At 41.4% G+C, this 133,227-nt stretch overlaps 1 protein-coding gene and 1 long non-coding RNA gene across 24 annotated transcripts; one reads left to right on the forward strand and one right to left on the reverse strand.

Moving 5' to 3' along the window:
* The first annotated feature begins 4,421 nt into the window (after positions 1–4,421).
* On the forward strand, positions 4,422–76,724 carry LOC100056446 (zinc finger protein 37A). 23 transcript variants are annotated; one of them, XR_011423579.1, is made up of 10 exons: positions 4,477–4,738; positions 6,500–6,558; positions 22,470–22,596; positions 22,880–22,975; positions 32,844–33,914; positions 36,483–36,578; positions 62,026–62,143; positions 63,013–63,122; positions 64,074–64,251; positions 73,677–76,724. XR_011423579.1 is itself a non-coding variant. In XM_070228549.1 (7 exons), exons 1-7 carry the CDS (start codon positions 4,707–4,709, stop codon positions 72,746–72,748), a joined length of 1,683 nt encoding a protein of 560 aa, XP_070084650.1. In that variant the 5' UTR covers positions 4,445–4,706; the 3' UTR covers positions 72,749–73,515. The 23 variants fall into 23 exon arrangements, 21 of the variants coding, with proteins under 21 accessions (XP_070084669.1, XP_070084605.1, XP_070084650.1 ...); XR_011423580.1 differs by lacking the exon at positions 63,013–63,122; XM_070228549.1 differs by lacking the exons at positions 62,026–62,143; positions 63,013–63,122; positions 64,074–64,251; positions 73,677–76,724 and adding an exon at positions 72,543–73,515 and having other exon boundaries at positions 4,445–4,738; positions 22,470–22,592.
* LOC111774610 (uncharacterized) lies at positions 76,426–81,612 on the reverse strand. The gene is made up of 4 exons (XR_011423677.1): positions 81,410–81,612; positions 80,909–81,018; positions 79,769–79,959; positions 76,426–78,136 (listed from the first exon to the last, which is right to left on the reverse strand). It is a non-coding gene; the product is annotated as an uncharacterized lncRNA (long non-coding RNA).
* Positions 81,613–133,227: the final 51,615 nt, after the last annotated feature.

Consider the following 133,227-nt stretch of genomic DNA (forward strand, 5'->3'; position numbering starts at 1 on the left):
CACTGGAGGTTAGGTCTTCAATATATGAATTTTGTGGGACATGAACATTCAGTCCATAACAGTCTTTATACTTAATATCCACTATTATTAAAATTACTGACTCTATCCAGTCAACAATGGTAAATACTTTGCTCTTATAGACTTGGCTAACAAGTTCTATTCAGTGCTTATTTCAATAGCCTCTTAGCTACAGTTTGCCTCCACCTCTGAATGGACACAATGCACCTTTTCCAGACTACTCACAGTGTGCTTCAAAGGCTTTGCCATTGCATACAATCTTTGCAGACAAGATATTAACTGCAACCATTTTTATCCAGGTGGATGACATTATAGCTCTGATATGACATTACATTGATGACATCTTCCTATAAGGAGATTCTTTTGACACACTCATTACAGACACACAAATCTAACATCTTTTAGTCTTTTTTAGGTTCTGGTGGCAACATATTCCTCATTTATAAATTTCGTGAAATCTCACTGCTACTGCTTCTTACAAATCAACTTACCTCAAATGGGGCTCCTTCCAATAAAAAACTCAAAAATCTGTCCAAATTAAAATCAACAGGCACTCCTACTAATGCCCTCAGAGACTCTTTCACTAAAGAGACCTCAGTAATCTCTTCTCATGTCTCCTGGAGTCTCTGGACCACTTACGGTGGCCATAAATTACCCAAGAACTTCTGATGCAAGAGACTGCCCCTCTTGGCCTCATGCTATGTACCATTAAAACAACAAATGACTGGCTACATCCTGGGGTCTCCTGGAAATAGAGGCTCTCACAGGCCCTCAGCCTGTGGCGCTCCACACCCAGCTGCCCATTATACTTTGGGTCATGGGAACATACCACACAGCTTGGCACAGCTCCCAAGGCCTTTTTAATACAGGATGGAGCCAAACCTGGGCCCTCTGGCATAATCCACCTGCAGGAAGGGGTGGCATCCCCTATCCTCAGTCCATTGCCAGATGCCATGGTGCTGGAGGAGGCTGCCTCTTTCCCAGAACCCTAAGCTACATGGGTAGCCCCTTGGGATTAACTGAGTAAACAGCAATAGGAATTTGTTGGCTATGTGAATGGCACTGCAAAACATCATAAAAATGATAATGCTCAGTGGAATGATGCTGCTTTCCATTCCCTAGCCAGGATATCTTTGATAAAGGACAGGATCCAAAGGTCAACAAAATTAACCAAACTTCAGGTAGTCATCTTAGCACTGGATGCCCTCGCCAAAAATGGTCCCATCTTCACATTTATTAGAACTATTGGGACACTGCCTAAGAGTTTACCCCTTCAGGACAAAGAACTCTGGGAATCTCTTGCCTCATAGATACCCAAATTACAAATTTAAATTAAATATATATATCAAAATCACACGTCTCTACATACACTAAGGCCACAATGCAAGGTCTTGCCAGGACATTCCTTTTCCCCTTTCAAGTTATAGACATTACTAATAGTAACCAAGGCACACATTTTACTTCTCAATATACATAATTACAGGCTCTTGGAAAAGGCATTCAATAGAATGTTCATGTCCCTGATAGGTTCCAGATATTTGGCATAACTGAGAGACAGATACTTGTCCCTTGGTATCCATGGGAGATTGGCTCCAGGACACCTGCGGATACCAAAATCCGAGGATGCTCAAGTCCCTTATATAAAATGGTGTACTGTGTGCACATAACCTCTGCACATCCTCCTGTATACTTTAAATCTCTAGATTACTTATAATATCTAATACAATGTCAATGTTCTGTCAATATTTGTTATGCTGTATTATTTAGGGAATAATGACAAGAAAAAAAGTCTGTACATGTTCAGTACAGTTGTATCATAGGTCTTTTGATCTGTGGTTAGTTGAATCTGTGGATGCAGAACCCACAAATATGGAGGGTTGACTGTAATTGTCTTCTCAAACAACTCCTTTTCAAATTCTGGTCCAGCAAATGGACACCTAACTGGATCTCTAACTTACTCTTTGAGGAGCAATTGAGGTGGAAAACCAGTGGGGCATATAATTGAAGGGAAGCCGGGGGCAATGACGTTGTTAGCTGAGATTGAATATATCAGCAGAGTAAACATTTAAGGTGGGGTACAGGTGATTGGAGACCAAATGACAAGTCCAGCAATTTCCAATTCCCAATGTGTGGAGAGCCTTCTCAGCTAGGTCAGTTTAACCAGAACCCTCCATTCTTGATATCTGATCAATCTGGATATCTGATCAGTTCCTCATCCTCCACCATCCTCCAGGTGATGTCTGATCACCCTGGCCTGTCTTTAGCAAGAATCCTATTAAGTTGGTTTAGCCAGAGTTCCCCTTAACTTGTTGTTTCCTCTTAGTAATTTCTATCCACTGACACCGCCCTCCTCCCCACCCCCCCACGCCGACCCCCTGCTCATTGACTATAAATTTCTACTTACCCTGCTGTATTTGGAATTGAACTAAGTTCTCTACTGAGATCTCTTTTCCACTTTTGCAATTGTTCTGAATAAAATCTGTTTTTACAGCTTTAACTACTGTCCAGCTTTGGTTTTTCTTTGACAAACCAATGATTTAGACATATTTCAGTGAGTCGGGCTTGTTCTGATGTCAGTTGTGTCAGGGGTCCCCAAGATCATCCTTGGGTTCAGTGATTTGCTGGGAGGTTTCACAGGATTCGGCATACAGTCATCCTCATGGCTAACATTTATTCCAGCAAAATCAGCAAGGGGAAAGACTCGTGAGGCATTGTCCAGAAGAAACCAGGCATAAGCTTCCAAGGGTCCTCCCCCAGTGGAGTCACACAGGATGTGCTTAATTCCTCCAGCAAGAAAGTGTGATAGCACACGTGGAGTGTTGTCTACCTTGGAAGCTTGAGACTCAGTGCCCAGGGTTTTTATGGGCACCCTCTGCCTGGCACATACTAAAATTCCAGATTCTCAGAAAGAAAACAGGTATTCAGCAGAAACATGTTGTTTGCATAAAGAAGTTTAGGCACAGTGAGCCACTGATTATCAGTTAGAACGGTAGGAATCCTTCAGAAATCCAAGTTCCCAAATCTTTTCAAAATCCAAGTTCCTGGATACCAACCTTACAAGCAGGCCTTCTAAGAAGAGCAGTCTCAGTCCACTTAAATCACAATAGTATTCAATTTATTTTTAGTTTCTTGTTTCAGTTTGCAAGTTGGCAATGCTTTCAATGGTTCAATCCCTGTTTGTGGCTAGTTATGATTCAGACTTGTGAGTGACAGACACACTAATGCAGTCATGAGATTATCAAATTCAATCATTTCAATTTTTGCATTGGTTGCCATTATCTATTTTTACTTGTGTATATTTTAACCCCACAATGCCAAAATGCAAGTGTAAACTTTGTGATGAATTTTCTGAAAAGTGGACATTTATTAAACAAAGAAAAATTTCCTTTGAAGCTTCTTGTGCAGTATGCAAAAATGGTAGTAAGTCAGATATAAACCAGCATATACTAACAGCTAAGCATATGAGATGTATTATTTCCTCAACTAGTACTATAGAAAGGGATAAAATAAATTTTTGATTAAGAGGAATTCAGATTGGGATATAGTAATTGCAGCAGAAGTTGTATATACCCTCCACAATGTATATCGCCATCACTTTTGCAGCTCAAATGACTGTTTGAATGTACTGCTACCAGAAGTATTTTCTGATTCCAAAGTTGCAATCAAAAGTTCAAGTGCCAGGATGAAATCTACTGCAACGATAACAAAAATAATAGCTCCACTTATGATCACAGAGATTTTCAATGATCTAAATGCTCCACCTTTTTTCAGCATAGCCATGGATGCCAGCAATCACAATGCAGAAATAAATATTTTCCCTGTGCTTCTACGCTGCTTTTGGTGGAGGTAATACAAATACAAATTTTGATGGATGTTTGCATAAAGTGCAGACATTTTTATTCCAAGTTGAAACAAAGCACGAATGATTCTGTGGAAGATGTTGGCTGTCCTGCCCTTATTCTTCTTAGTGCTTGCTGTTCAAATAGCTTCCGATGTTCTTTCTATTGACAATGAAGTAATTGTCATGAAATTGTTCTCTTACTTCAGCATTTATACTGTTTGAATTGAGTGTTTAAAGGATTTTTGTTGACATTCAGTATTGTTCGTTTCTCTTGCATTCAGAAAGCCTTGGCTCTCTTTAATAAACAGTTGAGAGAGTAGGTCTGGGAAATCTAATGAAAGAAGTATGTAATCTAGTTACTTATATTTACTTAAGATAAACAACGAATAAAACTGTTGTATAAATATGTCTCATGCTTGTACTTTATTTGCTAAATCTATCAATTCGACCCAATATGCCAAAAATCTCAGACCCTTTTCTAAGCCAGGTCTCGCAAGGGCTTAAGGGAAAAGTCCTGTGCGTTTTCTGGCGCAGGACGCGGGAGCCGCTCCGGACCTTCTGCGCATGTGCACTGCCGCCCCTCCCGGTTTGTTCTCGTTCGTCGGCCGCGGCCTCGCGAGGAGACGGCTCCGGAGCCTCCCGCGCACGAGGACCAAGGCTTAGGAGAGGAGGCTGCGGGCCCCAGAGGGTGGGCCGTGCGTGGACCTGGGGACTCCGCGCTGTAGTGGCGGGTGGAGGAGGAAGCGGCTTTGTCGCCTGACCTGGCGTGAATCCGGCTCTGATTTTATGCGCGTGATGAGAACCGGCACGTCCCAGCGCTTGTTACCCAGTGGAACTTAATTTTCTCATGTCGGTGGTGAAGGGTCCTCCGAGGCCTGGGTAAGACCGCGCGGAAACCGGCCTCCGGGCGCTCGGTAGGCGTGCGCTTCTCTCCTCGGGGGCTCACTTAATCCTCCCAACCACCTGTGGGCAGTGTCGCGTCCCTCTGTTAACAGTGAAACAGGCTAGGAGAGGGGATAGAAGTCCCAGTGGCGAACGGAGCAGGGGCAGGAGCAGGGGTAGATCCCATCCCTCGTTCTCCGCCCGGCGTAAGACCTGGGCATGAGTCAGGCACAGCCTCTAGCAGCTTCACGTGCAGTGTGCAAAAATGGTAGTAAGTCGGATATAAACCAGCATGTACTAACAGCTAAACGTAAGAGATGTATTATTTCCTCACTAGTACTATAGAAAGTGATAAAATAAATTTTTGATTAAGAGGCCCTAACCCCTCAAGGAATAATTTAGAAGGGAATGTGGCGTTGGATTTGGGGAATTTCTTCCTGTTTCCAAAGAACCTGTGAGTCTGGCACATAAATGGAGGCGTCCAGGTCCCTCTGACACCCTCCAGCCTTGCCGCTACCCTCAGTAGCAACAGTTTGCATTTGCAGAAAGTCCAGATCCAAGAGCTTTAGATCTTGGATGAATATTCTAACTGACTTAGGTCCAGCTTTCTTGGAACGAAGCAGACTCTTGTGAGGTAAGAAGGGGGATTCCAGGAGCAGGAATCCCTCGTAGGACAGTTAGTCAGTTGGCCTGAGAGCTCAGTAGAGATCCAGATCGAGGTGGAAGGAGCAAAGACTCCCGCTCAGTCAGAAGCAATTCAGGTCCTCCTGCCAGAACCGCTGTCATATCCAGATTCTCTTACAGAATGGGTGATGGTGGAAGCTTTGGGCTAGCTTTCAGGAGAGTTGTAAGCGGAGGCTGGGATAGGAGGGCAGGGCAAAAGGAACAGAAAATCCTGCTGCTTGGGGAATAATGAAGGCGTCATGTGGAGGGAAGAGCTTACCAGCCACAGGGGAGGAAAGTACCTCCTTCGTTCTTTACTCCACTCTTTCTCGATTTTGAGCTGCTCGCTGGCTACAGCTCAGCTAGCTGATGCTCCCTCTGTCCTGAACTTACAGAATCAGAGATGGTACTGCAAGAAAAGTCTTTAACTCTTACCTGTTTCTGCTTTACTTAAAAGATGGGGGTGGGATGAGGTGGGCAGGAAGTGGGTCTAAAATGTTAATAGCTGGTTACAGTCACACGTTTTGTTGTGGCAGAATCAAGAGCAGACGTTGAGTCTTTTGATGGCCTAGGCAGGTCTTGTCTTTGACAACAGTCAAGTCAAAACCAGTTTTTTTAAAAATCAAAAGATGCTTTTGAGAACTTGAAACCAAGTTAGAGCAAACTTTTTTTTTTCTCCAAGAAAGAACAGCCCATAAAACACCCATCGTTTTTTTCAGAACCTTGTTGGGATTCTCTGGTTTATAATGAACATTACAACCGGGGTATTTTTGCTCAGCATCAGTTTTAATGAAAGCAATATGTTTCATTCCTTGGCTTTTCCTAATATGCTTAGTTAGTTTAATGTGTTTACCTTTTTCTGTGTTAGAGCATACATTGTTAATAAATCAGTAGAAAACAAATGTTTTTATATTTGAAAACTGGCAAGCACTGTAATCCTACTAGAGCCATGCGTGGCCGTGGGGTGGTCCTCCCTCCTTCCCTGTTATCCTTTCTGCCCCCTCTCAAGGCGTCTCCCCTTCAGAGGTGCTTTGCCGGTGGCTCTGTGGAGCTTTTTGGGCAGGACGTCTCTCATGAGCTTTCCTTCTTTCTCAGCTGTACTCTCACAATTCTCTACACTGTTCCAGGACCAGTAGAAGATGATCACATCCCAGGTGAGTTGTTCATTTATTCACAGTTTTGTTTTTTAACAGTGATTTTGTGAGGTTTGTAAAATGTCTATACACTCATGGAACAGTAGAAATAAATATGTTAACATCATGGAAAATATAGAGCAGAAGTCAGCAAATTACAGTGCATGGTTCAAATGCAGCTTACTGCCTACTTTTTTATTGCCCACAATCTCAAGAATTTTTAGGTGGTTGAGAAACAAATCAAGAGTAATATTGTGTGATGTGAAAATTGTATGAAATTAAAATTTCAGTGTCTATAAAATTTTATTGGGACACAGCTGTGCTTATTCATTTATGGCTATGGCTGCTTCACATTACAAGGGCAGAGTTGAGTGGTTATGACAGAGATTATGGCTCACAAGGCTAAACTATTTACTATGTGACCATTTGCCAAAAATGTTTGCTGACCTCCAATACAGAGTAGCAGATCAATAGTAGGGCAAAGATGCCATGTAGGTAGATGCAGATCTTGTGATCTTACTGAGTTGTGAAACTGAAACATAAAAATGTTTTTTGAGGGGCGGGCCTGGTGGCGCAGCAGTTAAGTTCGCAATTCTGCTTCAGTGTCCCAGGGTTTGCAGGTTTGGATTGCGCATCACTTGGCAAGCCATGCCGTGGTTGGCATCCCACATATAAAGTAGAGGAAAATGGGCACGGATGTTAACTCAGGGCCAGTCTTCCTCAGCAAAAAGAGGAGGCCTGGCGGCAGATGTTACCTCAGGGCTAATCTTCCTCCAAAAGAAAAGTTTTTTGATAGTTCATTAGGTGACATTGTGAATCTCCCAATGACAATCCTACAATTACAATTACATAAAGAACTGGTAGGAATAAAGTGAATAATTCTTATCTAATCCAGGAGAAAAGTTAAGATGTCAAAAGAAAGTATGTGATTAATTCAAATGAATTGAGCCAGCGTTAGGACTCAAGGTTGTTCAAAGGGACAAGTCTGGGTAAACCACGGGGATGTAGAGTGGTTGGCAGGATGAGGCAGGCTTTCCCAGCCCTGGAGACTGGGCAGAATCTAAATCTTTGCAGAGTCTCTCGAGGGATTCCACTCTTCTTTAATTGTGGTAAAATACACATAACATGAAATTCACATTCTAACCATTTTAAAGTGTAGAATTCAGTGGCATTTAGTACAGTCACAGTGTTCTAAGTTCACAATACCACCATCTATTTCCACAATATTTTCATCACACTAAGAGGAAACCCCATACCCTTAATAAGCAGTAGCATAATTTTATAAGCAGTTACTCCCCATTGCCCTCAGCCCCTACCAATGACTAATCTGTTTTCCATTTATGGATTTTCCTTGTATAAGTGGAATCATACAATATGTAGCCTTTTGTGTGTGGCTTTTTTCTCTTAGCACGATGTTTTCAAGATCATCCATGTTGTCGCATGTATCACTACTTCATCCCTTTTTATGACTGAATAATATTGCGTTGTAGGTATATACCACCTTTTATTTATCCATCAATTGATGGGAATTAGGAGTGATTCTGTGTTTGGCTATTGAGAATAGTGCTGCTAAAGCATGAATGGGCCATGCTTTCCCTTTTGTATGCCTTGTGGTTTTTTGGTTGAACACTGGGCATTTGAATCTAATAATGTAGTAACTCTAGAAATCAGATTCTCCCCCTTCTGTAGGGTTTGCTCTATTTTCTTACTGTTTTTGTTGATTGTTTTTGTTTTTTGGTTGTTGTAGGCTGTCTCTGCCAAGGATTAACCTGATGCATAAACTAAATGTCTTCTTAGGTCTTTTCTGAGCCCTTCCTTGGATGTGCACTGTCACTTTCTAATATTCCCAGCATATGCAATTGTTTTTGCATGTCCTAATGTTCAACGTTTGGTTCCGGAAAGGGGAACAGCAAAAACTGAAGGGGGAAGAGCAAAAAATGAAGGGGCTTGCAACAAAGGGGAGCAGTGCAAAAACAATGGCTAGCTGCCTCTTTGCCCCTCTGTGGTCAGAAGCATCAATCAGCAGTCAGAGCACAGATTCCCAATATTTGGAGGACATAGTCCTTTCTCCCACCAGAGCTCCCACAAGTTGTGTGCAGTAGCTGCTAATATGGTATGAGCTGAAATTGACAAAAGTATACTATCTAAGCCTTCCCCTGGAAGTTGCAAGCCTTCAACAGACTCCAGAGTTCCAAAGTCTTACATCAGACAGATTCTGCCAGTGCAGTTGTTGTCTTTGTGGGGAGACATGTCTGTGGAGAGATGTTTGGGTTGTTTCCACCTTTTGGCTATTTTGAATAGTGCTGCTATGAACGTGTGTGCATGTACTTCTTGTTTTCAGTTCCTTTGGATATATATATAGGAGTGGAATTGCTGGCTCATATGGCAGTTCTACATTTAACTTTTTGAGGAGCAGCCAAACTGTTTTCCACAGCAGCTTGAACCATTTTTCATTTCCACCAGAAATGTATGATTGTTCTGGATTCTCTAATTCTGACCAAAACTTGTTTAGTATTTCTTGATTATTGCCGTGCTAGTGTTTGTGAAGTGGTACCTCGTTATGATTTTGATATGCATTTCCCTAATGACTAATAATGTTGAGCATCTTTTTGCATTGGCCATTTTTTTAATCTTTGGAGAAATGTCTATTCAAGTTCTTTGCCCATATTTTAATTGGGCTATTTGTCTTTTTTGTTGAGTTGTAAAAGTTCTGTATATATTCTGGATATCACACCTTTGTCAGATTTGTGATTTGCAAATATTTTCACCCATTATGGAGATAGTCTTTTTCTTGATAAGGTCCTTTGATGTACAGAAGTTTTAAATTTTGATGAAGTCCAATTTATCTATTTTTACTTTTATTGCTTATGCTTTTGGTATCATATCTAAGAATACATTACCAAATCCAAGATTACGAAGATTTACTTCTATGTTTTCTTCTAAGAGTTTTATGGTTTTAGCTCTTATATTTAGATCAATTTTGAGTTAATTTTTGAATATGGTGTTGAGCTAGTTAGTTGTCCAATATCATTCTTTCTCTGGGATATCCAGTTGTCCCAGGACTGGACTATTCTTTCCCCATTGAATGGTTTTGGCCCTCTTGTTGAAAACCAGTTGACCATAGATGTGTAGGTTTATTTCTGGACTCTGTACTATTCCATTGGTCTTCGTGTTTGTTCTTAAGGCAGTACCACACTGTTTTGATTACTGTAGCTTTGTGGTAAGTTTTGAAATCAGGGAAGTGTGACTCCTCCTAATTTGTACTTTTCGTTTGTTTAAGATTGTTTGGACTATTCAAGACTGCTTGTAATTGTGTAGTTTTGGGCATCAGCTTTCCCATTTCTGCAAAAAAGGCTGTTGGAATTTTAATAGGGATTGTAATCTACAGATCACTTTGGATAGTGCTGCTGTTTGAATAGTATCAGATCTTTCCATCCGTGGGCACAGAATGTCTTTCTATTTATTTAGGTCTTTAATTTCTTTTAGCAATGTTTTGTAGTTTTGTATATCCTTGATTAAATTTATTACTATCTATTTTATTCTACTGGATGGTGTTATAAATAGAATTGTTTTCTTAATTTCCTTTTCAGTTTGTTCATTGCTGGCATAGAAGAAACCTGATTATTGTGTTGATTTTGTATTCTGCAATTTTGGTGAATTCATTTATTAGCTCTTCTAGCTTTTTTGTGTATTCTTTGGGATTTTCTATATATAGGATAATGTTATATGCAAATAGAGATAGCTTTGCTCCTGTTTTCCAAATTTGGGTTTATTTTATTTCTTTTTCTTGCCTAACTGCTCTGGCTAGAACTTTTAGTACAGTGTTGAATAGCAGTGGTGAAAGTGGCCATCCTTGTCCTCTTCCTGATCTTAGTGAGGGAGCTTTCAGTCTTTCACTGTTGGGTATATTAGCTGTTGGTTTTTCATATATGCCTTTTATCATGTTGAGAAAGTTTGCCTCTGTTCTTTATTTTCATAGTGTTTTTATCATCAAGTGGTGTTGGATTTTGTTATTTTTTTCCTGCATCAATTGAGAAGATCATTTAGTGTTTTTTGTTTGTTTTACTAGAGTGGTGCATTACACAGATTGATTTTCTTATGTTGAACCACTGTTGTATTCCTGGGATACATCCTGCTTGGTCATGGTATATAATCCTTTTTTTTTTTCTTTCTGCTTTTTCTCGCCAAATCCCCCCCTGTATATAGTTGTATATTTTAGTTGTGGGTCCTTCTAGCTGTGGCATGTGGGATGCCACCTCAACATGGCTTGATGAGTGGTGCCATGTCCATGCCCAGGATCTGAACCAGAGAAGCCCTGGGCTGCCGTAGTGGAGCGCACGAACTTAACCACTCAGCCACATGGCCGGCCCCCTATAATCTTTTCAATATACAACTTAATTTGGTTTGCTACTATTTTATTGAGGATTTTTGCATCTATATTCCTAAGGGATATTGATTTATAATTTTCTTGTGAAGTCTTTAATTTTGGTGTCAAGATAATGCTGTCCTCATAGAATGAGTTAGGAAGCATTTCCTCCTCTTCTATTTTTTGGGAGAGTTTGAGAGGAGTTGGTGTTAATTCTTCCTTAATTGTTTGGTAGAATTCACCAGTGAAGGCATCTTTTCCTGGGCTTTTCTTCATTGGGCAGTTCTTCATTACTGATCTCTCTTTACTTGTTATATGTCTGTTGAGATTTTGTGTTTTTTCATAAGTCAGTTTTGGTAATTTGCCTTTTTCTAGGAACTTGTCCATTTCATCTAGTTATCTAAGTTATTGGTTTACAGTTGTTTATAGTATTTTATAATTTTCTCCCTCTAATGTTCCCACCTTCATTTCTGGTTTTAGTTCCTTGTGTCCTCTCTCTTTTTCTTAGTCTGTATGGCCAAAATCTTATTAATTTTGTGTTTCTATTCAACGAATCAACTTTGGGATTTACTTTGTCTATGGTTTTCTATTCTCTGTTCCTTTATCTTTGCTCTGATATTTATTTCCTTCTTTTTGCTAGTTTTGGGTTTCATTGCTCCTTTTTTCCTAGTTCCTGAGGCTGTAAAGTAATGCTGTTGTTTTGAGATCATCCTGCTTTGTTAATGTAGGCATTTACTGCTATAAATTTTCCTATGAGTATGCCTTTGGCTGTATCTGATAAGTTCTGATATGTTGTATTTTCTTTTGTGTCTAAGTATTTCCTAATTTTCCTTGTTATTTCTTCTTTGACCTATTGGTTGTTTAAGATTGTATTGTTTAACATTCACTTATTTTTTAATTTTCCAGTTTTCACTTTGTTACTGATTTCTAGCTTTATTTTTATTATGGTCAGACAAGGTACTTACGATGATTTCAGTCTTTTTAAGTGTATTGAGACTTGTTTTGTGGTTGAACCTATGGTCTATCCTGTACAGTGTTTCATGTGCACTTGGGAAGAATGTATATTCTGCTTTAGTAGGTGGAATGTCATACATACTTTTCTTATGTCTAGATGCTTTATGGTGTTGTTCAAGTACTCTATTTTATTGTTCATCTTTTATCTAGGTGTTTGATTCATTAATTGAAGTGGGGTAGTGAAATCTCCACCTATTATTGGTAGAACTCTGTATTTCTCCTTTCTAATCTGTCAACATTTGCCCCATATATTTTGATTCTCTCTTGTTTGGGACATATATGATTTTGATTGATCTATTTTCTTCATGAATTAACCATTTTCTAAATATGTAATGTCCTTTGTCTCTTTTAACAGTTTTTGACTTATAGTATATTTTTTCTGATATTAGTTTAGCTATCCAGCACTCTTTTGGTTGCTACTTGCATGGATATCTTTTTCCACCCTTTTACTTTCAACTCACTATGCCTTTGGATCGAAAATGATTTCTTTTGTAGACAGCATATTGCTGGATCATGGGTTTTTTTTTAATTTTTAATTTTTAAATTTTTTTTTTTAAAGATTGGCACCTGAGCTAACAACTGTTGCAAATCTTCATTTTTTTCCCCTGCTTTTTCTCCCCAAATCACCCTAGTACGTAGTTGTATATGTATATATTTTTAGTTGTGTCTCCTTCAAGTTGTAGCATGTGGGACGCTGCCTCAGCGTGGCCTGATAAGCGGTGCGATGTCCATGCCCAGGATCTGAACCAGTGAAAACCTGGGCCGCCGAAGCAGAGCACGTGAACTTAACCACTCAGCCACGGGGCCGGCCCATGTTTTTTTTAATCCTGTCTGCCAGTCTCTGCCTTTTCATTGGTGAGTTTAATCCATCTACCTTTAATGTAATTATTCATGAGGGAAGACTTCTGCAGCTGTGTTCTTTCTTTTCTGTGTGTCTTATACCATTTTTGTCCCTAATTTTCTCCGTTACTGCTTTCTTTTCTTTTTAGTTGATTTGATTGTAGTATACTGATTTGATTCCCTTCTCATTTCCTTTTGGGTATATAATTTAGATATTTTCTTAGTGGCTGCCATGGGGATTAATATTAACATTGAAATTTATAACAGTCTAGTTTGAATTGATACCAATGTAGCATCAATAGCCTGTAAAAACTGTTCTCCTATACTGCCGTGTTTCTCTACTCCATGGTGTTACTTTCTCAAATTGCACCTTTATAAATTTTGTGTCCAATAACATAGACTTATAATTATTTCTTATGCATTTGTCTTTTAAATTGTGTAGGAAAAACAAAAGTCAAGTTACATACCAAAAATACAATAATACTGGCTTTTTTTTTTTTAAGATTTTATTTTTCCCTTTTCTTCCCCAAAGCCCCCCCAGTACATAGTTGCATATTTTTAGTTGTGAGTCCTTCTAGTTATGGCATGTGGGATGCTGCCTCAGCGTGGCTTGATGAGTGGTGCCATGTCCACACCCAGGATCCGAACTGGCGAAACCCTGGGCTGCCGAAGCAGAGCATGTGAACTTAACCACTTGGCCACGGGGCTGGCCCTAAATACTGGCTTTTATATTTGACTATATAGTTACCTTTATTACCTTTACTGGAGATCTTTATTTCTTTTTTGGCTTTGACTGACTGCCTCATATCAACTCAAGGACATCTCTTTAGCATTTCTTATAGGACAGGTCTGCTGGTAACAAACTTCCTAGGATTTGTTTATCTGGGGATGTCTTAATTTCTCCATTTTTGAAGGATAGTTTGCTGGAAATAGAGTTTTTGGTTGATGGTTTTCTCTTTAACAGTTTAAAGATATCATACCACTGCTTTCTGGCCTCCATGGTTTCTAATGAAAAACAGGCTTTTAATCTTATGGAGAATTCCTTGTATGTGATGAGTCACATTTCGACCTGAAGGACTCCCTTTAGCATTTCTTACAGGGTAATCTAGTGGTGACGAACTCCCTTGATTTATGTTTATCTGAAAATGCCTTCATTTTAGAAAGCCGTTTTTCATGAGTATAGAATTCTCAGTTGACAGGTTTTTTTCCCCAGCACTTTGAATATATCAACCCAGTGCCTTTGGTCTTCAAGGTTTCTGCGGAGAAGCTGCTGCTAATCTTACTGAGGATCTTTGTGTTTGATGAGTTGCTTTTCTCTTGCTACTTTCAAGATTCTCTTTGTCTTTTTCTTTCTACAATTTGATTATAATATGTCTCAGTGGATGTATTTGAGATTATCCTACTTGGTGTTCATTGAGTTTCTTAGATGTGTAGATTCATGTCTTTCATCAAATTTGGGAAGTTTTGGGCCATTATTTCTGTAAAGATTCTTTCTATCCACCTCTCTCTCTCATTCTCTACAACTCCCATAATATTTATGTTGGTCTGTTTGATGGTGTCCTGTAGGTCCCTTTGGTTCTGTTTACTTTTCTTCATTTTTTTGTTTGCTTCTCAGACTTTATGATTTCAATTGCCCTTTTTTTAAAGTTAGCTGATTCTTTTCTGTGTGCTCAAATCTGCTGCTAAACACTTCTAGTGAATTTTTCGTTTCAGTTATGATACTTTTCAGTTCCAGAATTTCTATTTGTTTCTTTTTTATAGTTTTCTCTGTTTATTTATGTTCTTTGGTTCATAAATTATTTTCCTGTTTTCATTTACTTTTTTGCCTTATGGTTTAGCTTTTTAAGCATATTTGATACAGTTGATTTAAAGTCTTTGTTTAGAAAGTTCAATGTTTGGTCTTCCCCAGGGACATTTCTGTCAATTTATAGTTTTCCTTAGATTGGGCCGTACTTTCCTGTTTCTTTGTATGTTTTGTGATTTTTGTTGTTCTTGTTGTTGAAACTAAACCTTTGTATATTATAATGTTGTAACTTTACAGATCACTTTCTTGCCCTTCTCCAGGCATTGCTGTTCTTGATTTTTTTTTTAAAGCTTCAGTGCATGGTTGTGTATCCTAGTTGTTAGTTTTTAGTGAGCCACCCCCACAGTATGACAACTGACAGACAGGTGGTGTGGTTCCATGACTGGGAAATGAACTTGGGCTGTGGTGGTGAGAGCACCGAATCTTAACCACCAGGGCTGGCTTGAGTTCTTGATTGTTGAAGGCTGTAGTTATCCATTTTTTTTTTTTATGACTTTTCCAAACTGTTTGTTTGGAAAGCTGTGTTTCTTGTCATGTGTGCTCACTGGATTCTCTGTGACCTTATAGCTTGTGTTCAGTTAGGGTTTTGACAGTCTTTTTATTGAAGGTTAGAATAAAACAAACAAGCAAAAAACTCCAAACTCCCACTTTCCCAGTCTTTGTAAATTGGCTTTGTGCTGGAGTGCTTCTTTAGGACTTAGTGTGTGCATGTGCAGCTCGGTCTAAGCTTTCACATCCTGCTTGCACGGAGTGTTAAGGTCAGCCAAAGGTGAAAGCTTAGGATCTTGTGAGGTCTTTTCCAGGCATGCTCTTGTCCTGGGTATGTGTCTTGTATGGCTTTCTAAATTCCCCAAGGTACACAGGTACTTTTGATTACTCTAATTTCCCAAAGAAACTCACAAGTTTTTTCCCCAGGCTTTAGGCAGTCTGTTGTATGTCTCTACTGTAATCTTTTGCCCCAGGTAGCTATGGGTTTTTCTTGTCTTACAGTGTTTTTTAGCAATGTCCACTCCTTTTCTGCCTTGAGTGAGTTCTGATTTATATGAAGCAGAGATATGTGCTTTGCATTAGTCCTCAACTCCAGACAGATTAGAACAAACACAATAATTTGTGAATAAGATCTGCTCTGCAGCCTTGGAACTAGGGGCTAGGGTCCCACATGGGAATATGGGCTGCCATCTTCAAGACTGCCACCAGGCCAGGGAGGGAGTGGCATAAGGGCAAATAGACCTACCACAAAACTGTCCTACTGTTTTTAAGTTGCGTTTTTGTTGATTTGGTGTTTGCTTGGTTGCTATAAACCTTTGACTGTTTTCCAGAGTGTGACAGAGTTGGTTCTGACTGTTTCTGCTCTTTTTTTGATATTTCTATGGAAGGATGAGCATTTGGTGCTTCCTACTGTACCATTTTGCTGGTGTCACTTCAGTACTTATTTGGTTTCATTGTTGTTGCTTAATTTTTTCTTTTATGACTTTTCCTGGATTGATGACTTTTCTTTTGTTTTTCTGGTAGTTTGAGAGTTTGTTATTCTCTAGTTGATTATCTTGACACAATTTTAAATGTATATATTTCTGTATTAACATCAAATTTTTATTGTCTCTAGTAGCATTTAAACAAGATGTGATTGTTTTTTTATTGAGCTATAATTGACATAAAACATTACATTAGTTTCAGGTGTACAACATAATGATTTCATATTTGTATATATTGCAAAATGATAAACAAGATCTGATTTTTTTGGTAAGTTTTTATTTCTCTCTCCCATATCCTATGTTTTATAGAGATCATCTTAGTAGTTTTTTTACATGTTGAATGTTAATATTTTTTTATTCTTAATAATTGAAGTGCTAATGAGTTAGACTTGATTTTGTTGTCCCAGTATGAAAGGTAGTTTGTGGAAACAGTTGTTCTTGAGCTCTAGAAGAGCTGTAATTTAAGAATGGCTGTGTGTGAGGCCCTTTAAGTGTCATCCCTTTATCAGCTCATGTAATTCCAACAGTTTTCAGAGTTAGCTTACACTTTTATGTAATTTCAGAGCTGATGAATGCCAGTGAATAAGGGTTTATATGTGGAAGGTAGATAGGATAATTTATCCATGAGAAAATTGTAAATAGTTAAGACATTTTATCTGATTGTGAGGCCAGTGCACGCTGCCTGTGCCTCCTTTAAGTCATCTGCTCTTGTTTCAAGAAGATTATGAAATACCAGAGCTATTTGCAGAAAGTGAGTTTGAAGTTCCCTTTGCTGTGTGTTGCAGACTGCTGAAAAAGATGATCTGGATATTCTTTGTCTTTTATTGCAGATTTTATCATCTCGTTTTCGGTTGCATACTTGAGAAGTTGACTTTACAGCTACAGATGCTTAATTGATTAGTGGAGCCATGGCACTTCCCTTATTTCAGGACATCTCAGTTTCTGAGTCCTCAGCATGTGGCAGTATCCATGGTCACAGTGGAGGGAGGCTTAAGATACATGTACTCTCTCAGGAAGTTAACAGTCTTATGCCACCTGTTCACTAAATCACCGAACTACTTCCCTTCCATTTATAACCCTAGTAGCTGTCTTCTCTGGCTTTACCAGAAACTGGTTAATGTTGGTCTCTTACATTCCCAGTTATTTCTTATATGTCACGTACAGTAGTCTTCCCTTATCTGTGGTTTTGCTTTCCACAGTTTCAGTTATCTGTGGTCAACTGTGGTCCAAAAATATTAAATGGAAAATTCCAGAAATAAACAATTCATAGGTTTTAAATTGTGTACCATTCTAAGTAGCATGATGAAATCTCACACCATCCTGCTTTGTCCCACCAGGGATGTGAATCATCTCATTGTCCAGCATATCCATGCTGTATATGCTACCTGCCTGTTAGTCATTTAGTAGCTGTCGCAGTTATCAGATCAACTGTCACAGTATTGCAGTGCTTGTATTCAACCAACCTTTATTTTATCTCATAATGGCCCCAAAACACAAGAGTAGGGATGCTGGCAGTTTGGATATGCCAAGGAGAAGCTATAAAATGCTTCTTTTAAGTGAGAGGGTGAAAGTTCTCAACATAATAAGGAAAGAAAAAAAAATCATATGCTGAGGTTGTTAAGATCTGTGGTAACTTTTTTTGTAGTATATTGTTGTAATTGTTCTATTTTATTATTAGTTATTGTTAATCTCTTACTGTGCCTAGTTTATAAGTTAAACTTTATCATGGGTATGTATATATAGGAAAAAACATAGTATATGTAGGGTTTAGTATTATCTCTGGTTTCAGGCGTCCACTGGGGGTCTTGAAACATATTCCCTGTGTCTAAGGGGGGAGCTGCTGTACTCCTTGTCCTTGGCTTCTGCTCTTTTGACAGAGTGCATTCTGGAATATTTTGCAAAATGTGTTCAGGGATTTATAGTTTTTTAATTTTTATAGATTTATTTTTCTTTGTTGTATAAATGTATTTACCTGGTTATGTAATTCTGGGGGAAAAAGAGCTACTGCCCTCAGAAAATTGTGGGCATCTCTCTCTCTCTCCATTTTCTTCTGTTATTTATTTTTGCTGTGGATAAATCAAGCGTCAGTTTGATTCTTATTTCTTTGTCGCTGTGATATTGTGATTTATAAGGGAAATATATATTTGGTCATTTAGATAACCAAAATATATTTCTCATATGTATTTGGTCTTTGTCTATGGTTCTTGGCTCACAGTTCCCAAAATCCCTGGAATTTCCTAAGTGTTGAGGGTGATAAATGTGTCTCTTGTTGTAAAGGTGTCTCTGTTTTAAAGTATATAAATTAAATATAAGTTAATAAGGTGACTTTTAGAAAGCACCTAAGGATGGAAAGGGGAGAGGGGCTAGAGATTGAATCAATCACCAGTGGCCAGTGATTTAATCAGTCATGCCTATGTAATGAAGCTCCATAAAACCCCCAAAGGACAGGGTTCCTAGAGCTTCCAGGTTAGTGAACATGTGGAGCTTCTGGGAGAGCTCTGCGTCTGTAAGAGGCATGGAAGCTCCACACCCTTTCCCCATATATTGTCCTACACATTTCTTTCCTCTGGATGTTCATCTGTCTCCTTTATCATATCCTTTTATAATAAATTGGTAATCCAGTAAGTAAACTGTTTCTTTCAGTTCTGTGAGCCAGTCTAGCAAATTGATTGAACCCAAAGAAGGAGGGGGTCATGGGAACCTCTGCTTTATAGCCACTTGGTCAGAAGCACAGGTAACAGCCTGGACTTGTGACTGGTGTCTAAAGTGGTGGTGAGGGACAGGCTTGTAGGACTGAACACTTAAACTGTGGATTCTGATGCTGTCTCCAGGGACTCAGAATTGAGTTGAATTCTTGGACACCCTGCTGGTGAATTATTTGTTCGTGTCGGAGAAAACCTCCTCCATACTGGAAACTGAGTCTCAGAATACCCAATTTAGTAGCCAATCATTGCTTGTTTGCTTTCACAGAAGTTTGAGGATTCTAATTGGATTTCAGAAATTTCATTAGGTTGAGCTACACGTTTTTACTTTTTTTCGAGAAATCCTCCTTGGCATTAATTGTGTCCTTAAGATTTGAAGATTTCATGTATCTCTTCAGGGACATCTTCTGTTATTTCTTTTTTTTCTTCTCTTCTATCCTATGTGATGTATCCTGGAATTTCTTCTAGAGTGGCTTTTATCTCCTGATTTATCCATATTTTATAAACTCTTCTTCATTATTTCTCTGATTTTTATTTTGTTATGAGAGATTTGTACAATTTTGTATTCTATATCCAATTTGTTTTCTAGTAGCATTTTAAGGGCATTTCTTTTGTGTTCTCACAATTAAGCAAATGTGAAAATTTATTTTGAGTACTCTCTCTTTTCTCTCTGATGGATTCTTTTAGCCAACTATTCTCACTTTATGTGGAAGCAGTATTCTCTTGAACATCTTTGAGGATTCTATTTAGAATATTTTGAAACTTTCCCCTATTTCTTGTACTCTTTTCCCCTTACTGTTCAATCATTCTGTTTATTCTGATTGCTTACTTTTCATATTTTGGTTTTCCCCACCTGTTTGGTAAAGTCTTCATTTTCCTTTCATGTTTCCCCATGAAGGTCTAGTTTGAGAAGCACAGGTAACTGTGGCAAATTGACTTCGTAGATATGGATATAGATATGAATGTATCTGACATCTCACCAGAGCGTTCTGTAGGTGAATGGGTGGGGCATGGACATGGGAGGACCCCGCTTCAGGCCAGGCAGAAAGGAAACAGGCAAGCAAGCAGAAGGTCCCCCTTCAGCTGCTGAAATGGAGAATGCTGTATCCTGAGGTTAGAGTACTAAGGTCCGTTTCATTAAGTGGTTTTTCTTTTAAAGAAAATACGTGCTGTTATGGACAATTGAAGTTTTGGGAATTGCATTTCTTAGTTGGCTTTACTTTGGATAGAACTCTCCATTTATATATAGAACTGGTTTTTAAAAAAGCCCCTGGCTTTATATAGAATGGCTACTCATCAGCTTCAGTCTTCATTGACTGCTGGATGTCTGCAGATAGGGGGCAAGGGTGCCCTGAAAGTCAGTTAGTTTGCCAGTAAGCTACTTTGTCACCTATGCTGACCCCTTGCCCTGGTTGGAAGGCTCGGAGCTTGGAGGTCTCTGGCTGTAGCTGGAAGCCTCCTCTTCTGCCCACTTCTGTACTTGTATAAGTTGCAGGTACCATGATTCTAGTTTCTCTTCTCTGATATCGTCTACTGATACCTTCTGGAAGTTACATAAAATTGTCTTTTTTGGTGTATTCTACTGTTATTTGCACACTTCTTTTTTGTTTTTTGTTTCTTCTACTCATATTGTTGGAGGCATCAGAGGTAGATGTTTAAGTCCACGATCTTTAGTTGGAAGGGACAGTTATTTGTGAAACTATCTCCTTTACTGTTTCCACTATTCTCTTGTCATCTGGTTCTTTTCTCACATTTCAAAAAAGTCTCTTCTCAGGGCTGGCCCCATGGCCTAGTGGTTAAGTTCAGTGCACTCTGCTTTGGTGGCCCAGGTTCAGTTCCTGGGTGTGGACCTATGCCACTTGTCAGTGGCCGTGTTGTGGCAGCGACCCACATACCAAAAAAAAAAAAAAAAATAGAGGACGATTGGCAACAGACGTTAGCTCAGGGTGAATCTTCCTCAGGGGGGATAAATCCCTTCTCAGCCTTCATAGCCTAGTCTGTTTTCTTTTTCTGCCAGCCACTTGAATATTGGTGTTCCCTCAAATTCTGTGCTGGTGTTTTTCTTTCCTCAATCTTTGTCTCCTCTGAGCATCTGATTCACTCTGGTGACCCCAGTGACACAGAGTTGTCATTTTCACCCAAATCCTTATTTTCATACTAGACCTCTCTCCTGAACTCCAGAATCATTTATCCAACTTTCAAGTGGGTATTTCCATTTCCGTGTTCTGAAGACATTTAGAGTGCTATGTGTCTAGCATCCATTTCATTGCTACTCTGCATCTACCCTGCTCTTCCTTCTTTTCCCTGAACTTGACAGGTTCCCAGAACCTCCAAGTCTGCTCATGCAGACCCTCTGGGAATAACTCTTCCTCTCTTCCTTTGCTTAATGAGTTCCCTGTTTTGTATATCCACCATTGCCCCTTTAATATACATGATGTAGCTCCAACACTGCTCTCCAGCACAGTCTCCACCCTGCTTTGGGAGCATTGCTTCCTTAGTGACAGATTGTGTAACTGGGACTGGAGGGTCTATTTCCATTTTACCATTGGCTTCCTGTTACAGCCACGCATTACTTGATGACAGGATACATTCTGAGAAATGTGTCCTTAGGAGGTGTCATCGTTGTGCGAACATTGTAGAATGTACTTTCACCAACCTAGGTAGTATAGCCTGCTACACAGCTAGGCCATATGGTACTAATCTTATGGGCCCGCTGTCGTGTATGCAGTCTGTTGTTCACCGAAAGATTGTTGTGTGGTGGATGACCGTATTCACAGCAAGGACTTGGGGCAGGTGGAGGCTGGTGGGAGGGAGGCTATGTCCCAAGGGAGTGTGCAAGATAGTTTTGTATATATCAAATTTTGTCAATGTTTTAGGGCATGAGAAGAAAATACTAGCTTGTCTATTTACATTTTTATCTGAAGAATAACAAAATTAAGCTCTCCTCATATGTGAATTGATGGTATTTTATTTAATTTATAGATAAATATAAATAAAACTGGTGGTGACTCAAGAATTTTACTCATTAGTTGAGTGATTAAATATTTGAAGATCACTAATAGGATTAAAGCCAAGTATATTTCCTAGTTTCCTCCCCTAACCCCTCCCTCCACCTCTGCAGCCTTTATCGCATCACAGGTTCAGATCTGCTCTCTTGCCCTATCGTGCAGTTCCATTGACTTGCCGCATGTTTTTTCAGATCTTTCTTAACTTTTCTTGCAGTTTTGCCATATATTTGCAAAGAAACTGCTATTCATATTTAAGCACTGAAAGTATTATCTGCTCAGTGAAATCCAAGGTGCTAACACTCTCACATGAACTTGCACAGAATCTGTTTATGATCCCTGTCTGTGTTGCACATGTTTATAGTATGGGTCCTTTAAGTCCTATGGTAGGCATGTCTTTGTGTGTTTCCTTATGAGGGTCAGTTCTTTGAGACCAAGAAGAGTATTTTGTTCAAGCTGAGATTCTCATAAACTTGGACAGTGTCAGGCACATGTAGGCACTCAGATATTTTTGCATTAAGTAATAGATTAATTCACCAATGTTATTTCTACTACGATTTCTTTTTTCTTACAAAATGTAACACAACAAGCTATATAGTAGAGGTCCTTTGTAACATTTTCCGGTCAATTTTCAACAATAAAAATGATGAGGATTCGTCTTTAAACACCTTTTTTTTCACATCACCTGATTCTGACCACTTCAGATTGAGCAGAAATGTGCTTTTCCAGGGATCGTTGTCATTCAGGGATGTGACTGTGGGCTTCACCCAGGAGGAGTGGCAGCACCTGGACCCTGCTCAGAGGACCTTGTACAGGGACGTGATGCTGGAGAACTACAGCCACCTCATCTCGGTGGGTAGGTAGCAGTTGTTTCCTATGTAGAGCCCCAGTATGCGTGTCCTTTTTTATTTACAGAAACTTGTGGAAATTTTGTAGAATATAGTAATATTTAAATTTGGGATTTAGAAGTCAAGGACAGTTTATCCCTTTTGGGTACCAGAAAGGATGTGTTTTCCTCTGCCCCATAACAGGATTAAATGAGCTTTTTTTATTGTACACTCTTTGAGCTATACTGTCCTCCTCCTTCAGAGGCCCTGAAACTCACCGTTTGTCCCAAGTCATACAGTTCTCATCCACAGGATATTGCACTCCTAAACCAGAAGTCATCCTCAAATTGGAGCAAGGAGAGGAGCCATGGATATTAGAGGAGGAGTTCCCAAGCCAGAGTGACCCAGGTGAGTTAGTGAGTATGAGCCGGATGGAGGAAATCAGATCACAAAGGGTTAGTTCAGCGATTGAGACCATAGAAGTGGCCTTCAGGAATCACTTTTTAGAGGCTCCAAACCTTTGGAAGTAGTGTGTTGACATGACTCAAATATCCAGTGTCACTGAATCACCCAGTATCTCCCAGTGTCACTCTCATACACAAGTGGTATCCCTGTTTTTTTAGGTATACATTATATAGAGTTAAGCATGCAGATCTTAAGTGTATAACTAAATGAAATTTTCTATGTGTATACACCCATGTACCGATCATCAGGATGAACATATAGAGCATTTTTCAGCAGCCCAGAAGGCTTCCTGGTGTCCTCTTCCCAGTAAATGATATCCCACACTTCTATTACCATAGATCAGGTATGCCTGTTTTTAACTTCAGATAAATGTGGTGATATGGTATGTACTATATATATATATATATATACACACACACACACACTATATGTATGTAAGGGTATACTATATAGATGATATACAGAGATTGTATCTGGCTTCTTTGGTTCAGCATTATGCATGTGAGATACATCTATGTTGTGTATATCAGTAGTTTATTGCTTTATATTGCTGTGTAGCGTTCCGTTGTGACTATCCCAGAGTTTTCTGTTCATTCTATTATTGAAACATATTTGGGCTACATATTTGAAACATATGTGTTTTGAAATATCTTTGAGTTTGGAGTATTTGAAAAACGTTATAAATATTCTTGTGTGTGTCTTTTGGAGGACGTAAACTCCATATTTTGTTAGATGTATAACCAGGAACGGACTTTCTGGGTGTAGAGTAGTCACATATTTAGCTTTAGCAGTATTTGGTTTAAACAGTTTTCCTGAGTGATTGTACTAAATTGTATTGCCACCGGCAATGTATGAGTTCCAATTGCAGTACATCCTTGTGAGCACTTGGTATTGTCAGTCTAGTTAATTTTAGCTATTCTAGTCATTGTGTTGTGGTATCTCAGTAGGTTTTAATTTCCATTTCTCTTATGACTGATGATGTTGAGCATCTTTCATATGTTTGTTGGCTATTTGGATATCTCCTTTAGTGTAGTGACTACTCAGGTCTTTTACCTATATTATTATATCGAATTATTGGTCTTTTCTTATTGAGCTATAGAAATTTTAAAATATATTCTGGATATGAATCTTTGTCAGATATATGTCTCTTTCCAGTTATATCTTATCACTCTCTTAATGATATCTTCTGATGAACAAAGCTTATTAAAAAGACCATCCTTTCTCCTGCTGAATTGTGGTTTTATCTTTGCCATTTATCAGGTGAGCCTATATGTGTGGTTATGTTTCTGAGCTTTCTGTTCTGTTCCACTGGCTAATCTATCCATCTTTATGACAATATCACTGTCTTTTATTATTATAACTTAATTATAAGTCTTGACGTCTGGCAGTGTTAGCTTTCTAGCTTTGCCGTTTTCTTCAAGACTGCTTGGTTGTTCTATGGCATGGATACAGAATGTTGCCAAGAGCATCTTTAATCTACAAAATATATTAAAATAATATCTGTGTTTCCATACATTATGGATAATGCTATAGTGCTGTAAGTCTTTTGCATTTTCATATAAATTTTGAAATCAGCTAATCAGTTTCCACAAAGACACAGACATACCTACTAGGACTTTTATTGGGATTGCACTGATCATTTTGGGGAAAATTGACATCTTAATGATACTGAGTTTTCCAGTCTATGGCCATAGTATAATTCTACTTAGCTCTTCTTTAATTTCTCCCTGGTTCTCTAGTTTTCTGTTTAGCCCATTTTTTCATTAAATATATTCCTAAGTATTTTATGTTTCTTTTATACTATTTTCATTTTTACTTTATACTATTTATAGTATTTTATTCTCCAATTGTTTAATGCTATTATATAGAAAAACAGTTGATTTTTGCACATTGGCCTTGTATCCTGCAACATTGTAAATTCACTTATTCTGGTAGTTGTTTTATAGATTTCCTAAAATTTTTCTATGTAAACAATTGTGTCATCTATGAATAAAGTCAAGTTTACTTCTCCTTCCTGATCTTTATACCTTTTTCTTTTTCTTGCCTATTGTACTTGGCTAAGAATGCCAGTGAAATGTTGTATAGAAGTGGTGAGAGTGGATGTCCTTGTCTTGTTCCTGACCTCAGGGAGAAACTGTTCAGTATGTTGCCATTAATTTTGATCTTAATCAAAGAATTTCTGTAAATGCTGTTTATCGTTTTGAGCAAGTTCTTTTCTATTCCTAGTTTGCTAGGAGGTTATTTTTTGTGTGTGTCATGAATGAGTATTGAGGTTTTTCAAATGCCTTTTTTGCATGTCTTGAGATAATCATATGATTTTTCTTAGTCTGTTAATATGGTGAGTAATCTTGTTTGATTTTGAAATGTTAACCCAACTTGACATTTCTGAAATACATCCTCCTTGATCATAATGTATTTTGCTGTTTTTATAATCACTGAATTTGGTTTTTTACTCTTTGTAGAATTTTTGTGTGTGTGTTCTTGAAAGAAATTCTCCTTTCATTGTCTTTTCTTGTAATCTTTTCAGACTTGGGGTTGAAGGCTGTACTACTTTCGTAAGATGAGTTGGGCAGTGTTTCATGTTTTCTATTCTATGGATGATTTTATGTAAGACTGTTATTTCTTCTTTAATGTTTGGAAGATTTCACCAGTGAAGTGATTTGGGTCTGAAGTTAGCGCTTTGTGGAGATTTTAAATTTCAAACTGTTAAATTTTTAATATTTATCTTTGTTAATATTACCATAAATACCACCCATGAGGTTTCTGGAACAGAACAGATGGATTATTATTTATTTTAACTCAAGTAACGACTGTGTGATCCCGAGGTACTCAGTTTCCTACTCTGGGGCATTGAGACAGAAGCCAGGTGTCCCATACAAGCATTTGGAGTTGGTATTGTGGCGGAAGAACACTGATAACTTTAATGTGGGTGTGTTTCTGTAGAAGAGAGAGGTAGCTGTCCCCTCTCCTTTTAAAGGAGAGAGAAAACCTTTGCTCCCTTGGGAAGGGTCCTGAGTTCTCACTCTAACCCTTTGGACTGTAAATAAATTTCTTCAAGAGAAAAAGAAGCCCATTGTCTCCAGCTTTACACCCAAGGATTTATACCACCAGGGGTCCCAGGTTTCAGTGCCCCCACTCAAGTGTAAACCTCCCTGGCCTCCCTGGCGTTCCGTTGCTATCTAATCGGTCAGAAATTACTTTCCAAGTCTCATTCTTTTCCCTTAGCTGCCAAGTTTCATTAAGATTCACTCAAAAAGTCCTAACTGTGCAGAAATATAAAATTTTTTTCTCTACAGTCCTACAATGTCACTCATCTTTTTTCTGCATCGGTGCTTCTGGCCAGTTTTTCTATATATGTGCCGTTCTTCATTCATTTCGTTTTAGTCTTTAACCATAAAGGTCTATCTTAGGGAGGCAGATCGTTTCCTCTTCAAGTTTTTTCATTAACCTTTTACCTGGTCCAAGACATTAATCCAGATCTGACAGGACATAGTAATATTTTACCCAGACTTTGCCTTGGCCTGCAAGGAAGAAGTCTGTGGCACGTTGTCTCATCCACACAACTCTGGCCAGTCAGTTGAAGCTGACTTGAATGCCTTCCAGCTGAGGCAGGGTCATGGATCACTTCAGCTAAAGGCAAGAACAAGTTCCACACCTCCTTCCAACAGAGTAACTGCACTGTAGGTAGAACTGCTCACAGAGCACATGTCTGAGGTCTGTCACACTGCCAGATGTTTCCTCAGATGCTTGAATATTTCTGATAACTACCATAGGTGCAAATCTTACTTAAATTGTAAGTTAATGCCTGACTTTCACACACACAAGAAGCACAATCCCAGAGGGTACACCTGGAAATAGAGATTTTGCAGTTCTTAGGAGCTCCCCGAGAAGGCCTCTCACTGGCTGATAGACTTTAGACCCCCCATTTCAGGCCAGATACTCAGTTTTGTCCTCGTTTCAGAGGGCCTCCTGAAGGCAGTCAGTTCCAAACAGTCCTGCTTGTCCATGACACCATTTCCTCTGCCTCTCCCTTTCCCTCCCCCCAGTCTGGAAGTGTTCCACAGGAAAATGTGGGTTCTGTGGTTTGCTGGTCAGAGCATCAGGCAGGGCTGGTGGAAGCAGCTGCCAGTTTGAATGGCAGGGATTCACTGCAGTTTGCACTTGGGATGAGCAGCATGGATGGCAGTTAGGGAGAGAAGCAAAGGCATTTCTCTTCTGGAAGGAGTTCTCTGGGAGCAGTTCTGCAGGACAAAGATGAGCAACGACCTACCCTGTCCCCGGTGCCCTTATAAAGGTTCATGTTCCCAGGTGCCAGAGGTTTTGCTTTCCCTCCATTGTTATAAAATCCCTGTGTCTCATTGGTAACTGAAACTTCACATTTTCTCCAGTGGTCCTCTACTCTCACCTGGATCTTTCATCTGGAAGGTCTGGGTGCAAGAGAGACCAAGCCTTTAACAGAAAAACATGTTCATACAATTTAAACAGAATTAATTCTGAATCCTCTTTTGGCCAGTCTCTGACCTGGAGTTGCTACTGTTAAGAGAAAGAGACATGTCATGCTCAGGGGAATGATCAGGGTGAGATCTTGAATTTTTAAAATTTTCAAAGTTGGTCTATATACTATGCCTCCACACGCCTCTTTTGTCCTTATCATACCTGGTAAGCAGCCTAGGGACTGTCCCTTTCTGAGGACAGCTGCATTTAATAATCAGAGTCTCTTGCTGAGGTGTGTGTACCAAGAAAGAGGTCAGAGAAATAGAATCAGACTCATTCCTGCTCATTGTTGAAAAGGTAGCAGTGGTGAAGTATCCTCTAGAGGGGGTTAAAATTCAGATTTGATTCATTCTCTAGGAATGGGTGGCCCTCCCCACCATCTTGTGCCTTCCATAGGAATCACAAGCTAAGGATGCAGTTAGCTTCTGTGATCTGGGTTGTGCAGTCTCTTCCATCAGAACAAGCCCTTCCTATGTTAATAAGTGACCCAGACAGTTCTGCCAGGATCCGTGATGTTTCCACAGCTCCCTGTGCCACAGGGGTGTCAGAGTTCTGCCACTGAGCAGGATGGCCATACCTGCTTATAGCTTGGCAGAGCTGAAGGCCACAGCAGAGCAGGCCATTAGGGAAAACCTCTGTGACTCCAGGTGTTGGATGGATAGCTAGCAAGGCCTTTCCTGTAGGGTTTTCTTTTTAAAAGTGTTTTTCACCTTGTCGATTGTAGATTCCAAGTTGTTCCACCCAAAAGTGGGTGCAACAGGCTGTTGACTTATTATCAGCCTCTGATGAGTCAGGCATCGGATTTTAACAAGAGCGCATTAGCAAGCTCAACATTGCTTTTCCAAAAGGCAGCTCCCAAAGTGTATCTCCATCTGGAGGCTGCCTCCCTGGTCATGCTGTCTCCTTTGCCTGCTCTTAGGCAAAAATACTTTGTAAGCCTCTTTTAGGCCACTATAGGCAAAAAGCATCAATCATGGAGGCTTGTTCTGTCTCCAGTACTATAAAATTCTTGGCATGGGTACTGAATCCTCATCCATCAATACTTATTTTCCAGATTGGGATGGCCATCTCTAGGACTTATGTCAAATTAATTTATGCCACATATTCAGATGTAGTAACCACAAAACAATACAAAGATGTTTTAAAAAATTCCCCCTTTTTTTTCTTAGTGCAAATTTTGCACAAACTCCAGCAGCTAAAATCAGCATTGACAGGGTTACAATCTCAGCTGTCCAGATCCTGGGTGGGGCAGAGCTGGGGCTGCAAGGCTGCCATGGAGGGTATTTTGAAAAAAGTCCCCCCTTTTACAATTCCTTCTTTGACCCATGGGTTGTTTAGAAGTGAGTTGCTCCTTAAATTGTTCTTTTCTACTTATCCTTTAGTTCTCAAGTTTTAGTTTAATACAGAGAGGATTCTTTGTATGATTTCAGTTGTTTGAACTTTGTTGACATTGTCTATTTTCTGAAATGTTCCATGTGCGCTTGAGGAGAATGTATATTCTGTCATTGTTTTGTATAGTGTTCTATAATAATATTGTTCAGGTCTTCTGTATCCTGAATTTTCGTCTTTTGTCTGCTGTTCTATCCATTACTGAGAAAGGTGTTGTGGAGTCTCCAACTATGATAATTCTTGAGGCTATATTAATTAGGCAAAGAGAAATTTCGGATTGTCACATCTCACTTTTGAATGGCCTCTAGTCATTATGAAATGCCTGTCTTGATATGTGTAGTGGCACTTTTGCCTTTAGATCTACTTCTGATATTAACATAGCGACACCAGTTTTCTTTTATCTAGAGTTTACCTGATATATCCTTTTACATCCTTTACTTTACCATGTCCATATATTTAAAGTGTCTCTTATAAGCTGATTATAGTTGTTTTTTAAATCTCTTCTGTGACTTTTTAAATCTTTTATTTAGATTCATTAGTCCATTTATGTTTGCTGGTATAATTAGGTTTAAGCCTACATCTTGCTGTTTCTTGTCTTTTTGTACCACTTCTTCTTTATTCTCCTATTCCTTCGTTCACGTCTCTTTTTAGATTTTTATTATTATATTTTTTTGCCTCTATTAGCTTTTAATGAGTTATGTATTTGTAAAAATTACTTTATTTAGAGGTTACACTACTTATGACAATATGCATTCCATTAGGGCAGAACTAAAGAGATAAGTGTGGATGCCAGCAGTGTGAAGATGTTCAAAGTTGTGAGAACTACATGAGATCTTCTTGTACATGAGTATAAATAAATGAGAGATGTGATCTTGTGGCTGAATCCTGTGGCACTACAAGGTTTAAAAGTGATGAGGAGGAGAAGGATTGAACAGTGGGGACTGTAGGAAGAGTCTGAGGATGCAGTAAAACTGAGAGTATGTGATGTTCTGGAGGCCAAAAGAAGAGTGTATTTCAAGGAGAAGTCAATGGACCTCAGATTTGAAGATGGAAACGTAAAGTTGGTATTTTAACCTTGACTTTTTTGAAACAAGAATACAACAAGTGGTAAGAGATACAAACAAATCAAACCCCACTTTTGAAAGAACTATCAGAGAGTTTAGCTCCGAATCTCAAAATAAGTGAAAGGGTTGCCAGTAGCAGTGGAAAGTGAAGTAGAGGTGTTTGCAGCACTGCAGAGTGCGGAGGTGTCATGTTCAGATAGAACTCGAATTGTTCAACCCAGTCTTTTAGAACATCAGGAAGGACTTTTAGGATAGTGGTAGCTCTCTGTACTGGGTTTCTTCCTGAGAAGCAGAGGGCTGGGGTTACATGAGGACTCAGACACACAAAGTATATTAGAAAGATGCAGTCTATCTCTGAGGTAGTAGAAAATGAAAAAGACTTGATACTTGAAAAAAACAAAGACTTTTCTTATTTTGTTGGAGAGTAGTAAAGACTGTGCCCTTGTCATAAGAAATATTCCTGCCAGGTTGGAATATAGCCCTCAGTTCAACTCATGGGAAAGTCTTGCAAATAGCTGGATCAGGAAAAACTCACCTCGTTCAATACTGAGTAGTTAAAAAGAAACTAACACAAGATGCATTCAAAGTTATTACAAGAAACAGGAGGAGACAGGAAAAGCAAGTGGCAGGTGAAAAATAATTCACCTGAGAAGTGTTGCCATGGAATACCTGAATATTGTTACTAATTTTTAATATAAATTAACTCAATGAAATAATGGCTTCTAGTGTACAAGAACATAAAATAGGAACATAAGAGATTCTGAAAGAGATAATAAGACCACAAGAAGATGCATTATGAGCTGTGTTATATCACAGGAAATAATTGGAAAAAAAGAATAAAATCACTGCAGTAATCAAAGTACAATCTGAAGACACAGAAGTAGAAAAGACTTTACTGGAAACTCACTAGGGAATGTGGAGGTTAGAAATGAGAAACCTAAGCAGAAAGCAAAGAATTTGGAAATGGTGCCTTACAGAGTAATGGCTTCTTGTTTTTATTACGTACGTTTTATAATTTTTAGCCCAAATTTTCTTTGTCAAGAAAAACTCATTAAATGCTTCAGCTCATTTCTCCTTCCATATTTGTTCATCAAGAAATTCATTCCTGGTCATATAATTAGAGTACATGATAGTTTACTGAGACTTCTCAAAGAGAAAGATCTTGGTTTCACTCTCTCATCTCATAGTATTACATATTATTTATGATTTTGCTTAACCATGGAGCCAGATGTAGAGAGTTCTTTCATAATAATTCAGAAAGCATTACCACAAATTATTTCTTAGTATACATGCTGGATTATCAAGCAGTAGATTCTGATTTGTCAAGTATGCATTGACATAGACACTGAAAAATCTTGTCTGTGTCTTAACAGAAGTCACACATGCCCGTTTTAAAAGTTAATCATGGGATGTGAAAGCCAATCTCATGTCATCCCCATCAGACACACACATCAAGCCCTAAGATAAACGGGACATTTATGATGGGGTGTACATAGATTTGTTAGTAACATTTATCTCATAATAAACTAATACTATTAATATCACTGTAAGTTTTAAATATGTTATTCTATATATGCTTTTTTTGAATTGTTCATTCATTAGCATTTTACCACATTTGCTGTTTTATACAGAAGTATTTAAAAAAACAATACATTTAGTGGTTCACTAAATCTTTTAAGTATGAAACCTAAAAATTTGTGTTGCGTAAAGCTCTCCAGGTAATTCAGATAAACACTGTTTGTTAAATACCATTGATTTAATATCCATTCTGAGTGCTGAAAGAAAATCATAGAGTTATAGCTGCCAGGAACATAGTTGATGAGTGAAAATCACAGCTGCTTGAAATATTTTAATATCTGGTGTTTCTCAAAGACTATTAATGTTACAGCAATGCAGCTCACCTCATATTTGTGTTAAAATAAATTATATGAAACAGTCCTTTCAATTTTTTTAGTAAATGAAGCTGAAAGTGGTGAGGAGATTTGGGAAGGCAGCTTTTAAAAAACGTTGTTGGACTCTAAGCCAACAGAATGAAAAACCGTGAGTTTAAGATTGTAGGTGAGAATGAGCAGTTTATGAGGGACAAACAACTGGGCTTACCCAGAGCAAAACACATTAATTTTAGATTTTTTAAATGATGGCTTGATTCTAATCTGAATCCAGATGTAATGATATGTTTGCTTCAATGATAGCTTTCTAAAAAATATTGTCAGTTCTTAGGACATTAGACTCAGGGAAATACAGTATTGTAGATAGCAGAGGAATAAAAAACAGGCATGTGTAACCAAAAAACCTTAAAGGTAAATGAAAGTTCTAGGACCAGGTTTAGAATTGTATTCCTTAAGGTTTTCATGGTGTACAGAGATGTAGAAACATATATATAAAAGCAGGATTGAAGACTAATATTAGGATGAGATTTGTCTGTGGGAAAGCCAGAAAGCATTGGAACAGGGTTTGATGGTCAGGAGAGGTCCACAATTGAACAACTCTGATGGCATAAAGGGAAAATACCATAACCAGAATAAAGCTGTAAATCTGATCCTGTGGCAAGGATGGTTTGACTCTTCATTGATTTTGCTCTTTTGTTGCATATTTTTGTTCCTAGTGAATCAAAGCTAGATAGGGAATTAGAGTTTGGGTTATAGTACTGTTCTTTATGAATTAGAGCTCTCAGAAGTTTGATCTGTTGTTGCTCTGTAGAATGGAAAAGAGAGATGAGATTGGAAGTGTGTACATTGTTGTCATAATCTAGGCATGAAGAGATAATGCTCTGAATTGATCCACTCCCATAAATCTAATGCTAACTCTTGTTTCTCCTAAATATTCTTGTCAACTAATCTTTGTTGTCACTATTTATATTTCAGAATTAACTAATAGCAGTAGAAACTATTCAAGAAAGAAGTTCAGTGTGTTTAACAAAGGTAGAAAATGGCCCCATGATGATAAGCATGAAAAAATTCATTCTGAAGAGAAACCTTATGAATATAATAAAAATGGGAATGGCCTCTGTCTCAATGAAGACTTTGTGCAGCATCAGAATATTCAAGTTTTGGAGCAACCTTTTGAATACAGTGAATGTGAGGAAGTTTTCCATGAGAATTCACTCTTTGTTGTACATAAGAAAGCTTACACAGGACAGAACACTTGTGAATACACTGAATATGGGAAAACTTTCTGTGATTTGTCATCTCTCATTGCCCATCAGAGAACATATCCAAGAGAGAATCACTGTGAATTTAATGAATGTGAAGAAAATTTCTTTGAGGAATCCATTCTCTTTGAACATCGGAGTGTTCACCCTTTCAGCGAGAAGTCAAACCTCATTCCAGTTCAGAGAACCCACTCAATTGACAATATAATTGACTATAATGAATGTGGAACCTTTTTTGGTGAAAAGTTAGTCTTTGGTGTACAGCAGAGAACACCCACAGGAGAAAAGCCCTATGAATGTCATGAATGTGGAAAAACCTTCAACCAGAAGTCAGCCCACACAAGACATCAGAAAACACACACAGGGGAAAAGTCCTGTGAATGTCGTGAATGTGGAAAAACTTTCTACAAGAATTCGGACCTCATTAAACATCAGAGAATTCATACAGGGGAGAAACCTTATGAATGTCAGGAATGTGGGAAATCCTTCAGTGAAAAGTCAACCCTCACTCAACATCGGAGAACACACACAGGGGAGAAACCATATGAATGTCATGAATGTGGAAAAGCTTTCTCATTTAAGTCAGTCCTTACTGTACATCAGAAAACACACACAGGGGAGAAGCCCTATGAATGCTATGAATGTGGGAAAGCCTTTCTCAGAAAATCAGACCTTATTAAACATCAAAGAACTCACACAGGGGAAAAACCTTATGAATGTACTGAATGTGGAAAATCCTTCTCTGAGAAGTCAACCCTCACTAAACATCTGAGAACTCATACAGGTGAGAAACCCTATGAATGTATTGAATGTGGAAAATTTTTCTGCTATTACTCGGGTTTCATAGAACATCAGAGAAGGCACACAGGGGAGAAACCTTTTGGATGTAAAGAATGTGGGAAAAACTTCCGTCAGAAGTCAGCCCTAATTGTTCATCAGAGAACTCACATAAGACATAAACCCTATGAATGTAATGAATGTGGAAAATCATTCTGTGTGAAGTCAAAACTCATTGCACATCATAGAACACACACGGGGGAGAAACCTTATGAATGTAATGTTTGTGGAAAATCATTCTATGTGAAGTCAAAACTCACTGTTCATCAGAGAACACATTTGGAGAGAAACTCTGTAAATGTAATAAATGAAGGAAATCATTCTGGGTGAAGTCAAGAGTTTATAGAACGAAAAACACAAAAGGGGAGAAACATCTGTTCATATAATAATTTTGAGAGTACTTTTGGTCTAAAGTCAGTTCTCACAGTATAGCAGATATCTTTCAGAGGGGAGAAAATAATATGGAGATATTGAATATAGGAAAATTTTCTACTGGAATTTAAACCATATAGTATATCAGAAAACTCAGAGTGGAGAAAACTTGTTAGCAATTGAATATAGGGAACTTTTTGCTCAAAGCGATGCATCACTAAACATCAGCGAAATCACACAGGGTAGAAACCTCTGTCAGGAACGTGACAGGGTAGGGTAGAGAAGACTTCATCCAAAGGCCAGAGAAAATGCACAGACTATAGGAAACTATAGGAAAGCATTTACTATTGAGGTGATATTTTACTGGACTTATGTGAAATGCTTGAAGTAGCATCTCAGTAGACATCAGATAGTAGTTATTGGAGAAAATACTTTTAACTTTTTAAAAAGTGTGGAAGCTTTAAGTTAAAATGTCAGATTTTGAATTGAAGGGTATCTAGCAATTTAGGAAATGTGGAGAATGTTTTTCATTTATAAATAGCATTTTACTTTGTTAAAACACAATATGGCTCCCTGCTGGGTCTGCTGTTCCTGTCTGTTTAAGATATTAGGTGTGAAAACACACCACACTGGAACCAGTGGTTGCAAGCAGTTCAAAGATTTATTATCAGGCATATGCAAAAGCAGAGAAGACATTTAGCAAGAGAACCTGCCAACAGGAAAACTTTATGATATCCAGATGGAAAGAGAGATATCCTGGTCTGGTGACATACATAGGACAGGAGCCTGCCAGCAGGACTTTTGAATAATTCTGGAGCAGACTAATTTTGAGGGGCCTGTCATGGAATGGTATATCAAAGGGGCAAGGTGGGTTGCCTTGCGTGCAACTTATTGGGTGTAGTAGAAGTGAGTGAGTATGTAACATAGGTGGTTTCCACCCTGGCAGATGTTTAACAGTTTGGCCTAGTGTTATCCTGTTCTCAGTGACTTATTGCACCCAACTCTGTTTCTCTGCATACTTAACACAGGTTTCATATGTGGTATAATTTTAGAAAAACAAGACATTCATATACAGACAAATACAGTGTTAAATATGGAGCTCTGAAAGAGCATGAATAGATTCTCCTACTGGGTACGATACAGTAGCTTGCAGCAGATCAGTGCACTCACTGAGAATAGCTAGAAAAGCAAATCACAAAAAGCATCTATTTAAATGCAACCTATTGCCGCAGAAGCAAAGACGAGAGTGGTAAAATTCAGGAGAGGAGTGAAACACAGAGAGTACGTGGGCAATATGCAGCTGTTTTACCTGGGAGCACTTGCCAGTTCTGGCTACAGGGAGGAACCTGAGTATTGAGCTTGGCTCAGGCAGAGAGCTATAGCTTGTTGAGGGGCATGGTAGGGGGAAGAACAAAAGCCAGAAAAAAACAGAACTATGGCAGTCAAGCTGGAGTGAAAACTTTTGGAACATTAGAGGCTTCAAACACATAGCCAGTTTCCCAAGAAATTTTCAGGAGACTAACTCAGCATGGGACAGGAGCCCAGAAAAATAAACTGAAGAACATAAGTAGATTTTTTTCAGTACTGAGAAATAAATAATTAGTATTCAAGAACTGCCAGTAGGATGGGTACTTGGTGAACACACCATGTTATCAATAAAAGCACAAGGTCATACCAGAGGTAGATTGTACCTTATCAAAACTGCAAACAGTACCTGAGTGGTATTTTAAAAACCTGTCCAGAAAGAAAATTCTAAGAACAGATGGCTTTGCTGCAGTTATTCCAAATATTTTTGAAAGAAATAATACTAACCTTTTATAAACTTTTCCAGAGGAAGGAAGATGGAACTTTTCCAATTTATTTTTTGAGTAAAGTGTAACCTTGATACAAAAACCTGTAAAAGACATTTCAGGAAAGTAAAGTTACAGACCAATATCCTATGAATTTAGATGCAAAATTCTAAAATTAAAAAACCCAGCTATATCCATGGGCAATATATCATTACCAAGTAATGTTTATTAGAAGAATCAAAGGATGATTTGTTATTTAAAATTCAATCAATTTGGCGTCCTATTCCTCTTCCTTTCACATTCCCCTTTCCCTGTTGCTCTGTCTGTGTTTCACTCCTGCCTTCTCTTCCCAGAGTGGATAAGTCAGAACAGGCCTGCCATGGAGGATGAGAGACATGTGATGATGTGCCCACTTGCATCCAGAGTGCTGAGGGCAGATGGGAGAGCTGGTCAGTATGGCTGAGATATTGGTAACATTGAGCAAATAAGAAAATGTGTTGAGGATGGTGAGAGCCAGGTTTCTCACTTTTGGAGAAGGAATTTATAAATATGGAAAGGGAGAAAGTTAGAAAACCCTGGAGTGTTGCATTGGAATGTAACTCGTGTCTTTTAAATACACAGAAATGGTTAGTTATAATAATGACACTGTGTGTGTGTGTGTGTGTATTTTATGGATCTGTCTACTGAGAGGGCTTAATACAATGACACCCCAGTAGTGGTCTATACACCAAGTGCCATGTTATTAATTTCTAAATACTATCCTCCACCAAAAAAAGGGACCAGGTCTCTGGAGTGATGGCTGATTCCAGGTCAGAGATGGGGAGAAATAGAAGATGAACCTGAATCATCTTATCTACCAGACAGTAAGAAAATGTTCAAAGAAACATGGAGACATTCAAAAGGACAAAAGAACCATCTTGGTTCCACTAGCCAAATTTGAGACAGTTTGAGCATCAAACTAAATAATGATAACATCAGAATACAAAAGACTTAATAAAATGGGAATCTAATAATTTATACTGAAATAAATAAATGCACAAATCCATGGAGGAGAAGGAAAAGCTTTTCTTTACAGTAGAATGCCAACTAATAAATGTAGGAAGAATAAGGGGAAAAGGAAAATGTTCTTTGGCCCCATCAGAGTGGTAGTTGATTTGAGAGGTAGTTGCCAGCATAGGCTAAAGTTTGTGGGTAGAGGTTTGATGAAGAACAGGTTATTGACATAATCTCCAACTATCTCCCCACAAAATACTAATCAAATACAAAGGCAAAAGTGGTGATTTTATGATAAACCTGGCAAACATCAACATGATCAGGTGATCAAAGTTCACCTCACCAATGGTAGGGAACATACACCTGATGAGATGCACCGAGAAGAGCCAGCATCATTTATGTGGTGGTCTTGCCAAGAAAGTGTGACCAGAGCTTGCTTATGAGGAAACATCAGATGAACCCATTGGAAAGCTTATTTTACAGAATGTAAAGCCTCTATTCTTTAGAACTGTCAAGAACATAAAAGGAAGAGACTCAGAGACTGCTCCTGTTTGGAGGAGACTGAAGATATTTAAAAAGGAAAAACAGACATTTTTAGAACAGTTTGCAAAATTCAGAGTGTATCGATTTTATGGTAGTGTTTATCAATGTTTATTTCCTGACTTGGATGATGGTTGGTTCTGTAGGTTAGTGCCCTTGTTTGGGGAAAATATACACTGGAGTATGTGGGCATAAGGGAGTCTCATGTCTGCAGCTTATTTTCAAATGCTTTAGAAAAAGGCTAATAATAAGTGTGTGTGTGTATAGAGATTGCAAGCAAGTGTGCAAGGGACAGATGGAGGAAATGCAGTGCCCCGTTGGGAAAATCTGAGTGGGAGAGCTATGTGAGTTCTTTGGCACTATAGTTGTAACATTTTTAGAAGTTTGAAATCATTTCAGAACAAATATTTAAAAGTTTAAGTAAATTGACATAATGTACCGTGTTAGAAAAAATAAGTGAAGCTATATGATTATCACAATAGATGCAGAAAGCATATTTGATAAAACTCTGGGTCCATTCATGACTGAAAAACAGAACAAAGCTAAATGAGAGTAGAATGAAACATCAAAAATAAAACCAACATACAACAAACATAATACTAAGTAGGTAAATGTCAAAATATCTTTTCCTGATATTAATAATGAAATGAATGCTTGTTACTACCACTTGTACTTAACATTGAACTGAAGGCTCTGGCTAGGTCAGTAAGGCAAAAAAAAAAAAAAAAAAAAGGCATAAAAACTGGGAATATTGAAGTGCAACTTCTTATTTGCAGGTGATATCATTGTATACATAGAAAAGTCAAAGAAAACCTATGGAGCAGTTATTAGAAATAAGTGAGTTTAACAAACTGACTGTAGAAAAATTGTATTTTTATGTATAAACAGCAAATATGAAAATTAAGTGATACGAGGACAGTTGTATCCACCTAGGATAGGGTAGCAGAGACCAGATTTACCCTCCTGCCTGAAAAAACCAGGAAAAAAGAAAACTGACAAAATAGAGGAAATAATTGTTTTCAAGTCAGTAGACATCAGGCAATAAAGGGCAGTGATCCCTGCAAGTGATGGCTAGGTTCACCATCTTTATTGCAGTGATGGTTATGCACATTTATCAATTTTACCAAGATGTTCACTTTAAATACTGTGTTAAATTCCTGTTAAATTTACAGTAGCACTAAAACAGTAAGTTCTAGAAGTCCAAAAACTACATCACAAAATTCAGAGACATTAAAAACCAAAATAAAGGAAAAGTATCCTTACTGTTTTGATGACTTTGAAGCCTCATTTCTCCCCAAATTGAATGGTAGATTCAGTGCAACCCTAATTGCTATCCACCAGCAAGTTTTGTTCTTGGAAATTAACAAGTCTGACTTTAAAATGTATATGCAGATGCAATGACCATAGCTAAGGTAATCTGAAAATAGAAAAATAAAGCTGCAAGATTTAGATAGCCGGATATGAGGACTGTGGTATAAGTACAAGGATGCACAATGTCTAGAAACAGGCCCAAACATATTGATATGTGGCAAAGGTGACACTATAATATTGTGGTGAGAAGATGGTGTTCTTGGTAAATGATGTTGGGTTAATTGGCCCTCAATATTCACAAGAGCAATGTATTTTGACTATAACCATCACCATACACAAAAATCAATTTCATGTGGATTATGCATCTAAATGTGAAAGGTAATACAATAATGATTTTGGAAGAAAATATAGGTGAACATCATGACCTTAGCTAAGTCACCTTAAACAAGAAACAAAAACAGAGAATTTGACCACATTAGAATTAAGAACTGCTATTTGTTCAAAAAACAAAAAAACACAAGAGTTAAAAGTCAGCCATAGACTGGGGGAAGGCAATTGCAATGTATGTATTTAACCAAGGACTCTTATACTGCATTTATAAAGAACTACAATAAAAAGTCAGAGGGGCCAGCCCCGTGGCCGAGTGGTTAAGTTTGCACGCTCCACTTCGGTGGTCCAGGGTTTCGCCAGTTTGGATCCTGGGCACGGATGTCTCACTGCTCATCGAGCCGTGCTGAGGTGGTGTCCCACATGGCACATCCAGTGGCACTCACAACTAGAATATATAACTATGTACTGGGGTGCTTTGGGGAGAAGAGGAAGAAGGAAAAAAAAAGCAGAAAATTTGAACATAATTCACAAAGGTATATTTAAATGGTGAGTAAATGTATGAAAAGTTGTTCAGCTTCATTTGTCATCAAGAAAAGGCAAATTAGAACAAAAATTTAATACCACTACACACCAGAATGGTTAAAATGATTAAAATACCAACTGATGGTGAAGATATGAACCAACTGGGACTCAATACAAGTTTGGTGGGAGTGTAAATTGTGTGCTTTGGAAAATAAACTCTGCTAAAGCTGAACATACTGTAAATTTTGACTGCGTAATTCTAGGTATCTGTCCAACAAATATAAATATATGTTGACTGAAAGAATATTCATAATAGTACTAATCTCAATAGCCCAGAAGTAGAAACAGCGCAAATATCCACCGACACTAGAATGAATACATAAATTATACTCTGTTCATTCAGTGGTATACTTTACAGCATCGGGAATGAATGAACTACAATTGCATGCATGCAAAAGAAACACAAAAGAGTACATGCTATATGCTTTTATTTAAAAAGCAGATAAATATAAGGGATTAGAAGTTGGGATGGCGGTTGCCTGGATGGTGGCAGATTGCAGGGATTGACTTGAGGTGGCTCCTCTGGTGCTAATAGTGTTCTGTTTCTTGATCTGGATATTGATTGTAGGTGTCTTCGCTTTGCAAAAGTTATTACTTGTGAATTTTTATTTATACATATTCATGTTTTAGTATAAAAGTTCCTTAATAAAAATCAGAAAGTCGGAATGTGCTGGCTCTCTGCTTAGATCCCTCCAATAACTTCTCATCTTAAAAACTTAACACAAATAAGATGAGTAATTAGGACAACAGCAGTAAACGTGTGTGAAGAACCCCTTGTGATAAGTGCTTATATATGTGAGTATTCTACATAATGTATTTTGTTCTCTTAGCTATGTGGCAAATAACAAAGATTTTCCATGTTAAATGCTAACCAGTTTTGCTAAATTGTTCAATATGCATTTTAAGTGAAATAATGTTTCACAATTTTACCATACCTCATACATATTCTCTCACAGTTTCCTAGCATATATAAGTGGATATAACCAGCGTTTTGTATGAAATTTTAAATAAAGAATTCAAACGTTGTGTTTATAAAGTTCTCACCTGCCTCAGGATCTACCAGTGAGTATAATGAAACTACTAGTTACACAAAATAAGCAATATCACATTAATTAAAGAAAGCAGATGTGAACAGTAGTACTTGAATTCAACACAGTATTGCTTTCCATCATGTGAAAAAATATCCTGCTGAAATGTTCAGATGAGAAACCTACTCAGGTATGCGTTGCATAACCCAAGCATAACAAATGATCTACATTTGTATTGTGGTGATGTTTATATTTTGTCCTATCCCTTTCTTCTTAGTAATAGGGGAGGCTGTTGAATCAGATATCATATTGCCTGGGTTCATATGCTGTCTGGCTCTGTCACTTAATAGGTTTGTGACAGATTACTGTTTGTACTCAGACCCTCATCTGTAAAATAGGGACATGAATAGTGCCTACTGCATAGGGGAATTCATAATAATTTGTGAACTACATAATATGGGCTATGTGTCTGTTAGCTATTATTTCTTGAACTACCTTTCAAACGATAGGTTCTTACAGACTATACCTAATGCTCATTTTTCCTCCATGGCAGAGCTTTAATTATTTAATTATATTTGTATTTTTTACCTTAGCGTTGGAAAGTTCAAAGGTAAAGCTTGATTAGGTTAAGCCAGTCATGGAAGACATTCACCTCAGGGATTTGTTTGAGATTGGCACATGTCCTAGTTCTGGCCAGAGTTATTTGCAGAAGTGTTCTGACAACTTCTGGGAAAAGTTTCTTTCTTATGCAGCTGCAATGTTTCATGCCTGGACTTGACACTTAGTTGTATCTTACAACTCTGAGGGATAGGTGGTGCTGAAGATGGTAGAACAGAGAGTGAAACAGATTTGGGTTTATGAGGAGGTCATTGAGCTGCGCACTCTTTAACTGGTCTGAAGTGAGGATAGTTGGAGGTTGTATTCTGCAGTGGCAGAGCTATGGAGTAGCTTACGTGCTCAGGCAGGGCCATAGAACAGGACCCAAGGCTGGCAAAACTCTTGTTTGGGGAGCTAATCAGGCAGAACTGTGCCCCAAGTTCCCTTGCCACAAGGGGCCAGTGTCCTGGCTCTGCAGATCTGCTCCACTCAAGTGCTATTGGGTTAAGTAGCTTCTCAGATGCTCAGGTCAGGCTTCCTGGTTGGGTGGGGCCAGCAGCTACACTCACCAGTGGATTGGGCTATGTGTTAGCTCGCTTACCTGGATGGAGCAGGTGAACTAGCTCCAAGCCCTGCAAGGGTCTTTTTTGCGATTTTAACTCAAGGCTGTTCTGTGGTCCCACCTGGGCAGAGAAGCTACTCTGTAGCTCTGCCCACTGCTGAATACAACTGCCAATCCTGCCAACCAGGGAACCTAACTAGAACTCCTGGGAATCTTGGTAACCACCCCTGCAGCCCTGATTACAGCAGCACTTGAGTGGAGAGCCCAGCCAGCAGCTCTGCATCTGCAGAACCAACACCATGTGTCCAGGGAGTTTAGTGCACAGTTCTGTCTGACTCAGTCCCCAAACAAAGAGCCTTGCCAGCCCCAGGGCCTGTTCTGCAGCCCCAACTGGGCAGGAAAGCTAATTTATAGTCCAGCCAAGACTGAATACAGCCTTCAGTCTGGCCTGACCAGAAAACTGAGTCAAAGCTCCTAGGAATCTGTGTAGCCCATCCTGCAACTCTGATTACAGCAGCACTTTAGCAGAGAGCCTCGCTGGTGGCCCTGCCCATCTGCAGAGCCAGAATAGTTGCCCATCAGACCAGAGAACTTGGTTCATAGTTCTACCTAATTTGATCCCCAAGCAAGAGCTTCCTCAGCCTTGGGACATGCACAGTGACCCTTCTTGGGCAGGGAAGCTATTTGTAGTCCCTCCCATTGCTGAATTCAGCATTCAGCCTACCTGACTAGGGAATCTAACCAGAGCACAAGAGGAGCTGCATAGCCCGTCCAGCAGCCATGCTTACAGTGGCACTTGAACAGAGAGCACAGTGCATGGCTTTCCACATCTTCAGAGCAAAACTGATGGCCCTGTCTAGCCAGGGAATTCAGTGTACAGTCTTGCCTTATTTGGGTCCCCAGACTATGAGCCGTGCAGGCCTTGGGACCTGTTCTGCCCCACCAGAGAAGAGAAGCTAACTCATCCCCACCTATGCTGAGTATAGTATTCAGTCCTGACCATCTAGCAAGCCTGACCAGACAACCTAGGCAACAGCAGAGCCCATCCTACAGCCTCGCTTTGGCAGGGAACTGAGTCAGCAATTCCTATCCAAATATTCTCAGCTAGAGGCACCCCGTCCCTGACCTCAGAGCTTGGGCGGTGGCCTTGCCTCAAAATAGACCCTGGTAGCAAGCCCAAGCTGCCAGAGGATGCTACCAGCTGAAATATCCAGAAACCCAAACTGAGCTGACTGGTGAGAACTGTCTCTGTCAAAGCAAATCTGTAAAGTCTGGAAGAGGAGACTGCTTACTCAGATGTGCAGATATCAACGTAAGGAATTAAGGATCATGAAAAATCAAGTAAGCATGACACCACCAAAGGAAATTGATAAAGCTCCAATACCTCACCCTAAAGAAATGGAGATCTGTGAACTGTCAGGCAAGGAATTCAGAAATCCTCTTAAGTTTAATGAATTACAAGAACACATCTAAATGAAATTAGGGAAAAATGCATGAACAAAATGAGAATTTCAACAAAGAAATAGAAATCATCAAAGAAACCCCCAGAAATCTGAGAGCTGAAAAATATGACTGCACTGAAGAATTCAGTGGAGAGCTTCAAAAGCAGACTCAACCATGTAGAAGAAAGAATCAGAGACCTAGAAGACAGGACTATTGAAATTATCCAGGCAGAGGAACAAAAAGAATAAAGAATGAAAAAGAATAAGAAAGCCTATGAGACTTGGACAACATCAACAGAAACAATATCCACGTTATGGGAATTCCAAAAGGAGAAGAGACAGGGACAGAAAGTATATTTAAAACAATAATGGCTGAAAACTTCCTAAACCTTGGGAGAGAAATGGACATCCAGCTCTGTGAGGCCTAAAGGACCCCGAGTAGGTTAAACATTATAATTAAATTGTCAACAAAGTCAAAGAGAGGATGTTCAAAGCAGCAAGTGGATGGAGAAAAGTTATATAGAGGGGAACCCCCATAATACTATGGGTGGATTTCTCAACAGAAACTTTTCAGGCCAGGAGAGAAAGGGATGATACATTCAAAATATTGAAAGAAAAAATACTGTCAACCAAGAGTTCTACACCCAGCAAAGCTGTCTTTTAGAAATGAGGGAGAGATGAAGGCTTTTCCAAACAAACAAAAGGTGAGGGAATTCATCACCACTAGACCTGCCTTGCAAGACATGCTAAAGGGAGTTCCTTGAGTGGACTAAAAGTGGAAGTAAAAGGATGCTAATTAACATCATGAAAACATCAGGAGGTAGGATAAAACTCACTGATAATGGTAAATATATAGTCAAAATTAGATTCTGTAATATGGTAATGGTGGCGCATAATTCCCTAACAACTCTAGTTTGTTAAAAAACAAACTTAGTAAAAATAACCATAACTACAATAATCTGTTGTTGGATACACAATATAAAAAAATATGTAAACTGTAACATCAAAACCAAAAATGTGGAGAGAAGTAAAAGTGTAAGCTTAGGAATGCTCTTGAATTTAAATTATCAGTTTAAAATAAAGTGTTATAATTTTAAGATATTTTATGTAAGCCTCATGGTAACCACAGAGAAGAACCTGTAGTATTTATGCAAAAGAACATGATAAAGAAGTCATAGAAAACTCATTACAAAAGACATCAAAACACACACAGGGGCCATCCCTATGGCCTAGTGGTTAAGTTTTGTGTGCTCTGCTTCAGTGGCCTGGGTTCACAGGTTTGGATCCCAGATGCGGACCTACACAACTCATCAGCCATGCTGTAGTGGTGACCCACATACAAAATAGAGGAAGACTGGCACAGATATTAGCTCAGGTCAAATCTTCCTCAAGCAAAAAGAGGAAGATTGGCAACAGATGTCAGCTCAGGGTGAATCTTCCTCAATGACAACAACAACAACAGCAACAAAACAAACCCACAAACACAGAAGGCTAAGAAGCAAGGAATAATGGATCTACAAAACAGCCAGAAAACAGTTAACAAATTGACTTAATAAGTCCTTATCTATCAATAATTACTTTAAGCATAAATGGATTAAATTCTATAATCAACAGGAATTGCTGAATGGATAAAACAAGATCCAATGAAATGCTGCCTACAGGAGACTCACGTTAGCCTTAACACACATAGACTGAGAGTGAGAGAGTGAAAAAAGATATTTCATGTGAATGGTAACCAAAAATAGCAGAAGTAGTTATATCAGACAAAATAGACTTTAAAACTGGTAAAAGAGAAAAGTTCGTTATATAATGGTAAAGGGGTCAATCCATCAAGAAGATGCAACACTTTTAAATATTTATATACTCAAGTTTGAAGTAACTATAAATATAAAGTAAAATTTAACAGAACTCAAAGGAGAAATAAACAGCAATACAATAGTAGTTGGAGACTTTAATACCCCCTCTCAAAAAGGAAAGATCATCCAGAGAGAGAATTAATAAGGAAACAGCAGGTTTGAACAACACTATAGGCCAAATGGACCTAATGGATATATACAGAACATTCTATTCAAGTACAGCAGAATACATGTTCTTTTCAAGTACACATGGAACATTTTCTAGGATGTGCTCTATGTTAGGGCACAGAACAAGTCTTAACAAACTTAAGAAGATTGAAATCATACCAAATATCCTCTCTGACTACAATAATATGAAACTAAAAATAACAGGAGGATAACCAGAAAACTCATGAATACATAGAAATTAAATAACACTCTCTGTACAACCAATGTAACAAAGAAGAAATTAAAGAGAGAGTAAAATACTATCTGGAGACTCACAAAAATGGACATCAAAGTACCAAAACTTAGGGGATACAGCAAAAACAGTTCTAAGAGGAAAGTTCATGGTAATAAATGCCTATATTAAGAGACAAGAAAGATCTCAAATAAACAACCTGACTATGCCTCAAGGAAGTAGAAAAAGAACAAACTGAGTCCAAAGTTAGCAGAAAGAAGGAAATAAAGATTACAGCAGAATTAAATTGAATAGAGAACAGGAAAACAATAGAAAAGACTAACAAAACTAAGAGTTGGTTCTTTGAAAAGATAAACAAAATTGATAAAACTTAAGGAAGAGTAACCAAAGAAAAAAGAGAGAGGACCCAAATTGACAACATTATAAATGAAATGGGAGACATTACAGTTGATACCACAGAAATAAAAAGGATTGTAAGAAGCTATATGAAAATGTATATGCCAACAAACTGGACAACTAGAAGAAATGGAAAAAGTCTTACAAATGTGCAGTTTACCAAGACTGAATCAGGAAGAAATAGAAATTCTGAACAGACCAATTACTAGTAAGGAGATTGAGTCAGTAATCAAAAGTCTCCCAATGAAGGAAAGTCCAGGGCCAGATGGTTTCACTGGTGAATTTTATCAAACACTTGAAGAAGAATTAATGCCAATCCTTCTCAAACTATTCTGAAGATTGAAGAGGAGGGAACACTCCAAAACTCATGTTATGAGGCCAACATTATCCTGATGCCAAAGCCAGAAAAGAACACTAAGAAAAGAAAACTATAGACCAATATCCTTGATGACTATAGATGCAAAATTCTCAATAAAACACTAGCAAACTGAATTCAGCAGCACATGAAAAGGATCATTCACTGTGATCAAGTGGGATTTATCCCTGGAATGCAAGGATGGTTCAAGATATGCAAATCAATAAATGTGATACATTAATGAAATAAAAGGAAACAATCATTTATCATCTCAATAGATGCAGAAAAAGCATTTGACAGAATTCAACATCCAGTCATGATAAAAACTCATAAATTAGGTACAGAAGGAATGTACCTCAACATAATAAAGGCTGTATATGACAAGCCTGCAGCTGACATCATGCTCAATGAAAGGTTGGAAGCTTTCCCACTAAGATCAGAAACAAGATAATGGTGCCCACTCCCATCACTACTATTCAACATAGTACTGGAAGTCCTAGCCAGGGCATTCAGGCGAGAAAAAAGAAAAGTATCAGAATTGGAAAGGAAGAAGTAAAATTGTCTTTATTTAAAGATGACATGATTTTATATATAGAAAATCCTAAAGATTTCACCAAAAAACTGTTAGGTCTAAGCAATGATTTCAGGAAGGTTGCAAAATATAAAATTAACATGGAAAAATCAGTAGCATTTCTATAACAATGAATTTTTGAAAAAGAAAACTGTCCCATACACAGTAGCATCAAAAACAGTAAAATACCTAGGTTAAATTTAGCCAAGGAGGTGAAAGATCTCTATATTGAAAACTAGAACATATTATGAAAGAAATCTAAGAAAACAGAAATAAATGGGAAGGTATTTCATGTTCATAGATTGGAAAAATTAATATTGTTAAAATGTGTCCATAAAAACCAAAGCCATCAATAGATTCAGTGCAATCTCTATCAAGATTCCAATGGCATTTTTTACAGAAGTAGAAGAAAATCATCCTAAAATTTATGTGGAACAACCAAAGACCCTGAATAGCCAAAGCAATCCTGAGGGAGAACAACAAAGTCATACTTCCTGATTTCAAGCTATGTTATAAAGCTAAAGTAATCAAAACAGTATGATGTTGGCATAAAACAGATGCACAGACTAATATAAAAGAATTGAGAGCCTAGAATTAAGCCTGTGTATATGTGGTCAACTATTATTTGATAAGGGAACCAAGAATACTCAATGGAGAAAAGACAGTCTCTTCAATAACTAGTGCTAGGAAAGTTGGCTATTCACATGTGAAGGAATGAAACTAGACCCCTGTATTTCACCACTCACAAATATTAACTTGAAATGGATTAAAGACTTAAATGTAAGACTGGAAACCAGAAAACTCCTAGAAGAAAAAATAGGGAAAAAGCTCCTTGACATGGGTCTTGTAGTGATTTTTTGAATGTAACACATAAAGCACAAGCAACAAAACAAAAAATAAACAAGTGGGACCATCTCAAACTAAAAACTCTGCAGAAAAGAAGAGACAGTCAACAAAATGAACAGACAACCTACAGAATGGGAAAAATATTTGTAAACCATGTATTTGATAAAGAGTTAATATCCAAAAGATATAAAGGACTGATAAAACTCAGTGGCAAAAAAAAAAAAAAAAAGATCCAATTAAAAAATGGGCAAAGGATAGGATAAACATTTGTCCAAATATGATATTAAAGTGGCCATCAGGTATGTGAAAAGGTGTTCAACATCACCAATCATTAGAAAAGTGCAAATCAAAATCACAAGATGTTTCTCACCTGTTAGAATGGCTGTCATGAGAAACATAAACGATAAATGCTGGTAAGGGTGTGAAGAAGAGAGACCGTTGTGCACTGTTGGTGGGATTGTAACTTGGTACTATGGAAAATAGTATGGAGTTTCCTCAAAAATGAAAATAGAACTGCCACCTGATCTGGTAATTCCACTTCTGGGACTATATCTGAAGGAAATGAAAATACTATGTTGAAGAGATATATGCACCCCCATGTTCATAGTAGCGTTATCTACAACAGGTAAGACATGGAAATGACTGAAGTGTCCATCCAGATGAATGGAAAAAGAAGTTGTGGTGTTTATACGTACAATGGAATATTCAGCCATAATTAGAAGGAAATCTTGCCATTTGCAACAGCATGGATGGAACTTGAGGGCTTTTTGCTAAGTGAAATAATTCAGACAGAGAAAGACAAATACTGCATGATCTTACTTATATGTGGAATCTAAAACAAAACAAACTCAAACAAACAAAAACAAAAATCAAAAAACCCCCAAACTCATAGAATAAAGAGTTCGGATTTGTGGTTACCAGAGGTGATAGGTGGGGGGTGGTGGGGGAACTGGATGAAGGTGGTCAAAATATAAAACTTGCAGTTATAAAAGAAATAAGTACTGAGTATGTAATATACATCATGGTGACTGTAATTAGCTCTGCTGTGTGATCTATTCAAAAGTTGTTAAGAGAGTAGATCCTAGGAGTTCTCGTCACAAGGAAAATGTTTTTCTTTTTTCGTATGTATGAGATGATGTACTGCAATCATTTGTTTTGATCATGTTACTTTGAGAAGACATTTCATGGAATGGATGTGATAGCCTTTCAGTAATGCATTTAGACAAATAATTAAAAACACATGGAATACCGATGGTTATAAGAGTGAAATCCACTTGCTACAAAAAGAACAGTGTTATGTAAGGGAGTGGTTGTGATATCCGTTCTGTAATAGATTTAGAGCAGAGTTTAAAAACACGTGATAAAGATGGTTATTAGACTGCTACATACCAGCTTTTTTTTTTTTTTACAAGAGTGTTATTTCAGAGAATGCATATGCTAGACATCCTATAATGCATGTAAAGAAATGTTTAAAAACACATGTAGTAATGATGCTTATAACAGGGCTATATCAATGCTACCTAGAGAAGAGTGTAATTTTGGGGAATGGATGTAATAGACATTTTGTAATGCATTTAGAGACTTGTTATGTGCAAGCTACTTTGACAACTTTATTATTTCAGGGAATGGATGTGATAGCTCTTCTGTGATGCATTTAGAGAAGTATTTAAAAACACATATAATAAAAATGTTTAAAAGAGTTGCACATAACTTTAACAAGAGTGTTATTTAAGGGAATGGATGTGATATTCATTCTGCAGTGCATTAGAGAAGTTTTTAAAAGCACATGTAATAATGATGGTTATAACAGTAATGCTTGCTTGCTATGTAGCAAAGAGAGTTGTTCAAGGGAATGAATATGATAGACATTCTATAATGAATTTAGAGGAGTATCTCAAAATACAAGTAATAAGATGGTTATGAGTGCTACTTCAAGGTACTTTAACAAGAGTGTTAATTAAGGGAATGGATGTGATAGACATTCTACAGGGCATTTAGAGAAGTGTTTGGAAACATGGAATAAAGATGGTTACAATCATGCAACTTGTTTTGTACATAGGATAGAATGTTATTTAAGGGAATGGTTGTGATAGCCATTCTGTAATACATTTAGAGAAGTGCTTAAACCACATGTAATAAAATGATTATAGAAGTCCTATGGGCAAGTTACTTTGCCAACAGTGTTATTTCAGGGAATGAACGTGGTAGCTATTCTGTAAGACATTTATAGAAGTATTTAAAAACATGTAATAAAAATGGTTATGAGTATGCTACTTAATGTGACTTTGATTACAATGTTATATTAGGAAATTGACATTTTAGCCATTCTGTAAATTATGTAGAGACGTGTTTAAAAAGACATGTAGTAAAGATGATTATTAGGGTGGTATGGGAATCCTGCCTTGAGAAGATTGTTATTTCAGTGGTTGGATGTAATATCCATTCTGTAAGGCATTTAGAGGAGTTTAAAACCAAATGTAATAAAGGTGGCTCTAAGAGTGCTACTTGCTTTCTACCTGGAGAAGAGTTATTTTAGAAAATGGATGTGATGTCCATTCTGTAATGAATTTAGAGAAGTGTTTAAAATCATATGTAATAAAGATGGGCATAAGAGTTCTTGTAGTGTAAGGCCTGACAGTTGGGTTTTCTCTTTTTTGTAATGCAAGTGCCTGACTTAAGCTTTGATTGCCAAGTCATCCACTTCAAAGAGGGCTATCTCAGATAAACACATTGCCAGTCACACAACTATACAGAGAGCCACTCCACACCCTGCAAGTTTCCTCTGTTTTAGAAATCTTGGTTCATTTCCATAACTGACCATTTGGGTCACTTGTTTTTTCTCTTCCTACACTTGAAATTTCCACCCTTATGTCTTAAATTCACTAATAAAAAACAAGCCCATGAAACCTTAGGCTCCCATCCTCAACCCCAATAAAAGTGGAACCCCAGGCCCAAGCTCTCTTTCTACCTATGACCTTGCTTTGTGGCCTTAGGTGTGCCCTATAATTTCCAGGGCCTGTAAGTAATAAACCCTTTTCCCCCCACAGTTTCCTGATAATTATTGCTGTGGGTGTCTTGCAGTGTTATTAAGAACCACAAGAGCTGGTCCAGCCACAACATTGGTTATTGATAGGCTGAGACCGGCACACAAAACAGTGCTGCTTGCAAGCTACCTCGACGAGAGTGTTATTACAGGGAATGTCTATCATAAACATTCTGTAAGACATTTAGAAAAGAGTTTTAAAACATGCAATAAAGATGGTTATATGAATATTATGTGGAATCTACTTTGACAAGAGGGTTATTTCAGGGAATTGATGTGATTGCTCTTCTGTAATGCATTTAAAGAGGTGTTTAAAAACATTAGATGATGATTATATGAGTGCTATGAACAAGCTACCTTGACAATAATATTATTTAAGAGAATGGCTTGGTAGACATTCTGTAATGCATTTAGACAAGTATTTAAGAACACGTGGAAGAAAGATGTTTATAAGAGTGCAACCCACTTTTAACATAGAGGCAAACGTTATTTGCTGAATGATAAGATCAACACCGTGTAATGCATTTAGAGAAGTGTTTAAAAACATGTGTAAGGATGGTGTTTATAAGCAGGCTACCTGCTTGCTATGGAGAGAACAGTGTTGTCTAAGTTAATGGATGTGATACCATTATGTAATGTGTTTAGAGAAGCATTTAAAAACATTTATGTTGACATTTGTCATATGAGTGTTCTGTACAGGCTACTTTGACAAGGGTGTTATTTCAGGGAGTGGATGTGATAGCGTCTGTAATGCTTCAGAGAAGTGTATAAAATGTGTAATAGAGATGATTATAAGTGTGCTACATGCATGCTATCTTGTCGAGTTATTTCAGGAATGGATGTGATAGCAATTCTGTAATGCATTTAGAAAGGTTTTTTAAAACTTTGTAATAATGATGATTTATAGTAGTGCTACCTGGCTGCTATGAAGAGAACTTTATTATTAAGTGAATGGACCTTATTGTCCTTCTGAACTGCATTTAGAGAAGTATTTAAAAACATGTAAGAAAATGGTTATATGAGTGCAATGTAGAAGCTTCTTTAACAGTAGTGTCATTTTAGGGAATATATGTGATAGTTCTTTTTTCCCCAGTTTTATTGAGATATAATTGACCTATAACGTTGTATAAGTTTTAGGTGCACAATGTAATGATTTTATATACGTATATATTGAAAAATGACTGCCACATAAGATTAGTTAACCTCCATCAATGCACATTGTTAAAATTATTTTCCTTGTGATGAAATAGAAATCTACTCTCAGCAACTTTCAAATATACCAGTATTGTTAATTACAGTTATAATTTTTTACATGACATCTCTAGAACTCATTTATCTTATAACTGGATGTTTGTAGCTTTTGACCACCTTCAGCTAATTTCCTCACCTTCCTCTTGCCTCTGGTAACCACAAATATGATCTCTTTTTCTATGAGTTAGGTTATTTTAGATTCCACATATACGTGAGATCATACAGTATTTGTCTTCCTCTGCCTGACTTACTTCACTTAGCATAGTGCCCTCCATGTTGTCACAAATGGCAGGATTTCCTTTTTTTAAATGACTGAATGGTATTCCATTGTATCTATGTACCCCAATTTCTTTAATCATTCATCTCTTGATTGACATTATGAAGTTTCCGTATCTTGGCTGTTGTAAATAATGCTATAGTGAACTTGGGGGTGCAGATATTTTTTCAGAACAATGATTTCATTTCTTTCAGACATATATCGAGATTTTAAATTGCAGGATCATATGGTAGTTCTATTTTTGATTTTTGGAGGAATCTCCATTCTTTTTTCCTTAGCGGCTGTATCCCCACCAACAGTGCACATGGGTTCCCTTTTCTCCACATCCTTGCCAGCATGTGTTATCCCTTGTCTTTTTGATGATAGCCATTCTGACAGGTTTGAAGTAATAACTTATTGTGGTTTTGATTTGCATTTCCCTAATAATTAGTGAGATTGAGCAGCTTTTTTATACCTATTGGCCATTTGAACGTCTTTTTTTTCTTTTTGTAAAAATGTCTGCTCAGGTTCTTTGTCAATTTTTAAATTGGATTATTTAGTTTTTTTGCTATCGAGTTGTATGTGTTCCTTACATATTTTAGATATTAATCCCTCATCAGATATGTGGTTTGCAAATATTTTCTCCCATTCTGTAGGTTTCCGTTGCATTTTGTTGATCATTTCTTTGGCTGTGTAGAAGCTTTTTAGTTTGTTGTGGTTCTGCTTGTTTATTTTTGATTTTGTTGCTTGTGATATAGGTATTGTATAAAAAATATCATTGCCAAGATGCATGGCAAGAAGTTTTTCCCTATATTTCTCCTAGGAGTTCATGGTTTCAAGCTTACATTTAATTTTTCTTTAATTCATTTCAAGTTAGTCTTTGTGAGTAGTTTAAGATAGGGATCTAGTTTTAATCTTTTGCATGTGAATGTCCAATTTTCCCAGCACCATTAAATGAAGAGACTGTCTTTTCTCCATTGAGTATTCTTGGTTCCCTTGTCAAATATTAGTTGACCACCTATATGAGGGTTTATTTCTAGGCGCTCTATTCTGTTCCATTGGTCTATATGTCTGTTTTTATGCCAGTGCCATAGTTTTTTGATTATTATAGCTTTGTAATATAGATTGATATGTTACACAGGAAGCATAATGCTTCCAGCTTTGTTTTTCTTTCTTAAGATTGTTTTGGCTATTGGGGTCTTTTGTGGTTCCATATGAATTCTGGGATTGCTTTTTCTGTATCTGTAAAAAATGCCATTGGACTCTTGATAGGGATTACATTGAATCTGTAGATGGCTTTAGGTAGTATGGACATTTTAAACAGTATTAATTATTCCAATTCATAAACATGGAATATCTTTCCATTTATTTATGTCTTCTTAAACTTCTTTTATCAATGTCTTGAATTTTCTATGTAGAGATCTTTCATCTCCTTGGTTAAATTTATTCCTAAGTATTTTATTGTTTTTGATGCTGTTGTAAATAGTTATCTTTATTTCTCTCTCAGACAATTCATTGTTAGTGGATAGACATGCTACTGATTTTTGTATGTTGGTTTCGTATCCTGCAACTTTCCTGAGTTTATTTGTTAGATTTAACCGTTTCTTGGTGGGCTCTTTGGGATTTTACATTCAAAATCATGTCATTTGAGAAGAGTGAGTCTCTTGTAGACAACATATCATTGGATCTTGTTTTTTTTTTATTTTTTTAAATTATTTTACTTTATTTTAAAAAGATTAGCCCTGTGCTAACATCTGCTGCCAGTCCTCTTTTTTGCTGAGGAAGACTGGCCTTGAGCTAACATCCATGGCCATCTTCCTCTACTTTATATGTGGGAGGCCTACCACAGCATGGCTTGCCAAGCAGGTAGTGCCATGTCCGCACCTGGGGTCTGAACTGGCAAACCCTGGACTGCCTAAGTGAAACATGTGTACTTAACCACTGCACCACTGGCTGGCCCCTGGATGTTGTTTTTTTATCCATTCATTCTCTGTATTTTTATTGGGGAACTTAATCCATTTATGTTTAGATTACTTACTGATAGGTAAGGACTTACTTTTGTCATTTTGTTAATTGTTTCTTGACTGTACTGTAGATCCATTGTTTCTTGCTTCTTATTTTGCAGGCTTCTCTTTGATTTGATGATTTTTTTTGTAGTGGTATGCTTTGACTTTTCATCATAACCTTTTGTCTAGCTACTGCAGGTTTTTCTTTGTTGTTCCTATGAGGCATACATAAAATAGCTCATGTATAAAGTGCTCTATTTTTTACTGATAACAATTTAATGTTGATGGCATTCCTAAACTTTCCACTTTTACTCCCCCTGCCTCCATTTTAGGTTTATTGATGTTACAGGTGACATACATTTTATATTGTGTATCAATAACAAATTATTGCAGCTATGTTTATTTTTAATACATTTATTTTCAACTTTTAAACTAGAGTCATAAGTGAATTATGCATCATGATTACAACATTGGAGAATATGAATTTAATTACATATTTACTCTTTAACAGTGAATTTTTTCATTTTTGTGAGGAGTTTGGCCCTGCGTTAACATCTGTTGCCAATATTCCTCTTTTTGCTTGAGGGGAGTTGTTGCTGAGCTAAAATCTGTGCCAATTTTCCTCTATTTTATATGGGACACTGCCTCAGCATGGCTTGAGGAGCAGTGCTAGGTCTGCGCCCAGGATTGAAACCTGTGAACCCCAGACTGCCAAAGCAGAGCATGTGAACTTAACAACTACACCACCAGGCTGGCCCCTTAACAGTTAATTTTACACCTACATTCATTTGTTTTTACAATGTTAATTTGCATCCTTTTATTTCCACTTGAAGAACTCCTTTCATCTTTGACTGTAAGGCAGGTGTAATGGCAAATGAACTCCTTCAGCTTTTGTTTGTTTGGGAAAGCCTTTATCTCTTTTATTTTTGATGGACAGCTTTGCCAGGTATAGAATTCTTGGTTGACAGTTTTTTTTCTTAAATATTTTGAATGTATCATCCCATTCTCTCCTGTCCTGAAAAAAAGTCTTTAGAGATATCCACCAATTATCTTATGAGAGTATCCCTTGTAGGTGATGTGTTGCTTTTTCCTTGCTGCTTTCAAAATTCTCTTTGTCTATAACGTTTTGTTTTTGAGGAAGATTAGCCCTGAGCTAACATCTGCTGCCAATCCTCCTCTTTTTGCTGAAGAAGACTGGCCATGAGCTAAGATCTGTGCCCATATTCCTCTACTTTATACTTGGGACTCCTGCCATAGCATGGCTTGCCAAGTGGTGCCATGTCTGTATCTGGGATCCAAACTGGCGCCGAAGCAGAATGTATGAACTTAACCGCTGCGCCACTGGGTTGCCCTGTCTTTAAATTTTGACAATTTAATTATATGTGTTGGTGTAGCCTTTTTCAGATTCAATCTGTTTGAGATTCTTTGGGCTCATGAATCTGGATGTTCATTTGTCTCCAAAGGCTTGGGAAGTTTTTGCTCATTATTGCTTCAAATATACTTTATTACTTTCTTTTTCTCTTCTTCTGGGATCTTATAGTGTGTGTATTATTTTCTTTTATAGAATCCCTTATGTCCTGTTGGTTTTCTTCATTACTTTTCCTTCCCTTTTTTTTTGCTCCTCTGATTGGATAACTTCAAAAGACCTATCTTCTAGTTCACTGTTTCTTTCTATTGCTTGATCAAGACTACTGTTGAAGCTCTCTATTGAATTCTTTAGTCCACTCATTGTATTCTTCAGCTCTAGGACTTTTTGATGGTTTCTATTTTTTTGTTGAACTTATCATTTTGTTTATGCATTGTTTTCTTAATTTCATTTAGTTGTCTGTCTGAGTGTTCTTGTACTTCACTAGACTTCCTTTAAAAGATTATTCTGAATTCTTTGTCAGATAGTTCATGAATCTTCATTTCTTTAGGGTCAGTTACTGGAGCTTTATTAGGTTCCCTTGGTGGTATCATGTTTCCCTGATTTTTTTGTGTTCCTTGATTCCTTATGTTGCTGTCTACATGTTTGGGTAAGTAGTCTCCTCCTCCAGACTTCACATTTTCTTTGACAGAGATAGTTATTCACCAATCGACTTAGCTGGCGGTTTGCTGCAGGCTAGGAACAGTGGGATAGGAAAGCTGGCTTGGTTCCTTGCCCAAGCACATGTGTATAATGGGCTCAGTAGTTGCCTGGATTCTCTGGTCAGGCTTCTTTTTCAGGTGGGACTGAGTACTATACTCAACAGTAGGCAGGGCTATGAATTAACTTCACTGCCTGGGCAGGGCAGCAGAACGGGTCCCAAGGCAGGCACAGCTTGTTGTTTGGGGATCTGAATCTGGAAAACTGCCCACTGAGTTCCCTCACCAGTCATGGTCACTGGCTTTGCTCTGCAGACAGGCGGAGATGGTGCCTGCCCTCTGCTCACATACCACTGTAAGCAGGGCTATGCATGGGCTACACAACTTCCTGAGTGCTCTTGTTAGGTTTTCTGATCTGGCATGGCTGAAGGCTGTATTCAGCAGTGGGTAGAGCTATGAGTTAGCTTCCTCTCCTGGAAGAGGTGGCAGAACCAGCTCCAAGGCAACAAGGCTTGTTATTTGGGCTCCTGAGTCAGGCAGAATTGTGCACCATGCCCCCTGGCTAGATAGTGCCACCAGCTTGGCTTGGAAGAATGGCAATGTGGTCAGCCAGGTTCTCTGCTCAAGTCTTGCAGGTTTGTGCAGCTTCCTGGGTGTTCTGGCTAGAGTTCCTGAGTTCCAGTTGGGAAGATCTAGGGGCAATGCTCACCAGTAGGCAGGGCTATGAATTAGCTTCCCTATCTGGCTGAGCTGGCATTACAGTCTCTATGGCTGGCAAAGCTTATTTTTGGAGGGTCCCAAATTAGACAGAACTGTGCAACAAGCTCCCTGTCCAGATGGGGCCACTGGCTTGGATCTGCAGAGGAGCAGAGCCAGGGGCCAGGCTCTCTGCTCCAGTACTGCTGGGCCACACAGATTCCCAAATGCTCTGGTCATATTTGCTTCTTGGGCAGGGCTGAGGGCTGCACTAAAGAGTTGGTGGTGCTATGAGTTAACTTTCTGCCTGGGTGAGGCAGCAGAACTCAGTCTCCAAGCTTAGCAAAGCTTGTTTTTTGGGGTCTTGAATCAGGTAGTACTACACACTGAGTTACCTGCCCATGTGGGGCCACATCCCTTGTTCTTCCTCTGTGCAGAGCTGCTGGCCAGGTTCCTTGCTTAAGTGTAGCTGGACTATGCAGGTCTCCAGGTGTTTCAGCCAGGCTTACTGGTTGGGTGGTGCCGTGGGATACATTCAGTGGTAGGTGGGCTATGATAGCTTCCTTGCCCTGGAGAGGCAGCAGAACACTCTTCAAGGCCACCAGAGTATGTAGTTTGGGATCTCGAATCAGGCACCATTGCACACCACATTCCCTGGTCAGATGGGGCCGCCATCATGGCTCTTCCTATGGGCAGAACCACTGGCTGAGCTATTTGCTCAAGTGCTGTTGGGCTATGTGGTTTTCTACATACTCTGGCCAGGATTCCTGCTTGGTTCAACAAGATATCAAACAGCTTACTGCCTATGTTTTTGTCTAGGAGGTTTATGGTTTCAGGTTTTACGTTCAAGTCTTTAATCCCTTTTGAGTTAATTTTTGTGTATGGTGTAAGATAGTGGTCCAGATTCATTCTTTTGCACGTGGTTGTCCAGTTTTCTCAACACTATTTATCGAGGGGACTGTCCCTTCCCCATTGTTTATTATGAGTCTGGCTGCTTTATAGCAGTATTTGAGAAATAGTGTTGAGAAAGTATTTTCCACATCAAACTTCTATAAGACATTTAAATTGCTTGATCCTGCATTGAAAATGTAGCATAATAAACTATTTATTATTTATCCATGTTTATTTTTAATTTAATGAAATGGGATCAATTTTTAAAAAAATAAATGACAGGATTTCTTGTCCACATGATAATTTCATGACTATAGATTCTGTCTTTGTAAGATTTTTTTTGTAATAACTGTTTGTACCCACTCAACTTCCCTGACTAAAATAATACGTATCAAAATTTTTCAAAATTACCTTGTCCTTCCATCAGTTTTCAGTCAATAACATTTTACCACAGGCAGTTTTATTTGGTGTGGATTATTTTTATTAGGAATATTCACAGTGATGGTCGCAGTGTCCTTAAGGTCAAAATGCTGCTGTCCACCCAGCCCACTTCTTTGATTGACAAGAGTCAGTTTTTATCCCTCTCTGCGAACACGCTGCTTGCCCACAAGGCTCCACCACCCTCCACTTCTTCCCACCTCATTAGGGAACAGAAGAGGATTTCTTAGAGCTACTTGCAAGGTTCAGGCAGATGAAGCTACACAGTGGTTCCAGTCACCTCTTCAGGAATTGAAAGAACATTTCCTGCTCAAACATTCTGGTTAGGAACCCAGGTTCTAACTTCTCTGGGAATGAAGAAACACCAAGGAAAGAGAGTGTGTGGTCGGTAGAGGAACGTCCAGTTCACCTGAAAATTACTCCATCTCCTCCTCTTCATTCTGGTGTCTAGTGCAGGGAAAGAGCACTGGTCCCCACCATGGTTTTCATTCTTTATTCCTTAAGAAGAGAAACTCAGTTTTATTGAGGACAGCAATGCACCACATAAATGCTCTAATTCCTAACCTCTCCTGTAGCCGAGAGTGGTCGGATAAACTTTGGGCTAATGATTGTGAGCAGAAGGATTGTGTGGAGCTTTGGAGAGGCTGCTTGGAGGAGCAGACACAGTTGTGTGGGCCCTTTGGCCCTTCAGCTTTCCTCCTTCCTGCCTCAGAATGAAGACATGGTGGCTGGTCCAGGCTTGTGCTCCAGCAGCCATCTTGGGTCAAGAGACAACCTTAAGGATGAACACCAGCTACTAAGATGCTGGGGCAGAATGAGAGATGATGGCTGACTACTGTGGGGTGCAGTAGAGGCTCAGCATGGACTGTCCATGTCCATAGTTCTTTTACATGAAAAAGGAAAAAAGCTCTCTCTTGTCTGTGCCTATATTGTTCCAGGTTTTCTGCTTTATTAGGGAAATCTAATCTTAAAGGAAATACTAGCTTTGCATTGAATCACTATGTGAACTGTGACAAGACACTTCCAATGTCAGGGAGACATCCTGTATGTACCATGGCAGACGCAGGGGTGAAGTTCATCCATATATTCTGAAGAGCCCAATCAATGGCTGCTCTGCATCCGTGTCATCTTCTAGGAGATACAGTGCTTCAGTTTTTCTTTGGGGAACTACCACTTCTCCCTCAGTCCACAGGTTAAGTGAGGCTGAAAAGGCCTCCTGGCTGCAGGTCAGAGGGGTCCGCAGAGCCATTGGGGTGCCTCCAACCTGTGAGGGAGTCTACACCCAACCCAGGGAGGTGGGAGGTGGGACCCTGCAACTCTGCCAGGCTGGGTGTAGGCTTATGCACTTCCTTGTTCAACCCATCATTGTCCAGTTGGGAAACTGAGGCTCACAAGGGGCAGGGACAGGCCCAGGGCACTGGGGGGAACCATCCAGAGGTGAAGGGAGAGTTTGGGCCTCTCATGGGGTTTTATCCCTCCCATGGGGTTTGCTTTGGGAGTAAGAGCTCCCAGGACCCTGGCCCACCCCACCCATGTAGAATTGCTTTCTCTGGGTATCCACACAGGTACATACAGACAGAAACCCTGGCATCAGAGGAGGGGACCATAGGGCATGGACTCAGAGGAGGAGTGGACCTTGGGGAGGTGACAAAGGGAAAAGAAGAAGGAGATAGGACACTGGATCACTCAACCTTGGACCTGGGCAGAGACCTCCTTGTCAGAGCCTCAGGGTCTTCATTTGGAATTGGGGCCAGAATCCTTGCACTGGCTGTTATCAGGAGTTCTTGTGAGGGAACTAGACACCCCAGGGCCAATGCAGACAGGAGGTGCACAGGGGAAGCTTCTTTCAAGGACCCAGGATCCTACAGATCCTGTTCCATTGCCCCGCCCGCGGCCGCCCCCCCAGCCCTGGAGCCCAGGAGAGTTAATGCCTTGAAGTCTCTCTAACAAAGGTGTAAGGGTTTTCCTGATTGGGGTGCTGTACTAGAGATTACCACCAGGGGGCGTCATGTGTCCAATGTGTTCTCCTGGAACAATTGGAGCCTGGAGGGTGTCACCTGGACTCATTCTGCACATTCCCTGCCCGCGAACCGACCTGCACCTCCCGTTGTGAGCATCCATCTCTAATATCCGAGCTTGTCAGTGGCGGGAGGAATCCTCCTATCCATTCATTCAGCATCTGTGCCCTAAGCACACAAATTGTTGCAGCTCCTAAAATAGCCCACAGGGGTCCTGCCCTCTAGCAGCTCACAGTCTGGACGGAAAATGGACAAAATCGTGAACATAAAAACAAATGAAAGAAAAGAGCAAGTGCTGTATCAGAAAACAGCAAGATGCCACAAGGGAGTGCTAGGCTCCACTAGGTGAGGGGTCAGAGAAGGCTGTGCCGAGGTGGCATTTATATTTCCAGCAGGATGATGAGAAGGAGCCAGCCCTGCACAGGTCTTGGGATGTTTAGCCAAGAAGAAGACACAACTGTGCAGAGAGAGAGAACAAGGGTGAGGGCAAGCAGGAGATCAGGCACTGACTGTTTAAAACCAAATTGGAGGTGACATTGCATCACTTTGCCACCTTCTATGGGATAGAGGGAGTCACCAAGTCCAGTCCACAGTCAAGGGGAGAGGATGACACAAGGACATGTCCCCCAGGAGGTGGGGTTCATGGGGAGCCACTGAGGGGAGATGGGAAGGCCGGAGAAGTTGAGTGCCTGGCTCAGAAGCACAGACACATAATAGGCAGAGGCAGGTATGAACTCAGCTCTGTGTCCTCAGAGTTGGGGTTCTGGCTGCACAAGCCTTTCTCAGGGGCTCTGGAACAGTCTGTGCTGGTGTAACTGGTACAGACTTGGGGGTGGCATGTGGGTGACAGTGAGGACTAGGCAGCCTTGATGGGCGAATGGCAAGATCTTGTCTGAGGCGGAACCCAGGTCAGGGGAACCCCTTGGGTTCACCCCTGTCCACACCCCACCCAGGGTGGAGGGACCCAGTGCCACATCCATGCTGAACTCACCCTTATGCAGCTCTGGCTCCATCTCTCATTGGACAATTGGGAAACTGAGGCCCATAAACAGGTGGGGACTACCACATAGCACACAGCAGGCAGAGTCCAGAGTGAGGATCTGTTTTGACCTTCCATGCCAAGGCTTGAAGCCCTCTCTTAGGGTTTCTTTGGAAATTAGAAACCCTAAGATCTTAGGAAGTTCTTGCCCCTCCCTGCCTGTGGGGGGGCTGTTTTATTCTGGGCATCCAGAACATGAGCACTGACACATGCGTGAGCCCACTCACATACACGTGTGCGTATGTGCGCGCACACAAACACACACTGAAATTAGATAAGGAGTATGGGGTGATGTCAGAAGAGGATCAGACACAGGATAGGGACCAGAGGGAGAAAAGAGTTGGAGGCACTACCCACATGTGACACCACCTGTCCAATTTTATAGGTATTATCCCACATATGCCTGAGGACATACGTAGAAGTCCATGCTAGAATAATCCCCATTGTCAACGTGGGGAGACAGCCCCTGAGAGACACAATGACTTATCCAGGATCAAGAACAGGTAAGAATGAGGAGTTGAGTCTGAACTCAGGTCTGTCTCCTTAAAGCTGGGACCCTGGCTGCACCCAGACCTTCCCAGGGCCCCGTGGAGAGGGTGTATTGGTGTAACTGTGCACGGATAGGGTGTTGCATGGAGATGGGGGGTGAGCAGTAGCAGCTCAGAGGGCTGTTTGGATAGGTGTTGTCTGAGAAGGGGACTCAGGAAGAGAACCCCAAAGTGAAGTCACTTCCTTGGCAATAGACCCCCACAGAACTTGGAAGCCCTGTAACCAGGCGCCCACATTCCAGTGACAGCCCCATACTCAGCCCGCTTGGCCAGAGACACTTCAGTTAGAAATGTGTTCTCCTGCTGTGTCCCCTCTTAACGGGGCTCTTGTTTCCGGAAAGCCTGGAGTGAGAGCCTTTTCGGAAGCTGCAGACATTTGTTCAACCCTCACTCGACCCAGACACCTCTGGCCATTTGCCAGGAGGTCCCGGAAGGTAACACAAGGCAGCCTAGGGCAGGCCAATCCAGGCCAGGCCACCTCTGTGAGACCTCCCTGGGAGGCCCCACATCCCCTCCTCTTCAGTGTCGGGGGAAGAGGGACATGAGGGGAGGGTAAGCCCTGAGCAGTGATACCTGGTGGCCCTGAGTGGACACACTGCTGAACTGGACTGGCAGGGTGGCAAGGGGATTGCTGAGGTGTCTCTTATTTGTGCCTGTGTGAATCCAAGGCCCTCAGGCTGTCATCTTTTCTGTCTCCTTGGGGGAGGTCTGTGCAGACAGTGGTGTGCATGTGTCTGGAGTGGAGAAGTCTTTTGGGTCTGAGAACCAGCATAGAGCCAGCCGGTCTGAGGCTTCTGCCTGGCTGCTGGGCACTGTCTTTCCAGAGCTCCACCCAGGAGACGGGACAGGAGCTGATCAGTGGGGTCCTCTACTGCATCTGCCTGCAGGGGGGCAGGTGCCCCACGCCAGCCACAGAGTCCGGCGCTGGCTCATGGTGAGTGTAGGCAATGAGGAGACTCCACACCCAGGACCCTGATACAGCCAAAGGCAGCCCGGGGCCCCAGAAGCCACCCTGATACTCCCTTGGGCTCCCTTCTAGAGTCCTGCTCCCAAAGGAATCTGGGTCCCCAAGTCCTCCTCCAACACACCCTCACTGCCTAGCCCTGCTGTGGCCACATGCAAAGTCACTGTCCACCTATTTGTAGGAATATCACAAAGATAATGTTATACAACTTCACTTCACATGAAGTCAAGAGTGTTGCTATTTTTCTACAGATTTTCCTGTTTTAACTCCTGTCCGCAGGTGCACTTGTTGTCTTGCCAAGCCTTCCGCACCTTCTCCAGGTCTTACACATCATCGTGATCAGTAGGGATGTCTTTACCCAAAACCACAGGGGGCTCATGGTACTATGTCTGTTTCTCTACAACTTACTGTCTCAGGGAACTCATCCCCGTGGCCCCTCCAGGTCGGGGGCTGGGCTCACTGGGCTGCACAACATTCCAGAAGGGAGACCAGGTACCACAGCGATTCAGCCCTTCACTGATGTGGGAGCTTGACCTGATTCCCATCTCACCCTTTCAACGTGCCGCATGACCATCCCACATGTCTTAACATCCTGATCCCTCCCACCCCAGGATAAGCCTCTGTGTTCTCATCTCTAGAATGGGATGCTGTGTCAGGAATCACAGGGGGGATGCAGGTGGTACAGGGCGGTGCTGTCAATACTCTGCTAACAAACTGACCTCAGATGCTAATATATTTAATCCTTCCCCACCTCACATTCTACTTTAATACCAAGAACCATTTTTCTGAAGAAGGTGCTCATGTCCCACCTCCTGCCACAGGTCACCTAGTGCTTGGGGATTTGTTTTAAGCTTCTGCCCCACCCCTCCTGGTGTCCATGGTGCTGCTCTCATTGCATGTCCTTCCTCTGTCCCACCCCAGGGTGATACTGTGTCCACAGTGAACAGGAAAGAGACCCACGTCAGGGAGACAGGCCAGAAAAGCAGGTGGAGCGCCTGGTTACCGCCTTGCTGGGCACTGACCCCTCCTATGTGCCCACCTTCCTGGGCACCTGCAGAGCTTTGCCACCACCCAACATTGCTGGACCTGCTGTTCAAAGGTGAGCGCTATGTCCCTCAACGAGACAGTGGTGTTTTGGTGACTTACTAACTGTGAGACTTCAGAATGTCACTGCTCCTCTCTGAGCCTCAGTTTGCTCCTCTGAACAGTAGGGTGAATAGAGGAACAATATCATTAGGTTATTGTAGGGAGTAAGTGGGTCCTCCCTGGAAAGTGCTGTCTGGGTGCCTGGCCTCATGGACAGGTCTGCTGCAGGGCCTGTAGTTGTGCTAATTTATCATTTTCGTTGTGCCCATGAGGAAGCCTCTGCCTCATCCCTCGCTGTCCCCATGGTCTTCGGCTGAGCTGTTTTCTCCTTTGAAAAAGTTATTGAGATTCCCTTAGGGGGTCCCTGTCGAATTCTCTAAGAGTCTACATTTTGAGGATGCCTCCTCATGGAAATCATTGTCTTGTCATTTCACTCTGTGAAGACACAGGCCTCTTGCCAAGGGCGGTGTTTCAGGGAGTGTTCATGGAGCACCTGGTCAGGCCCTGGTTCCACAGCAGGAAACAGAGAGGATGTCGCTGCCTCCCAGGACCCGCAGAGGGTTGGTGGGAATAACTGGTCTACCTCACTGCTCTGTGTATCTGGTCTTAAGAAAATAATACATCACAGCAGAGCATATTTATGTATCCTCCTGATTCTCTAAACAACGAAACATTTTAGAAAATTGGAAAACTATTGCTCAACGTATTTGTATACTTTAAGCTAATTTAGATAGTTTTTCCCAAAATGGGATTACCCTATATTCCCAGTCACTCATTCATTTAATATGAGTAAGTATCTCTGCCCTTTAATATTTTTGAAAATATGGTGTTAATGGTTGCATAGCATTTCTTATGATATCTTGTATGTAATTGTATAAATGAGTGGCTTAAAAATTTTTTTTTTATTGTGGTCACATTGGTTTATAACACTATATAAATTTCAGGTGTACATCATTATATTTCAACCTCTGTATAGACTGCATTGTATTCACCACCAAAAGTCTGTTTACCATCCATCGCTGTACACATGTCCCCTTTTACCCCTTTCGCCCTCCCCCCACCCCCTTCCCCTCTGGTAACCACCAATCTGTTCTCTGTATCCATGTATTTATCTTCCACGTATGAGTGAAATCATACAGTATTTGTCTTTCTCTGTCTATGTTGCTTAGCATAATACCCTCAAGGTCCATCCATGTTGTCAGAAATGACAAGCGTTTCATCTCTTTTTTGGTTGAGTAGTATTCCATTGTTTATATATACCCCATCTTCTTTATCCATTAACCCATTGTTAGGCACATAGGTTGCTTCCCAGTCTTAGCTATTGTGAATAATTTTGCAATGAACATAGGGGTGCATATAGTTTCGATTTAGTATTTTTGTGTTTTTTGCATAAATACCCAGAAGTGGTATATATGGTAGTTCTGGATCATATGGTAGTTCTATTTTTAAATTTTTGAAGAATCTGCATACTATTTTCTCTAGTGACTGCACCCATTTATGTTCCCACAAGTAGTGTACAGGGGTTCCTATTAATCCACATTTTCTCCAAGACTTTATATATCTTTTCTTTTTAATAATAGCCATTTTGTTGGGTGTGAGGTTATCATTGTATCTCACTGTAATTGTGATTTGCATTTCCCTAATAGTTAATGATGTTGAATATTTTTTCATATGCCAGTTGGCCTTTTGTATACTTTGGAAGAAAATGTGTTCAGATCGTCTGTCCATTTTTTGATGTGGTTGGTTGTTTTTGGTGTTGTTGTTGAGTTGTATGTGTTTTTCATATATTTTGGATATTAACCACTTATCAGATATATGATTTATAAATATCTTCTCCCAACTGGTATGTTGTTTTTTCGTTTCGTTTTCCTTTGCTGTGCAGAAGCTTTTTAGTTTGGTGTAGTCTCATTTGTTTATTGTTTCTTTTGTTTTCCTTGCCTAAAGTGACATGATATTCAAAAAGATATTGCTAAGATCAATGAAAAAGAGTGTACTGTGGATGTTTTCTTCTAGAAATTATATGCTTTCAGGTCTTATATTCAAGTCTTCAAGCCATTTTGAGTTGATTTTTGTGCATGGTGTAAGGTAATGGTCTACTTTCATTCTTTTGCATGTGGCTGTCCAGTCTTCCCAACACCATTATTGAAGAGATTTTCCTTTGTACATTGTGTGTTCTTGGCCCCTTTCTTGAATATTAGCTGTCTATACATGTCTGGGTTTATTTCTTTGGTCTCAATTCTGTTCCACTGATCTGTATGTCTGTTTTTGTGCTAGTACCATGCTGTTTTGATGACTATAATTTTGCAGTATATTTTGACATCAGGGATTGTGATACCTCCAGCTTTGTTCTTTTTTCTCAGGATTACTGTGGCTATTTGGGGTCTTTTTTGGTTCCATATAAATTTTAGGATTCTTTGTTCTATTTCTGTGAAAAATGTTATTGGGATTCTGATTGGGATTGCATTGAATCTGTTGATTGCTTTAGGTAATATGGACATTTTAAGTATGTTAATTCTTCCAATCCATGAGCACAGAATATCTTTCCATTTCTTTATATTATCTTCTATTTCTTTCAACAATGTCTTATTTTCTTCAGTGTACAGGTTTTTCACCTCCTTGGTTCAATTTATTCCTTGGTATTTTATTCTCTTTGTTGCAATTGAAAATGGAATTGTATTCTTGATTTCTCTGCTAGTTCATTGTTAGTGTGTAGAAACAACTGAATTTTGTACTTTGATATTTTGCCCTGCCTCTTTACTATATTCATGAATTATTTCTAATAGTTTTTTTGGTGAATTCTTTATGATTTTTGATATATAAAATCATGTCATCTGCAAATAGTGATAGTTTTACCTCTAGCTTTCCAATTTGGATCCCTTTTATTTCTTTTCCTGCCTAATTGCTCTGGCTAGGACTTTCAATACTGTGTTGAATAAGTGTGGTGAGAGTGGGCATCCTTGTCTTGTTCCTGTTCTTAGAGGGATGACTTTCAGTTTTTCACTGTTGAGTATGATGTTGGCTTTGGGTTTGTCATATATGGCCTTTGTTATGTTGAGGTACTTTCCTTCTGAACCAATTTTATTGAGAGTTTTTATCATAAATGGATGATGAATCTTGTTGAATACTTTCTCTGCATCTATTGACATGATTGTGTTGTTTTTATTCTTCATTTTCTTAGTGTGGTGTATCACATTAATTGATTTGCAGATGTTGAACCATCCTTGCATCTCTGGAATAAGTCTCACTTGATCATGGTGTATCTTCCTTTTAATGTATTGTTGTATTTGATTTGCTAATATAATTTGTTGAAGATTTTTGCATCTATGTTCAAAAATGATATTGGCCTGTAATTTTCCTTTTTTGTGTTGTTCTTGTCTGGTTTTGGTATCAGGGTAATGTTGGCCTTGTAAAATGAGTTAGGAAACATCTTGTCCTCTTCAATTTTTTTGAAGCATTTGAGAAGAATAAGTATTAAATCTTCATTGAATATTTGGCAGACTTCACCAGAGAAGCTGTGTGGTCCTGAACTTTTGTTTTTTTGGGAGGTTTTTGATTACTGTTTCAATATCTTTACTTCTGATTGATCTATTCAGAGTCTCTATTTCTTGATTCAGTTTTAGGAGGTTGTATGATTCTAAGAATTTTTCAATTTCTTCTAGGTTATCTGATTTGTTAACGTATAGTTTTTCACAGTATTCTCTTATCATCCTTTGTATTTCTGTGTAATTTCTGTGTAATTCTGTGTAATTTCTCCTCTTTAATTTCTGATATTATTTGAAATTCCTCTCTTTTTTTCTTAGTGAGTCTAGCTAAGGGTTTGTCAATTTGTTTATCTTTTTACAGAACCAGCTCCTAGTTTCATTGATCTTTTCTATTGTCCTTTTGTCTCTAGTTCATTTATTTCCACTCTGATTTTTATTATTTCCTTCCTTCTACTGATTGGGCTTCATTTGTTCTTCTTTTGTCTAGTTCTTTTAGGTGTAGTGTTAGATTGTTTACTTGAGGTTTTTCTTGTTTCATGAGGTGAGCCTGTATTGCTATAAACTTCCCTCTTAGTACCACTTTTGCTGCATCCCATGGATTTGATATGTTGTGTTTTCATTTTCATTTGTCTCCAGGTATATATTTTTATTTCTCCTTTGATTTCTTCATTGATCCAGTAGTTGTTCAGCAGCATGTTGGTTAGTCTCCACATATTTGTGACTTTTCCAGATTTCTTCTTGTAGTTGGTTTCCATTTTTATACCATTGTGGTTGGAAAAGATGCTTAACATGATTTCAATCTTCTTAAATTTATTGAGGCTTGTTTTGTTTCTCAACATATGGTCTATCTTTGTTCCATGTGCACTTGAGAAGAATGTGTATTCTGCTGCTTTTAAATGGAGTGTTCTATAAATATCTATTAAGTTCATATGGTCTAGTGTTTCATTTACAGTCAATGTTTCCTTGTCAATTTTCTGTTTGGATGATCTATCCATTGATGTAAGTGGAGTGCTGAGGTCTCCTACTATTATTGTGTTGCTGTCAATTTCTCCCTTTAGATCTGCTAATAGTTTACACACTTTGGTGCTTCTATGTTAGGTGCATGTATGTTGATCAGTATTATGTCTTCTTGGTAGAATGTCCCTTCTATCATTATATAATGTCCATCTTTGTCTCTTGTTATCTTTTTTGGCTTGAAGTCTTTGTCTGATGTAAGTATGGCTACAGCACTTTCTTTTTCCCTTTTGTTTGGAGTATCTCTTCACTCTGAGTCTGTGTTTGTCTTTAGAGCTGAGTGGGTGTCCTGGAGGCAGCATATTTTGGGGTCTTGTTTTTTAATCCATATAGTCACTCTGTGTCTTTGGATTGGTGAATTAAATTCATTTACATTTAGGGTGATTATTGATATATGAGGGCTTAATACTGCCATTTTATTTTTTATTTTCTCATTGTTCTATATTTCCTTTGTTTCCTTTTCTATGTGTTTCTGTCTGCCATTTCTGTTTGCTGATTTTCTGTGACGTATTTCTAAGATTCCTCTTTTTTTATGTTTTGTGACTCTGCTCTGAATTTTTGTTTCGTGGTTACCATGAGGTTTGTATAAAAGATCTCATAGATGAGACAGTCCTTTTTCTGCTGATAGTATCTTATCTCCATTTGCCTATGATGATTCTGTCCTTTTCCTCTTACCCTTCTATGTTTTTGTTGTCCCAAATGATCTCTTTTTGTATTGTGAGTTTGATACCAAGTTGAAGTGGTTATAGTTATTTTTAATGCTTTCTTTCCTTTTAGACTTTATGTTATAATTAAGTATTTACTGACCTATTCTGATATAGAGTTGCAATTTTCTGATTCTGTTTATCACCTTCCTCAAAGCTTTGTATACCTTTGCCTTTTTGTTTCAGGTAGGAAGGCTCCTTTCAATATTTCTTGTAAGGCAAGTCTAGTGGTGATGAACTCCCTCAGCTTTTGTATGTCTGGGAAAACCTTTATTTTTCCTTCATACTTGACGAATAACTTTTCTGAATAGAGTGTTCTTGGCTGATAGCTTTTATCTTTCAATATTTTGAATATATCATTCCACTCTCTCCTAGCCTGTAGAGTTTATGTTGAGAAATCCACTGATGCCCTAGTGTGGGTTTCTTTGTAAGGTATTTTCTTCTGTGTGGCCACCCTTAATATTCTTTCTTTGTCATTGATTTTACAGTTTTAATATAATGTGCCTTGGAGAAAAGTCATTTTGCCTTGAGGTAATTAGATGTTCTATTAACTTAATGTACTTGTATATCCAGTTCCTTCCTCTGGTTTGGGAAGTTCTCAGCTATTATTTCTTTAAATAAGCTCTCTACTCCTTTCTCCCTCTCTTCTCCTTCTGGGATATCCATTTGCCTTATGTTGCTTTTCCTAATTGAGTTGGTTATTTCTCATAGAATTTCTCCGTTTAAAAAAAGTCTTAGTTCTCTCTCCTCTTCTACCTGCATCACTTCTAGATTTCTATCTTTGAACTTGCTAATTCTCTCTTCCGTATGGTCTTCACTATTTCCAATGCTTTCCCACTTATTCTTTATCTCATTTACTGTGTTCTTCAGCTCCAGAATTTCTGTTTCCTTTTTTTAGAGTTTCAATCTCTTTGGTGAAGTACTCCTTCTCTTCATTAATTTTACTCCTGAGTTCACTGAACTGTCTTTCTGAGTTTTTTTTGTAACCTGTTGATTCTTCTTGACAGCTGTTTTGAATTTTCTGTAAGTTAGATTGCCATCTTTCAAGCATTCAAGTCTGGTTTCTGGAGAGTTGTCATTTTCTTTATGTGCTACCGTGTTACTATAGGTCTTCATGGTGCTTGATGAGTTGTTCCTCTGCCAGCACATTTGTGGTAGCAAACACCTTTCTTATTTAGGTAAAGCTTTGCTTACTTTGATTCTGAGCTGCTTCCTTTTGTATTTGAGAGCCTGCACTTTCCATCCTCTGGTGCCTCTGCCAGAGGCATCATCAGTGTCCTCCTTGTGCTACTTGTACCTCCAAGGTTGCTTTTGCCTTGCTACTTATGATGTCACTGCAGTTATGGGTGTTGCCACCAGGATCACTGGGCTGCTAGCACCTCTGCTGCTTCCGGGGTCACCTGGGTCATATGTTCCCCCACTGTGGCAGTGGGGAGGGGAATAATGGGATGAGAGCTGGCATCCTGGGCACATCTACCACATTTGGGTTTGTTGGGTCTGCAGGTGCCACTGCTACAAGTGGGGGGGGGGGGTTGGAGTTTCTGGGCACCTCTGCACCTTGGAGGCACTGGGATTGTGGGCTCTGCTGTTGCTCTTACCTGTCTATGCACAGGCTCTTCATTGACTTGGTTGCTGCTGCTGTGTGCACTGCTGTTGTGTGCACTGCTGCTGTGTGCACTGCCTGCACTGTTGCTCCTAGGTTATTTGGGTGTGCTGGCAACATCACTGCTGGGGCACTGGGTTCACAGGTGTTGCTGCCACTACCAGGTGGGCCAGGGTTGTGGGCCTCACCACCACTACCACAGGGGGAGGAGTACCTGTGTCTCGAACACCGCCAGGGCTCCTGAAGCCTCTGGTCTCTGACACCTGTGTGGTTCTTGGAATCTCAAGTCAAGGGCACTGCCACTGCTGCTGTGGGACCTGGAGTCTTGTATGCAGACCCTGCTGCTGGCAGGGCACATTGTTGGGGAGTGCCACTGCCAGGGGCTGGCTTCCAGGCACCGTTGCTGCTCCTGAAGCCTCAGGTCATGGGTACCACCCACCACTGATGGGAGAGAGATAGGAGCTGAGCCATAAGTGCCACTGTGGCCCCTGCAGCCTCTGGTCTTTGGTGCTGGCACACTTTTTGGAACCTCAGGTCACAAGCACTGCTGCTGCTGTCAGGGGTATCTGGGTCTTGGATGTAGCCCTTGCTGGAAGGGCCAGTGTTGGTGGTGCTGCTACCGGGGAAGGGAGAGGGTGCTGGGTCATAGTTACCACTGGGGTTCTTGGAGTCTCTGGCTGTGGGCCTGCAGTGATTCCTGGCGCCTCCCAGAGTGTGGGCTAACTGGATTCCTGGGGCCTCCATTTGTGGGTGTTGCCTCAGGTCCTGGGGCCTCTGGTCCCAGGCATGGCTGCAGTTCCTGGAACCTCCAGTCTTGGGAGCTGTTGCCGCTCCTGGTCCTCTGGCTCCACTGCCTCCAGGAGGTCCAATCCTCCCACCTTTGGATGTATAGATGTTTGGATCTCAGAGGCATTCTGGTGTTCTATGCAGAGAGTCCTTTGTTGGTCAGTGGATGTCTGATTGGTTGTGACTTAGAGGAGAGGGGCAAAGGGAGCAACGCATTCTGCCATGATGCTGATGTCACTCACACTGCGCTATATTTTTTTAAAAAAGAATAAGGAATTAAAATGTCTTATTGAAGTTAGCTCTGGAAAATACATTCTCAAGAAGATTTAAAATATTGGTGTAACTCTGATTTCAATGTTAATCAAGCACAGAATAAAAATATTTTGAGGGATGAAGTTCTCTGAGGCTAAATGGCTGAGACAGACTATCAAGTTCAAACTGGAGGGGTAAAGCTGGCAGGCCAAATTGACTTTTGTCATTTTAAATGTACCAGACAGATACCCATTTAATTTAATCCTATGTTTAAGTTTCTAAACAGATGCATTACTTAGGTTATGCTGAAATACCAGTTAACCCCTATAATTCAGTGACATATCACTATATATTTGCCCACATATCAGTCCTGGATGGGTGTTCAGGTTGGGGAGGCAACAGTTCTGCCTGTGGTTGTTTAGGATCCCAGAATTCTTTCATCATGTGCCTTCACCATCCATAGGTCCGTATCCCCATCTACATCCGTCAGCAAAAGGGGAAAGAGCAGGAAGAAATGCCTGTGGGAAGATTTCATGGCCATGTCTGGAAAGGCACACAGCACTTTCACTTCTTCTATTGGCAAGAACTGGTCACATGGCCATACCTAATGCAAAGGAAGCTGGGAAATGTAGTTCACTGTTGTCCAAAGAAGAGGAGAATGGATTTTGATGAACTGAAGCTCTCTGCAACAGAGAGTAATTCATTTGGATTTATTGTGTTTCTCAAATCTTTATTGAGTATCTGCCGTAGGCCAAGCACAGTACTAAGGGCTTGAAGAGGGACACAGAATTGATTCAGCAGAGTCCTGGCCTGGGGGAAGTTACAAGTCTAAAGAAGGAGAAAAGACATGGTATTAAGTGCCTGCCATTCTAAGAGAGAAAAGGATAAAGTAGAAAGTGCTCTGAAAGTTCAGTGAATTATCTTAGAATGGGAAGATGCTTGGAGATGACACCAACTGATCTTCATTTTCAGAGATAAGATATTGTTGGTGGAAGAAAATGGCAACAAGAACTATATAAGCAGGTAATTTATGTATGAGATATTTTTAGAAATACTGTGCAGCCATTAAAATGATATTTTCAAAAATATTTAATGACATGAGCAAGTAATTATATTAAGAAGAAATAACTGGGAATATATAAAAATTCTGTTTTTGGAAAACATAAATTTAAATGACAGTATATAGATATGTTGAGTGATAATTTTCAAATTTTCTAAAATGTTTTATTGTTTAATCAGAAGGATTCCAAAACTGTGCTTTGATTTGATGTGCTATTTTCTTTAAACCTGATATACAGAGCAGTGTTGTAGACTGGTTTTTTCCATCACTTTTCTATGCCACCACCTATGGGTTCTGTGAGGCAGTGATCTTGACTGTTTTCTGCCATTCAACCCAGGGCCTGACTCGGGTACTCAATAAATGCTCCCTAAAATATTGCACTGGGGGAGGGGCCTATTTTTTCACAATGTGAAATGACAAGTCAAGGACTTCCACTGGAGGGCACCTCCAAAACATTGAATCTTACAGAATTTGGTTTTTTACTAACAGCGAAGGAGTGTGAAGGAGTCTAAGTTTGAATGTCGGCTTTTATTGCAGCGAAAACCGAGGAGCCCTGGAGCACTCATGCAATTTCCTGTAAGTCCACCAGTGAACAGTGTGTGATTGCTTACGACACCGACGCTGATCCACTGCAAAAATTTACTTTACAGGCTAGCCTTCTTCAGAACATGTCTTTTAACTTAAGAAAAATTCTTTAAGGAGTGTTTATTTGCTTTTATTCTTCCACTTCTTCGGAATATAATGAAAATTCTCTACAAGTGACAAGTATAAGGTAATCCACTAACTGGAAGATGTCCCTCTTTATGTATTCAGATATGTAATATTATGAGTTCCTGACTGAATTTGGATCTTTGCCTAATACCGTATAAAAAATTAACCCAAAATGGATTAAAGACCTCAACTTAAGAGCTAAAACTACAAAAATGTTGAGGAAAACTTAGGGGCAGATCTCCACGACCTTGGATTTGGCATTGGTTTCTTAAAAATGACACCAAGAAGAATAAAAGAAAGACAGATGCATTGGACATCCTCAAGATAAAAACATTTTGTTGTTTGCTATCACAGGGTACTCTCAAGAAAGTGAAAAAACAACCCACAGGATGGTGGAAATTATTTACAGATGATAAATCTGACAGAGGTCTTGTACTCAGAATATCTAACACAAATAAACCAACTAAAATGGGCAAAGAACTTGAAGAGACACTTCTCCAAAGAAGATATACAAATAACCAACAAATACATGAAAATATGATCAATATCCTTGGATATCAGGGAGATGCCGATCAAAACCACAATGAGATACCACTCCACACCCACTGCAATGGCTATAATTAACACACACACACAGAAATTAGAAACTGTTGGCAAAGATGTGTATCTCAAGAACAATCATTACTACCAACTCCAGAGATAAAAGTATCTCTATGAGTAAGTAACTCCAGTGCCAGCTCCATACTTGGCTCGGATCTTAGTGTCTGTAGACAGTGACATGCTACATTTTGAGATCTGCATTCTGGGATTCCGTGCATGCATTTTCTGCTCCAATGACAGGGCACCCTCTTTGCCGAGGCAGGAAATGTTTCTGCCCTGGGTCATGCATTTTTCATCCCTCCTCTCTGCTCACAAGGTAGGCAGCATGTTGGGCTTCCATGGCTGCCAGGTAGCCCACAGTCATTTTGGTGGTCAGAATTGAAGATGTTTTCTGGAGGAGAATGTGGTTTTGGATGAAACTTTGGCAGGATGATTCCTGGCCCCTTCCTGCAATCCGACACAGAGCCCGTGCCCCTATTCATAAGGGCAGCGACACAGCCCATGGCAACCCTTCCCCTTAGTCCTCGCTGATCTCTGCTCTCCCCTGCCCCCATTCAATCAGGGATGTCACTTTCTCTACCTCTAGGGAGAGCTCCAGTTTCTTCCCAATGAAGACCAATGTTCTCTGCATGGGGGATCCATCTCTGGATTCCCAGAGAAGAGAGAGATCGCTGACCATGGCCTCACTCAACAGCCTCTGACCAGAGGACTCAACTTGATCTTATTTTGAGGGAGAATAGGGCTCCCTTTTTCATCCTCACTTGGAGTCTTGGGCAGGAGGCAGAGCTCACTCCAACACAGAAGCCTAATGTGAGGGATAGCAGGGCCGGGGGCTGGCACAGGGCTGGGCACAGGGGGTCACTGCTGGAGGAGCCTGAGGGGTGATTTGGGGCTGTGCCCAGCTCCAATACCCTGGCCTGAGCCTCTGACCTTCACGCAGCTTCCAAGAGCCCTTGATGTGCTTTATAAAGGCCTCTTCTGCTCACACAAGCTCAAGTGGGTCCTGCTGTTGCAACTGAGAACTTCACCTGGATTGAACACATTCAAGGTCATGCCTACAACACGCTGACGTGCCCTTAGAGGAGCTTTCCTGTGGAGAGAAAGGGACTCTGGCATGGGGGAAGATGGCAGACAGGAGTGGCCTGGCCTGTACCTTCCTCTGTCCTAGATGGCAGGGTCTGGCTTTGCCCAGAGGCTGAGTTGTGGAGCAGGAGGGGCTGGGGTGGCCGCTGGGTGGGGCCTGGGGTGTGTCATAGAAGGGGCTGGGAGACACATGGTCCAGGGCATGGAGCAGTGGGTGTTGTGGAAGAGGTATCTGGTGGGGTCTTCAGGGGCCCTCCCTGCTCCATGGATCACTCCCAGGTATCCTGATGGCCTCCACTGCTGGCTTTTTCAACTTCCTCAAAATGCTTATGTTCAACCAAGTGTCTCTGGAGTCCCTGCTTTCCCAAACAAAGCTTAAACTTCATAAAGAGACCGCAGGTAATGGAAGCCACAGCAATACCTTAAAACGTGGACATATTGTGTTCCAGAAATTCCATTTATAGGGATCAGTCCTAAAAGAATAGAGATTTATGGACACAGTTGTACCTTTCAGCACAATTTTGGGAGTGAAAAATTGGAAATGGCCCCATTGTTCAACAGCCGGGGATGCTGAGTAAGTCGTGATGTGTGGCCACTGAGAATGCACAAGGGGACAGGACTGACTGTGCATGTCCACCTGTGGGGACATCAGGTTACAGAAGAGCACAGCCCTGGAATCCCCACACCACACCCTCAAACACACACACCCGCCACCTGCACTTAAAGGGAAAGGATGGAAGGATGGACGCCACGTGCTGTGGGCAACTATTTCTTGGTAGGAGGAGTATATCTTCCTTTATTAGTCCATATTTAAATCCTTATTTTAATAAATAAACATTATCTTTATCTTAAACTTTAAAAAACCATATAAAGTACATTATTAATTAAGAGATTTGTGATAAATGGATAACATTTAATATGTGATATCAATTTTAAAAAAATACATGTTAGAAAAAATTCACACATTGCCAATCCAAAAAAGAAAAGATTTTAAGTGTCTCACTGTTCAGATATTTCCCTTATGTTGCTGGCTCTTGTGTCATACATGTGAAAGTGTTCCCTATCCCAAGGTAATGAAAACATTTAATATTTAGGCATCATTTCCTACACATAATCTTTCATGGATCAAGGATTGTCCTTGTTAATAAAAAAAATTACTTCTGTTGAAATAAAAATGATCATTAATCAGTCTCCTCATGCATTATTTAGCCAGACACAGAAGGCCACATATTATATGATTCCTCTGATATGGACAGCCCCGTTTTGATAAATCCATAGAGACATAAAGAAGATAGTCGGTGCCAGGGGCTGGGTGACAGGAAGGAGGAGTGACTGACTAGTAGATACGGGGCTTCTCTTTGATGAAAATGTTCTGGAATAGACAGCAGTGGGGATTATGCAAGATTGTGAATGTACTTAATGTCCCATTTAAAGTGATCAAAGAGTTAAATTTTATTTTGTGAATTTTATATGATAGAATATAGTAAAATATTGAGTAAATATAAGGAAAAACAAAAATTTAAAAAGTGGAATTATAGGGGAGGGGAAGGAAGTCTCTGGGGCTGCAGCTGGTGTGAGTTGCAGCTTGTGATCGGGCCCTGGAGGCGTTGCAGGAGCTGGCGCTGGTTGCTGAGCTGGTACCAGCTCTAGTATACTGGGGGAGGAACTGGCTCTGGCACCAGTGTTGCTTTGAGAATGGGGTCTGTTATTGTCTTTAGTTCTAGAACTGGAGCTGGTGCCAAAGCACTATGGGGCTCAAGAGCTGGCGGTAGTGCTCTTGCTGTGGTTGGCTTGTGCTCTGGAGCTGGAGCTGTTGATGGAACTTGCTGGAGTTCTGGAGCTCATACTAGAATAGGTTTTCGTGATGCTTCTAGCTCTGGACATTAGGTGGGAGGTGTTGCTTGAACCTTTCCTGGCTCTGGAATTGGAGCTTATGTAGGTGCTTGTTCTAGCTCTTGAGCTTGAATGACAGCTGTGGCTTGAGCACTCCCTGGCTCAGGAATTATAGCTGACATATATGCTTGTTTGAGCTCTTGAATTGAATGAGAGCTGTGGCTTGAGCTGGCTCTGGCTCTGGAACTGTAGTGGGCAGTAGAATGGGAGCTGGCACTAACTCTTGAAGTGGTTCTAGAGCTTGCTCTGGAGCTGGTACTGTAGCTCCAAGAGGAGAAAATATCATGAACATGACTGCCTTTCCATGTGCCCTCCAAATACACAGGAAACCTCTCTCTGTCAATCGATGAAGTCTTCTTCCAGGAACCCACCCCCAGGAAGTGGTCCAGACTGTAGTGGGTGGGAATAGTGATCTGAGGCTACTCATTGCTCCTGACCCAACTCTAGCCTCCGGAGGCTCAGCTCTGTGTGACCCAGCCCCACCGCTCCCCACAGCCCACATCGCCCACCCTGAGTCTTCACCCTCAGTCCTCCTCACCCTCAATGGGCTTAAGGTGCTCTAGTTGTGCCAGAAGCGGGTGGGCATGGCGCTCCAGGTCCGAGCCGGCATGTTGAGCCCAGTGTAGGCCAGTAGCATCTTCAGGCAGGGAAATTCTGGTGGCTGGTGGAAATCCTGGTCCAGTCAGGTGCCCAGGATTGAGGAGATGATCCTGGGGGTAGTTGAGTCAGAGGCCTGGTTTCCTTCCACACTCCCTTCCCAGGGCATCCCTTTGGGGACTTGGGCCTCTGTGCCTTCTGCTCCTGCCCACCCAGAGGCCAGCCTTATTCCATGTCCACCTCCATTCTGGCAGTTGTGGCAGAGGCAGGCCTGGTCACCAAGGAGGGGCTGGTAAAAAGCCTTCTTAAGTGAGAGCCCTTGATCCATCGATGTGACCACTTCTCCACTTCTTTGGGAAAGCCTGGCACACACCTCTGTCTATCTCCCTGACTCTTCCCCACTGGGATGTCAACTCCATGAGGACAAGGAGGAGTGTCTGCTCTGTTCATTGCACTCACTGGCACACAGTAGGTGCTCCATGAAAATCTGACCGATGAAGAACATATGAACTCTGTCTCCTGCTCAGGATTCCCAGGGCTCTCCCAGTTCCTCAAACTTACCTCCTTCACCTATATCTGCCTAATTCTCTAAATGCTCCATGTGGGTCTCCTCCTGCCACTGCCACTCATCTCCCACAGTGTGGGTTCAGCCAGCCCCAGAGCCCTCAGTGAGTCCCCTGAGCACCAGCCGAGCCCCCGCTGTTGAGGTTCCACCAGATTCATGAGCAGGATGCTCTCCACACCTCCTGTTCTGGGTCCCAGGATGGGGATGGAGGCAGGGCTGGAATGGGGAAGGGCTATTTCCAGGGCTGACTCTGTCCTCTGACCTCCCCTCTATTCCTCACAGCATCCACAGCCCCATCTGTAGCTCTCTCTGACTCCTTTCCTTTTTGCCAGGAGAAGCGCTCAGACTTCTGCCCTCAAGCAAGAATCATAAGATGTTGGATCCAGGGCTCTGCCATCCCCTCCTCATCCACAGAACCCCACATCTCTACACAGTTCTTTGGAAAAGGGAGTTGCTCCTTCTTAAATCAAAGCCCATTCACATTTTTAATTGATACTAGTGACTGCCATCCTCATCAGAATGAGGGAGGATGCATCCATCTAGAGGAGGCCAGGAGGACATTAGATCGGCTGTAGTGTGGACACTACCTTCTTGTGATGTCTAGTGTGACATTCTGACTCCCGACTAGAATGGAAGCCCTGAGAGGCAGGACTTGTCTGCTCTGTGCGCTGGATTATGGTCATACCGAGATAAGTGCCTGCACCTAGTGGGGCTTCCTATATGTTTGATAAATGAATGAGCCCCAACCAGCCCCATCATGGATATATGAGTGGGCCTGTGGCCTCCCTGCTCACCCCCAAGGATCCCTCCTCAGACTTTACCCATGAAAAGGAACCACTAATGGAATCTCAAATCTCATTTTCCAATGGGAAAACACTTTAGCCCAAGGCTACAAGAACAGTGATGAATGAGGCAGAGGCTTCGTCATGGCATGAGGGAAATGATAAATTAGCACAAACATGGCCCTGCAGCAGTTCTTGCCCCAGGGCCAGGCACCCGGACAGCACTTTCCATGGTGGACCCACTTAGTCTTGAAAATAACCCTATGAGGTTGGTGCTCTATTCACTCCAAGGTTCACAGGAGCAAACTGAGGCTCAGAGAGGGGCAGTGACATTCTGAAGTCTCACAGCTAGTAAGTCACCAAAACACCACTGTCTCGTGGACGGACATAGTGCTCACCTTTGAACAGCAGGTCGAGTGCTGTTGGGTGTTGGCAGAAGCTCTGCAGGTGCCCAGGAGGGTGGGCACGTATGAGGGGTCACTGCCCAGGAAGGCGAACACCAGGTGCTCCACTTGCTTTTCTGGCCTGCCTCCCTGGACGGTCCACACCATGCGGGTCTCTTCCATTTCACTGTGGACACATTTTCACCCTGGGGTGGGACAGAAGAGGAAATGCTGTCAGAGCAGCACCGTGGACACCAGGAGGGTGGAGCAGAAGCTCAGGACAAATCCCCAAGCACTAAGTGACCTGTGGCAGGAGGTGGGACATGAACGCCCTCAGCAGAAAAATGGTTCTTGGTATTAAAGTAGAATGTGAGGTGGGGAAGGATTACATATATTAGCATCTGAGGTTGTTTTGTTAGCAGAGTATTGACAGCACCGCCCTGTACCACCTGCATCCCCCCTGTGATTCCTGACACAGCATCCCATTCTAGAGATGAGAACACAGAGGCTTATCCTGGGGTGGGAGGGATCAGGATGTTAAGACATGTGGGATGGTCATGCGGCACGTTGAAAGGGTGAGATGGGAATCAGGTCAAGCTCCCACATCAGTGAAGGGCTGACTCGCTGTGGTACCTGGTCTCCCTTCTGGAATGTTGTGCAGCCCAGTGAGCCCAGCCCCCGACCTGGAGGGGCCACGGGGATGAGTTCCCTGAGACAGTAAGTTGCAGAGAAACAGACATAGTACCATGAGCCCCCTGTGGTTTTGGGTAAAGACATCCCTACTGATCACGATGATGTGTAAGACCTGGAGAAGGTGCGGAAGGCTTGGCAAGACAACAAGTGCACCTGCGGACAGGAGTTAAAACAGGAAAATCTGTAGAAAAATAGCAACACTCTTGACTTCATGTGAAGTGAAGTTGTATAACATTATCTTTGTGATATTCCTACAAGTATGTGGACAATGACTTTGCATGTGGCCACAGCAGGGCTAGGCAGTGAGGGTGTGTTGGGGGAGAACTTGGGGACCCAGATTTCTTTGGGAGCAGGATTCTATAAAAGAGCCCAGGGGAGTATCAGGGTGGCTTCTGGGGCCCAGGGCTGCCTTTGGCTGTATCAGGGTCCTGGGTGTGGAGTCTCCTCATTGCCTACACTCACCATGAGCCAGCGCCGGACTCTGTGGCTGGTGTGGGGCACCTGCTCCCCTGCAGGCAGATGCAGTAGAGGACCCCACTGATCAGCTCCTGTCCCGTCTCCTGGGTGGAGCTCTGGAAAGACAGTGCCCGGCAGCCAGGCAGAAGCCTCAGACCGGCTGGCTCTATGCTGGTTCTCAGACCCAAAAGACTTCTCCACTCCAGACACATGCACACCACTGTCTGCACAGACCTCCCCCAAGGAGACAGAAAAGATGACAGCCTGAGGGCCTTGGATTCACACAGGCACAAATAAGAGGCACCTCAGCAATCCCCTTACCACCCTGCCAGTCCAGTCCAGCGGTGTGACGACTTAGGACTACCAGGGTATCACTGCCCTGGGCGTGCCCTCCCCTCATGTCCCTCTTCCCCCGACACTGAAGAGGAGGGGATGTGGGGCCTCCCAGGGAGGTCTCACAGAGGTGGCCTGGCCTGGATTGGCCTGCCCTAGGCTGCCTTGTGTTACCTTAGGGGACCTCCTGTCAAATGGCCAGAGGTGTCTGGGTCGAGTGAGGGTTGAACAAATGTCTGCAGCTTCCGAAAAGGCTCTCACTCCAGGCTGTCCCAAAACAAGAGCCCCGTTAAGTGAGGACACAGCGGGAGAACATATTTGTAAGTGAAGTGTCTGGCCAAGTGGGCTGGGTATGGGGCTGTCACTGGAATGTGGGCGCCTGGTTACAGGGGTTCCAAGTTCTGTGGGGGTCTATTGTCAAGGAAGTGACTTCACTTTGGGCTCTCTTCCTGAGTCCCCTTCTCAGACAACATCTATCCAAACAGCCCTCTGGGCTGCTACTGCTCACCCCCCATCTCCATGCAACACCCTATCTGTGCAGTTACACCAATACACCCTCTCCACGGGGCCCTGGGAAGTCTGGGTGCAGCCAGGGTCCCAGGTTTAAGGAGACAGACCTAAGTTCAGACTCAACTCCTCATTCTTACCTGTTCTTGATCCTGGATAAGTCATTCTGTCTCTCAGGGGCTGTCAGTCTCCCCACATGCACAATGGGGATTATTCTAGCATGGACTTCTAGGTATGTCCTCAGGCATATGTGAGATAATACCTATGAAATTGGACAGGTGGTGGCACATGTTTGTAGTGCCTCCAACTTCTTTTTTCTCCCTCTTGTCACCTCCCCTGTGTCTGCTCCTCTTTTGGCTCCACTCATAGTTTTTACCTAATGTCAGTGTATGTGTTTGTGTGTGTGCATACACGTGTGTGTGTGTGTGCATGCGTGTGTCAGTTCTCATGTTCTGGATGTCCAGAAGAGAATAACCCTCACATAGGGAGGGAAGGGCAAGAGCTTCCTAACATCTTAGGGTTTCTAATTTCCAAAGAAGCCCTAGGAGAGGGCTTTGAACCTTGGCATGGAATGTCAGAAGCTGATGAGTAGCCATTCTATATAAAGCCAGGGGCTTTTTAAAAAACCAGTTCTATATATAAATGGAGAGTTCTGTCCAAAGTAAAGCCGACTAAGAAATACAATTCCCAAAACTTCAATCGTCCATAACAGCATGTATTTTCTTTAAAAGAAAAACCACTTAATGAAACGGACCTTAGTATTCTAACCTCAGGATACAGCATTCTCCATTTCAGCAGCTGAAGGGGGACCTTCTGCTTGCTTGCCTGTTTCCTTTCTGCCTGGCCTGAAGCAGGGTCCTCCCATGTCCACATCTGAATTGACTTCAATTTAAATGTACTGGATTGATGCATATTTAAGTTGCTCCTTGGATTAAAATTTTTGTGCATGTATTAGTTTATGCTGAATTACAAATAACTCCCCCAATTTTAGTAGCATATATATTTTCCCACATCACAGTGCTGGGTGAGTCTTCATGTTGGGGAGATTGCGCTCCCTCATGTGGTCATTCAGGAGCCCAGAGTTCTTCCATCACATGCCTTCTCCATCCTGATGACCTCATGCCCATCTGCATCCATCAGCAAAGGAGAAAGAACAAGGAGGAAGGCATGTGGGAGGTTATAACAAGCCAGGTCTGGTATGGCACACATCCCTTTCATTCCTCTTCCGTTGGCAAAGACATGGTCATATGGCCTCAAGGGAGGCTGGGAAATATTCCAGCTGTGTGCCCCAAGAAGGGGAGAAGGGATTTTCATAGACAATTAAAGTTTTCCGCAGCAGTGAGTAACTTGTTCAGATTTATGGTGTTTTTCAAATCTTTATTGAGTATTTGCCATATGCCTGGCTCTGTGCTGAGAGGAGACTGAAACTGACTGAGCACCATCTTGGCCTGGGAGGAGTTCCCAATCTAAAGGAGGGTAGGAGACGTGGTGTGAACTGCCTGCTGTCCTAAGAGAGAAGGGTTAAAATGAAAGTCTCTGGAAGTTCAGGAAATGATGCCAGATTAGGACGCAGTCTGGAGCTGTTATCAAGTGACTCACTTTCGGGAGTAACAGATATGATTGGTGGAAGAGGATGGCAGCAGGAACTGTAGAAGCAGGTCATTCATACGAGATATGTACCATTTATCGTAAGGGATGCTGTGTAACCATAAAACCATTAAAATTATATTTTCAAAAATATTAAAAGGCAGGGATATTTACTCATATTAAGTGAAAAAGTCACTAACAATATAGGGTCATCCCATGTTTGGAAAAACTCTAATTGAAGTATACAGATATGTTGAGCAATAGTTTTCCAATTTTCTAAAATATTTCCTTGTTTAGATAATCAGGAGGATACATAAATATGCCTTGTTGTGATGTATTATTTTCTTTTTTTTTCTGCTTTTTTTCCTCCCCAAATCCCCCCAGTGCATAGTTGTGTATTTCTTTAGTTGTAGGTCATTCTAATTGTGGCACATGGGACGCCGCCTCAACATGGCCTGACAAGTGGCGCCATGTCCGTGCCCAGGATCTGAACCACTGAAACCCCGGACTGCGGGAAGCAGAGCGCACGAATTTGACCACTCGGCCACGGGGCCAGCCCCCTGATGTATTATTTTCTTAAGACCAGATACACAGAGCAGTGAGGTAGGCCAGTTATTCCCACCAACCCCCTGTGGGTCCTGTGAGGCGGTGACCTCTCTGTTTCCTGCTGTGGAACCAGGGCCTGACCAGGTGCTCCATGAACACTCCCTGAAACACCGCCCTTGGCAAGAGGCCTGTGTCTTCACAGTGTGAAATGACAAGACATTGACTTCCATGAGGAGGTATCCCCAAACATTGACTCTTACAGAATTTGCTTTGGTCTAACAGCAAGACTGTGAAGAAGTCTAAATTTGATGGTGGCTTCTATGGCTGAGAGAATGACAGAGCCCTGCAGCATTCGTACCCTTTCCTTTGTGGTCGCCAGAGGGGAATGTATGACTGCTCGTGACAATGACATGGCCCTACTTCAAAAGATTGACTTTACAAGTTAGCCTTCTTCAGCACAGTTTTTTATACCTTTACAGACTTTCTTTAGGAAATATTTAAATGCATTTGTTCTTCAATTTATTTTAGAATATGCTGAAAATTCCCTACAGTAATAAATATAAGATTATCCACTAATTGGAAAATGTCCCTCATTACATGTACTGTGTAAAATTACTAATGACTGAGTGAAGTTGGACCCTTAACCTAATATCATGTAAAAAATTAACCCAAAATGGATCAAAGACGTACATTTAAGAGCTATAACTATAAAACTCATAGAAGGAAACAGGGGCAAATCTTCATGATCTTGTATTTGGCATTGATTTCTTAAAGATGACACTAAAAGCAGTAAAAGATAAAAGAGACTCATTAGATATCTTCAAAATGAAAACTTTGTGCATCAAAGGACACTGTCAAGAGAGTGAAAAGACAACACACAGAATGATAGAAGATATTTACTACCGATAAATCTGACAAGTCTTGTACCCAAAATATCTAAAGAATTCTTACAACCCAACAACAGACACAAAGAACTGAAGTATAAAAGGGCAAAGGACTTGAATAAACATTATTCCACAGTAGATACACAAATGGCCAGCAAGCATATGAAAAGATGATCAACATCCCTAGATGTCAGGGAGATGCAAATCAAAACCACTTCATGCCCACTAGGATGGCCATAAATAAAACACACACATACAGAAAATAGCAACTATTGGTTGAGAAGTGGAGAAATTTAAGCCTTATTGCTGGGGAAATGTCCACTTGTACATAAACTGTGGAAAACAGTCTGGTAATTACTCATAATGTAAAGCATGGAGATTCCAGTAAACCCAGCATTTCCAATCCTAAGTAAATACCCAAAAGAAGAGAACACAAGCATTCAAATACCTGTACACAAATATTCACAGCACCACTATTCACAACAGCCATATGTGAGAACAATGAAAATGTCCACCAACAGATGAAGGGTTAAACGAAATGTATGTTTATACAGTGAAATATTATGCAGCCATAAAAAGGTATGAGGTATTCATACATCTACAACGTGGATGAACCATGAGGACATTATGCTAAGTGATAGAAGACAGACATAAAAGGCCACATATTGTATGACTCCAGGTGTGTGAAAAATCCAGATAGGTGAATGAATAGAAAGAACGGATTGGTGGTTGCCAGGAGCAAGGAGGAGTGGGGATAGGGAGTAACTCTTCAGTAGGTATGAGGTTTCTATCTGGGGTGATGAAAATATTCTGGAACTAGATAGTGGAGATGGTGCCAGCCTAGTGAATGTAGTTAGTGCCCTAAATTGTACTAATTAAAATATTTTAGAAGTAAAGGATAGAAGAAATCTGCTGCTGGTGCTGGCTCTTCCTCTGAACCTAGTACTGTCTTTAATCTAGAATTGGTTTGGAAATGGTTCTAGTTCTAGAACTGGCAATAGAGCTATCGCTGAATGTGGGATAGGAATTGGTGATAGAGCTGCCTCTGTCCGGAGATGGCACTAGGGATGGTGAAGGAGGGGATGGCACTGGCTCAGACCCAGATGTGGCACTGGAGCTATTGCTGGGCTTGTATAGGAGTTACCAGCTGACTCTATCTCAGGTGTTGATGCAAGAGCTGGTGCTGTAGTTGGTTCTAGTTCTACACATAGTACTACCTTTAGTCTGGATTACATGCCAGAGCTGAATGCATCTCAGGAGATAGTGTCAGATCTGGTTCTAGAAACAGCTATAGCTTAGACCTGGCTCTCAATCAGTTGTTGCCAGAGCTGGTGTTGGAGGTTGCATTAGCTAAGGAGGTGATGCTAGACCTAACTCTGGTGCTGGCACTACCTCTGGAGATGGCTCCAATTCTGGAGCTGCTTGTCGCTCTGGTGGTGTTGCCAGGGTGGTGCTGGAGCTGTCTGTAGCTTTGGGCATGACATTACCTGTAATCCCAAACTGGTGTGGGACTAATTCTAGTACTAGAGCTGGTGCTGGAGCTGGCACATGAGTTGATGATAGAACTGCCTTTTTCTCTGGAGTTGCTATAGAGCTTCTGCCAGAGCTAGAGGTAGCAGGAAGCTTTTGCTTGATTTGGTGTTGGTACTGGTTGTAGCTCTGGAATTGATGTGAAAACTAGCTCTAGCTCTGAATGTGGCACTGGCTCTAACTCTGCAAGTGGGACTGGAGCCAGATCTGGATCAGCTCTGGACTCTGGCAAGGGCTGATGCTGGAGTGGCTCTAGCTATGTAGCTCACATTAGATCTGCCTGTGATGCTGATGTAAAAATGGCTCTTAACTCTGGAGCTGGTGCAAGAGCTGAATCTAGGCCTGGAGCTGGAGTTCCTACCCTCTTTGGGGCTGGTGTTGGAGCTGGACTAGGACTGGCAGAGTTGTGGAGCTGGTTTTAGAGCTGGCACTGAAGGTGACGAGGATGCAACAAGAAGATAAATGGTCACCACCATAAGTGCCATTGCATTTGCCTGTCAAAACTGCTTTTAAGAGATTCCCTATTCCATGAACCCACTGTAAGGAACTCTTCCCAGACTGCAATTCTCCTGATGAGTGTGTGCTCAGACACAGCAAGGACCAAAAGGATGGAACAAAAGGATATTTGCTGAAGGAATGAATGAGTGAAGGAATGCAGAGTGAATGAAAACCCAGGAGTCCCTCCAGATGAGCCTTTATATGAGATGGGGTCAGAGGGCATCACAGAACAGGCCCTGGGGTTTAGGCACTGAGGGCTTCCATCTGTACTTGCAGCACTGAGCCTCCTTCTCCTGAACCGTGCTGTCATTGTGGAATGTCTTCATCTCCTCCTCAAAAGTACTCAGTGTTTCTGGGAGCAGGGCAAAGGAAAGGACCACCTGGTCAGTCTGGATAGGGTATCCCTAGGCTGAGCTCCCACATCACTGGGGTCTATGCCGTCAGGCCCAGGCTATCCCTTTCACTGGACATGACCTGTGGCTCCAGTCCTTGTGCCTGTGGACATTGACTGTCCTAAGTGTTGAGACCTGCACCCTTGGGCTTCTTAATGTGTGTCATCTGCTCCAGGGGACAAATATGGGCACCCAATGATAGTGCTCCCCCCTTGCCAAGGCAGACAAACCGAGCTGCCCTGAGCTCCGTGGGACACCCTATGCCCACCCCTTCTCCCTGCTCACCAGGTAGACAGCATCTCCTGCTTCCCTGGCTCTCAGGTGACGGTGGCCATTTTGGTGGTCTGTATTGAAAGTGCTCTCTGGAGGCGAGTTTGGTTTTTCATAGAGACTTTGATGTGATGATTCCTGGCCATTTCCTACAAACAAACACAGAGGCTGTGCTCCTAATCATCATGGCACTGCCGCAGCCCATGGCAGCCCTTCCCCGCAGTCCTCCCTGATCTCTGCTCTCACCTGCTCCCCATTCATTCAGGGGCTTCTCTTCCTTGCTGTGGGGAGAGGTCTGAGTTTCCTCCATATGAGGACCTATGTTCTCTGCATGGGGGGCTCCATCTTTGGCAGAAAAGGGAGAGGTCGCTGACCGTGGCCTCACTCAGGCCTCAGACCATGGGACTCCCCGTGACCTTACTTTTAGGGAGATGATGGCACCTCCCTCCTCCACAGTTGGGGTCTTGGGCAGGAGGCCAAGCTTCTCCCCACACAGAAGCTGAATGCGAGGGATACTAGCACTGTGGGCTGGCATAGATGCGGGCACTGGGTCACTGCTGGAGGACCCTGAGTGCTGCTAAGGGGCTGTGCTCAGCTCCAAAGCCCCTTGCCTGAGGTGCTGACCGTCCCTCAGCTTCTTTGAGCACCTGATACGTCTTGTAAAGATCCCTTCTGCTCAAACTAGCTCAAGTGGGTCCTGCTGTTGCAACTCAGAACTTCCTCTCAATTGAACACATCCAACGCCATGCCTTTAACTTAATGACTTGCCTTTATTTTTATTTTTTAAAAAGCTTTTGTTAAAACAAAAAACAAACATTAGTTAGTCTCCTCATGCATGACTTGGCCAGACATAACAAGCCACATATTATATGATTCCACTGACGTGATAAACCCATAGAGAAGAACTGATAAATCCATAGAGACATAAAGAAGATTAGAGGGTGCCAGGGGTTGGGGTGACGGGAATGAGTGACTGACTAGTAGATACAGGGTTTCTCTTTGATGAAAATGTTCTGGAATTGATAGCAGAGGGGGTTGTGAAACACTGTGAATGGACTTAATGTCACTTAACTGTCCGATTTAAAATGATCAAAGAGTTAAATAAGTGAATTTTGTATGATAGAATAGAGTAAATCATGGAGTATATGTATAAAAAAACCAAAAATTTAAAAAATGGAATTATAGGGAAAAGAAGGAAGTCTCTGGGGCTGCAGCTGGCATTAGTTTCAGCTCATAATCAGGCCCTGGAGGCATCGCAGGAGCTGGCACTGGTTGCTGAGCTGGTACCAGCTCTAGTATACTGGGGGAGGAACTGGCTCTGGCACTGGACTAACTATATGAACTGGGTCTGTTGTTGTCTCTAGATTGATCTAGAACTGGAACCAGATCACTCTTGGGAGCTAGAGCTGGTGCCAAAGCACTATGGAGCTGAAGAGCTGGTGGTAGGGCTCCTGCTGGGGTTGGCTTAAGCTCTGGTATTGAGGCTGTTGATGGAACTGGCTGGAGTTGTGGAGAAAGTGCTAGAACAGGTTTTTGTGATGATTCCAGCTTTGTAGACTTGATGAGAGCCGTTGCTTGAACCTTTTCTGGATCTGGAATTGGAGCCTGTGTAGGTGCTTTTCCTAGCTCTTGAATTTGAACAAGAGCTGTGGCTTGAGATGCTCTGGCTGTTTGGGTGGAGTTGGCGTCTCTGCTTGTTCTAGCTCTTGAGCTTGAATGAGAGCTATGGCTTGGGCGTGCTGTGGCTTGGGGGGCAGCTCTCTCATCCTGATCTTCCACCTGGCATAGAACCTACTTGTCTCTCCTATTATTACAATCCACGTCCAGGATCTGAGCTCACCAGAGGCATGCAGGGAGGCTCCCCAAACCTTCTATTTGTTAATTCAACAACTGTTTATTATTTCAGCAACTATAATCTGAGCACTCACTCTATGGCTCGTGATGGGATAGGTCCCACTCTACAAGTTGACAAACAGATTCAATGCAATCCCCATCATAACTCCACTTGACTTTTTGCACATTTTGACAAGCCAGTACTAAAATTTACATGGAAACGCAAGAGACCCAGAATAGCCAAGGTAACCTGGAAAGAGAAATACAAAATTGAAGGACTCATACTTCCTGATTTCAAATGTTAGTACAAAGCAGCATTCATGAAGACAGTGTAGTAGTGGCATAAAAAAATCGATGTATAGATCAATGGAACAGAATTGAGAATCCAGAAATAAACCCTCGTATCTACAGATAATTGAAATTTGACAAAGATGAGGAGACAATTCGTGAGGGAAAGAACAGTCTTTCCAAGAGTTTGTGGTGGGACAACTGGATCCTTGCATTCACAGATCGAAGTCCGATGCCTTCCTCACACCACTAACAAAAATTAACTCTAAGTGGATCAAAGACCTAAAAATAAAAGAGAAAACTATAAAATTTTTAGAAAAAAATATGGGAATAAAGTTTTGTAGCTGTGGGTTAGGCAGTGTGGTTTCTTAGGAATGTCACCGAAGACAAGGATAAAAGAAAATATAGATAAATTAAGCTCAATAAAAATTAAACACTTTTGGGGGCGGCCCAGTGGTGCAGTGGCTAAGTGCACGTGTTCTGCTTTGGGGGCCCGGGTCCACCAGTTGGGATCCTGGGTGTGGACGTGGCACTGCTTGGCAAGCCATGCTGTGGTAGGCGTCCCACATATAAAGTAGAGGAAGATGGGCACAGATGTTAGCTCAGGGCCAGTCTTCCTCAGCAAAAAGAGGAGGATTGGCGGCAGATGTTAGCTCAGGGCTAATCTTCCTCAAAAAAAACAAAAACGAACAAAATTAAAAACTTTATGCATCAAGGGATACTGTCAAGGAAGTGAAAAGACAGCCCCAGTATGAGATAAAATATTGGCAAATCATGTATCTTAGAAGTGACTTGTATATATAGCATATAATGAACACTCACAACTTAAACATGAGACAGATTACCAATTAATAGATGGGGGAAAGGATCTGAATTGATATTTCTACAGAGAAGATACACAAGTGGCAAATAAGCACATGAAAAATTCTCAATTCCATTATTCCTTAAGAAGCACAAATCAAAAGAGGAATGAGGAACCACTTCATATTGACTAGCATGGCAATAATTAAAAAGATGGATATTAATAAGTGGTGTTCAGGGTGTGGAGAAATTGGAACCCTCATACATTCCTGGTGGGGATATGAAATGGCACAGCCCTTTGGAAAACAGTCTGGCAGTTCTTCAAAAAGTTGAACACAGGGTTACCACGTGATAGAGCACTTCCAGACCTGGGTAGCATGGAAGAGAAGTGAAGACATGTGAAAAGCTTGTACGCAAATGTTCATCGCAGCATTGTTCATAATAGCCAAAAGGTAGAAACAATCTAAATTCTATCAACTGGTAAATGGATAAATAAAATATAGTACATATGTACAGTGCACAAATATTTGACTGTAAAAGAATGAAAAACTCATACTTGCTACAGTCATGGATAAGCGTTAAAAACTTAGTGCTGCATCAAAGAAGCCACACGTAAAAGACCACATAGTGGATGATTCCGTTTATATGAATAGTCCTGAATAGGCAAATCCATCGAGACTTAAAGTCCATTAGTGTTTGTGTAGAGCTGATGGGGAGGGAAAAAGGGGAGTGACTTCCCTTGGGGTGCAGGGTCTCTTTTGGGGTAATGAAAAGCTCTATCATTGTGGTGTTGGATTGTACATTTTAAATGTCTCAATTGTATGGTATGTGAATTCTATCTCAATAAAGCTGTTTATAAAAATGAAAACAAAGCTCATTTTCTTTCCTTTCAAGTTTCATGTGTCTTTGTCTAAAGATAGCCAGGAATAAGCAATTGCTATGGCTTCAAATCACAAAGAACCCAAAGGATATGGGTCAAAACCCAATAAATCCCAATCCAGGGGAAATATAGGCAGACATCCTTGGAAAGAAAAGCTGAAGATGCTGGCCACAGGAGAGCGGGTGCAGCTTGGCTCCAGGCAGCAGCACAGACACAAGCGCAAACCTTTTCCTTAATGCCTTTATCTCCCCTGACGAAGAGGAAGCACGTGCAGCTGAGAGCCTCTTTTGGCAAGATGGTAGCTGTTTTACAGCCAGAAGAGGACTGTGACAGAGGGAGTATTTTACGTTTTGCTTTGCAAAGTGGCTGTACCTGTAAGAAATACATCACAGAGGGGAAAAAAACATGAATGGAAATGGTGATATATTCATTGCAATTCACTCAGACCAAGAAAGTGAAATTTGCTTTAGAAACTTGCCAAGAACATGGATGGAAATGGGATTTAAAAATAAGACTTAGAATTATTGTGTATTACTGAGATTGAATTAGAGTTTACTTAATGGGTGCTATATCCGGAAACTCATCATGGAAACATATATGTACACTAAAAATCAAGAAAGTGCTTCAAGGTCAATGATAAATCCTGGTGACATGAAGGAGCCCTGCATACACCAGTGTTCACATCAAGGGTCACTTTCCATGACACAATAAATGTGACAGGGTTTCACTCTAATAACTCATCTTAGAGTTGGGGGCTCTGGTTATGAAATTCTGCTAGCCTGTGTGTATTGAGGAAAAATCTCTTTGCATCACATGTTTCATTTGACAATCATAGCCATTGACTGCTGGAGCTGCAAGAGCTCTGGGAAGTCATTCAGACCCCCTATCTTATTGCCATTGCCCAGATGTGGAAACTAAGGCCCAGAGAGTGATCCTGAATTGTCCAAGGACACACAAGGAGTTTCTCTTGTCATCTGATGCAGAATTCTTTCTCACCTAGGATTAATGAAGATCTCTCTTACCTCCACATGTAGTAGTCTTATCATCAGAATATGTCATTTTCAAAGCAAGTTTCCGTTTTAAAATGAATTGCATTTGGCGAAATTTGAATAATGCAAATAAGCTTTCATATCATCTTAAAGTAAGTAAACCCAGGGTTTGATGTTTTATGTTTTTCAAAGTAGAAAATACAGGATTATTTTAGTTCTTCCCAGCGGCATTGAAACCAATTAACTCTATGAAAAGAGAAAATTTTCAGGGTATGTTGCAATTTTATTTTGGTCCTAAATAGGTTTTAATGAAATAGCCTGAGTCTCACCCCCTTTGTCATTCTAGTCAACCTAAGGAGGTATAAATGAGCTATAACACGTGTTTTTATCCAGACCAGTGACCTCAGCATGAGAGCATCAACACTAGTAGCAATAATGACTCCAGATGTGTACCTACCACCAGGTATAGGTCCCTCTCTCAGGTTCCTGCACAGGGGGTGGGAAGAGTGTTGGTTGGGAGATATTAACCTGGGTGACTTTTATCAGTTCTCTCAGGATGATGGTGGTCAGGGACCCTGTCTCATTCATGAAGTTATGTAGCTCTCCAGCTTGCCTTAAAACGTGTCCATCTTGTCCCTCACATTCGCAAACATGCAGAACTAATGACAGTGGCTCAGGAATGCAGAAAAGAGACTTCACTGTCTAACCTGAGTGCAGCCCAGATTTGAACAAACGATGGGCTCTGTTTCAGAGGCTAGTCTCTCCCAGGCATTCAGACCTCTTCTGAAATTGACCTTGGGCACCAGCTATACCGAAATGACTGGAACTGTGAGTTTCTGGAAACAGGAGTCAGCCCACATGCTGTTCTCCACCTCACAGCATAGAAACTGAGGCCCCACAAAGGCTAGAGAAACTCCTTAAACACCAGTGTATAAAACCCCGAACAACAGCATGTGGAGCACTCTTGGGTTGATGAACACATTGAACAGCTGTGAGGTGGTGCACCTGGAGAGGGCTTGGAAGCTCTGTGCCCTTTTCCTCATCCCATAACCCATGCATCCCTTGCCTTTGGCTGTTCCTGCGTTGCAACCTTTCTAAGAAATCTGTGCAGGTAAAAAAAATCCAACCAGAGTGAAATGAATGACTAAGTTCGGGTACGGGGTGACTTTGCAGATGATTCCAGCCCTGTGTCACATGGCCAAATTGAAGAAGATACTGCTTTTTGTCCACATCTCATGCTGCCCACCTTCCTATCAATCTGTCATCATGTCATTCCTTTCATAGTTCCTGATGTCATCTTCTTCCACCAAACAAGTCTTATCTCTGAAATTGGAGCTCAATTGCTCTCATCTGTGGGCAGCTTCCAAACCTGGAATTATTCATGGAACTTCAAGGGCACTTTCACTTTAATATTCACTGTTAGGATGGCAGCTCCTCTATGCCATGTCTTATCTCCTTCTTTTAGATGTTGAACTTCTCCCAGGACAGAACTCTGATGAATCAGTTCTCTGTCGCCTTCCAGCACTTCTTAGCACATTTCTTGGCATATGGTAGATATTAAATAAAGATTTTTGAAACACTGTAGTCCAGATGAGTTACTCACTATTGCAGTTATCACTCTAGTTGTCCATCAGAATCCAGTCTCCCTTCCTTTGGATGCACAGCTGCACTGCGTTGCCTAACCTCCCTTCATTATTTGTGGTCATTTGACCAGTCCTTGCCAACGGATGGCGAGTGGAACTGGTGTGTGCCACCTCCAGAGCTGGCCTATGGAATCCTCCCATGTGTATTTTTCCCTTTCTGCTGACGGGATGCAGACTGAGATGAGGTCCTCAGGATGGTGAAAGCACATGATGAAACTCTGGGCTCCTGAATGAACACATGGAGGCCCACTGTGTGCCCAGTCTGAACAACTAGACAGCTGCTCTGTGATAAAATTTGCAGGGTTAAGCCACTGAAATTTGAGAATGATTGGTATTCAACATAACCTAACTAGTGCATCTCCTTAACACCTTATTCGAAGGAGGAACTTAAATATGCACCTTTTAAGTGCAGTTAAAAGGACAAAACTCAATTTGGCCTTGCCATTGTTATCCCTCCATTTTGAACCTGCTAGTCTGACCCAGTTGTTTTACCTCCTTACCTCTTGGATCTCTCAAAATGTTATTGTTCTGTGCTTAGTAGAATCTTGAAAACTATATTTAATAATTTTTAAAAATTTTTGTTGAGAAAATATTTTCCAGAGCAAACTTCACTAAGACATTTTAATTCCTTGAGCCACGTTTTAAAATATATCATTTTAAACCAATTCTGGTTTATCCATGTTTATTTCTAACTCACTGAAACTGTTTTTATCAGGATCAATTTTTTCTTTTTCTTTGTTTTTCTTTTTGGAGGAAGATTGGCCCTGAGCTCACATCCACTGCCAATCCTCCTCTTTTTGCTGAGGAAGACTGGCCCTGAGCTAACATCTGTGCCCATCTTCCTCTATTTGATATGTGGGACACCTGCCACAGCATGGCTTATAAGCAGTGCTAGGTCCACGCCTGGGATCTGAACCTGCAAACCCCGGGCCACTGAAGCAGAGCCTGTGAACTTAACTGCTATGCTGCCGGGCCGGCCTCAGGATCAATTTTTTTAATGTAAATGACTTGATTTTGTGCCTGCAACATAATTTACTGACTGTAGATCTCAGTTTTGTACGTTTTCTTTAGGGATCATGATTTCTACCTAGTCAACTTTCCTGAGTGAAATAACTCATATCAAAATGTTTTCAAAGATATTTTTTCCATCAATTTTTAGTCCATAATAAATTTTACCATGTGCAGTTTTAACCATTATCAGTTTTATTTTGTGTGGATCATTTTTACCAGTAATGTTCACCACGTGGGTGAAAGGGTCATTAGGTCTGAGTGACAAGGTCGGAGCCTTCTGCGATGATTTGCAGAGACACAATTTCAATCCTGCTTTACACACGTGCTGCAGCCTGAGAGCTCCCGCCAACCTCCACTCCAACCCACCTGTTTTATGAATAGAAGAGGAGCTTCTCTGGGCTTCTTACGCGGCACAGGCAGAGGAAAGGCAACATGCTGGTTCCAAAAATTCTGCTCAGGAACTGAAAGCAGGTTTCCCACTCAAATATCCTGTTTTGGAACCAAGACTTTTTCTCTCTCTCTGAGAACAACTAAAACCAAGAAATGAGATGCTGTGGTAGTGAAACTGGCAAACAGCCATTGATGATTAAGTATCGAGGTACTAAAGTGTTTTCCTTTTTGCAATTACTGATTATAGCTTTTAGCTGTTTAACCCACCCATCGATAACTGTGCTGTTTAGGCAATATGCTATCTGACTCCCACTGGCTCCTATAGATAACATCTCCCTGGAGCCTGGGTCACCATGGTACTGGGTGTGGGAGCTGTTTTTCAGGAATTAGAACCCCTTGTCCACTTCAGGCCAGTTGAGACCACCAACTCATCAAGTGGGCACATGCAGATGTCTGATAGGTGACTTTTTGATGTCAAGAGGCTAAAAACTCCACCCTCAGATCATGCTCACGATGCCATTTTGTGAACATGGGTCCTGTGAAGAGGCATGGAGTCTGACTACGCTTGCGCAGATCATCAATTCCCTCATCTCTCTCACCTCCAATCACCTCTCTCCACATTTCAGACCACCTTGCCCCCATCCCATAAATATCCCTGAGTGCCTATTTTCGGGGAAGCGAATTTGAGGCTCATGCTCTCTCTTCCTCACATGGCTGCCTTGTGAGTAAACTCTCTCTCTGCTGCAATCTTGCCATCTTGGTGTTTGGTTTTCTGGACGGTGGGTAAAAACGAACCTGGTTCGGTAAGAGTAGGTATATGAGTGCCCGAGGCATCTGAAAAGAGCTCCATTCCCTCCCTCCATTCTGGTATTTGGTGTAGGGAAAGGGCCCCGGCCTTATCCACAGGGTTTACATTCTTCTTTTCTTAAGTTCAGAGATAGTTTTATTCAGGGCAGCCATTCACCAGGCCAAAAACGCTCTAGTTTCTCACCTCTTGCAGCTAAGAGTGACCACGTGAAGTTCAGGCCAACTAGAGTGAGCAGAAGGATTGTGTGGGACTTTGGGGAGCCTACTTAGATGGAGCTGACACACTATGCACCCCACTGGTCCTTCCTTTTCCCTCCTTCCTGTGCTCTGAAATGCACTACCTTAAGAACACCAAAACAAAGTTTTGTGTACTGTCCTCTGGTTTTCCAGTCTGAGTTGACAATGCCAGTGCTGGCCACCAGAGGCATCTTGTGCCCAGTGCACTCTGCTGGAACAACTGGAGCCAGAAAGACTCACCCAGAGGTCATTCTGGCCATTTCTCTGCCCCAACCCAACAGGCACCTTCAATTATGGGCGTTCATCTACACAATCTGAGCTGGGCAGAGGTGGGATGAGGGCTCCAACATCCTCTCATTTGTTCATTTCAGCAACTGTGCCCAGAGCATTCATCTTGGTTCCGGGGCTGATTTAGACCTGATTCAAATGCTGAAAAGGACAGACAAGGTCCTGCCCCCCAGGGACTCACAGTCTGGATGGGAAGATGGACAACTCCACAAAAACAAATATATGTGAAAGAAAAACAAGTGCTATATTTAAATAAAGCAAAGTACTGCGAGGGAAGGCTGGGGGCCACTAGGTGAGGAGGTCTGAGCAGGTGGCCTCACTGAGGTGACATTTATGCTGTGACCAGAATGACAAGATGAAGCCAGCCTGGCACAGGTCTCAGAACAGTGAGCCAGGGGAAGGCTCATTTGTGCAGTGGTTTGGAGGCAGAAGTGAGTTTCACTAGAAAAGAGGTTTGAAATGCACCCATGTGGCTGGAGCCACATTGGGACACGAGGAGGGAGGCAGGCAGAGGGCAGGGCCCGGTCCTGGGACGTTAAACACTGCATCAGTGATCTATTTCTGTGTGACAAAATTACCACAAACATAGTGGCTTATAACAACAAACATTTATTATCTCACAGTTTCTGTGGACCAGGAATCCACCTTATCTCAGCTGGGAGCATCTCACCTAGGAAATCTCAAGAAGTTGGGGCTCTGGTCTCAACTGAGGCTCAAATGGGGCTGGAGTAACAGCCACGTACACTTGTGGGTACTGGCAAGATGTGGTTTGGACGGAGGGCCTGAGTTCCTCTCTGTCTGTTGGTCTCTCTCAGTTCTAGGCTGAATGAATCTTTCCTTAGCACAGCTAACAAAATTGCTGTTCTGCCCCAGAATGAGGGATACGACAAGAAAAGAGAGACAGAAAGAAGAAAAGAGGAAAGAACAAAAGAAAGAGTGAACAAAACCATACTCAAAGTCATTTCTAATGCTTGGAAGCGACATTGCATCACCTTGTCACCTTCTATGGGAAAGAGTGAGCCACGAAGTCCAGTCCAAGTCAAGGGGGGGACATGACACAAGGATGTGTCCCCAAGGAGGTGGGAATCGTGAGAAGCTACTGAGGGGAGATGGGAAGGCCCGAGAGGTTCAGTGCCTGCCTCAAGAACACAGACAGGTAATAGGCAGAGGCAGGTGTGAACCCAGCTCTGTGTCCTCAGAGTTGGGGCCCTGGCTGCACAAGGCTTTCTCAGGGGCTCTGGAACAGTCTGTGCTGGTGTAACTGGTACAGACATAGGGTTGGCATGTGGGTGACAGTGAGGACTAGGCAGCCTTGATGGGCGAATGGCAAGATGTTTTCTGAGGAGGAGCCCAAGTCAGGGGAACCCCCTGAGTTCACCCCTGTCCACACCCTACCCAGGGTGGAGGGACCCAGTGCCACATCCATGCTGAACTCACCCTTATGCAGCTCTGGCTCCATCTCCCATTGGACAATTGGGAAATTGAGGCCCATAAACAGGCAGGGACGCCACAGAGGACACGGCAGGCGGAGTCCAGAGTGAGGGTATATTCTGACCTTCTAGGCAGATAGGCACACAGGATTTGTTTGGAAATTAGAAACCCTGAGATTTTAGGAAGCTCTTGTCCAACCCTATGAGTACTGTTTTCTTCTGAGCATCAAGACTGTGAGCACAGACACACACACACACACACACACACACACACACACACACACGACATTAGATAAAAACTATGAGTGGAGTCAGAAGAGGAGCAGACACAAGAGAGGTGACCAGAGGGAGAAAAAAGAGATTGGAGACACTACCCACATGGGATACCACCCCTCCAATTTTATAGGTATTATCCTACATACACCTGAGGACATACCTAGAAGTCCATGCTAGAATAATCCCCATTGTGCATGTTGGGAGACAGACAGCCCCTGAAAGGCACAATGACTTATCCAGGATCAAGAACAGGTATGAATGAGGAGTTGAGTCTGAACTCAGGTCTGTCTCCTCAAAGCTGGGACCCTGGCAGCACCCAGGGCCTCGTGGAGAGGAGTGTGTTGGTGTAACATGGAGAAGGGGGGTGAGCAGTCAGCAGCCCAGAGGGCTGTTTGGATAGGTGTCTGAGAAGGGGACTCAGGTAAGGGGATCCCAAAGTGAAGTCATTTCCTTGGCAATAGACTCCCACAGAACTTGGAAGCTCTGTAACCAGGCACCCACATTCCAGTGACAGTCCCATTCCTAGCCCACTTGGCCAGAGACACTTCAGTTAGAAATGTGTTCTCTGCTGGGCCCCTACTTAACGGGGCTCTTGCTTCGGGAAAGCCTGGAGTGAGAGTCTTTTCAGAAGCTGCAGACATTGGTTCAACCCTCGACCCAGACACCTCTGGCCATTTGCCAGGAGGTCCCCTAGGGTAACACAAGGCAGCCTAGGGCAGGCCAGTCCAGGCCAGGCCACCTCTGAGCACTCCCTGGGCGGCCCCACATCCCCTCCTCTTCAGCGTCGGGGGAAGAGGGACATGAAGGGAGGGCACACCCTGGGAAGTGATACCTGGTGGCCCTGAGTGGTCACACTGCTGGACTGGCACGGTGGCAAGGGGATTGCGGAGGTGTCTCTTATCTGTGCCTGTGTGAATCCAAGGCCCTCAGGCTGTCATCTTTTCTGTCTCCTTGGGGGAGGTCTGTGCAGAGTGTGGTGTGTGTGTGTGTCTGAAGTGGAGACATCTCGTGGTCTGAGAAGCAGCAAAGAGCCAGCCGGTCTGAGGCTTCTGCCTGGCTGCCGGGCACTGCCTTTCCAGAGCTCCACCCAGGAGGTGGGGCAGGCTCCTGATCAGTGGGGTCCTCTACTCCATCTCCCTGCAGGGGTGCAGGTGCCCCACACCTGCCACAAAGTCTGGCGCTGGCTCATGGTGAGTGCAGGCGAGGAGGAGACTCCACACCCAGGACCCTGATACAGCCAAAGGGGGCCCTGGGCCCCAGAAGCTGCCCTGCTACTCCCCTGGGCTCCCTTCTAGAGTCCTGCTCCCAAAGGAATCTGGGTCCCCAAGTCCTCCCCCAACACACCCTCACTGCCTAGCCCTGCTTGTGGCCACATGCAAAATCACCGTCCACATATTTGTAGGAATATCAGCAAACAGACTTTTATAGGATTTCGCTTCACATGATATCAAATTTGTTTGCATTTTTCTACAGATTTTCCTGTTTTAACTCCTGTCCGCAGGTGTCCATGTTGGCCTGTCAAGCCTTCCACACCTTCTCCAGGTCTTACACATCATCAAAACCACATGGGCTCATGGTACTATGTCTGTTTCTCTGCAACTTATCGTCTCAAGGAGCTCATCCCCGTGGCCCCTCCAGGTCGGGGGCTGGGCTCACTTGGCTGCACAACATTCCAGAAGGGAGACCAGGTACCACAGCGAGTCAGCCCTTCACTGATGTGGGAGCTTGACCTGGTTCCCATCTCTCGCCATTTCAACATGCCGCATGACCATCCTACATGTCTTAACATCCTGATCCCTCCCACCCCAGGATAAGCCTCTGTGTTCTCATCTCTAGAATGGGATGTTATATCAGGGATCACAGGGGTGGTGCAGGTGGTACAGAGAGGTGCTGTCAATACTCTGCTAACAAAACAACCTTAGATACTAATGTATTTAACCCTTCCCCACCTCAAATTCTACTTTAATACCAAGAACCCTTTTTCTGCTGAGGGCACTCATTTCCCACCTCCTGCCACAGGTCACCTGGTTTGGAGATTTGTTCTGAGCTCCTACCTGACTCCTGGTGTCCACAGTGCTGCTCTGGCTGCATATCCTTCCTCTGTCCCACCCCATGGTGAAAATGTGTCCACAGTGAACAGGAATGAGACCTGCATGGTGTGGACCGTCCAGGGAGGCAGGCCGGAAAAGCAGGTGGAGACCTGGTGCCTGTCTTCCTGGGCAGTGATCCCTCATACGTGCCCACCTTCCTGGGTACCTGCAGAGCTTTTGCCACCAACCAATAGCACTTGACCTGCTGTTCAAAAGTGAGCACTTTGCCCCTTCATGGGACACTGGTGATTCAACCATCTACGAGCTGTGAGCCTTCAGAATGCCACTGCACCTCTCTGAGCCTCAGTTTGCTGCTCTGAACAGTAGGGCGAATAGAGGATCAATATCATTGGGTTATTGTAGGGACTAAGTGGGTCCTCCCTGGAAAGTGCTGTCTGAGTGCCTGGCCCTGTGGACCAGGACCTGTTGCAGGGCCTGTGGTTGTGCTAATTTATCATTTTCCTCATTCCCATGAGGAAGCCTCTGCCTCATTCATCACTCTCCCCGTGGCCTTGGGCTGAGCTGTTTTCCCACTTGAAAAGGTGATTGAGATTCCCTCAGTGGGTCCTTGTTTGGACGAAGCCAGACAAAGGGTTCTTGCAGGTGAGCAGTGGGTCCCCAGGCCCACTCAGTTATCTCTGATGAGGCCCGTTGGAGTTCATTCATTTATCAAAAATATAACAAGCCCCACTAGGTGCAGGACATTTCTAGAACTGACTATAAGCCAGTGCAGAGAGCAGACCATAATTCTGCCCTCCAGAGTTTCCATTCTAGTTGGGAGTCAGAATGTTACACTAGACGTCAAAAGCAGGTAGTGTCCACAGCACAGTCAATGTGATGCCCTCCTGGCCTCCTCTAGATGTGGATGCATCCTCCCTTACTCTGATGAGGATGGCAGACCCCTAGACCAACTGAAAAAGTAAGTGGGCTTTGGTTCAAGAAGCAGCAACTCCCTTCTCCAACAAACTGCGTGGAGTTGTAGGGTTCTGTGGATGGGGAAGGGCTGGCAGAGTACTGAATTCCACACATCTTATGATTCCTGCTTGAGGGCCAAGGTCTGAGGACTCCTCCTGGCAAAGAAGATAGAAGTCAAAGAGAGCTGTGGGTGGGGCTGTGGGTACTGTGGGGAGCACCAGAAAGATCAGAGGACAGAGTCAGCCCCTGAAAGAATCCATACCTGTCCCCTCCCCATCCCAGCCCTGCATTAACCCCCACCCGAGGACTCAGAACAGGAGGTGTGGAGAGCATCCTGCTCGTGAATCTGGTGGAACCTCAACAGTGGGTGCTCAGCTGTTGCTCAGGGTACTCAGTGAGAGCTCAGGGGCTGGCTGAACCCACACTGTGGAAGATGAGTGGCAGTGGCAGGAGGAGACCCACATGGAGCATCTAGAGAATTAGGCAGCAGGTAGATACAGGAGGTAAAGTTTGAGATATTAGGAAAGCCCTGGGAATCCTGGGCAGGAGACAGAGTCTGTTTGTTCCCTTATTGGTCAGATACTCATGGAGAACTGACTGTGTCAGCAAGTGCAGTGAATGAGCAGACATCTCTCCCTGTCCTCATGGAGTTGACGTACCAGTGGGGAGTGTCGGGGAGACAGATAGACCAGTGTGTCAGGCTTCCCTGAAGAAGAAGAGAGGTAATCACACCATTGATCAAGGGCTCTCAATATGAAGACTTTTTGCCAGCCCCTCCTTGGTGACCAGGCCTGCCTCTGCCAGGGCTGCCAGAAGTGAGTTGGACATGGACTAGGCCTCTGGGTGGACAGGAACAGAAGGACAGAGGCCCAGATCCCCACAGGGATGCCCTGGGAGGGCTGTGTGGAAGGAAAGGCCAGGCTTCTGACTCTGCTGCCCACCCAACTAGCCCCCGGGCCATAATCTCCATCCTGGGCACCTGATTGGACCAGGACTCTAAGGATTTTCACCAGCCCCCAGAATTTCCCTACCTGAAGATGCTATTGTCCTATGTAGAGCTCAACATGCCCTGCTTGGACCTAGAGTGCCATGCCTACCTCCTCCTGGCAAAAACCTAGAGCTTCATGAGTCCATTGATGCCAAGGGTAAGGAGGACTGAGGGTGAGGAGACTTGAGTGATGTGGGCTGTGGGGAGGGGAGAGTGTTGGGTCACACAAAGCTGAGCCTCCAGAGGCTGAGGTTGGGCGAGGAGCAATGAGTAGCCTCAGATCACTATTCACCTGGACTGCAGTCTGGGAAGACCTCCTGGGGGTGCGTTCTTGGACAGAGACTTCAGTAACTGGCAGTGAGAGATTTCCTGTCTTTGGAGGGCACATGGAAAGGTAATCATGTGGATGGTATTTTCTTTTCTTGGAGCTACAGCACCAGCTCCACAACAAGCCCTAGAACCACTTCAAGAGCTAGCACCAGCTCCAACTCAACTGCCCACTACAGCTCCAGAGCCAGATCAGACTCAGGCCCAGTTTTCGTTTAAGCTCTAGAGCTAGAAGAAGCATGTACGCAGGCTCCAATTCCAGAGCCAGAGGAATTCAAGCAACAGCTCTCACCCAAGCTCCATAGCTAGAACCATCACAAAAACCTGTTCTAGTATTTGCTCCAGAACTCTAGCCACTTCCGTCCATAGCCTCGATTCCAGAGCTTAAGCCTACACCAGCAAGAGCCCTACCATTAGTTCTTGAGCTCCATAGTGCTTTGGCACAGCTCCAGCTCCAGAGCGTAATCTGGTTCCAGCTCTAGATCTAGAGACAACAATAGACCCAGTTCTTATAGTTACTCCAGTGCCAGATCCAGTTCCTCCCCCAGTATACTAGAGCTGGTACCAGCTCAACAACTAGCACCAGCCCCTGCAGCATCTCCAGGTCCCGGTCCTTAGCTGCAACTAGTGCCAGCTGCAGCCCCAGAGACTTCCTTCCCCTCCCCTATAATTCCACTTTTTAAAATTTTGTTTTTTTCTTATATATACTCAATATTTTACTCTATTCTAGTGTATAAAATTCCCTTAAAATAAAATTTACCTCTTTGATCGTTTTAAGTTGTACACTTACGTGGCATTAAGTACATTCACAGTGTTGCACAAGCCCCTTTGCTATCTGTTCCAGGACATTTTCATCAAAGAGAAGCCCTGTCTATACTAGTCGGTCACTCCTCACTCTCCTCATCCCAGCCCCTGGCACCAACTGATCTTCTTTATCGCTGGATAGATTTATCAAATCTGGATTGTCCATATCAGTAGAATCGGATAAGGTGTGGCCTTTTGTGTCTAGCAAAGTAATGCATGAGGAGACTGATTAATGATTGCTTTCTGGTTTTAATAAAATTAACATTTTGGGGGGCCGGCCCCATGGCATAGTAGTTAAGTTCAGTGCGCTCCACTTCAGCAGCCTGGTTCACAGGTTCGGATCCCGGGCACAGAACAAACCACTTGTCAGTCATGATGTGGTGGCGACCCACATACAAAATAGAGGAAGATTGGCACAGATGTTAGCTCAGGGCTAATCTTCCTCAAGCAAAAAGAGAGGAATAGTGGCAACAGATGTTAGCTCAGGGTGAATCTTCCTCAGAAAAGGAAAAAAGAAATAAAAATAAAGTTAACATTTTTTATAAAGAAGGAAAATCCCTGATAGGTCAACAATTATGTGTGAAAAATGCAGCCCCAATATTAAATATTTTAATGATCTAGGATAGGGACCACTTTTCGAAGTATGACACAAGAGCTAGAAAATATCTGGGACAGTGAGAAGCTTTTAAAGTCTTTTATTTTCTCAAATAGGCAATGTTTGGATTTTTTTATAATGTGTATATCATAAAAAGGTTAAAATCAGATATTAAATGTTATCCATTTATTACTGGTATATTAAGTAATAATATACACTATGTAGTTTCTTAAAAAAGTTTTAGACGAAGACAATGTTTATTGTTAAAATAAGAAAATTCACTCCTCCCACCAAGAAATAGTTGCCCCTAGCACGTGGCGTCCATCCTTCCATCCTTTCCCTTTAAGTGCAGGTGGTGGGTGTGTGTGAGCGAGGGTGTGGGGTGGGGATTCCAAGGCTGTGCTCTTCTGTAACCTAATGTCCCCACAGGAGGACATGCACAGTCAGTCCTGTCCCCTTTTGCATTATCAGTGACCACACATCACAACTTAGTAGCCACGGCTGTTGAACAATGGGGCAAATTTTTCAGTCCCTAAAATGTGTTGAAGGGTACATCTGTGTCCATAAATCTCTATTTTTTTTAGGACTGATCCCTATAAATGGAATTTCTAGTACACAATATGTCTTCATTTTTAAGGTGTTGGCTGCAGTTTCCAATACCTGTGTGGCCTCTTGGTCAAGTTTAAGTTTTGTTTGGGAAAGCAGGGACTCCAGAGACACTGGAGTGACACGTGAAGGCTTTCAGGAGGGTGGAAATGTCAGCAGTGGAGGCCACGGTGTAGTGACTCATGCAGCAAGGAAGGCCCCTGCAGACCCCACTAGATACCCCTTCCACAACACCCGCTGCTCCATGCTCTGGACCATATTTCACCCAGCCCCTTCTATGACACACCTGAGGCCCCACTCAGGGGCCACCCCAGCCCCTCCTGCTCCATAACTCAGCTTCTGGGCAAAGCTAGACCCTGCCATCCAGGACAGAGGAAGGTACAGGCCAGGCCACTCCTGTCTGCCATCTTCCCCCATGCCAGAGTCCCTTTCTCTCCACAGGAAAGCTCCTCTAAGGGCACGTCAGCATGTTGTAGGCATGACCTTGAATGTGTTCAATCCAGGTGAAGTTCTCAGTTGCAACAGCAGGACCCACTTGAGCTTGTGTGAGCAGAAGAGGCCTTTATAAAGCACGTCAAGGGCTCTTGGAAGCTGCGTGAAGGTCAGAGGCTCAGGCCAGGGTTTTGGAGCTGGGCACAGCCCCAAATCACCCCTCAGGCTCCTCCAGCAGTGACCCCCTGTGCCCAGCCCTGTGCCAGCCCCCGGCCCTGCTGTCCCTCACATTAGGCTTCTGTGTTGGAGTGAGCTGTGCCTCCTGCCCAAGACTCCAAGTGGCGAGGAAAGGGGAGACCTAATCTCCTTCCAAAGAAGGTTAAGGGTGGGGTGTAATGTACAGCATGCTGACTATAGTTAACAATACTGTATTGCGTATTTGAAAGTTACTAGGAGAGTAGATCTTAAAAGTTCTCATCACAAGAAAAAATGATTTTTACAGTTAGACTTTTTGTGATCATTTCACAATATATACAAATATCGAATTGTTATGTTGTACTCCTGAAACTAACATAATGTTATATGTCAATTACACCTCAAACAAAAAGAAAAGGTCAGGGGCAGTCCACTTGATCTGAGGCTGTTGAGTGAGGCCATGGTCAGTGGCCTCTCTCTCCTCTGTCCGGAGATGGATGCCCCCAAGCAGAGAACGTACATCCTCATAGGGAGGAAATTTGGGGCTCTCCTTAGAGAAAGAGAGAGAAGTCCCTGATTGAAGGGGGTGCAGGTGAGAGGAGAAATCAGTGAGGACTAGGGGAAAGGTGTGGGGGCAGTTCCATAGTGGTTAAGGCCATGGGCTCTGTGTTGATTTGTAGGAAGTGGGTTGGAACCCTCCCACCAAAGTTTTCATCCAAAACCAAATTTTCCTCCAGAGAATGCCTTCAATAATAACCACCACCAAGACCATGGCCACCTGGTAGCTGTGGAGGCCCATGAGGCTGTATACTTGGTGAGAGGAGAGAGGAGTGCCTATGTCTTATGTCAGGGAGCTCAGGGCACCTGAGCTTGGCGGTCTGGGGAGGAGGAAGTCCCATCACCTGGGGCCCTGACACTTGTCCTGTGGGGCAGCAGATGCAATTCAGGAAGCCCCAGAGTGCAGGTCTCAACCCTCAGGAGAGATGATGTCCAGAGACACAAATATGCGGGCTGAGGGTCACGTCCAGTCCCAGTGCTAACCTGGGTCTGATGGTGTGAGCATCAGTGCTGTGGGGGCCCAGCTGAGGGGCACCCCACCCAGTGTGACAGGTGAAGATAGGCTTTCTGGAGAACCAGTTGAGTCAGAACGAGTGACCTGCCAGGCAGAGGGAACAGAGTGGGAAGAAGCAGGCAGCCAAGAGCAGCAGTGGGCCCACAGGGGGTGGGTAACAGCACCAGCTACAGCTAAGGGTTGTGGAGTACTTACCAGGGCCTGTTTTCTGGACATGAATCATCTCACTGAATCCTCATAACAGCTAAGAGGGCAGTAGATTTATTGTCCCCATTTGAGTGATGAGGAAACTGAGGCTTGAAGACACTACCTCCTTCTATGCCCCACAGTGAGGCAGAGGCAGGATTTGAACCCAGTGCCTGTTAGATCCCAGCGGGGCCCGCCTGACAAGGAGATTGCACTCATATGCCATAAGATGGCCCCCTCACCTCAGAAATTTCATAAACCTTTGTTCCTGGTCCCCAGAGAAAAACCTTGACCTGCCCAAAGATAGGCTGGTCCTGGTACTGGGAGAGAAAACAGTGCCCAGGGCTGGTCCTTCCTTGGCTGCCAGGCCAAGCCGCAGTCCCAGAGGGTGACTCTGCCCCCTGAGTTCAGTGAGATCTTAAGGCCTGGAAGGCCTGACCTATGGAGGAATCCTGGACTCCTGAGCTCCGGGGAGGAACAGTACTGAGGGACAACAGAGAAGAAAGTCAGAGAAATGGAAGTTTTAGTCTCTGCTGAACCTCCTTCTAGCTGGGTGAGCCCAGACAAGTCTCTGAGCCTCAGTGACCCCATGTCTAAAATGGAGAACTCTGTTTATTAGGTTGTTAGGAGAATTACCTGAGAAATGACGTGTGGAATGCTTGCCTGGTGCCTGGAGCACATTACAAGTCACCTGCCTGCTGGTCACATATTACTATAGGATACAGTGTCCAAAATCCTTTCTCAGATGGCCCCTCTTCCTGCTTCACTCCCAGAAATACTTAGCATTACTTGAGGACGAGTTGAAGAAGATTCAGGTGAGAACACGTTGCTGGTGAAGCAGACTCAGTGCTGCAAGGAGAGCTGAAAACACTCCGCGTCCATCATCCAGGGCCTGTTCTGTGACACCCTCCGACCGCACCTCAAATAAAGACTCGTCTTGTGTGGGCTCTAGCTCCAAGGCTTTCATTCACTCTGCATTCATTAGCTGATTCATTCATTCAGCAAACATTCATTGGTCCTTGCTGTGTCCCCCACACTATCTGGTGGACTATCTGGGAAGACTTCCTTGGGGTGGGTTCTTAGACTAGGGATTCTCTTAAAGACAGTGAGATGTTCTCTGTCTTTGAAAGAAACATTGAAAAGCAGTCACGTTGATCATTTATCTTCTTGAAGCTCCTTCATCAGCTTTAGTGTCAGATCTTAAACTAGCTACTTAGCTGCTGCTAGTCCCTAGTACCAGCTGTAATGCCAGCTCCAAAGGCAGCATAGCCCCACCCCAAGCTCTAGCATCAGCTCTTGCACTTGCTGCAGAGGTAGAGCCATTTCTGGCATCAGCACCAGAGGTAGATCTATCCCAGCTCCAGAGCTAGAGCCAACATCAGCACCAGCTCTTGCAACAACAGTTCAGAGCTGGATTCAGTTCTGGCTCCAGCGCCACTTCCAGGTTTAGGGCCAGTGCCATTTCCAGAGCTACAACTAGCAATTGCAAAGGCTCTACCATGAACTCCAGAGGTAGAGGCAGCTCTTTCATCAACTAATCTGCCAAACCTAGCACGAACTCCAGCACCAGGTCTAGCACCAGCTCTGAAGTTAGAATTAGCTCCCACACGAATTCCAGAGTTGGGGGTAATGATAGGTCCAGAGCTAGAGCTGGTTCCAGCACCAATTCTGGCAATACATCTGAGCTACAGGCAGCTCCAGGGTTAAGGCCATCTCCAGAGCTAGTGCCAGCACCAGAATTAGCTCTAGCACCACCACTTGAGCTAGAGAAAACTACTTTGCCAGTTCCATCGACAACATTAGCAACAGCTCCTGTACCAGATTTCAAGCCAACTCTAGAGCTATAGCCAACTTCAGAAGCAGCTATGGCACTATCTGCTGAGATAGATCCAGCTCTGGCACATCTCCAGAACTAGAGCTAGAACCAGCTAGAGACCTAGAGTCAACTCCAGTGCCAGTTCTTGCATCAGCTCTTGAGATAGAGCCAGCTGGTAACTCCTGTACCAGCCCAGCAATAGCTCCTATATGCCACTTGCAGAGTCTGAGCTAAAACCATTCCTTGAGCTATAGCCAGCTTCATCCTCATCTCTAGAGCCAACTCCAGAGATAGAGGCAGCTGTGTCACCAACTCCTACCCCAACTCTTATCCCTGTATCCTTACTCCTATACCTAGCTCCAAAACCAATTCCAGACTTAAGGATAGCACCAGGTTTAGAGGCAATGCCAGCTCCAGCAGCAGCTATAGCACCAGCTCCAGAGTTAGATCCCATCTCAGTGTTTTCTCCAGAGCTACAGCGAGAGGCAAATTTAAAGCTAGAGTCAGCCCCAGTACCAACTTTGTCGTTGGCTTCAGAGTTTTATCCTCTTCTGGTGCTAGCTACAGTGGTAAAAATAGCAGAAGCTCCAGAACCAGAATCAGCTGCAGCACCATTTATTGTACTATAGCACCAAAACCAGAGCTAGAACCAACTCCAAACTCAGCTCTACCACTAACTCCTGTGCCAGATTCACACCAGCTCTAGAGCAAGAATCTGCTCTGACACCAACTGTAGATGCAGTGCCACATTCAGAATTAGAACTAGCTTCACAATCAGATATTGCACCAGCTACAGAGCTAGTGCTAATGCAAGCTATACAGATAGCATAGGCTCCAGAATCAAATTTAGCACCAATGCCAGGGTAAGAGCCAGGTACAGACCTAGAGCTATCTACTGCACCAGCTCTAACACCATCTCCAGAGCTGGAGCCACGTTGGGGGCCAGTTTCTACACCAGTTACACAGATGGAGACAGAATTAGCTGTAGCATCAACTCTAACACAAGCTCCAGGGTGACAGCCAGTTTCAATGCCAAATCAATAGTTGTTGTGAGCATTAGCACTTGCTTCAGAGCTGGAGCCAGCTCCAGTGCCAGCTAAAGGACTAGAGCCAACCTCAGCTCCAGAGCCAGAGCCATCTACACCAGCACCATTAGTACCAGCTCTAGCTCCCGAGATAGAGCCAACTCTAAAGCTAAATCCGGTGCCATAATCAGCTATAGCTCTTTCTAGATCTACCTTTGAATCTACAGCCGGCTCTAGCACCTTCCGATTTAGAGCTACTGCCAGATATAGAGCTAGAGTCAACTTCAACACCAGGTCTAGCATTGGCCCCCGAGATAGAGCCACTACCTAGTCTTGCTCCTGTGCCAGTTCTAGTAAGAGAGCCAGCATCAACTCTTGCATAAGAGCCAGCTCTCATGTGAGCTGTAGAAATAGAGCCCACACAATTGCCAGCTTCTGCAGCAGCTCCAGAGACAGAGCCAGCGTTACGTGCAGGGCTAGAACCAGCTTCAGCACCAGCTCTAAAAACACCACCAGAGACAGTCTTCTCTCTATCACTAAATCCTGTACCAGCTCCAGTAGTAGGTTTTGTCCCACCTCTAGAGCTAGAATTAGCTCCAAAATCCATTCCAGAGATACAGCCATTGTCAAGTCCAGAGTCAGTGCTGGGTTCAGAGGATATGCCAGCTCCAGCACCAGCTCTAGCACCATCTTTAGAGCTAGAGCTGATGCCAGTGCCCACTTCAGCACCAGCTCCAGAGCCACAATTAGCTTTGGCAGCAGTTCCATGCTAGAGAGCCCATGCCAGCTTCAGAAGTAGAACCAGCTTCAGAAACAGCACTGCTCCAACACTAGAGCTAGAAATACCTCAAGAACCATTATTACCACCAAATCCAGAAAGAGAGAGACAGTTCTATCACCAGCTCCAGTGCCAGCTCTAGCACCAGTTTTAGATCTAGAACCTCCTTCAACACCAATTCCTGAGTTAGAGCCAGTGTAAGAGACAGAGCTACAACCAACTCCACCACCAGATCTAGTACCATATACAGAGCTAGAACAACCTCCATTGTCACCTTGAGCACTAGCTCCAGCCCCAGACTTAGGGCCAACCCTAACTGGCTAGAGCTGGTTTCAGAGACAGAGGCGCCGCTAGACCCAGCCCTTTTACGACTTACAGAGCTAAAGCAAGCTCCAGAACCACCTGCAGGGCCAGCTGCTGATGTGGCCAGTACCATCTCCAGCACCAGAGCCTTTGAGTCCCTTGCCTATGAAGGCATCCTTTTCTTTTTTCGTAGCTAATTTTTGTTTTCATCTGCTTTACCATTATCTATATTTTATGTTATAAGATATATACAAACTAAAATTTACGTTTTAAAATATTTCAAATTGTACAATTCAGTGAAATTAACTACATTCACTATGGTATGCACAATCGTCACTGTCTAGTTTCAGAGCATTTTCATCACCCCAGTAAGAAATTCCATATCCATTAAGCAATCACTCCCCAATCCCCACTCCCCCTAGCTCCTGGCAACCACTAATTTGTTTTCTGTCTCTACTCATTTACTTACTACGGATTTTTCACACAAGTGGAAATATATAATATGTGTCCTTTTGTGTCTGCCTTCTTTTAGCCTAATGTTTTTGAGAGTCATCTACATCGTATATATCAATACCTCGCTCTGTCTTGTGGCTGAAAAATATCCCATTCTATGAGCATATCACAGTTCGTTTAGCCATTCGTCTGTTGATGGAGATTTGGGTTGTTTTCACCTTTTTGGCTATAGTGAACAGTGTTGCTATGGATATTTCTGTCCAAGTATATGTTTGAATACTTCTATTCAATTCTTTGGGTATATACCTAGGAGTGGAATTGCTGAGTTAAGTGGGAGCTCTATGCTTAACTATTTGAGAAGCTGCCAAACTGCTTTCCACCGTGGTTGCACCATTATACATAACCCCCAGCAATGAGGCTCACAATTTCTCCACTTCTTCATGAACAGTTGCTATTTCCTCTGCGTGTGTGTGTTTATATTTTAATAAGGGCCATCCTAGTGAAAGTGGAGTGATATCTCATTATGGTTTTGATTTGCATCTGCCTAACATCTAAGGATGTTGATTATGTTTTCATGTGCTTGTTGGCCATTTGTGTATCTTCTCTGGAGAAGTGTCTTTCAAGTCCTTTGCCCATTTTTAGTCAGGTTATTTGTGTTTTTGCTGTTGAGTTGTAAGAGTTCTTTATACATTCTGGGTACAAGACCCTTATCATATGTATCATTTGTAAATATTTTCTTCCATTCTGTGGATTGTCTTTTCACTCTTTTGAGAATGTTCTTTGATGCACAGACGTTCCAATTTTGATGATGTCCAATGTATCTGTTTTTCCTTTCGTTGATTTTGATGTCATCTTTAAGAAACTGATGCCAAATCCAAGAGCATGAAGATTTGCCCTTATGTTTTTTTCTATGAGTTTTATTGTTTTCGCCCTTAAACTTAGGTCTTTGATCCATTTTGGGTTAATTTTTTTATCTAGTATTAAGTAAGGGTCCACCTTCACTCACTCATTCATAATTTTACGTCTGCATGTATAACAAGAGACTTCATCCACTGAATGGATTACCTTATCTGTTACATGTAGAGAAGTGGATTCTAAAGAAATTGAAGAATTAAAGCAAATAAAGAGTTCTTAAATAAATTCTTTAAGGTTATAAAACGTTCTGATGAAGGCTAACTTGAAAAGCAATGCTTTTGAAGTGTGGCAGTCTCATTGCCACAAGTGGCCATGGTGCCCTCTGGTGGTCGAGTGAGAAATGGCATGAAATCAGTCGTGCTCCATGGTTTTGTCGACAGTCATTCAAACTTATCTTCACAGAATTGCAGGTAGATCAAAACCAAATTCTATGTCTCAGTGTTTTGCGGGTGTCTTCTAACGGAAGCCATTTCACACTGTGAAGACACAGGCCTCTTCCCACGGGCAATGTTTCAGGGAATGTTTGTGGAGCACCTGGTCAGGCCCTGGCTCCACAGCAGGAAACAGAAGGGAGGTCGCTGCCTCCCAGGACCCAGTGAGACTGGGGCAGGGAAGTGCTGGGAATAACGGGTCTGCATCACAGCTCTATATGTCTGGTTTAAAGAAAATAGTACACAAAACCAAAGCGTTTTAATGGAATCCGTCTGATTGTTTAACAATAAAATATTTTAGAAAATTGGAAAATCATCATTCAACAAAATGTATACTTTCATCTAGATTAGATGATATCATCCTATATTCCCGACTACTTTTTTGATCAATGTAAGCACTTATCCATGTCATTAAATGGTTTTATAAACATGATTTTAATAGCTGCATAGTATTCCTTAACATATTCTATACGTCAATTGCACGAATTTCAGTTTTACCATGGAAATATACTGCCAAGAAAAGTTTTTAATTTTAACCTAAACTTGTTTTTAAAATTTATTTCAATGAGAATGTCTCTGAAGAGCTAAAATTTTTATGAAAAGTGAGTTCTTTAGAGTCTTTTTTCCTTTCACCTATCATGCCCTATTGTCATTTACTTCTAAGGACTTTCTGACTTTATTGGTATTTTTCCATTTCATTTTAATTTTTCATTGAGATTACATTTTAATTTGAAGTTTAAGAATGTCAGGAAGAAAACTGGAGAATAAACATGACTTCAATATTTTAAGTTCTAGCTTCCTGTATTTCAAGAACCTTGGTTAATGTATTCTGTTACGTGCAATAGTTCTGGCCTATTAGAATTCCTCCTTATGACTTGGTGGTATTTTTTGAAATGAGTTGTCTATTTAGTAAGCATTTCATATTGATAAATACAAAGTGCTCAGATTCCTAGTTCTGTTAGACTTTAAATTTTTATAGCTTTTTGAAGTATAATTTATGTAACAAAAAACTCCATAGATTTAAAGTGTACAATTTCATGAGATATGATATTTATACACATACCCCTAAAACTGTTACCATAATTAAGGTAATGTACATATGTCCATCACCTTCTTGCTTTTTGTAATCTATTGTTAGCTTGCTGGATGACTTCTGCTCATCCCTCCAGATTCACTGTTCACTCAAGGAGAAGGTTGTCTATGCAATGAAAGAATTGCTTGACTTTGCTAATCTGAATTGGTAGGAGCCCATAATAGAGGTACATGTAAAGACAGATTTTAAAATAGCCAGGATAGAAAGTTCCTAGGACTTCCCTGGAGGAGATAGGCTCTATGCTTAAAGTTTACAGGACCCTGTAACCTGTGTTGGCAAAGGCCTGAGCAGTCTGGGTGGGGATCATTTCTGGGGTGGCAGACCAAAGGGGCCAAATAAAGGTCTTGATTGGATTGGATTCATTAACGTGAATGTACACATTAAGGATTTGGGATTTAAAGTATTGGCCTGACCACCTGATGTAGATGTTTTGGAACCTATATTGGGTCAATGAGGTCAATATGCTGGAATTTACTTGGTATACTGTTGAGGAAGGCAACAGTCAGGAGGCATAAGGAAACAGGAAAGTTGACATGGATCTATGATATCCAACCTGCTCATCTATTTCTAATCGTGCTTGCTGGGAGAGACAGGAGTTCACTCCCTTCACTAAAGCTTTCAGAAATGCATTGGCAAGGGAGGCACCAGCATCCTTGAAGAGCAATTTGGGGACTGTCCTTCATTGCAGGAGATGATGGTAGGGCAAGGTAGAGTGGCAGGAGCAGACGGCTTAACCAGCAGAGACAAGGTATGTGCAGTTCACAGAGTAAGTCACAGGGACACGTGATCAGGTGTGCCTAGAAGTGAAGTTGGTGGGCAGCCTACCAAGCAAAAACATGTAGCTATAGTAGTTGTTCTAGTGAGGAGTCATGGTCTCTTACCTACTTATGAGACCTCAGCCAGTGCTCGGTTCTGAGCCCCTAGACTGAGGGAGAGAGTGGAGCCCTTTAGGGAATGACCCTGCAGTAGTCTCAGATGTGCACCAAGCTCCTTCTTCCCCAGCTTTGCCAAAATGTCCCCAAAGCTGCAGACATTCACCAGTGTGACCATACTCTGGAAATAGGAAAATAAACACATTTTGGGGGGAATTTTGTAGTGGTTCTGAACATATGCTGATTCCCAAAGGTCACCAATGCTATGTAGCCCATCAGTCAGAGGAGGGGGCTTTTGGAGGTCTGGGGATAGAAGAAAGCTTGGCCCACGTTTTAACAGTTTGTTCAGTGGGACCACTGGGATTTCCCCAGTTCCAGAATGTACAATGGGAATAGATATATTTAGCATCTAGTGGGATTTCCTCTTTGGTTTCCTGAACATTGAGTAAAGTTTTATATGGAAGAAAAGGCCATGTAGACGTTCTTGGAACTACCCCCCCTTCAGAGTAAACAGCAGGCAATACCACATCCACGGGGAGATTGGAGAGAGGAGCAATTTCATGAAGCTCTGGAGAGATGCAGGGTGGCAGTTCCTACCGTTGCTCATTTTACTTGCCTTTTAGGCTACTGTAAAAGCTGGATGGGTCATGGAGTCTGACAGGAGGTTTTCACAAACTTCATCAGATGAAGAAGCAACTGCAGCTATGATTCTGTTTGTGGTTTCTCTACTGGACAAATCTGTCAGTTACCTGACCCCACAGAAAGTCAAGCCCGGGCAGTCCATTGCTGGGGGAGAGGCAGAAGCATGATGGGAGACCATCTCCCCCCATGATACTGTCCGCTGAAAATGGAGATATGATACAGGAAAACCCCCGTCACCCCAAGCTCCACACTAAGCCCGAGGTAACAGCAGCCAGCCCACCCTGGAGGAATTTGAAACCAACACTACTACTGGCCTGGTGGGAGAGGTGTGCCCACTTCTGGACATAAATCCTCATTACTTCAGTCACCATTATTCTCTGCATACATCAGTACATTTTGAAATCTAAATGAAAAGGACAAATACCTTGAAAGGAAGAAAAACGAATCGACTACATAGATGGTTACTCAATTTTTCATACTTATAGAAGTGTTCAAAAAAATCTTCTTCTCTTCTCCCTCTTCTGTCTAAGCAAGATAAGTTACTTTATGCAAGTGCCTCATTTTTAAGGTAACATTAACATTCTCCTTCAACCATCCAAGTATTCACCACTCTCCCTTGTTCCTGCATATTTCCAATTTTCACACAGAAGTGAGGATACTGCTTTCTGAGTTAAGACTCAAGCGACATTGCCAGGAAGGAAATGACTCATGTATGCTAATGTTTTCTCCAGGAGAGACACATGTTGTGGCAGACACAGCAATGTTTCAGAAAAATTAATTTTCTCCTCTTTCTGAGCACTTGCACTGGGTGGCCAAATGACTGAGATTTACCCTGTGGAATATGAGTAGAAGTGATGTGCGTCACATCTGGGCTATGACTTTAAGATGTAGCTATGCCTGCTCCACGCTCTCTTCTTCCTTCTGCTGGATGAATTCTGACCAACTGGAAGAAGCCTTCATCTCTGAATTGCGTTGTGGAGGAAAACTATTTGTCAACCAGAAATATCTGTTGTGTGCCAAGCATCAATTTCTACTATGTTAGGCCACTGCAATGTGGGGGCCTATGGGTTTTAGCATCTAGCATTAATGTAACTAATACAGATGCTGGAGTAGATGATATAAAATATCACTAATGTCAAATGTTATATAAGATAAATGATTTCTTTAGATAACTCTTCTTAACTAAATATGGCTAAGGTCACTAGTTTCCCCTACTATCCATTGTCTTCTTCTCTGGTAACAATACAATGTCTGATTTTAGCTGGGAACATAATGGCTGAAAATGAAGATGACAGGACATTTTCCAGCCTTCACTGTGTGTCACGGGTGTGGCCATGTGACTCAATCTGACTATGTGGCTAATTCTAGATAATAGGATGTAAGCTGAAACATCATGTGGTAGCTGGTGGAATCTTGCCTTAAAAAAAAGATGCTTTTTGCAATGTGCCCTTTTCTTCTTGATTGTTTTCTTCATTCTGCTCTCTGGAATGCAGATATGATGGCTGGAGCACTGGCTGCCATCCCGAGTGATAATGATGAGTACCCTAAGGGTGGTAGAGTGGTGGGGTAGAAGGAACCTGAGCTGCAAGGATCCCATGGATTAGCTACATTCAGACTTACATATGAGAGAAAAAACTTATTTTTGTAGAAATCACTCTTATTTGAGGATCTCTTATGTATAGCTACAATAAATTTTAATTCAAATACTTGATCTTGAAGGATAAGTAGAAGTTTAACAGGTTCAAAAACTTTGAAAAGACACTATATGGGAAGAACAAACTATGTTTGCTTAACTGTTGTTGCTGAAGAAAAAAAGAATTGTTATCACTTTACTGATCTTCCTAGTAAGTGTAGCCTAGGGAACAAGTGAATCATTCTTAGAGATTTGAGAATTGTAGTACAGAAGATCTACAGCTGTAAATGTGAAGGTGCAAGAGTCGGTGTTGATTGAGTGCCATATTAGTATCCTGGGGCTGCTGTAGCAGAATTCCACAAACTGGGGCCTCAAACAACAGAGATGTATTGTCTCACAGCTCTGGAGGCTGGAAAGCCCAAGTCAAGGTGTCAGTAGGGTTGGTTCCTTCTGAAGGCTCAGAAGGAGTGTAATCGAAAGTTCAGCCTCTGAACTTTATTTGCCAATCCAAATAATGAGAACAGAGTCTTGAGTAGAAGAGGAAAGGTTTTTACTATGCCAGGCACAGGGAGCAAAGCAAGGGCTCATGCCTCAAAAATTGCTAGCTCCCCGATGAGGAATGGGTAGGGATTTTTATTTGGGGTTTTGGGTAGAGGAGGGGGAAACATGTAGCTTGTACAGCTTGGTGCTTTCCCACCAGCCTGCATTTGGCCTTGAGAGGCTGTTTGTAGGAAGGAGGGTGGTAAGATAAGGGAATCTGTAGGTGGGTATCCTTGATTGTCTGCCTCTGTGATGGGTGGTGGATTCTGGCACCAGAAAGCAGAGGAGTCGGAGTCTGGGAAATTTCAGCTTCTTGATATTCTCTGGACATCAGTTTCTCTGCAATAAACTTCAACAACCCATAATTAGCCACAACTTGACTGTGAGCCCAGTGTGAGGCCACCTGGGCTTTTAACAATTTATAACTTCTACTTGCCTTGTGAAGCTCAGGGAAATAAAGGTTAAAGAACTGATATTTATGTTTGAATGTAACTAGAGAAACAGAGAGGGGATGGATGCTTTTGATTTTAGCACCATATATGCTGGATTTAATGTAGGGGAACAGATATCAGAGCCCATATCATAGTCGTTTGTTAGTCTCTCTTAGCTTCTGACAGTTTGCTGGCAATCTTTGGCTGATGGATACCTCACCCTGATCTCTGCCTTCATCTTTACTTGATGTTTCACCTGTGCGCATCTGTGTCCAAATTTCCTCTCTTATAAGGACATCAGCCATTTTGGATTAGGGGCTGTGATACCGTGATTTATAAGAAAAATATATATTTGGTTGTTCATATGACCAAAATATATTTCTCATATGTATTTGGTCTTCATTCAAGGTTCCTGGCTCACAGCTCCAAAGCCCTCAGAATTTCTTAGGTGGGGGGAGGGTCTTTTGTTATGTTAATGAAGTGACTTTTGGAAAGCACCTAAGGGTGGAAGCTGGTTGCCAGGAGAACCAACCATGTGATTACAAGGTTGGAACTTTCAGTCCCACCCCTTGACCTCCAGGGAGGGGAGAGGGACTGGAGGTTGAATCAATGGTCAATGGCCAATGATTTAATCAACCATGCTTATATAATGAAGCCTCCTTAAAAACCCAAAAGAACAGGGTTGGAGAGCTTCCAGGTTGGTGAATACATGGAGATTTGGGGAGAATAGCCTACTTGGAGCATGGAATCTCTATCCCCTTTCCCCATACCATGCCCTATGCATCTCTTCTATCTTGCTCTTCCTGAGTTATGTCCTTTAAAAAAATTATTATTATTTTATTTGAATTCTTTTCCAAGTAATTTTATTGGGATTATAATGTTTATCACATTGTGTAATTTTAGGTGTGCATTATTCTTTATCACTTCCTGAATACACTTCCTTTTGCTCACCCCCAGTAGTCTAATTTTTATCCATCGCCATACATATGTGCCCCTTTATCCTTTTCACCCACCCCCCAACCCCCTTCCCCTCTGGTAACCACTAATCTGTTCTCTTTATCCATGTATTTGTTATCTTCCACATATGAGTGAAATCATGCAGTATTTGTCTTTCTTTGTCTGGCTTATTTTGCTTAATATCATGCCCTCAAGATCCATCCATGTTGTTCCGAATGGGACAATTTTGTCTTTTTTATGGCTGAGTAGTTTTCCACTGTATATATATATGCCACATCTTCCTTATCCATTCATCTACAGAAGGGCACTTGGGTTGCTTCCACATGTTGGCTATTGTGAATAATGCTGCAATGAGTATAGGAGTTATGTCCTTTTATAATAAACCAGTAATCTAGTAAGTAAAGTGTTTCTATGAGTTCTGTGAGCCTCTTTAGTAAATTAATTGAACCCAAGGAGGAGGTCTTGGGAACCTCTGATCTATAGCTGGTCTGTCAGAAGCATGGTAACAATCTGGACTAGCAATTGGCATCTGAAGAGTGGAGAAGGCGTGTCGGGGAGGACTGTGGGACTCAGCCCTCAACCTGTGGAATCTGATGCTCTCTCTGGGTAGATAGTGTCAGAGTTGAGTTGAATCGAGTGAACTGTAGGACACCCAGCTAGTGTCAGAGCATTGCATGTTGGAGGTGTGGGGAACCACCCCCTACATTGAAAGTGTGTGCTCCACCCTATTCCAGTATGACCTCATCTTAGCCTAACTAATTACATCTGCATCAATCCTATTTCCAAACAAGGTCATATTCTGAGGTCCTGGGAGTTAGGATTTCAACATGTAAATTTTGGAGGGGACATAATCCAACCCATAACATGTACTGACATTAAAATGTTGATAGACTAAAATCATTCCTACTTTACTGTTCTCACGTTGCTAAATGTAAAGTGAAACAATGAAGGCATTATTTATTTGAGAGGTCGAGCTTAACTGTGGATTTATTTTAGACTCATCTTCTCTGGGGTGAGTAGGGAGGATACAAAGGTGAGGGAACATCAATCCCTGTCCTCGGGATAGCTTCAGAGCCAGAGGGCCACTCAGGATGACGAGACAGAACCCAAGAATTATTGCCACCAGAACTCCAGTTAAAACACTGCAAGTGCATTGAGGAGGGAACAGCTAACTCCAAGGGAAGACGCTGAGTGTGGCCAACAGTTTTAAATGAAAAGTCAGTGCTCATGGGCTCTACTCAAAACCTGACAATGGGAACAAACACCCCTTGAAAGTTCAGGGTCTATATGATCACAATTGTTTACAGAGGAAGCACCAATTAAATCAGGTATTATAGGAAATAAGTTGATGGACAGTGATGGAGTGGGGAGGTGGAATAACAGAAGCAAATTCAAAGTGGATTGAAGGACAGAAGGCCAGGTTGTGCTGATGGCCGCTGCAGCCTCAGCAGATGGAAACTGACGGAGGAGCCTCACTGGGAGCCAGAACAGCATAGGGGTGTGAAAGCAGCCCTTTGTCTGTCTGATATTCACCCCAGCTTCAAAAAGGTCACTTTGGTATTGACAAATAAAAATGGCAAGCAATAGGATATATTGGAGTATATGATGAAGCCATTTGGTGTAAACCTAATTCGGCCTGACTTTGTTTTTTCCAAAAGGGCCTGACTGTGGCTATTGAGCATGCATTGTATATCTGCTTTAAAACATTTACTATGGCAAGAACAAATGGCCTTAAGATAAAGGTGCAATTCCCCCTCCCAACGTTGGCATCTCCTTAAAGATTAAGCATATTTCCTTAGGGGGGGAACTGATTGCAGTGCTCACCTGTGACCACTCAGCTCGAGGCAACCTGCCACCCTGCTGTGTTCACTGAGACGGCAGACCTATCTGCTGTTTCCATCGATCGCTGTGCTAGAGCAGCCTCGTGACTATTGTAAAAGGGACATTTCAATCATATGTGAAACATCCTCTTTGAGGGTATATAACCACCCCGTATACCCCTAGTTCTTTGGAGTGCTCTGTTCCTTTGTGGAAAGACTCTCCCAGGTTATAATCCTCAGATTTCAGCTCAGAATAAACTCACCCAAATTTTCATTTATAGATTGGTTATGGATTATTTTCGTCGACAATATGAAGCAGATTTGGTATATTGTACAACTGTTTTCAAAGCTGATTTAAGGCTAGGTGGAACACCACCATCAAATTAACAGTTTGTTAAAAACCTATTTTTCCATTATGGTACTTGTTGGTCTGCTCTGCTGGACTCCACCAGTTTCTCCTCAACGTTACGTGACTGAGTCACTAACATCAGGCAATTCCAGGCTCAGGTTCCTCAAACTCTGGCTGCACACAGATTCCTTTGGGTGCTTGAAAATACTGATATACAGGTTGGAAGTGAGTCTGAAGTCTGAAGCCCAAACATAGCCGTGAAACAACCTCTAGGTGGGTTTTATGATTTGGCAGTTTTGGGAACCCTGGTTCCCTTGTGGCTATGGTGTCAGCTAATAACATTTTCGAGAAGGCAATGGGATGTGACCACCCATTTTAAACTTGGCCACAAAGATGGTAAAACAAGAAGTTGATGTTCTGAATCACAGAATCCTGCAATAATAAAGGTCTTCTAAAGAACTAGTGGAAAACAGTAAAAATTTATAGTAGAATTTCACTCTTCTGCTTATTTTAGTTCTCTTATCTCTTTTCTTCAGTTTAAATATAACTCAATGAAACCCACAAAGGGAAAGGCTGTTTTTCTCCTATACAAGTCTGTTAGGTTTCTGGAGAGGGAAGGAAAGAGGAGGAGAAAGGGGACGGCAATCAACATTTAACTGGTACTTCTTACTGTGCTAGGTAACTTAAAATTCACCATATTATTTATTTATTACAAAATAGTGATTATCATTTCAGTTTTAAGTAAAAGGTACCCAAATCTTAGAGTAGTTAAAAATGCTTTGCTGAAACACCTAGAAAAGCCAAAATACTCTTGAAAAGAACAAATTTGGAGGATCACATTACTTGGTTCCATGACTTACTAGAAATCTATAGTAATCAAGACAGTGTGGTAATAGCGTCTTAAGAAGAGACACACAGATCAAAGGAACAGAGCAGAGTCTAGGAATAGATCCATCTTGTACACTAAATCTTTCTTGACATAAACAAAGATAATTCAATGGTGAGAGGGGAAGTTATACTTTGGTACTCTTTCACGTCTAACTCTTTCTGCATAACATAATGTTTTAAAGATTCATCAATTTTATCCCATTTATCAGTAGTTGGTTCCTTTATTGCAGAGCAGTGTTTTACTATACAAGTATACTACGTTTATATAATTACCCATTCTCCTGTTGATGGATATTTGAGTTGTTTCCAATTTGGAGATGTTATGAATAAAATAGCTTAGAACATTCTGGTAAAAGTCTTTTTGTGGATGTATGTTTTATTTATCTCGATAAATACTAAGGAGTGGAGTCATTGGAATATAGAATGGGTATTACTTTTATATTACGTATTATTACATATTATATCATTACGTATTACTTTTATAAAAAACTATGGTAGCATTTGTACCATTTTTCACTCTAACAAGGAATGTGTGAGAGCTCTGGTTGCTTTATATCCTCTCTGACTTTTTGGTATTTTCACTCTTTTTAGTTTTTACCCTTCAAGTGTGGTGAACTGGCCCTTCATTGTGGTTTCAATTTGTGTTTCCCTGATAACTGATTATGCTGAGCACTGCATCCCTGTTTATTATCCACTTGTATATTTTCCTTTGTGAAGTCTGTTCACATGCCAGCTTGTTTTATTATTGAGGTGTAGGAGTATATATCTCTAGCTATCTGCTACCTTCTGGGTTCAAGGCCATTATCAGGAAGGGTTTTGAACAGAAAAGGAAAGGTTATTTTTCTCACACACAGGTTTAGTAGTTTTTTGGAGACAGAAGGAAATATATATACTTATATTTTCCTCTTAAAACCTTTATAACTTTAGCTTTCATGATTGGGTCTATGGTCCATACCAAATTAACTTTGGGGAATGGTGAGTGGTAGGGACATTAATTTCTTCTCATACAGATGATAAAACCAATTCTGAAAAGTTTTTATAATCTCTACTTTTATCATTGTAACCACTGCTGAAATGAAGATATAGAACATTTTATCACTCTAGAAATTATGTATACATTTGTTTATTTATGTTTACATTTACATTTATACATATAGTCTTAGCTTGGGCCTCTATAACAAAAATACCATAGAGTAGGTGACTTGCAAAACAAACACTTACTTCTCACGGTTCTGAAGGCTGGGGAGGATCCTGTGTCTGGTGACAGCAGCTTCCTAACTCACTGGATCGTTGCTCCCTGCTGTGCACTCACCGGGCTGCAGTGGGAGAGAGCAAGCTCTCTGGTGATCTTCCACGGGCTCTAATCCCATTGGTGAGGGTGCAGACCTCGTGACCTCATCTAATCTTAAACCTTACCTGCCAAAGGCCCATGTCTTGACACATCACATTGGGGGTAGAGTTTCAGCGTATGAATTTTGAGGGGACACAAACATTCAGTTCATAACAGACTGATAGATATAGATATAGACAAATATCTATTTATCTATATCTAATTCTAGATATAGATACAAATAGATATATCTATATCTATCTATCTATTTATCTATGTACAGATATCTGTCTGTCTATATATAGAATCATAGACAGATATCTGTCTCTCTATATATAGAAAGGAATTGTGGGAACAGAGTGAGCAAGTCCAAAATCCACAGAGCACCCTGTCAGGAAGGGCAGGCTGGAACTCTCCTGTAGGAGCTGATGCTCCATCCAGTCCACAGATGAAACTTTTTCTTCATCAGAAAAACCTCAATTCTATCTTAAGTCCTTTCAACTGACTATACCAGGCCCACCCAGATTATGGAGAATAATCTCCTTTATAAGTCAACTGATTATAGGTGTTAATCAGATCTACAAAATACCTGCACAGCAATACCCAGATTAGTGTTTGACTAAGTAAATGAGGACTGTCGTCTAGCCAAGTTGACATATAAACCAACCATCAGCACCCCTCCCACCTTCTGATGAGTTTTGCCTGTTCTTGGACTTCAAATATGTGGAATCTCTTTTGTGCCTGGTTTTGTCCTGGAACGTGCTATTATTTGACAAAGTTCAAACTGCTACAGAGACAGGATTTAACTGAGGCAATGTGCGTTGAAATCCTGAAATTTTAACCAATTTGCTTGTGAGGAAAAAGAGACTAGAGTGCAATAAAAGAGCCCAGTGTGTCAATTTGTAAAATTTGGAAACATAGATAAAGAACAGGCTTATGAGATATGTTAAAAAATACGTTGAATACATTTGATAAAAGTATGTAGCTCAAATTATAAAAATTATAATATGCAAAATATGACATATTTTACATTCAGTTGTATAACTTTTATGCATGTGAATCACACTGTAACCTATACTAATCTCATGTAAACAAAAAAAATAACATTTATAGTTCTGTGATAGTTTACACCAGGCAGCTCAAATACCAGACTATTCAGAATCAGACATGTGCTATCCTGATTAAAAAAAAAAATTGTATTGGTCAGGATGGACTCAGGACACAGAAAGCACACCAATAACTTGAACAGGGATAATTTAATATGACAAATTACTAACTAGTAAAAGATGTTTAACTACTAACCGGGATTAAAAAAACTCTCTAAAGAATTCAAGAATTGTAGCAGGGGTGCAAGCTCCGCCAATCAGATCCGTGTTCCGGGACTGTCAATTCAGGAGTAAGCTACTTAAGGAAGCAAGCTCTGCATTTTGATTGCCAAAGTGGATGCACAAGTATCTGGCTTTTGGAAGCATCAAGGGTGGAAAAAACAGGTTTTTGACACAAGTCGCGCTGGTCATGATGCCAGTAGCGGCTGAAGGAAAGTCTGGAGGTGGGGCGCCATCTTGTGGCCATGAGGGAAAGGCTAAGAGAATCGCTAAAAAGCTGGACAAGGCTTTACCACGCACAGCTGTCTGTTGATGCTGACGCTGGACAGTTTCCTGTTCCAGCACTTCCTTGGTCTCTATAATAATCCCTGCCAATGCTTACCTTTTCTGTGTACAAGTCTTTTTTAAAAAAATCATTTTTACTAGTTTTTCAGAATACCATCTTTTAGGTTTGTTGATTTTCCCCAGTGTACATTTTTTTCTCTTAATTAATTTCTGCTCTTATATTTATAATTTTAGAAGCTTAGTTAACTGATCTTCAACATTTATTCTTTTCTAATATAAGCATTTGAAGCTATAATTTCCTTCTAAGCAACGTCCCACAAGTATTAGGATAGTGGATTTTTATTACCATTCAGTCCAAAATATTTTCTAGATTTTACTGTGATGTCTTCCTTGACGTGTGGGTCATAGGAAAATGTCTTGTTTGTATGGGATCTTTTTAGTTCTCTTTCTGTTGTTGACTTCCAGTTTAGTTCCACCGTTTTCAGAGAACACACTGAGTAGAATTTCAGTCTTTCGCTATTTGTTGGGATTTGGTTTATCCTCCAGCATAGAGTCTATTTTGGTAAATATGTCATTTGTAACTAAAAAGAATGTACGTTCTTCACTTGTTACATGTAGCGTTTTATATATCAGGTCAAGTTGGTTAATCATCTTGTTTTTTTAATTTTTTTATCCTTTTATTTTTAACTTTTCTGTGCCGGTCCGCATGTGCTGCCTGTAAAGAGCATGTAGTTGAGTCTTCTTTTTGATTTCAGCCTGACAATATTTACTTTGAATTTGCTTTAGATTGGTCCACTTATGTTAATGTAATTGTTGATGGAGTCGTATTTATGTTTGCCATCTTGCTATTTTATTTCACCATTGTGCTCTTTCTTCCATTATTTCTCCTTTCTTGCTTTCTTTTGGATTAATTATTTTAATTTTTCCATTTTCTCCTCTATTAGCTTTTTAATTATATCTATATCACATCTCACTATTCATAATTGTAATAATTATTTTTTTGGTGGCTACCCTTGAGATTTGGTTCCTTTCTTATTTTCTTTTGGATTATTATTTTTAATTATTAATTATTTATTAATTAATTCCGCTTTTCTCCTCTACTAGCTTTTTAGTTATGTATGTATCTATATATTTATATCTCTTTATGTATATCTATGTGTACATAGATATACATAATTATTTTAATTTTATTGGTGGTAACCACCCTACAGATTCAATATTTACTCTATATTTATTGTTGTGTGGCTTATATTACTTTCAGTGCTTCTAAACAATCAAAAATTTTAAGATTCATTAAATTAATTTGTCACCTTCCTGCCTTTTTTACTATTACTGTCATATTTTTTACTTTCACATATTTTCAACCGCACTAGATATTATGATGATTGCTATTTTTAGTAATTCTTCTTTTCATATTTCCATGCGTGTATATTTGCTCCTCTTTATATATATTGCATGGAGACATATATATACACACACACAAAATTTGCTCTTGTTTATTCCTTCCTGCTTCAAGTAGAAAAATTTTCTTCAGCCTAAAGAATTCCTTTTAGTATTTCTTGTGGTGCAGATCTAGTGATGAATTCTTTAGGTTTTGTGGGACATAATATTCCATGAACCACTACTTCAAAACCTTTGCCTTAAAAACAAAAGCTGAGTATAAAGGTGACATTTTAGACAAACTAGGAAAATATTGGATAAGTGTTTTGAATTAGGTAGGAATTTGATCGCTTATCAGATCACCCTGTTGCAGGCAACAAGCCACTTTATATGTACAGATGTCAAGTATATTGGTCATAGCTTGTCGTATAAAAACTAAGTTAGCAGTTATGTTTAAGGTTTGATACCTTTAACCCTAATATAAATATTGATTTATTTAGCTGCCTTTCTTAGCTGATCTTAACATAAGAGTGCATAGATTACAGTGATACTCAATAAATATTTGCTGAATGGATGAACATGAAAAGAGATTTTTAAAATAACACTCATTAGACCCACAACTAAAACATACAACTATGTACTGGGGGGATTTGGGGAGAAAAAGCAGAAAAAATTAAAAAAATAACACATTAAATTGTAGACATAAAGATAAATATGAGCATATTTCATCACTTGTCAGTTTCTCAAACTCTGTTTGATCACTGAGTATCCCTAGTAAGCAGAGCAACATCAGTTACATAAGCTAAGTGTCGAATAACAATGAAACATATGGCATTAAACCACAGGTTTTTCTGGTTACCACTGCAAAGGAGATATTTGACAAAAACTTCGAACATGTAGAATTCTTTTCTTTCTATATCATGACAAAAGTCATACTCTTTCAATTTGATTTTGATGTATAATTATATCAATATTATCTAATTAGAAACCTAATTAGAAATCACAAATCAACTCCTATCCATCCAGAAAGAGTGTATTTATAGAAAATGGTCACATAAATGACATCATCAATTGAAATCTAGAAGGAACAAATTTTATATTTAGAAAATTGGTAATTATCAAAGATACTCTTCATTTACACCTGAATTACATTAAAAAGCAAATAAATCATATCAAGATATAGCTCCTTGCATTAATCTAGATAAATTCTCAACATTCAATTCAGGGTACTATCAAATTTGCCTTCTTTATGGTAAACATAAATATGAGACTTCTTAGTATGGAGATGCATAAGACATAAAAACTCATTCATTACTGTACCAGAGAACAGTTGATTCACTTCAAATATCTTTTCTTTTAGTAAGATACTTTGGTTTTTATTTTGGTAAAAGTAAGTAGAGTCAGAATTTTTTTCCCCCTGAAGACATTAACATAAAATGAAATTTAAAAGGTCACTATCCTTGTTTTAGGAATTTATTGTCTGTCAACTTTAGTAGCAACGTAACACAAAATCAAACACATAATTCCATATTTCGTTGTATCTAAGTCATCAATTGTGAGAACATTTTATGTGCCACTGAAAAAGAAAAGTTCCTCCTTAATAAAAGAAACTTTAACTAAGTTGGAGTCGGGAAGTCCTGTAGGGGCAGCTCTCACACCATATCACAAATGGTCAATTACACCAAACAGAAAGAGACATAGCCTTGGAGCTTTGACAGGAAGTAAAACTACTTTACTACTGAAGGAAGTTCCTCTCCCCACCCAGCAACAGCCCAGCCAATGAGAAACACTGTAGCTCAGCCAACGAGAAGCCACTGCCACCCTGAACTGTTACTTTCCTCTAATGGACTTTCATTTTGAACAGCCCCTCCCCACTCCTCCTTTTCCTCTGTAAAAGCCCCTCCCCTCCTTTGTTTTCTGGATTGGCCGCAGCACGCACATCCTGAATTGCAATTCTTTTGGCTATTCCCAAATAAATTCTTTTTGAGGATAAAAGAACAGGTGAATTTGTTTTTTAAGTTGACACTGCTATTATCCAGTGCTTCTTTTTTTAAAAAAGAAACTTTTTGTTTTAGAAGTTTTAGGTTCACAGAACCCGGTGCTTTTCAGTCATTAATATTGTTATAGTACGTTTAATGACAGAGCTCTTGGAGACTTTAGATGTGGATTTAAAAATATGTATCTTTTTCATGTGTATGTAAAAGAGGGGATACAAGCAAAATAGTTTAAGGCATTTCCAAAGCTTCTTGGTGTTCAGTGTTCAGCTTTCTGAATCACAGCCCCTAATGTCCGTTATGTTTTCTCTACACTCTTTGTTATCAAGAACCTTGGTGATGCCATAGCTCTTCAAAGCATGTCACAATCTGGTTGTTGGGAGTTTCTCCCTGGTTTGTACTCATTCTGCAAATTTGACTGCTGGCCCTTTCTCAATTTGTCAAGTGTCAAAATAATTTCAGACAACTAGAACACTTACTCCTTTCTCTAATGGTCCTTTGATGGTTTTGTTGACTCAGACATCAAGTGGTGGCCATTGTCCAGACAGGTCCTCAGTAATAACAACCAATATTGGTTGTGTCACATATTCACAGGCAACGATAACCATGTCACAATCCCAGCTGGATACAGTCAATTGCAGGTAAGTATGAAACTAAAAAGCATGTGAGCCATACAATGAATTTGCTCCATTAGTCCTTCTCTTATCGCAAACAGTCTTCCCTCACCCCTTGCCCCAACCGAGCTGAGCAATAAAGCAAAACAATGCAATGTGTTTATAATTTTATTATGCCTATTTTAATGTCAGAGAAGGAAGTGGTTTAAATAAAAGTTTTTCATACATTTTGAAACCATGGAATTTTTATATAATAAAGAAAAAACACATTGTTCTGGACTTTGCATTTTACCATTCTTTCTGTTTAATATGTCTTGGTAGCTCAAAGCCAGCACCAGGGGCAGCCAGGACCTGCAAAGCAAGTAACTGAAACCAAAAGATTCAGGCAAGCCCCAAGTGAGTGATGCTGAAGGCAGCAGTCAGCGGGGAAGCCTGCATATTAGCCTTCAGTTGAGGCCAGGATCAGCAGTGGGGATTACACGGGGATACTGCAGAGGGTTGGGGCCCAGGCGGAAGTCAGCCAGCCCAGCATCAGAGGCTAGAAGCAACGCCAGCGACAGGCCAGGGCACTCACTAGGGACTCACTGGCAGGCACTGATTCAAGCTCTTGGAAGCCTGGGCTCCTAGAATTTATGCCCAGGGTCAAGCCAGCTTCAATTCCCTGACTTCAGCCACACCCATGTCTCACGCGCGTTTGCACTCAGCATTTGTGCTCTCCAGACTTCACATCTATCTCAAAAATAGATCCTACTGCTTATGAACATGACCTAAAGAGCACAACATGTGGTTAGTAGAGGAAGTGAGAGGAATAATGACAGAAGTGCATTTAGGAAAGGTAAAAAGACCCCTAACAAAGAATACAAGGCGTCTTTATGGAAGAGGTTCTAAAATCCGTTAGAGTCAGACAGACCAATATCTGAATTCCAGATCAGTCAGTTTATAAATATGTGGTTTTAGGCAAATAACTTCTCTGAGGCTCAATTTCCCTTTTGTAGACTTAACTATCTCATCGGATCGTAGAAGGAATAAATAGGATGCAAATTTGTTAGCACAGCACTTTGCCCACAATAAGCATTCAACAAACTGGAGGCTATCTTGTATCATTAATTCAAGTAATCTATGAAATTTGAGAATTCTTTTGTGAAAACTGGCCCTTAGTGCTAAAAACTAACATAGTGATTTGAGAGGCTCACATGGCCTTCCAGAGTACACTGGCTCTTCAAACTGAATGCATGTTATTTGAATTAACAGGGAAATCTATATACATCTCAGGATGTAAATCAATTAGAGAACAGTGCTGGAACCTAGAATTTGTAATCCCATATCTGTATATAGTATCATTTAGATAAACATTTATATATCACTTTTAAACATGCTGGGACGATCTCATCCTCTCCTAAATTCCTCTCTCACACTCCAAGGATGGCATGCCTTTAGTCCATCTTTAGAAATCAATTTTATAGGCTTTTCTTTTGAAGTGCAAATATTTGTCCCTCCTGGGGAAGGTGGGAGAATGAAGAACACGTTACCACTTCTGTTAGGCAGAATAATAGCCCCAAAAGATGTCCATATACTAATTCCCAAATCAGTGAATATGTTATTTTACATGGCAAAAGGGACTTTACAGACGTGATTAAATTAAGGCTCTTAAAATGGGGAGATTACTATGGATTATCTGGGTGGCCCAATTTAATCATAAGAGTCCTTATAAGTGAAAGAGGAAGGTGGAAGCAGAAAATCAGACTCAGAGAAGCAGAAGTAGTAGGGGAAGCTGAGGTCAAGCAATAATATTGTTGGCTTTGAAGAGGGAAGGGGCCACAAACCAAGGAATGCAGGTGGCCTCTAGAAGCTGGAAGAGGCAAAGAAACGAACTCTCTCTTAGACCTTCCAGAAGGAATGCAGCTGTGCCAACACTTTGATTTTAGTCCAGTGAGACTCATTTTGGACTTATGACCTGTAGAACCATAGAAATAAATTTGTGTTGTTGTAAGCCATTAAGTTTGTGGTAATTTGGTACAACAGGAATAGGAACTAATACACCACTCGTATTTTGTGAGTTAATTTAGTAGATGTTTTCTTCCAGGTCAGTACACACCTGGAAGAGAAGGATCTTGGGGGAAAAAAGACCAAAAGGGGGAAGAAAAACAAAGAAAGAAACCAATAAGGGCAGTAAAAAAATGCCTGAATATGAATTTGCCTATTTTACATTTATTTTTCCTTATCTGGAAATGACCACATAGAACTACCAGATTAAATGAAACAAAAGAAACCAAAGCAAGCCTGAAAAGAAAGAAACGAACAATCAAGGGAAAAAACCAGGACTTGTTTCAGACGAGAAGGCTGGAGCTGCCTCCCATCTGGCCTGAGAGCATTCAGTGTGGAGCCACATGTGAATGGATTCATCTTGACATAGGCACCCTTTTCATTCCATTATTGTTTTCAAGGTATCCAAAGCCTCATCTTTCTCTTGTAATGGCAAAACACATTTTAAATGACTGGACTTTACTTTTTCAGAAAGCAGAGAAAAATATGCAATTCCCACATATTTTTCAACAGTACAAAGAAGTTTTGGAATGATGAGTCAATGACCATCCATGAAATACTTGCAAGAAAAAGTTTCTCAGTCAGGGTGAGTAGTGTGGTAGACATCACAGGTGATCAAATCCTGGGAATTTTATTTGCATGTTTCTGGATTCTGCTGTCTGAGGTTTGGGGACTGCTAGTGGAAGGGAGGGAGTTATTTTTTTGGAGTGATACTTTATAAAGCTTAAAAAGAAACTGTGGGACATGAAGTATGATACAGAGATCATTATTGGTTATGATGTTGAACTAGCTTCAAGCTAGAATAACTCTAAGGCAGGAGAAAGAAATAACCATTTGGTGGCTTATTGAATAGTATGAGGTCTGAAGGATTAAAGAAAAAAGACAGTAGTGTCAAAATTGAAGATTTCAAAATAACTAAAAACAGCAGTTAACAATTTCATAGTTTTATGGCTGAAAGAAACAATGATCAACAATAAAATATACATATATTTATACACACATTCACATCTGTCTATGAATAGTCATTAATATATGACAACAAAGTATTTTATATATATGAACATTTTGCACAGACGTGGAGAAATTTCCAAAATATGAGTACATTTCAATGTAAACTCTGGATCAAATGTAAAACATTTTACTGAAGACCTGACAATGTAATATAGACCATTCAAAAACTCACATCATTATTGAATATGTGATATTAAATATCTGCTAAGCTTTCATTGCAATAAGCTCATGGTTATTCCCAGAGCTCTAGAAATAAAAAGAAAAATATTAGAAATCATAGCACATGCTATATAGAAAGACCTTGATTTGGATAATGGAGAGAATTCTTCATTTCATTGTCTTGCACTCAAGGCTGGAGATCATATTACATTTCTGCTTGAAGAATTATTGATCACACTCTAGGTAGGAAGCTACATGTATCAAAAGAATAATTCAGATCAATTGAAATGAGAAAGTATGACGACAGACTGTGGAATTTTATTCATTCACTTAACAAATACATCTTCAGTCCCTGACAAGTATCAAAGTGCTTTTGTAGGTACTAGGAGTACATAGGATGAGGAGGCAGGAAAAACAAACAAAAACTCATTGTCCCCGGAGCTGACATTCCAGTAAGGGGAGATAAGCCATAAGTACATTTAAAAATGTGTAAATGTGAAGAAAAATAAAGTAGGGTAAATAGGTGAGAATGCAGTGGGTAGGTGCTACTTCAGGGAGGAGGGCAAGGAAGCCTGCTCTGAGAAGTTCACACCTGAGCAGGGGACAAATGGCGTACATCATATCTCAGCTGCATGGATGGCTGGGAGAGGCGTGATCTAGGTAGAAATCACAGTAAGTCAGAGGAATGGGGTTGAAGCCAGCTTCACCTGTACCTAAGGAAATGCCTCTGTGCCTTCCTCTTCTATTGGTTGTAACTAGAGAATTCTGGGTGACTCTGTCCCTAACTTCAGTTGCTGCCCCAAATCATTCTAAAGTCAGTTTTCTCTTTCTCCTGTTGCTCAACATGGAACTATGGACTCCAGAACATTCCCATTTTGCTTTCTATCCCTTAAACTCCCTCTTGATAAATATGAAGACAGGGCATATATAACCAGCCCCTGGTGTATGGCTTCAACTGTGAACAGGAGCATTGGGAGAGCGAGAATTCTGGAGACCTTCCTTTTATTTTGAGGGGACTTAACTCTATATCTTGCTTCACTGTTTAAAATAGTATATAGAATAAGAAATATAATTAGTGTGGTTTCATGAAATTCTGCATTTCCCAGGGGAATATCTGAACAGTCTGTTATCATAGTGAACCCAGAGAAGTACCGGGAGTTGATGGTACCTGAGCCCAGAAAGATGACTATTTTGGGTGTTTCCTCTCTGTAGTTACCTCTCTACTCTGTAAAGCAGCTAGAAGCCTCCATCAGACTGGAAACAGAAAGTTTAGTGGTTGAGCTGAAAAGGAACCAGAGTTTTGAATCAGGAACGAGCAAACAATAACAGCAACAACAGCAACGATTGGCTGTGAGCTGAAGAAGATGGTGCTGGATACAGATTTCAGGAAAATGTGGCTCTCATGGGTACTGTGAAGACTCAGCCCTGATTATGGTTGAGAACTTCCTACTCAGCTGAGGCCTAGAGGGTCAGTGATGGCCTGGAAAATACACTTCAGGGAAACTTAATGGGCAGAGAGAAATGAGGGCACTATTTCCGGGGGCTCAGAGACAGACGTCCTTTGGTAGAAGCCGTAGGAAGGTTTTAGAATTTCCAAAAGCATTTCTC

Source organism: Equus caballus, chromosome 1 (genome assembly GCF_041296265.1).
Source record: "Equus caballus isolate H_3958 breed thoroughbred chromosome 1, TB-T2T, whole genome shotgun sequence".
In the NCBI taxonomy this organism is placed as follows: Eukaryota; Metazoa; Chordata; class Mammalia; order Perissodactyla; family Equidae; genus Equus; species Equus caballus.

Bases quoted from the DNA above. Each gene is read 5' to 3' on its own strand.
- LOC100056446 (XM_005602647.4), top strand. From the start codon at position 4,707: ATGTCGGTGGTGAAGGGTCCTCCGAGGCCTGG. The intron at 6,559-22,469 runs GTGAGTTGTTCA...GTGCTTTTCCAG, and splicing joins AGAAGATGATCACATCCCAG to GGATCGTTGTCATTCAGGGA. The intron at 22,597-22,829 runs GTAGGTAGCAGT...CTCCTCCTTCAG, and splicing joins CAGCCACCTCATCTCGGTGG to AGGCCCTGAAACTCACCGTT.